At 38.9% G+C, this 114,007-nt stretch overlaps 5 protein-coding genes, 1 non-coding gene and 1 pseudogene across 8 annotated transcripts; all 7 read left to right on the forward strand.

Moving 5' to 3' along the window:
* Positions 1–352: 352 nt before the first annotated feature.
* LOC145581941 (wall-associated receptor kinase-like 8) lies at positions 353–20,928 on the forward strand. Of its 2 annotated transcripts, XM_081638981.1 has the most exons (5): positions 353–1,482; positions 3,648–3,818; positions 4,969–4,989; positions 8,146–9,066; positions 20,633–20,928. In XM_081638981.1, exons 1-5 carry the CDS (start codon positions 579–581, stop codon positions 20,869–20,871), a joined length of 2,256 nt encoding a protein of 751 aa, XP_081495107.1. In that variant the 5' UTR covers positions 353–578; the 3' UTR covers positions 20,872–20,928. The 2 variants fall into 2 exon arrangements, 1 of the variants encoding a protein (XP_081495107.1); XR_014099707.1 differs by lacking the exons at positions 353–1,482; positions 4,969–4,989; positions 8,146–9,066 and having other exon boundaries at positions 3,685–3,818; positions 20,561–20,720.
* An 8,086-nt stretch (positions 20,929–29,014) lies between these two features.
* LOC145581943 (wall-associated receptor kinase 1-like) lies at positions 29,015–34,125 on the forward strand. The gene is made up of 3 exons (XM_081638982.1): positions 29,015–30,062; positions 31,985–32,155; positions 32,744–34,125. The coding sequence occupies exons 1-3, from the start codon at positions 29,162–29,164 to the stop codon at positions 33,928–33,930; spliced, it is 2,259 nt and encodes a 752-aa protein (XP_081495108.1). The 5' UTR covers positions 29,015–29,161; the 3' UTR covers positions 33,931–34,125.
* A 6,961-nt stretch (positions 34,126–41,086) lies between these two features.
* Positions 41,087–42,586, forward strand: LOC145580839 (disease resistance protein RGA2-like). The gene is made up of 2 exons (XM_081637928.1): positions 41,087–41,942; positions 42,342–42,586. The coding sequence occupies exons 1-2, from the start codon at positions 41,087–41,089 to the stop codon at positions 42,584–42,586; spliced, it is 1,101 nt and encodes a 366-aa protein (XP_081494054.1).
* Positions 42,587–55,160: 12,574 nt separating this feature from the next.
* LOC145580840 (uncharacterized) lies at positions 55,161–68,091 on the forward strand. The gene is made up of 3 exons (XM_081637929.1): positions 55,161–55,169; positions 64,087–64,839; positions 68,086–68,091. Exons 1-3 carry the CDS (start codon positions 55,161–55,163, stop codon positions 68,089–68,091), a joined length of 768 nt encoding a protein of 255 aa, XP_081494055.1.
* Positions 68,092–68,783: 692 nt separating this feature from the next.
* On the forward strand, positions 68,784–79,290 carry LOC145580841 (uncharacterized; annotated as a pseudogene).
* A 6,702-nt stretch (positions 79,291–85,992) lies between these two features.
* LOC145581944 (disease resistance protein RGA2-like) lies at positions 85,993–94,965 on the forward strand. Of its 2 annotated transcripts, XM_081638983.1 has the most exons (5): positions 86,803–88,719; positions 88,768–89,003; positions 92,405–93,999; positions 94,120–94,246; positions 94,679–94,965. In XM_081638983.1, exons 1-3 carry the CDS (start codon positions 87,073–87,075, stop codon positions 93,960–93,962), a joined length of 3,441 nt encoding a protein of 1,146 aa, XP_081495109.1. In that variant the 5' UTR covers positions 86,803–87,072; the 3' UTR covers positions 93,963–93,999; positions 94,120–94,246; positions 94,679–94,965. The 2 variants fall into 2 exon arrangements, 1 of the variants encoding a protein (XP_081495109.1); XR_014099708.1 differs by lacking the exons at positions 86,803–88,719; positions 88,768–89,003; positions 92,405–93,999; positions 94,120–94,246 and adding an exon at positions 85,993–86,201.
* Positions 94,966–102,469: 7,504 nt separating this feature from the next.
* On the forward strand, positions 102,470–102,576 carry LOC145583632 (small nucleolar RNA R71). Its single transcript, XR_014100249.1, has one exon. It is a non-coding gene; the product is annotated as a small nucleolar RNA R71 (small nucleolar RNA).
* Positions 102,577–114,007: the final 11,431 nt, after the last annotated feature.

A 114,007-nucleotide genomic window follows, 5' to 3' on the forward strand; every position in this document is an offset into this window, starting at 1 on the left:
AAGGACTGAACTCTGAAGGAGTGAAGGGGAGAAGATAGAAGGGGTAAATTTTTTTTTTTTTTAAAATTAAATTTAAAATTTTTAAATTAGAATTTTTAAAGCTAGACCAATAAAATTATAACACGTGGCATGTTACCTTGTTTAACCAGTTTTTAACAGGTAAAAACTCATTTAATGAAAATATCCTATAAAGCTTAACTTATTTTAAGTTAATTAAAAAGTTGACCTATTTTGAGTTAACTAATCAAAGGTTGACTTATTTTTAACAAATTTTTCTAAATAAATAAATAAAAATTGGATAGAGACAGAGTAACTTTTAGTTTCATTGAGTATTCTTTTTCTACAAGACAAATTACATTGCCGGAATGACTATGCCTTGACTGTTAGCCCATATTAATAGGTAGTCTTGGTAACTCCTAAATACATACCTTAATTCTTGCCCAAAGTATTGTTGATTTCCTTACAAAAAAAAAAAAAAAAAAAAAAAATTCTACCGTTTCACTTCTTTCAAAAAACAAAAAAAAAGTTTCTTCCTTTAAATTATCTACTCTAGCTCCAAAAACACTCTTATAATAAGCATGGGTTATTCGAGTTATGCTCTTCTACTCTCAGTTTGCCTGTGGTGGGTGTTGACAACACTCACCACCGGAGACGACGAAGCAGCGTCACCCCTAGTAATCAGCCCACACTGCTCAGCTAAGTGTGGAAATTTGAGCATTCCTTACCCTTTTGGTATTGAAGAAGGTTGTTACTATAAACCACCAAATTATGAAACATCTTCCTCCTTCAAAATCAATTGTAATAATGCCACTAACCCCCCAACTCCGATATTGTTGGAGATGGAGGTACTGAATATTTCAGTAGTAGAGGGTGTGTTACGCGCCAAATCAAATGTTTCTTACGATTGTTACAACCAAACTAGCCGAGTTCACAGTTGGTTGGAAAGGTTCAACTTGGGAACATTTACACTATCTAGCCCCGAAAACATGTTAGTTGCTATAGGGTGCGACACCACAGCCTCATTTTCGGGGTTTCGAGTTGGATTAAAATATAAAACTGGATGCTCGACAAACTGTGTAGAACCAGATGATGTGATCAACGGTGAATGTTCCGGGGTTGGGTGTTGCCAAGCCTCGATTCCCTCTGGAGTTAACAACGTTACAGTGCAAGTAGAGAGTCCTAGCAATCGTACTTCTGTCAATGGTTTTAACCCGTGTAATGTTGCATTTCCGGTGGCAAAAGACGCGTTTATATATAATGAAAATTATTTAGGACGGTCTATGGAATACTACCAAGCCTTGGCGGTTCCTGTAGTATTTAATTGGACTGTTGGACGAGACAATTGCTCTGTGGCGAAAGTGGATGGAGGCTGCTTATGTAAAGGAAACACAGAGTGTTATGATCCGATGCGGGAATTGGGGTATCGCTGCCGATGCATAGAAGGTTACTCTGGCAACCCTTACCATCCTCTTGGATGCATAGGTATTAAAAAAAAATTGTCCTTTCCACTTCTTAGGCTATACAGTATTTGTTTATCTAAATTTATCTAAATTTGTCTGATCTGTTCAGTTCATCTTATATTTGCTGAATTAAAATTATTTTAATTGAAATGAAATGATTTTTGATGAACTGAAATAAATTTTACTGAAGTAAAATTATTTTTAGCGATTCTCTATTATAATTATTCTTATACTTATGGTTATTGATTTTTTACTGTTTTTATTTTTTTTATTTTTTATTTTTATTTTTTTACTGAAGTGAACTTTTATTTTACTAAACTGAAACTATTTTTACTAAAGTTAAATTATATTTAAATTAAAATAATATTGCTAAATGTAGTTAAATTATTTATACTCTATATTATTTTATATGAATTAGCGTGCTTTCTGTGTGGCTGGCCACACCACGTGGCCACTTGTAAAAGAATAAATTAATCCTTATAACAATGATCGAGTAACCCCTATAATTCTAATCGAGTAACCCTTAAATAATACACTAACCGAGTAACCCTTATAATATTAACTAATTAACCTATGTAAAATTATAAATAATCGAGTAACCCTTATAACACTAACGAAGTAACCTTATGATCGTTGGCCACACCCCATATAAGAATTTGTGTATATGAACTTATCTCAAATTGTGTATAAAAACTTTTTTTTTGTGAACTTATTAATTTAGGCCATGTTGTTCTTTTCACCTTATTAATATAAATATTCAATAAAAGTAATTTAAGTTCACTAAAATAATGTTAAATTCATTAAAAATAAGTTCGATTCGGTAAAATATTTTAAGTTTTGTAATAATAATTATTTCTCAGTAAAAATAAGTTATAATTACTAAAAAAATCATAGAATTAGAAAATAACACCACAATTTTCTCAAAAACTGGATTATAACACCACAAATTTTCAAACTTTTATCATAACACCACCAAAAAATTGGATTTCACCACCATCTAACGGCTTTTTAGATGGAATCCATTAAAGAGACCCACAATGGACACATGTCAATACGACATTGGTTTTTTAAAAAATTAATTAAAAACAAAAATAAAAAAAAAAGAGAAAAACCCCTAAACCCTAACCCAGCCACCAGCCCCACCACTGCCGGCCGTGCTTCCACCGCCGGAGACCCCCACTATCGCCGGAAACCTTTCCGTCATCAGCGAAATCACCGGACATCACCCCTACCGACATTAGCCCCCCGCAAATCACCTTCCCCCTTCCCTCTCCCCGCAAAATCACCCCCACCACCACAGCCTCTCGCAAAAACCGCCTAGCCCCTTTGCCCCCTCCCCGAAAACCCCCCGGGCGTAATCGACCTTCGAAGCCCTAAATCTTTTGTTTTTTTAGACCACCAGCAAGGCGCCAAACCTTGAAACACCCCAATCGTAGCCTTGATTTGGTTTGGGTTTCGGTTTTTGGGTACGGGTTTGGGTGGGTTCAGGTGAGGGTAAGGGTGAGAGGGGGAGGCGGATGGTTCGCCGCTAGCAAAGGGTGGATTCGTGGGTTTGGAATGAGGTGGTTCGTCGTCGCCGGCAAGGTGCACGGAGTTGTGTGGATCGCGTCTAGGTGCTGGATTCGGTGGTAAAGTACGATGGTCCGGGTGCATGGATACCGACGGTAAGCGGGATGGGATGGACAGGAGGCTGCCAGCGGTGAGGGTGGAGGTTAAGGTGGTGGCTGGGTTAGGGTTTGTGTTTTGTTTTTTTTAAACTAATAGGAATAGTGACACGTGTACTAGGTGGACCCCACTAACAAAAATCCGTCAGATGGTGGTGAAATCCAATTTTTTGGGTTTTTTTTTTTTTTTTTTTTTTTTGTGGTGTTATAATAAAAGTTTGAAAATTTATGGTGTTATAATCTAATTTTGAGAAATTTGTGGTGTTATTTTCTAATTTTTCCTTAAATTTAATGAGCAAATATAATATCGATCAATCAATAAAAATAAATTTTACTTAGTAAAATTAATCTCTTAAAATAATAAGGACGTGACAAGAGCAAAGCCTTACTCAAGAGACTATACATATATTTTCTGAATAATCTTAGTTTCAATTAAACCAGGATCAAGAAAGAAGATCTTCTTTATTTTTATGTCATATTTGTTACACTTGTATAACGGGTGTTTCGCTTTGCATTTCATTAGACATCAACGAGTGCAAGGAAGCAAATGATTGTGAGAAACCAGAGTATTGTTTTAACAAAGTTGGGAGTTATTATTGCAAATGTCCAAGGGGGTACCGTGGGAATGGGACCAAAACTAATATTTGCATTCCTAAAAGAAAGGCTTGGGTCATACCAGTTTTGATTACTGCAGGTATGGAACAAATTTATGTCCTTAATTGTAGGGTTTGTTTGTTGGCATCGTGTTTTATATTCATTTTTCTGATTTTTCTAAAACAAAAAACCAAAAACACAAAAAATAAGAAAAAGATGCTTCCATTTTTTCTGTTGTCAACTTTCAAATTTATTGATTTTATTTAATAAGTTTGACTAATTTTTAATTCATTATATGACATATATTATATGATTTTGAAAAAAAAAAAACCAAAAACAAAAAACTACATCAATACCGGCCACACATACCCTTAGTTATTTTTTTGAGGAAAGAGGGCTTAATTCATAACTTAAACGGTTTCAAAGTTTGTTTGGCTTCCCATGGGATCGCCTAAAATTACATCCCGGAGGGAATCATCCCTTTCTAGCATAACTAAGTCCTTGTTCAAAACATCATTACAAACATCAGGTGGATAGTCTATATTACATAAGTGATTCAAAATACATAGATTTTTTCTTGCATCTTTTGCCAGGATGTCTGCTACTCCATTCTTCCCTCTTTCATTATAGTACAGCTTGACCTCAGGTAGAAGTTGCAGCTATTGTATGCAATAAATTAAATTACTGGTTAGAACATGGATAAGGTTGTTGTCATTTATCACTTCTACTAGGGATTTGTTGTCAGATTCCAAGATGCATTTTGTCCATCCTCTTTGTTGTAACCAGACAAAAGCAAGGTATAGATCGAGCTTGTAATTCTGCATCTTATGCTGTTGTTGAGAATCCCTTCCATTGGAAAGCGCTTCTCCAAGTGCCTTTCTCATCTCTTTAAATTCCTACAGAGCATGTCTCTTTGGTACTACATATGAAAGAAGCATCTAAGTTTATTTTTAAGAAGGAATGACCGAATGAGGGGGGGATCCCATGCTGAAGCTTTAGGCTCTCTTCTAGTGTCATGGCTTTTTGCCGAGTAAAACCATTCACTAGTAGCCCAAATGCACTAGGATGTAGATTTTTGTAAGGAGATGTTTGTTTTAGAAAAAATCCATAGATTTCTTCTTTTTCAAATGTACCAAAGAGCAAAGCAGAATAGAATGTTCCAAGGAATAATGCTATTATGAGAAGGGGTTTTGGAAGTGAGGTTTCTTTGGATCCATAATTGAATGGGTTCATTGATGTTTTTGATGAAGGAATAGGTGGAGGTTTCATTGATGTTTCTGATAATTGAATGTGAGGCTTTAATACATGACCAGAAGATATGATCAACAGATTCTTCTACAAATTGACAGAAGATACATGAATTTGACTGGAAAGCCTTTCTGAGAAAAAGATTTGAAGAAGTAGGTAATCTTTTCCATAGCAATTGCTAGATAAAGAGGTTTATTTTTGGAATAGTCTTAGCCTTCCACAAGCAATCACTACCAGAAAAAAGCTCATTTTTGACAGAATCGGTTGTCGGAAAAGCTTTTGTAGGAAAAACGTCTTTTGCAGATGGAAATTCCGTCGGAAGAGGTTTTCCGGCACCTGAAAAGTCCATCGGAAAGTTACGACGGACACAGTTCGGTCGGAAAGTTCCGAGGAAAATTCCGTCGAAAAATGTTTTAATTAAATTAAAAAAAATACGTCGCACCACCACTGACACGACGTATCACCACCGACAACCCCTAATTAACCCTAACCCCAACATCAGACCACCGCCACTACCTTCTACATCAGACCACCACCATTACCACCTACATCAGACCACCACCACTCCATCAGACCCTAACTAACCCTAACCCTAAGACCAGACTATCAGACCGCCACTCTCCCCACCTGATCCCTAAACCCACCTAAGCCCATATCCACCACAAACCCAGCACCACCACCACCGAACCCTAAACCAGTCCCAACTTACCTAACCTTGACCGAACACTAACCCAAACCCTGACCGAACCCATACCCAGATCCACCCACCTAAAACACCCAAACCCTGACCTAGCTCTACACCACACTTACCCGAACACAAACCACCCACCACCATCGCAGTTTCCTGACACAAACCACCCACCAATCCGCCCCCGCAATTCAACCAACATCACCATAAAATTAAAAAAAAAAATCTCAAAAACCAAATATAAGTAAGAAAAAAGAACATACCTTGAATTTCACCAACAAAACACTGAAATTGGCTTGATTTTGGGTTTAAAAGGTCAAATTCGACCATGAAAACTCTAGATCTACTGTTTTCATGGTCGAATTTGACATGAAAAACCTTACTTTGTTCATAAAATTAAAACCCAGTTGAGTTTAATGTTCATGCGTGAGAAGAAGAAACAGAAAAGAAAGGGGAAAAGGAGAAGAAGGGGCGAAGAAGAAGAAGAGGCAGAAGAAGAAGAAGGGAGAAGAGAGAGGAGGAGGGAGAAGGAGAAACGGAAAGAAAGGAAAAAGGAAAAGGGGCGGAGAAGAAGAGAGGAGGAGGGAGAAGAAGAAAAGGGAGAATGAGGGGAGGAGAGAGAAAGAGAGGAGAGAGAAGGAGAGGACAGACCGACAAAGAAGAGGAGAGAGAAGGAGAACGAGAGGATGAAAGAAGGAGAAGGGGGAAATTTGGGGCATTTTGGAATATAATTTCTGTTTGAAACCAACGAAGACTTAGCTTTCTTGCTATCAAATTTTCCCTTTTTTGTCAAGCTAAAGTTGAAGTCATTGCAGTTTGTGAGAGTGGTATTATCAATTCTAGAAAACAGATTGTCAAAAAGCTGAAATTCACTACTAAAATTCGGCCGATTTGCGACCGTTTTTCTACAATCGTCATGAAAACGGTCGCAAAATATGATATTTGCTACCAATTTGTACACGGTCGCAATATTGCAACCGTTTTTAAAGCGGTCGTAAATTTGCGACCGTTTTTGGGTTATAAAACGGTCGCAAAGGTATTTAAATATATTTTAAAAATAAAATACATGTGCAAAATAATTCAAAATTAAATTAATTTTGTTGCGACCGGTAGTAGCGGTCGCAAAATGCGACAATTAAGACCGTTTCTCAAATGGTCGCAAAATTACGACCGCTAATACCGTCGCAAAAGTGTTTTTTTTTTATTTAAAAAAAAAGGTATAAAAGAGGTCCACCCTAACCCTAATCAGTTGATAGCCGCTCTACTCTTTCTTTCCTCTCTCTCTTCTCACGCCTCTCTCCTCTTCTCCTCTCTCTCTTTCCTATTCTCTTCTTCTTCTCTTTCCTCTTCTCCTTTTCCCGATCTGTTTCCTCTTCTCCTTCTTCTCTTTCCTCTTCTCCCTGATCTCTTTCCTGTTCTCCTTCTCCTTTTAAAGAGTCCGGTGATGGCGAGTTCGGTGTTGGCGAGTTCGGTGATGGTGTAAACAAGTTAATGGTTTTTAAGGTCGAATTTGGCCTTATTAAACCAAATTTGAGGTAGAATCGAAGTTTGAGGTATGTTTTCGTGTTTTTGGTTTTTTTTGTTTCGTTTTTGGTTGATTTTCGTTTCTTTTTGGGTTTAATTTTGTTTTTTTGTTGATTTTTGGGTTTGATTTTCGAGTACCTTATGGATAATTTTGTGTTTTAATTTTCATTATTTTTTGGGTTTGATATTCGAAGTGAAATTGTTTGATTTTTGTTATTTTTGGATTTGATTTTCGCTAATTTTAGTTGGTTTAATTTTGTTTGATTTTCATGTTTAATTTTTTGTTAATTTGGTTTACGGGTGGCTTTAATTTTGTGGTGGCTGATTTGGGTTTCATGGGAAAGGGATGTGAATCCGAGGTGTGCTGGAGTTTTCGTGGTGGCTGGTGGTGTTTTCGAGGTGATTCGGGGTGGTTGGTGGTATTTTAGGGTAGGCGGTGGTGGTGGGTAAAGGTGGTTAGGGTGGGCAATGGTGGTGGGTAAAGGTGGTTTCGGTGGGTTGGTGAGGATGGATGTACAGGGGTGGGTGTGATTTTCTTTTCTTTTTTTTTTTAAAAAAATTTTTAGCGACGGCTTATGGCAGTCGCTGATTCCAATTTTGCGACCGCTGATTAAATCGGTCGCAATTATATATATTTGCGACCGTTTTTCAAACGGTCGTTGAATATTATAATAACGGTCGCAAAAAATAAGTGAATTGTAAAATTATATATGTTATTTTGGGCTATATAGTTTGAGATTTTAAAATAAGGGAATTATGTAAATAAGGACAAATAAGTAAATAAACATTTAGTTATTCGTGATATAATTGTCCAAACGCTATTTATAATAATTCTCTCAAATTTTTTAAAAGATAGAGATGCAAGGTGATAAATTAAGATTCGCTCCAATACTATTAAAGTACTACTCAAAATCTGATGTGCACCACTCATAAATTGCAGGCCTTAGCGCAATTTTTGGATTGACACTTTTGTTAGTTTTTGGGTGGTGGTTATACTCAGTGTCCAAAAACAGAAAAGTTATCAAGCAACAAAAGATAAATTTTGAGAGAAATGGTGGCTTGTTGCTTCAACAACAAATGTCTTCAGATGAAGGAGTTGTAGAAAGGATAAAAATCTTCACAATCAATGAGATAGAAAAATCCACTGACCACTTCAATGAAGATAGAATACTTGGACAAGGAGGTCATGGTACAGTTTATAAAGGAATGTTGAGTGAAGGAAGAATTGTAGCCATAAAAAAGTCTAATAAATTGGAGGAAGGCCAACGAGAAGAATTCATCAACGAAGTGGTTATCATGTCCCAAATTAATCATCGAAACATATTGAAGTTATTGGGATGTTGTTTGGAGACCGATGTACCATTATTAGTGTACGAGTTTATTCCCAACGGAACGCTTTACCATCATATTCATAATCCAAATGAAGAGTTTCCAATCACTTGGAAAATGAGGTTACACATTGCTTCTGATTCAGCTGGAGCACTTGCTTATTTGCATTCCTCAACTTCTACTCTCATCTTTCATAGGGACATTAAGTCTTCAAACATACTTTTGGATGAAAACTATAGAGCGAAGTTATCAGATTTTGGGTTTTCAAGATCTGTGGCTATTGATCAAACCCGTGTAGTTACTCGTGTCATGGGAACACCAGGTTACTTGGATCCAGAGTACTTTCAATCTCACCAATATACAGAAAAGAGTGATGTTTATAGCTTTGGTGTTGTCCTTGTTGAGATTTTGACGGGACAAAAGGCAGTACGTGCTGCATTTGAAGAGGATCGAAGTTTGATTTCATGGTTCCTTTCGCATATGGAAAACTCTTGTGTGCTTAATATCATAGATTCTCAAGTCCTACTGGAAGGCTCAAAGGAAGAGTTTTTAGCCATTGCTCACTGATTTGGGTAAAAATACCCTAGGCCAGTTGGCCCAATCAGAGTCCGCTACGTGTCACTGAAAGGGGCGCCACCTTGGACCTCTCAGGGAACGACACGTGCCAGACGGATAAAAGGACCTGGGATAGGCGGCTTTCAGGCCCAAATCCCGAAGTCTGCAAAAGCTGCGTGAGTATTCCCTAGGGCACGAAACCCTAGGGGGTGCACGTTTTTCGAGAAGCCTATAAATAGGAGATGACCTCCTCATTTGCGGCTACGTGAAACTCCTGGACCTTCAATACGTGAGATATACTCAGTGATTACTAATCATTGTTAGAACTGTCACTCTCAAGAGAACAGTACACCCGAGCTCGGAATCCGAGCAGATAACCCTTTACATTCCGCACCTTATTCTTCGGACTTAGACTAACTTAAGCTTCGGAGGCGGACCACCGACCATTCGGTGCTCCGTTGTTTTGCAGGTACAAGCATCCAAGCGAGCATCCAGTCTTAGTGTTGTAACTCTCCCAAGGGACTCAAAAAACCCCGAAACATTTGGCGCCGTCTGTGGGGAGAGTACCTCTAAGATGGCCTCTTTGGAAACTGTACCCATTTCTATAACTAATCGGCCTCCAGAAACCAATCGACCACTGGAGACTAATCAGCCACCAGAGACCAATCGGTCCCTGGACGAAGTGTTGGTCCAGACGGACCATGATTCAGGTGACGACGGTGACGTCGAAACTTATACTGCTAAAGATGGGTCCCTCATCTCCAGGCGCATCCGCAGCAAGGAAAAGCGGGAGCGCCCTCACTCTCAGAATGCTCCGAGCAAACCAGCCGGACATTCAAAGAAGCCGTCTGATTCTACCCATGCGGAAGGGTCAGACCCAGTAACCAGAGACGAGCTCATGAAGCTTGTGAGCACTCTCCGTGGTGAGATAAAACAACTCACCAACAAGAAGTCGGCTACTCCTGCCAAGGAACAGTCGGCCAAGAAGTCAGCCCAAACGGGCAAGAACAAATCAATCAGGGACCGACAGCCGACTCCTCATCCCAAGGACACGGCTCGGCCTCAGTTTGACCTTTCAAGACTCCGTTTCCCAGAAACGGTTGCAAGAAAAGCCATTCGGCATGTTCAGCCGAAGGGTAACAAGAAAACATTCTCTGATGCTCGACATTACATCGAGCAGAAGAGGAATGAGTTTTCAGAGTCGGCCTCAACGTCGACTTATCACGACAGCTCCAGGCATACCTCGTTGGGGTATTCACAATCTTTGCATGAGACTCCAATAAGCAGCCCCCTGGTTCAAGTTGGACCTCATGTCATCCAGCCGGCTCAGTACATGGCTCAGGCATTGTACCAAACGCCTGCTCAACCTTACATCCAGCCTGCTTTCTTTGGAGGACAGGCGGCATGCGGCTATCAGCCCATGGACTGGCAGCTTAGGCTGCAGCATCTTGGAGACCAACCCTCTGCTTTCTCTAAGGAAATAACCGACGCCGAACAGCCGGCCAAGGTTAAAAATGTGTTGGTAGGAACCTATGATGGGACTACCAACCCCGAAGACCACCTGCTAGCATACACCCACCTCATGTATTTACAAGGGCTGGATGATGCCGCATGGTGTCGCTGCTTTCCAGCCACGCTGAAGGGCATAGCCCAACAGTGGTTTGGCAACTTGCCGGCTGGTTGCATTAATAGCTTCAAGACGCTTGCGTTCTTGTTTGCTTCCAACTTCTCTATGAACATCCCTGCCAAGAAAACAAGCCTTGATCTTGGCAATGTACAGCAGGGAGATAGAGAAGGCTTGCGTTCTTACGTCAGGCGGTTCAATCTGGTACGAATCCAGATCCATGGGCTATCTGACGAGGTCGCCTTCACAGACTTTTTCAAGGGTCTGAAGGACGGTTCTACCTTCAAGTATGAACTCGTTCGAAAGCAAATTTTCACTCTGCAGGGAGCGCTGCGAGAGGCGGAAGCCTATATACAGGCGACTGAGCTCTGCTCCTCCAACAAACAGTCGGACTCTAAGAGGTCCGACCGACAGAAGGAGAGTCGGCCTGCTCAGTCGGCTCCCAAGCCAGAAGAGAGCAAAAAGAAAAAGCAAGTCTGGGCCGTTGATAACTCTGATCAGCCGGCCCAGAAGAAGAAGAAAGAGTGGAAACCGTATGTCCCAAGGTACGAATTCCACAAGGACTGCTGCTCCATCTTGATGGAAATCAAGGACCGGCTGACTCTTGAGAAGCCGACTCCAATGAGAGGTTCCATTGAAAATCGGAACAAAAATAAACATTGCCACTTCCATGAAGATGTCGGTCATGACACCAACGACTGTTTCAGCCTCAAGCGAGAGCTTGACCGTCTGGCCGACAAAGGACAGCTAAAGTCCTATGTGAAGTCTAAAGTGACTTCAAAGGCGAATCAGGGGCAGTCCAAAAAGAAGGCTCCCCAGCCGACTGTTAGTACCGACATCGATGAAGATCCGGTATATACCATAGCAGGCGGATTCGCCGGGGGTGGCCCGACCATTCGGGGCACCAAGGATCATCTGAAAAGGATGATCCATTCTGTTGAAGAGGGAGAGGCGGCAGGCACATCCGCCTTCCCCGAGGTCATCATCACCGAACAGGACAGAGGCAAAGTCCGTCGGCCGCATGATGACCCTGTGGTCATTGAATGTAAAGTGGCCAACCAACTGGTTGGTCGAATCTTGATCGACACAGGCAGCTCCTCTGATCTCATCAGCCTCAAATGCTTGTCCAATCTCAAGTACAAGCCAGACAGCATGATGGAGGTTTCTCACACCCTTGTAGGGTTTGGGGGAGGACTCGTGCACCCAGTCGGACGGATAGATTTGCCCATCCGGCTGGGGCAAAAGGGAAACGGCCGGCATATGACCATCCGTTTCCTCGTGGTTGAAGAGCTTACTGCCTACAACCTCATCTTTGGTCGACCCACTCTTAACGAGTGCAAGGCTGTCATCATTCCTGCCCTCATGCTCGTTAAGTATGAGAGGGATGATGGCACAGTCGGCTCCCTTAATGGGGACCAGAAGACAGCTCGGGAGTGCTATCTCTCGGATGTCAAGCCCGCGGCCGCAGCAGCCGTCCGAGGCAAACAAACAGTCGACCTTGATGATGACAAAGACCAAGCGGCCCCACCAGCTGAGAAAAAGAGAAAAATTGATCAACTGGTAGCGGTCAAAAAAGAGAAAAAATAGCAATTACTGACCGGGGAACGGTCGGATGATCTCCGTCCCCAGCCGACTGGTGAACACATTGATATCCCTCTGGATGACGCTCGGCTAGAGCGGACTGTTAAGGTAGGGACGGTTGCATTTGCTAAGCTAGGTGACAGTTTGCACCAGCTTCTGAAAGTATTCAAAGACACCTTTGCCTTTGAAGTAGAAGAGATGCCTGGCATAAGCCCGGATCTCGCTGTCCACAAACTAGCCGTAGATCCTAAAAAGAAGCCTATTCGGCAAAAGAAAAGAAATCACGGCGAAGAAAGAAGTCAGGCGGCAGCAGTTGAAGTTAAAAAGCTGCTGGACGCCAAGTTCATTCGGCCATGCAACTTCCCTGATTGGGTAGCTAACGTTGTGTTAGTAAAAAAGCCGAATGGTACTTGGCGGATGTGTGTTGACTACACCGACCTGAACAAGGCATGTCCGAAGGATAGTTATCCATTGCCAAAGATCGACAGTCTGGTCGATTCAACAGCCGGACATGCCCTGATGAGTTTTATGGACGCCTATTCAGGCTTCTACCAGATTCCCCTGTGGAAAAAAGATCAAGAAAAGACGGCATTCGTCACTGATCAGGGGTTGTTATGTTATACTGTGATGCCGTTTGGCTTGAAGAATGCGCCTGCTACTTTCCAACGAATGATTAATACGGTCTTCATTAATCAGATTGGGAGGAATGTAGAAGCATACATTGATGACATGATAGTCAAATCCAAACTACAAGTGGATCACCTCACTGATCTCCGAGAAACATTCGCCACACTCAGGCGGCACAAGGTCATGCTAAATCCAAAAAAGTGTGTCTTTGGTGTTGAGTCTGGGAAGTTTCTCGGATTCCTGATTGATCAAAGGGGAATAGAGGCCAATCCTGAGAAAATACAGGCGGTCATCGACATGCAGTCGCCCCGTACTGTGAAAGAGGTTCAAAAGCTTACAGGTTGTCTGGCGGCCCTGGGGAGATTCCTCAGTCGGTCAGGCGATAAGTGTCTCTACTTTTTCCAAGCAATCAGGAAGAAGACTAATTTTGAATGGGGTGGTGATGCAGAGGCGGCCTTTCAAAAGTTAAAAACTCATTTGCACTCTTTGCCGAGGCTTGTTAGCCCTTTTCCCAAAGAGACGCTCTTCATGTATCTGGCCGTCTCAGATCATGCCCTCAGCGCTGTTCTCTTAGCTGAAAGAGACGGCACTCAGCTCCCAGTCTATTTCATCAGCCATGTTCTCAGGAACGCTGAGCTTCGGTACCCCATGGTTGAAAAGTTTGGTCTTGCTCTCTACATGGCCATCAAGAAATTGAAACCTTACTTCTTGGCACATGCGGTAGTGGTCTATACTGACCAGCCGATCAAGCGGCCTCTGACAACCTTGGAGTCTTCTGGACAAATGCTCAAATGGGCGATTGAAATGCAAGGATTGGAAATCACTTACGAACCCAGGAAAGCAATAAAGGGGCAAGCATTCGCCGATTTTATTGTGGAAATGACAAGGCCGGCTGCTCCGGATGATACTAGTCAGGTTTGGAAAGTGTATGTGGACGGGAGCTCCACTGCGAACGGCTGTGGTGCAGGGATTATCTGTCAGTCTCCTGAGGGGGACAAATTTGAATATGCACTACGGTTCAAGTTCCAGGTCTCTAATAATGAGGCCGAATATGAAGCCCTGCTTGCTGGCATTCGGTACTGTAAGGCAGCAGGGGCAAAGAAAATTGACGCCTGCTCAGACTCTCAATTGGTCGTACTCCAAGTCAATGGAACGTACGAGGCCACTCATCCGGCCATGATAAAATATCTGCAGGCGGTCAAGGCTGAAGTTGGGACACTTGAAGAATTTACACTAAGTCAAGTGCCCAGGTCTTCTAACCATCAGGCGGATGCCTTGTCCAAGCTAGCATCATCCGCCTCTTGTGAAACGCCTCGGTCAGTCTTCTGGGAGGTCATGGAAAAAAGAAGTATCTCTGAAGAAGACCCCATTGGAGTTCTTGACCGAAGCTCAACCTGGATGGACAGCATCCGGACTTACCTTACAGACGGCAAGCTCCCTGACTCACCACAGGAGGCGGCTGTTTTGAAAAAACGAGCGGCTAACTTCGAGTTGCGACAAGGAGAACTCTTCAGGGCTGGTTTTCTGAAGCCTCTGTTGAAGTGTGTTACCCCTGAGAAGGGTAAGGAAGTCCTCGAAGAGTTGCATGCAGGATTCTGCGCCTCCCATATAGGGGGCCGATCCCTTGCTGCCAAAGCCAGGCGGCTTTACTTCTGGCCTACACTGGAGTCGGATGCAATGGAGTTGGTGAAAAAATGTGACAAATGTCAAAAATTTGGCAAGCTCATTCATCGTCCGGCTACAGACCTGTCGGCCATCCACAGCCAAATACCCTTTGCCAAATGGGGCATGGACATTCTGGGGCCATATACAGCCGCACCAGGCGGCAAGCGCTACATATTGGTGGCTGTGGATTACTTTACTAAGTGGGTAGAGGCGGAGGCGGTCAAAAACATTAAAACAAAAGATGTTATTTCCTTCATCTGGAGAAACATAATCACTCGTTTCGGGGTGCCCATGTCTATGGTTTTTGACAATGGTCCTCAATTTGAGACGCCTCAACTCAAGACTTGGCTGGGAAACCAAGGGATCTCTAGCTTTTTCGCATCAGTCGGCCGGCCTCAAGCAAACGGCCAGGTCGAGGCCTTTAACAAGTTAATCTTAGACGGAATTAAAAAGAAAATTGAACGGGCTGGTGGCCTTTGGGCGGATGAATTACCACACGTCCTCTGGTCCATCAGGACGACTGCTAAAGGGGCAACTGGAGAGACCCCATTCCTTATGGTGTATGGTGCAGAAGTTGTCTTGCCCATTGAACACTATGAGCCGACTCTTCGAATCATGTTGTATGATGAGGAGGCAAATTGGGAGGCCATGCGTCTAGCATTGGACTCACTACCAGAGCGCAGGGGCAATGCTGCCTTGCGCCATGAGATATACCGTCTGAGAATGACTCGGACTTACAACAAAAGAGTACACAAGCGTCCTCTCAAAGTGGGGGACTTTGTGCTACGAAAAATGGAAGCAGTCGGTAGGGCGAATGAGCAGGGAAAGCTAACCCCAAATTGGGAAGGCCCCTACCGAATCTATGAGGAAATAAGAGACGGCAGGCAGCTGCCCAGAACTTGGAATGTAGACAACTTGAAAAAGTACTACTTCTAAGTACGAATGTAAATGCTTCAATTTTGTTATCTCAAAGGTTTGTTAATGAGAATATGTTTCCCTTTTTCAAACTTTTATTATTTTCAGCACCGTCTGTACCAGCTACAGACGGCCAATATGTTTGAAAGGCGTCTGTCTCAACAGCAGACGTCCCAAACCCTTTGAAGGAGCCGATTGTTCTAAACAGTCGTTCCTACGAAATTTTATTAAGTTTATACCAACATTTACTTAATCAATTACGAGGCCTAAGGCCAGATATATATATAAAAAGAGACCGAATGGTCACAGTCTGCTCCAACATGAGTATGACCGTCTGCTCCAACATGAGTCAGATAACCGGCGACGCCCATTTGGGTGAATTCGTCGAGGAGAAGCATCTCCCATTTGGGTGGCACATTGCTCTACGAATATACAAGCGGCCCAACCGAATGCTAAGGCAGCACTCGCAGTCGTTTGTTTTAATCGAAAGTGAAATCTAAAAGGCCAAAATTTTCTATCTGTTCTAGCACAGTTCGGAAATGGTCACTGTTTCATAAGTAGAGGCTAACCGAGGCATAAAGCCGGATGCGCCTGTTTTAGCTCAGGGGCAAAACAGGCGGAATTTTTTTTTAAAATGCGTTAAGTTAACTACTTAGCACTTATTTGAGGCTATCAGCCGGATGCCGCCTGATCCCTACCTATGGGGCAAGACAGGCGGATGAATTATTTTAACGAAAATGAGTTAAGTCCCAGACTTAACACTTTAATCTCAATGAGGCCAATGGCCGGATGTTCCTGTTTTTGCTTATGGGGCAGAACAGGCGGGGATTTTTCCTTAGCATAACAGCTAAGCTGGAAATTTGAGTTCTGTTCGAGCCAATGGCCGAATGAACACTTATTTTTGCCAAATTCTGGATGGACGTCTGCCGCGTGGTTTGGGGCAATCACCATAGTGATTGATTGACTTAGAAACCATGAATACTCTTATAAGTATCAATAATTTCCAAGTCAATCAATCTCATAAACCGAAACCACTCGACATCCGTCCAGGGGCAAGAACATTCGCATGGTATACAGGTTATAATACTTAGCCAAAAAACATGCAAAAATTTCAAACAATTCAAAGGGCAGAATGAAAAAACTTCAGCCAAATGGCCGAATGATTCAAATTAAAAATGACCAATCGCCACCAGACGATTGGTTAAATTGTTACCTGGCAAAGCCAGGGAAATTGTCAGATTACCCGACCCCTCGGTCGGTAAAGAAACATAAATACTCGGCACACAGGCCGGAAAAGCAAATACATGGCCATTCGGCCGCAGAAACAGAATAAAAAGCTTAAGTGATCAGGGGAGAGCCTCTTCATTGGCAGCCGGCCTGTTGTCCTTCGGCTGCTCTTCATCATCTTTCTCTCGCTCCTCCGCCTGATCTCCCTTCTCCTCTCCAGAGGACGACTCCTCAGAAGAGTCGGACCCAGAGCCCTCAGCAGCCTCGGCCTCAGCATCAGCCTTGGAAGCTTCTTCCATCTCCTCAAGGAGGCGATCGTCGAGAGCTTTGCTGAGCTCATCAAACTTGGACTTCCAAATCTGATAGTCCGAGCCTGGCTGAACAGCCGCCCAAGTGTCCCGCATGATGATCTCATTGTCCCTGATCATTTGTTTGACCAGTTCAGATCTCTCTTGCTCGGCACGGGACTCGAACTTGGTCCTCAGCTGGAGCTCCTGGTTGGTGAGTTTATGCTCCAGGCGGCTCACCCTATTCTGGGCCCTTTCGGCCTCATCCTTGGCATCCTGAAGGGGCTCGAGCTCCGCCTTAAGGGATTTGATCTCCTTCTTGAGGTTGGAGACCTGAAGGCGGGTCGAGTCCAGATCCTTCTTCACCTGCAGATTGGCCTCCGACTGCGAATACATCATATCAAGCGTCAAAAATTCATTCTGAGCAATATCAAATTGAGCCCTATCCAAGGCGGACTCGGCCTGAGCCTTAGCAGCTTTTACCTCTTTGGACTTCTCCTTGAGGGGTTTTCCGAGCCCTTGGACGCGCAGCATGGCCTGCAAAAAGAAGCCGGATGGTTAAGAATCAGGCGGATAAAAGAGAAAGACGAATGTTAAGGCAAGGCTAAGTTTATACCTCACAAAGGTTCCCTAGAATACCATCAAGGTCTAGGGTGCCGACTCCTCTGACGGATGCTTTATCATCCGGATCAATTGCCCTCAGCATGGACTTGGCCATTTGAACTACAGTCGGCCTCTGTATGGGAACTGCAAGAAGAAAAAGTTAGAAAAATACTCAAGTATGGATAACTTGAAGAAAGGAAAAGGGGACGAATGGTTCTTACCATCTTCCTCATCCACCTCCTCTTCCCCCATAACCCTCTTCTGACCGGTAGAAGAGGCGGGCCTTTTCCCCAAAAGCCTCTCCTTACCGGATGAAGAGGGGGGCTTTTCCCCCAGAAACCTCTTCTCACCAGCAGGGGCGTCTGAGGGTCTCTTGGGCTTATGAGCAACGTGCTTCCGGCCGCCTTTGCCGGATGCGCTCACATCACCCGCCCTAGTCTTTTGGAGCTTAGGGTCGGATGGTTTGGACGGGGATTTGGAGGAGGTACCCTGTGTCATTGAAGACAAAACAAAGGTCAGTAAACATTCGGCAAAGGATAAGCATTAATCAGAAAAATGCCAAGTACAAAATCGCACCCCTGGGGTACCGGCTGGTTGCTGCTCTCCCACCCTTGCAGTGGTGGCTTCCGTCCTGTTAAGGACGTTTGATCTGTATCTGGCAGCAGATACAGCCGCCTTCCTGGAGGCCGAGAGTTTCTCCATTGCTTTGTCTGCAAAAAAGAATCAAGTGTTAAGACACATTTAACAAGTGAAGACAAGCAAAATAAATATGGCATATTAAACAGACGACCGACTACCTCTCGGCATCTCAGTACTTAGCCCACAAGCGGCCAAGAACGTCCCTTCCTCAAACCATTTGTACAAAGGGAGATAGCATTGAGGGGTGACTTCCTTGTCCCCCTCATCATTCGTCTTCACAGACACGGTGAACAAACCCGCGTCCATGATCTCCTCCTTTGCTCGTCTAGGAAGAGCTGGCAATGCACTCCTGCCTGCTAGGAGAGGTGGATCCTTGTTCCACCTGTTATACTTTTGGTTCAGGCGGCGGTCGGCAGTTTTGACTATGTAGAACTTAGTTCTCCAGTCTTTCCACTTGTTCTCTTTGCCGACAGCCATCATGTACCCCTTGCATGTAGTCAAGGTGTACCAGCCCTCGCCACCCCTAGCAGGCGCCCTGCTAAGATAATGCATGTGGGCGAATGCTTCAAAGCTCGCTTCCACTTCCAGCATCTCGCAGGCGGCAACGTACCCCAGAATATTGATCCATGAATTGGGTACGAGTTGCCAGATACCAAGTTGGTATCCATCCAAAATCCTCTCCACGGCCGGGTGGAGAGGGAAGCGCAAGCCAGCCTGAAAGGCCGCCTCATAACAACCGAATGCTTGGTCTTCATAGCTGGCCATACTCAGCCAAGTAATGGTGTCGTCCTTATTGGGGACGCACAAAGTGAAGCCATGGCCCAGAACAACCTTACGCTTAAAACTTGTAAGGCCGTTTACCATGGTGTTCCGCCTGCTCTGCGGAACATGATGATAGTAGGGGGCTTTCTCCAAGCGCTTGGAAGCGCTCGGCTCGGCCCAGGATTCCCCCCTCTCAACTGCCAAGGACTCCCTGGCAGCATCTATTCTGGTCCTTGCCTCCCCTGAAGAGGCAGAGGCATTATCTGAAGAAGATGACGAGGCCGACTCGTCATCAGAACTGTCATTAGAGCTAAGGGACTGCCGACTGGTGCCAGCAAGGTCCTCCCTTAGACTCTCTTCCGGCGCCTGTTCAGAAGGCCCGACTGCATAGGTTTCATCTGCCTCCTCTAGTATCCTATCACTAGGAGTACCGCTTGAAGAGGGCGAATGGTAATAAGTAGGGGTAGGAGGAAGATAAGAAGGGCTATCAGGGTGTTCCGACACCTCACTTCGAGGCACCCTCATTGAGCCGTCAGAATAAAGAGTTGAACCATCCGACGGGAAAAAAGATCCATCGAAGTTGGGTTTTCTTGCTGTTCTTTTCGTTCTGGCCATCGTGTCCTGCACAGACGCGAAACCAGTCGGATTCGGAGAAGTTCGCAAAGCACAGTCGCTGGTCAAGCAGTCGGCACTGCAAGTTCTAGATTCAGCCGTCCCCGGTGACCGGCTGATCACTATCCTATACTGTGCCGCATGCGATTGGGAAACCATTTTTTCGAAAACAAAGAAAAAATGAGAAATAAAAGAAGAAACAGGCGTTACCTTTAGAAGAAGGGTGAAGAGACGCTTGGTTAGCTGAGAACTATCGGACAGCGGGCCGAGTGTCGGATGCTTGAGAACTAAGAAACACTTAGGGAATTTTGAGATTCTTAAAGTCAAAAGTCATGGATTCTCCAAAGATTCGCAAAGGTGTAAAAGATTCGGGGGTGAAAACTTTCTATTTATAGAAGGGTTAAAAACCCTAAAACTTTCCCTCCACAGTAACTATTCAAAATCCGACCAGTCGGATGCAACACGTGGCAAGCGCGTGTCACCTGTGAGGGGCAAATGATTTGGGTAAAAATACCCTAGGCCAGTTGGCCCAATCAGAGTCCGCCACGTGTCACTGAAAGGGGCGCCACCTTGGACCTCTCAAGGAACGACACGTGGCAGACGGATAAAAGGACCTGGGATTGGCGGCTTTCAGGCCCAAATCCCGAAGTCTGCAAAAGCTGCGTGAGTATTCCCTAGGGCACGAAACCCTAGGGGGTGCACGTTTTTCGAGAAGCCTATAAATAGGAGATGACCTCCTCATTTGCGGCTACGTGAAACTCCTGGACCTTCAATACGTGAGATATACTCAGTGATTACTAATCATTGTTAGAACTGTCACTCTCAAGAGAACAGTACACCCGAGCTCGGAATCCGAGCAGATAACCCTTTACATTCCGCACCTTATTCTTCGGACTTAGACTAACTTAAGCTTCGGAGGCGGACCACCGACCATTCGGTGCTCCGTTGTTTTGCAGGTACAGGCATCCAAGCGAGCATCCAGTCTTAGTGTTGTAACTCTCCTAAGGGACTCAAAAAACCCCGAAACACTAACCTTGCAAAACAATGTTTAATCTTGGATGGAAAGAGAAGACCGACCATGAAAGAAGTTTGGTTAGAGATAGATAGGATTTTGTCTCTACATGTGCCACATATAAATGATCTTAACAAGCCAAAACCTGAGCAAGTGTTTGTTAAAAGGAGCAAGAGTGCGAACTCAAGCACATTTTCCTTAGGAAGTAGAGTATTAGATTCTGCCGAATTGTCTCTATTGTATAATCCTAGATGATTTATATTTCTTCTGCCTTTGATTTGGTGATTACTCTTGTACTTTTTATGACTCTTACTAAATGGATATTTAATGGGATTATGCTGTAAATCACTCTTGATCTTTTCATGACTCTTACTAATTGGATATTTAATGGGCTTATGTATTAAATTACTCTTGAACTTTTTATGACTTACAATTTAATTTAAAAAAAAAAAAAAAAACTTCACTACTATACATTTATATACAATATCCATCCAAGGGTGTAGGCGTGTAGCATCGTTGTTTCTTTTTAATCGGTTCTTGATTTAATCAGGTACGTTTATCATTGCACAACATTAGTATCTATAATTCCATTTCACGCAAAATAGTTGAATCAATAAGACTCTATATGATTATATTCTTTCTTTTATAGTTGTATGTTAACATAATTTAAAATTTCACTCATAAATTGGATGATTGTACAGAGAATAAAATAAAGTACAATCTCTATTATCTATTATCTATCTATCTATAACTTTATACTAAAGGCGAAACCAGGAATGACACATGTCATCTCCTGGTTAAAAATTTTCCCTCCAAAAGTTTTTTTTTTTTTTTATTTTATTTTTTTGGTCAAAGCTTTTTAGAGAAGTTTTTAATACAAAATACAATAATATTACATTTCCTATTTGATAAGTATATTCCATTTGTACACATTCAAACAAAGATATATATATATTTTTTTTATACAATATTATGCAATAATAGTTTGCTATCTATAACTTTGTAATGAAATTCATAGTTATTTTTATTAGTCGTGCATATATTATTCTCTCTGTTTTCTTTAGTGTGATAAATATTTTTTGTAACTAAAGAACTTTCATCCTATTTTGCAATTAGGTATAAATTTTTATAATTAAATAATAGTGTTAAACTAATGATAAGTATTAAGTATTAAAAATTACCGTGCGTGGCACGGGATTTAACCTAGTTTTATTATGTACAAGAAAAGGATATTATTTGTGAGAGATAATAAAAAAAGAAAAATCCTTTTTTACACACTTTAAGAAATGGAGGTAGGAAAAAGAACAGATAGAGACATAGAGTAACTTTTAGTTCCAAGTTATAAAGGTCCAAGTGAGAATTCTTTTTCTACAACTAGGTTAGCTAACGCGCACAACGCATGTTCGTGGGGATGGGGGCTTTTTCAGTTATTGGTTACATTAATGAGGGAAAATATGTAAACAAATATTTTAGGGCTATAAATGTTCACTCACTATTCTAAACAGTTAAGTGAAAAAAAAAAAGCAATTAACATTAATGAAGGTAAAAAAATAAAGGAAAAAAAGAAGCTATTAACATTAATTAATGAAGGCAAATTAAAAACTTGTACTTATAATGAGAGTAAATTATGTTGACGGGAAGACTTCGCCTTTACTGTTAAGCCTATAATAATAGGTAATTGTGAGAGTTCTTAATTCTTATATAGGCTATTAATTAATTCCCAAATACTTAACAAAAAACCTCATTCTTGGCCAAAGTATTGAAATCCCTTACCAAACATTCTATCGTTTCACCATTCTCACAAATTGTTATATGGTGTGAATAGCCATCATAGAGATTACTTTGTTAGTGTGATAGAGATTACTTTGTTAGTGTTACAGGAGTTACTTTATTAGTGTTATTGGAGTTATTCACTCAGTTTGGAGTTACTCGGTCAGTGTGAGAAAGGTTACTTTGTTCTTTCGATCTATAATACTTTGTTCTTGTACAAGCAAATATAATAATCACTGAGTAACTACAATACTGAAAAAGTAACCCCTATAATACTGACCAAGTAACCCCTATAACACTAACAAATTGAAATAACCCCCATGATGATTGGATACACCGTGTAACCAGCCACATATAAGAATTTGTGTAAAAAAAAAAAATACTCATCACTAAAATTTTTTGGGAAATTCTCTTTGTTACTCCAATTTTATAAAATTCTCAGTGGTGAACAAAGTTTTATGGAATATCTTTGGTACTTACTAATTACTATTTCTAATTCAATGGTGACATTATGACATAAATATGCAATTATAAGCTAACCCTATTTAACTAAAGACATATTAAATAATATGACCCTAATAATAAAATTATAAAAAAAAAACCAACCACCCTAACCCCAATCCACTAACAGCCCCTTCCCCTGTCAGCGTCGGCCGGCGACCCTCACCCTCCTCATGGTGTCGGCGCTAGTCAACGACCCCTACCTCCTCCCTCTCCTCCACCCACGACACCCCCACCCTCCCCTAATTAAAACCCTCTCGTTTCTCCATATTTCCTCCAAACATTCGCTCAAAAACCTAGATCGAATAATTTTCTTCTTCAACCTTTCTCTCTCCTTCATTGCCTTCTTGATTTTCCTCCCTAATTCCGATAATTGTTCTTCAGAGCTTTGTTGATTAATCGAGTTTCAATCAATTCGCGAACTACCTAAATTAGATTTTCGGCTGGTTTGAAGATGAAATGGGGTATTTTGGGTTGTAGTTTGGTAAATGGAGGGTAGTGAGATGGGGTTTTGAAGATGCGACAGGGGAATTGGGTGGGTCTAGGGGGTCGCGGCGACTAGGGGGAGGTAGCAGCTCGACACCGAGGATGGGATCGGTAGCGGGGGTTTGGAAGAAAGAACGGGGTTTGGAAGTTGGGGATTGGTGGTGAGGTTAGGCTGGGGTCGCCAACGACGGGAGGGTGCTGACCTTGTCACCGGCAAGTGGCTAGGTCGCAGCTAGTCTGGCAGGGGGAGGGGGGCTCCGACAGGGGAGGAAAGGGGAAAAGTTTTTTTTTTATTTTATAAAAATCAATCAATTTTTTTTAATAATTTAATTATTAAAAATAACAAAAAAAACTAACCATGGTAAATAAATGATTAAATTCATTAACTAATGTCACCATTGAATTAATAGAAGTAATACACGACTATACCAAAGATAATTGAAATTTTTAATGTTCACCAAAGAGAAAATTAAAAACTGATGAGCACCATTGAGAATTTCCCAAAAAAATATTTAATCTTGATTTAAAAAGTCTATTATATAAGCATGGGTTATTTAAGTTATGCTCTTCTACTTTCAGTTTGTGTTTGTTGGTATTAAAGATGGTTGTTAATAGAGGTGTCAATTCGGATAACCGGATGGAGTTTGGGTCAGGTTTGTTCAGGTCAAAATTATTCTTTAAACTCGGATAGGATCGGGTCAGGCCGGGTCAAATTCGAATCATGGTCTATCGATTTCGTTTCAGATTTGGGTCGAGTCAACTCCAGATCGACTGATTCATGTTCAATTCGAATAAATACAAATCATGTTCAAAGCGGGTTTAACTGGGTTAATTTCGGGTTGTATGAATTTTGGTCGGGTTGATTTTGGTTCATATGATTTCAATTCAGTCAAGTTCAGTTCGATTAAGATAAGGGTGATTCAGTATTTGGTCAATTCTAATTCAAATCCTTTCCGTGTTTTTCTAGATTTTGGTTGAGTTGACCAAATAATTCAATATCCAAATAAGGCCATTTTTAAACTTGAGTAATTATTGAATTTTTACCTTATTATCAGGTCAGTATCAAGTCATTCGTCATATGTGTCATTTCTCATATTGCGTGGTTCACTGTTACGAAATGTGAAGAATTATCGATCAATTCTTGTGTAATATTAATCTTGGAGCCAAATTTTAATTGAATAATTATCGATGACTTATCATACCTACATACATAAGTGAGACGATTAGTAATGAACTAGTGATAAACTGATAAATTGATATATGATAGTCACATATGGTGATATATACAAAAAAGAATGTCCTCTTTTTAAGGTACTACTCTTCAATTGTTTATTCTCATGAGGCTACGAGTACTATTAGTTTGCTTTATTACTAATTTAATTTGTATAAGATAGAATTTTAGATTTTCTAACTTATTAATAATTAGTACTCCCTCCGTGTGTTTTAATAAGTGTTACATTTTCTTTTTCTTTTTTTTGGTAAAAAACTACATTTAAATTTTATATCTCTCTCCTTTCATGGTCCCCACCCAAACCACTACTACTTTTTTTTTATTATATCTTTTCTCTCACATTCATTACTTTTCAATAAAACTATTAACCCTACTATCTTTCTTTTATAATTTTTTAATAGTTCAACTACCCCACTTACCTCTTATTTTATTTAAGTCAATTAAATTGCCTAAAACTATGTGTCGGTCAAACTGTAACACTTATTAAAATACGGAGGGAGTAAATTTGTAAATATATAGTAGTATAAGAACTTGAAAAAAAAATGTCAATAATAGGTTAGGTTTAAAATTATGGCCGGGTTAAAATCGGATCGGTTTAAAATTGGATTGGGTTAATATTAGTTCAGGTTAAAATAGATCAAATTAAATCGATTATTTAATTTTTCGGGTCATTTTTGGATCGGATTGAGTTCAAGTCAGGTCAAATCGGTTCGATTTGAGTTCAAGTCGGGTCATATCGAGTTCGGGTTGAGTTCAAGTCGGATCAAATCGATGTCGGATTAAGTTCAGATCGGGTTAAATTCGAATTCGATTTAAGTTCAGGTCAATTACAGATCGGATTTGGATCATGAATTTCTCGGGTCAAATCGAATCGATTACAATTTGAAATGGATGATTTTTTTCGGATCAGTTCAATTTTAACATCTCTAGTTATTAGTTTGTTACTATAAAGTATAAACCACCAAATAATGAAATATCTCTCCTTCAAAATCAATTGTAGTAATGGTAGGTACTGGACATTTCAGTAATAGAGGGTGTATGATTTCTAGGACTCTAGTAATTAGAGTCATACGTGACTCTAATAAGGGCATATTCGTCCATTTACCTATACTGCACTTGGAAAAAAAAAAATCATAACACGCATTTATATTTCATGATACTTTAGATAGTATAATCATGATACAACCAACCTATTCAGTAGTACCAACAAATGCAAAAATAATTTGTTGGTATCGATATAATTTGTTGTTGGGATCATGTGAAAACGTGGGATATTAGAGTCATGTACTCCCTCCATCGTTTTTAAATACTTACTCCACTTTCCTTTTTCGACCGTTTTTAAAATAATTGCTCAATTTCCTTATTTGGAAAGTTTTTACAATATTTAATTTATTTCTCTCAACTAGTGGACCCAACATAAAGTCAAAAAGTATATTTTATTAATTTTATATTCTCTCTTTGATCCTCTAATTCTCTCATTTACTTCTGCTTTTATAATTTTTTATTTTTCCACTTACCCCACTACTTTCATATTTTATTACTTTATTCAATTTCTCCTAAAACATCGTACATGAAGAAATGAAGCAAGTATTTAAAAACGGAGAACGTATGACTCTAATTACTAGAGACCTGGAAATCCTGTAGAGGGTGAGCTACGCTCCAAAATCACGTGTGTCATACAATTGTTATTTGTCTCTTGTGTCATGGCACAATATTAGTCAATTACTAGGAAGATGATGACCCCCAACATGACATCATTACTAGGAAATAGGGATAAGGAAAAAATTCGGGTAACTAGAGTTGGAATCGAAACCGGCTAGGAATTAGCGGGTCCGGAATTAGAATTGGACCCGGTGGTTCCAATTGCGGCTAATAATTTAGAGACCCAATTGCAACTGGTTCCAATTCTAATTTTCAATTTATAGAATCGGAACCGGTCGGATACCCGGTTACCTAATATATACTCCCTCCGTTTTTAAATACTTGCTCCACTTTATTTTTTTTGGCCATTTTTAAATACTTGCTCCATTTCCTTATTTGGAAAGCTTTTATAATATTTAATTAATTTCTCTCACAAAGTGGACCCAATAATATTAATTCCATATTCTCTCTCCTTCAATTCTCTCCACTACTTTTGGTTTTTTACAATTTTTTATTCTTCTACCAACCCCACTACCTCCATATTTTATTACTTTCTCCAATTTCTCATAAAACTCCGTGCATGGAAACATGTAACAAGTATTTAAAAACAGAGGGAGTATTGAACTAAATCTACTTTAAAAAAACATAAATATTTTTTAATGTATCTAGTTAGTAAAATAATAAAAAAAATATATATTAATATTTAACAAAAATATAATATATTAATGCATATCAAAATATAAGTATTAAACGCTAAAAGTGAAAATAAACCAAAAAATATTATAATTTATATAAAGTTTTAACAAGTATGTATATAAGTAGGTACCCGGTGAAACCAATTCCAATTCCTAAATTTTAGGACCTGGTTGTATCGGTTCCAATTCCGATTCCAAATTTTAGGACCCGGTCCCAACCAATTCTGGGTCCGGATCCTAAAATTTTGATCGGGTACCCAGTTTGCTCACCTCTACTAGGAAATACATGATCTCGTCATGTGTCACCCTTACTAGGAAGATGATGTACATTATACTTTAACTTCAACCAGAACTCCAATGACACGGCTTATGCTTACAACGTTTTGTTAAAAAGAGTTAATTGTAGGAATTCCTTAATTATATTCATAAACTTAAAAATTTAATGTTTATTTTTATACATGAATATTAAACAACAATATATAATAACAAAAACTAATTTCATTTAATTTATTTGCTCGTATATATTACCTATAGCTATTTTAAATACCTAACCCAAAATATGTAGCATAACAATTGAAAAACGAAGTAAACTAATAATTGTAGGATATTGGATAACGGATAATACATTTTGATGTTCAATAATGATTGAAAAATATTTTTTAAATAGTTTGAGTACTTAAATAATTATAACTAATTTTATCTATTTTTATATTTCATCGTACAAATTTTATTATAAAAACTCATTTTCAATATACATATAATGACTCGAGGCATTGTCTGAGCCAAAAACTAATCAACAAGATAATAACTCAATAATTACTCTAGTTTAAAAATCATCTTATTTGAATATCGAATTTAGTCAGCCTGACTCAATTTCAGCCAAACCCAAAATTAAAAGAATTTGAATTGGAATTGACTTAATATTACTTAATCAACCTTTTCCCAATCAAATTGAATTGAACCAAAATCTGCTGAAACATAATCTACCCGACCCAAAGTCATCCGTCCTAATACTAACCTAGTCAAACTATTTTGAACCTGATACGAATTTATTCGAACTATATATATATATATATATGTATGTATGTATGTATGTATGTATGTATGTATGTATATGAACAGACCAAACGTTTATCAGACTCAAACACGATAATGACTTAACAAATCTTGACCCAAAATTGACCTAAATTGAATCATTATGGGTTAATAAAAAAAGTAACCTTGATTCTTACAAACACGGCCCGTTGTGTATCAATTCATACTTCATTCGATTACGGGCATGTTCTCGTTGACTGAACTGAGCTGAAGTGAACTGAATTGAACTGAACTGAACTTATTGGAACTGAACTGAACTGAACTGAACTGAAATTAATATTTTACGAGAGAAGGAAACTAGGAGCTAAACTGAACTGAGCTGAACTTATTAGAACTGAATTGAACTGAACTGAAAATAATCTGATGAGAACAGGGCCTTAAATTGACATCTGTACGTTTCAAATGGGGTCGTCAATTGGTTTTAGCCTTTTGAAAATTCAAACTAAATTATTCAAGTCCGTTTGTGTAATACTTCAATAATATCCTATAATTTATTTATTTATTTTTGTAAGGATGAAATGTACTCCTATGTTATCTATACTACTCCGTATTAATTTAATTTTTCTGATCCAAAATAATACACATATTTTTATTTACTAATTGACTAATATTGTGACATGACACAAGAGACAAATAATCAAATTGACTAGTAATAATGCCGTATAATATGGTCTTATAAGAAGTTGATGTTTAAATTATTGTTGCTAATAAAGATACGAAGTATATCAGATGGAAAAGATGGATGTACATCACTACCCTTTACATACACCTTTGTTTCTTATTAATTGATTCTTTCTTGTATGTTAGAAAATAATTTACTAATAATTTTTTTTTTTTAAAAAAAAAAACAGATAGAGAGACATAGCGTAACTTTTAGTTCCAACTTATAAAGATCCAAATAAAAAAAGTGAGTATTTTTTTTCTACAATATAAATTATGTTGACGGGAAGACTTGACCTTGATTCTGTGAGAGTTCTTATACAGGCTATTTGCTATTAACTCCTAAATACTTAACAAAAAACACCTCATTCTTGGCCAAAGTATTGAAATCCCTTGCAAAAAAATCCTATCGTTTCACTATTCAATAAAATTATTTAATCTAGCTCCAAAAATACTCACAATAATCATGGGTTATTCTTATGCTCTTCTGCTCTTAGTTTGCCTGTGTTGGGTGTTGACAACGCTCACCACCGGAGACAACGAAGCAGCGCCACCCCTCGTAATCAGCCCACACTGCTCAGCTAAGTGTGGAAATTTGAGCATTCCTTACCCTTTTGGTATTGAAGAAGGTTGCTACTATAAACCACCAAATAATGAAACATCTTCCTCCTTCAAAATCAATTGTAATAATGCCACTAACCCTCCAACACCGCTATTGTTGGAGATGGAGGTACTGAATATTTCAGTAGTAGAGGGTGTGTTACGCGCCAAATCAAATGTTTCTTACGATTGCTACAACCAAACTAGCCGAGTTCACAGTTGGTTGGAAAGGTTCAACTTGGGAACATTTACACTATCTAGCCCCGAAAACATATTAGTTGCTATAGGGTGCGACACCACAGCCTCATTTTCGGGGTTTCGAGTTGGATTAAAATATAAAACTGGATGCTCGACTAACTGTGTAGAACCAGATGATGTGATTAACGGTGAATGTTCCGGGGTTGGGTGTTGTCAAGCCTCGATTCCCTGTGGGGTTAACAACGTTACAGTGCAAGTAGAGAGTCCTAGCAACCGTAGTTCTGTGAATGGTTTTAACCCGTGTAATGTTGCATTTCCGGTGGCAAAAGATGCGTTTATATTTAATGAAAGTTATTTAGGACGGTCTATGGAATACTACCAAGCCTTGGCGGTTCCTGTGGTATTCAATTGGACTGTTGGACGAGACGATTGCTCTGTGGCGAAAGCGAATGGGAGCTGCTTATGTAAAGGAAACACAGAGTGTTATGATCCGATGCGCGAATTGGGATATCGATGTCGCTGCAAAGATGGTTATTCTGGCAACCCTTACCATCCTCTTGGATGCACAGGTATGAATGAAAAAAAAAATGTCCTTTCCGCTTCTTAGACTTATAATTTGGGAAGGCTTTTCAATGACTACAATAAAATTGTAGCTATTGTAATTAAATTTAATTTTAACCCTTTATTTTTTATGTATCAATCTTGTCCATTTATCCAATAAAAAAATAAAACTGCTTTCATATATACTTATGCATGCACAAAAAAAGGTTTCCCAATTTTTTACTTTTGATGTGTACTGTAAAAAAATAAGTATGCTAGTCGCCATACCTGCAATTTCTAATCTGAAGTCAAAAATAAGAAATGTTCATCAGACCATCATAGTATCATAAATTTGTAATGTGTTTATATGTGATCTTGTGTGATTAGAGTATTAGATCATCCTTGCAAAAACAGAGAAATGAATATTCCGTAAAAGCAATTGAAAGCAGTGAGACAAGTTTTTTAATTTTCAAGTTACAATAATCATCTTAAAATAAACATAAACAAATTATATACCGTAGATAAGTTATTTCATAAAAAAAGAAATTGATGGAATTTCTTCTTAAATAGATGTTTCAGAATTAAAGTGGAGAATTTACTGATTTTATTTTATTTTATTTTATTTTAAAGTCAACTACATGAACAAATAAGATGAGTCTTGTTAATTGAAGGGTTGAGATTTACTCAATTATAATGGCTACGTTTTTATTGTAGCTATTGCAAAACTGCCCTATAATTTGTCTAAATTGATATTGTTTTGTCTAATTCACCTTAAAAAATAAGTAAAAATAATTTTATGTGGTAAAAGTAAGGTCCCGTTGCTGAAATTTGCTAAACTAAAAATAACTTAATTGAATTTAAATAATAAATTTTATAATATTAGTAGTAATAGTAATAGTAATAGTAATAGTAATAGTAATAGTAATAATAATAATAATAATAATAATAATAATAATAATAATAATAATAATAATAATAATAATAATAATGGATTGAAACGAATTAAATTGAACTGAAATTTGTTGAACTGAACTGAACTAAACTGAAATTTATTGAAATAATAATAAGGTTTGCATGACTGAACTAAATAACATATAGGGCCTAAGTTAAATTCAGTAAAAATAATTTCAGTTTAGTAAAAAAAAAAGTAATTTTAAATAAAATATGTAATAGACTAATAGAGAATTAAGAAAATTTATTTCAATAATTCCAGTTCGGTTAAATTAGTTTCACTTCAGTAAAAATAATTTAAGTTCAGTAAAAATATTTTCAATTTAGCAAAAGTAAGGTGAAGTGAAGACCTTATAATATTTTGTCTAAACTTATCTTAATGATTTATACTCTGTATTATATTGTTTGAATTTATTTAATATAGTGTATAAAAACAACTTTTTTCCCTGTAATTGTTAATGTAGGCTATGTTCACTTAACCACCATATTCACATCAATATTCAGTAAAAATAATTTAAGCTCAATATGATAAAGTTAAATTTAGCTAAAAAAAAGTTTGCCTCGGTAAAATATGTTAAGTTCCCTAATAATAAGCATTGTCTAGCAAAATAAGTTATAATCTGAAAAAAAAAAAAAGTTATTTTATTGAAAAAACATTATAGTGAACCAATAAATAAATAAAAAAAAAGTTTTAATTTGTATATTAATTTTCAGTTTAGTAAAATTAATTAAGTTAAATAAAAATGATTTTAGTTCAACAAAAATAATTTCAGTCAATAAAAAATAATTTTAGTTCAGCAAAACCAAAATGAAGGGAGGCAGGCCTAAAACTTATTTTTTCTCAACTTAACTTATTTTTAGTAAGCTTAAATTAATTTTTCTGAATATTATCTAAAGAAAACATCGTCTTATTGTTATTGAACCAAACTTATCTTCACTATTACATACCTCGTATTTGTTGTAATTATATAACGGATGATATTGATTTTCATTTCATTAGACATTGACGAGTGCAAGGAAGCGAATGATTGTGAGAAATCAGAGTATTGCTTCAACACAATTGGAAGTTATTATTGCAAGTGTCCAAGGAGGTTCCACGGGAATGGGACCAAAACCAACCGTTGCATCTCTAATAGAAAGCCTTGGTTCATACCAGTTATGGCTACTGCAGGTATGAAACACATAACTGCTCATACAAATTTATGTCCTTAATTATTTTATTTTATTTTTTTTGATGTGGGTTTTTATGAAATCTTGATCATCACATACATTGATTGATTATATATTATTAGGTTGATTCTCTTATGATAGACTTTAGTTTATTACATGTTATACATGCCTTGAAAATATTTAAGCCGTCTTCAAATTACTATCATGATGTCTTTAGCCCGTTTAGCAAGTAAGAGTCTAAGTGTAAATTAACCTGGCTTTGGGGTTTAGAGCATAACATGGCCTCTGGTATGGGGAATATGCCTAAAGGATCACAATACATGTTGTTTTGGGCTATAGTTCGAGAATATAAATTAGTGAACCACGTAAATATGTGTGTTATTTTATTTTGATCTTTACATAGTCTTCTACATTTGTTATGAGTGGGCCACTATAAACAAGAATTGAAATAAACATAAGCCCATGCATAGTTTTGGGGTCTAGGGTAGCAAAGAAGGTGCATATAGCCATATAGTCATATACTCTTGTTTATGTTTAGATTTCTCTAAATTTGTTGCATTCATAATAGTGACAGCTTTTTATCACGTAGGTGTTGGTGGTGGCATCATAATGTTGCTTCTGTTTGGGTTTCTCTTGCACTTTATACATGGTCAAAGACAAATTAAAAAAATGCGAGAAGTTTTTTTTCGTCAAAATGGGGGTTTGCTTTTACATGAAAAGCTCTCTGAACGACATGCAGATACACTGAAAATCTTCACTATGCAAGATCTTGAAGTAGCATGCAACAATTATAGTGATGAAAATATAATTGGAAAAGGAGGTTTTGGAATTGTGTACAAGGGAATTTTGCCAGATAATCAGGTTGTGGCTATAAAAAAATCTCTCAAGGTAGATCCAAACCAAGTTGATCAATTCATCAATGAAGTTCTGGTTTTATCACAAATCAACAACAAAAATGTTGTTAGGCTACTAGGTTGTTGCTTGGAGAGTGAAGTTCCATTGTTGGTGTACGAATTCATTAACAATGGGACTTTATATGATCACTTACACGATGCAGTAAAAGCGTCCATGCTTAAATGGCAAGTGCGTGTAAAGATTGCATCAGAGGTTGCTGATGTGCTATCATATCTACACAACACAGTCTCAACACCGATAATTCACAGAGATATAAAATCAATGAACATTCTCTTAGATGAAAGTTACACTGCTAAGGTAACAGATTTTGGAGCTTCAAGATTGGTTCCCCCAGATCAAAGCCAACTTGCTACCATTGTGCTAGGAACTCGAGGATATTTGGATCCCGAATATTTGCAGACAAGTGAGCTAACTGAAAAGAGTGATGTTTATAGTTTTGGTGTCGTCTTGGTAGAGCTATTGACTAGGAAAAATGCATTTTCTATTACTAGGCCTGAAGCTGAGAAATGTCTTGCTATGCACTTCCTCCTCAAGATAAAAGAAGGTCTATTGTTGGACATTCTTGACATAAACATATTGAGTGAGAAAAAGATTGAGGAGATACAACAAATGGCCAATCTAGCTAAACGTTGCTTGATGTTAAAAGGAGAGGAAAGGCCTGCCATGAAAGAAGTTGCAATTGAATTGGAGACTATCAAAAGAAAGGGATTCCATCCATGGAATGATGATGGATCAGTCCAAGACGATTGTGAATCTTTTATCACCGGAAATTCAAGATTAGACCATGGGGGTTGTAGCAGTGGCATTGAATCAAATTCATATGATTCACACTTGCTTTCATCTTTGGAAAGTGGCAGGTGATCAATTATGAATTCTGTGGAATCTTTATGTCTTTGTAAAAATTTTATAACTACAAGAGTATAGAGTAAATAATCTTAGTGTTTTAGTTTATTCTAGCTAATTAATTAGGATATAGATCTTATGTCTGGGTACAACTTACATAAACTCTTGTCTGTATTATGTATCCTCTTTTATAAATGAATATGATGAAAGTTATGAGAATATTGTCAAAATTATTACTAAAACTATACTCCTTAATTTATATTGTCTTGAGTTCATAAGCCGTAACATGTGTAATATAAATTGACGCATACAATTATTTTATGTTGTCCTATATACAACGCCACTAGAAATTTGACACATCATCAAAAGAGGGGAGAAAATTAGGAGTCAAATACAAATTGAATTTTAATGGAATTAGCTCATTATTCTAGCCAATAAAAACATGACAAATTAAAGTTGTATGTAGGGGCTGCATACAACAATTGTATGTGTAGCCTTTACCAATAATGAATTATTGTAGGCATGACAATATATTGAGAGAACAATAAGTTATTGTTGGTCAGGGGGACAAGTATTGTCGTTCCAAAATTATTGACACAATCAAACTTATTACATATGCCAATGCGCGCAACACGCTCCATATTACATACTCCTTTTAACAAATTGGTTGGCGTTGTGTTTGATTAATGCGGAATAAGTTAATGAAAAATAAGAACGAGAAAAGCAATAATAAAGGTAAACAATGAACACATCAAGGATTTACGTAGTTTGGTTGGAAGTAAATTTAAACCAATAATTGTAAATGATTAGATGGCTATAGGCACAATTACTATTGAAGGTATTACTAGGGCTATTCATCGGTCCAAGATTGGACCGTAACGAACTGACCAGATTGGACCGAAGAACGAAAATTAGAATTTTAAAAATCGAAGACCGGACCGATTAAGTTTGGACCGAACCCGAACCGGACCGAAAGAATCGGTCCAAAACCTGGACCGGACCGCTTTGGACCGGTTTAAGAATTTAAAAAAAAAAATCTAAATTTTTAATAAAGTTATGGAAAATACAAAAATAAATAAATAAATAAATAAATAAAAATAAAGGAAAACTATATTTTAACGTCTTCTTTTGTATGTTTAGTACAAAAAAGCTTATAAAATTAAAGTTTTCTAAGCTTATTAACGATAATCTTAATCATGATATAAAATAAGGGGAAAGGGTGAATATTAGAGATAGATGTAGATGATAGTTGTGTTGTATTCATCCATTTCATTAGGTCATCTATATATACATGATGTGAACAATGTAACCTATATGGACAATAAAGAGTTCATTCATGAGGGGTTACAATGTGAATTAATGGCATATGGGGGTTACAAAGGAAGTTACAAAGACACTTAAGATAGTCATATAGAAGTGAGAGTTACAAGTTGAAATGGGCATACATTATTATTTGTAACAAACCATTATTTAAGGTTTCACGTATATTTTTAATAAAAAAAATCGATCCGATTTAAGACCGGTTTTTATAGGGTTTTGGACCGCATCGGACCGAAGACTGGAAAATTAAATTTCAAGACCCGAAGACCGGATCGATTAATTGATCTGGTCCGGTCCGGGGTAGTCCGGTATATTTTTTCGGTCCGGACCGATTTATCAACACCCCTAGGTATTACGAGATTGTTGGATCAAATATAAAATCAAACATCTAAAATGGATAAGAGAATTCTATCGTTATTATCTAATCAAACATTCAAAACGGATAAGAAAATAATAAGATGACATTATAATCAAACGTATTTGATCCGTTTAAGATTGGTTACTAACGCTGATCATGAAATTGCATTGAATTGATGTTTAATTACATTTTTCCGAGCTCAACCCCTTGCAAGCGCATAATTCCTTCCTTTTTCAAAAAAAAAAAAAAAAAAATCACCACCACCCTTTTATGATTTTTTTTAAAATTTTTTAACTTAAATTAATAACCAAAATAATAAATATAGTATCCCTAAAATATGTGATAATTAACTTATAATTTAAAAGTAACACTTTTCTAGTATTCCGTAACAATTATTTAGCAATCAAAAAATTTTGCACATACCCGGTTTACAGTAATTTTACTGTACATCGGGCTATTTACACGTTTGAATAGCTTTTTTTTTTGTTTGTTTGTTTTCAGAAATTCCAGAATTTTAATTACTTCTCCTAACAACCGTTGAACACCAACAACAATGGAGGAGAGAGAAAATGAAAAGATGAATTGCGAGAAAGAAATAGGAGATGATCTTACCTCCAATTTTCGATCATCAATTTCAAAAACATTTAATTTCTCAAATAGTGAATACCTAATTCAAGATTTTCTGCTATACAAATTCAACCACCATTAATTGAAAATCTGGAGAACTTGAAGCATACTATGAGTTTCGTCATAAATCGCACAACCATTTATAGAAGATGAAGCAGAGAATTTTGTTGATGAATTCGATCAATTTTAAGATGACGATGAGAAGTTTCTCTGTGTTGTTGTGCGACGACAATGGGGGGTCTCTTCTGTTAAGATGGCTGAGTCTATGGCTGTTAGAGTGGTCTATATGCTGCTGTTCACCTTGGATGCAGGATGGTGGAGCTCGAATGCGACTCTCTTGCTGCGGTAAACTTGATTCAACAATGTAATGGTAGTTGTGCCCAGCACCTATTGATCTGATTATTGAGGATACCCGTGAGTTGGGCAAGAGCTTTGATTCTTTTGTTTGCTTGCAGCCTTGCACATTAAACGGAATGGGAATGGGGCTGCTCATCTAGCTGACTAGCTGCTAGGATAGAACCTAGTGACGGGGTTTATCAAGTTTTTACAATTCTTTTCCGCTAAGTGTCATGGCCTGGATATTTTACTTGATGTAATTTGTTTCTGTTGCTTTAATAATATTGCCCCTCCCGTTTGTGTACAAATAAAAACAAAGTACTAGTATTAGGGAAGCACAAATTATTAAAAAAATCAGGTATATTTATTGAAAAGTTGTCCTAAAATGATCAAAAGTTACCCTGAATTAAATAAAAGTTATCCTAATGTAAACGAAAGTTACTCTGGTTTAAGTAAAAGTGACCCTAATTAAAGATAAAGTGACCCTATTTCAGAGCAAAAGTGACCCTATTCAAAGGCAAAAATGACCCTAATTAAGGACCAAAGTGACCCTAATCAAGGGCAAAAGTGACTCTAATCAAAACAAAAATGACCCTAATTAAGGATAAAGTGACCCTATTTCAAAGCAAAAGTGACCTTAATCAAGGACCAAAGTGACTCTACTCAAGGGCAAAAGTGACCCTATTTAAAGATCAAAGTGACCCTAATTAAGGGCAAAAGTGACCCTAACAAAGGAAAAAAAGTGACCCTAACGAAGGAAAAAAGTGACCCTAACTCAGTACAAAGTGACTTTAATTAAAGTGAGCGCTATGCCCATTAGAAATTATAATGACGACCGTTAGTACACCAACAATGGTGTAAACGATACATACCAATAAACAAGTGTTATGTAGGCTATGCGGGGCTTGAACCTACACCATGTACCCTATTGTACATTGCTCTACCAATTGAGCTAATAGCCTCAACACTTTCATATTTCATAGATGCAATGCTCCACCAGTCACCACAATCCACCCACCAATGTCAAAATAAAACACAAATGCATTGCTTTTAAAACTTGATTTAATCATTTTGAAATAAAAGGCAAAAGTGACCCTAATCAAGAGCAAAAGCGACCCTTTCTCGAGAGAAAAAGTGACCTTACTTGAAAGAAAAGGTGATCCCAAATGAGTACAAAAGTGACATTAATTAAAAAGTTACCCTAACGATTAGGGCTATGCTCAGTAATTAGAAGTTACTTATAATAACCAACAATGGTGACACACAAAATAAACCTTATTAGCATAAAAGTAACCCTGATTTAAGGGTATAAGTGACCCTAAGTACCTAAGCGAGGAAAACTGCAACGTAACTCAAGGGAAAAAGTGATCCTAGTCGAGGATAACAACAACCTTAATTAACTGGAATAGTATCTCAATCTAGCCAAGGACGACAATAATCTTAATAATGGGAAAATGTTACCTTAACTATGGACAAAGTGACCTAATTGAGGGAAAAAGTGACCTTATTCAAGTAAAAATGTTACCCTAATTAAGGACAAAAGTGACCCTAATTGAGGGAAAAAGTTACCCTAATCAAGGAAAAAAGTGATCTTAACTGAGAAAAAAAATTACCCTAATCAAAGACAAAAATGACCTTAACCAAGGGAAAAAGTTACCCTAACCGAGAACAAAAGTGATATTTACCGAGAGAAAAATTTACCTAATCAAAGACAAAAGTGCCCTTACTAAGGCAGACGTTATCCTAATCAAGAACAAAAGAGACCCTCAGTGCAGCAAAAGTAACCTTAGCCAAACGTACTTTTTTGATCCTAAGCAAGAGTTTTATGCTCGATACAAGTTATAAATATGGCCATAATAAACCAACGACAGGAATGCACTAATAAACAAGGTGGTATTTAGGCTATGTGGGGCTCGAACCCACACCATGTAAGCAGTAGCACATTGCTCTACCATTTGAGCTAATAGCCTTAAAATTAGACTCATTTCAATTCTATCATAACAATGGGAACAACGTAACACAGTCACACATTCAAGGAAAATGACTTAAAAAATTTAGCTAGAGAGGTGGGAGGGGGGGAGAGGGAATGAAACTTCATCAACACTAACCTATCACTATAGCTTTATCAGAGTTTATTCTATCCTAGAGTAGTAGTACAGAGTAGCGTTCATTGTATTAGTGATATGGGTTCACTTAAATTTTCTCACAGAAATATGAGCAAGGGAAGTAGTCAATGCAACTACCAGCAGTGCCATACTTACATTTTTTTTTTTTTTTTTTTTTTTTGAGATATGGCATACTTACATATGAATGACAAGAAACCACCAATCTACTGATTAAAATTAAATAACTATCAAATCTTCAAACAATCAAACTATCAACTTCAGAGTTAATTCAACCAGCGAAAAAATTAGTATAAAAAATATAAAACATATTTTTAAAAATTAGAGGAAAAAAATATACAAAAACAACAATTAAACAATCATTATGTAAAATCTAAAAATACACTTTTCTCAAAAAAAAAAAAAAAAAAAAAAAAAAAAAAAAAAAAAATTAAAACAAAAAAGAAAAAAGAAAAAAAAAAACTTCTAGATCGGCATCATCTAACAAATAAAAGAGTATTACCTGCATTTGGATTGAATTCTTCAAAAGTTGAATTTATAATATTCTTCTACATCGACGTGTTAGCAAATTGCAAGTAACAAACAATTAAAAACGATAATACTTTTTAAATATGAAAATTCTAAATTAAAGTATAGTAAATTAAGGAAAATGTATAAATAATTTGATATTACGAACCTAGAAATCCATTGATGAAGAACGCTAAAAACCCTCAAATCAAAGAAGAAATTAGAGAAGAAGAAGACAGAGAAACTTTGAGTAGATGAAAAAGAAACAAAATGAAGAAGAGAGTGAAAATTTTCTGAAAAAAAAAGGAAAATAAATGAGAGATAATTTTCCTAAAGCAGTTTATTACGGAGTAGGTAGCAATAGAATGGCACGTGTGAGGACACGCCACACAATAAATTTAGTGTATATCCGATTTAATTAAACATTTGTGTTTAGCAATAATGTCATCTTAGAATTTCCTTATCCGATTTAGATGTTGGAAATATAATCAACATCTAAAATAGATCAAATATAATCAAACACCTATATATTTAGCAATAATTTCATTTTAGAATTGGCAAATCAATGTCTATCGTGATTATTTAAGACCTCCACTTCGTATATTATTGTTATTACTGTTTGGAAATTGGATAGCTACTTAAGTTAACAATGTAGATGGAGGAGAGGACTAAGTTATATATTGTTTGCGTTTTACTGTAATAAATTATGCATAGATGTAATCATATTGTAAATGATGAGAAACACAATCACATTAAAATTATTCAATTAAAACGTCACATAATTTAAACAAATATTAATATTAATAACAACTCATCAAACAAAAAAATTTATAAACTAAAACTTAGGTTCATTCGTCGTTATTATCAATTTTCTAATCTCTCATATAAAAGGGTTTAGAAAAATAGTACCGAAACTATGTATCTTATGTGATTATGAAACAAAAACTCATTAAATAGCACTATCTGATTTATATAAAAATTATATTAGATTCCGTGCCATGCACGATAATTAATTTCACTATGGTTTATAATTCAATACAATATTTTTAAAAAAACAAAAACAAAATATTTTGTATAATGCATGTGGACAAAATATATAACTATAGTATTTTTTTATGTATATAATGAAGTGAAACGTGAAATATAATGGCAACAAAGTGAACTAGACAAATAAGTTTAAAATATTAATGATAAATTAATATCGTTTTTCTTTTTATAAACTAAACACTATGGGATTGTAACATAAATAATTATTATAGTGTATTTAAAATAATTTGGGATAGTGGAAAACATATATAATTTGTCGTGCTTCTGATATATAAATAACTAAAAATTAAAAATAAAAGTAAGATTAATATTGTAAAAAAATAAAAATAAATAATTATGCTATTAGGAAGCCACGTCCTAATAAGAAATTAAAACATTTTGAAATTTCTAAATAGAGAATACATGAATAACAAAAGACAGCAAAGGGAATATACAATTAAAGTACTACGTATTATATATAAACACAGCAGTTGGTCTACCACTTGCGTTTATCACTTGAGCTTCTTCATTAATGAACTATGTATTTGATATACCACTTGCGTTTATATTGGGGTGTGCACATGAGTCATGATTCTGATTACGAGACTTAAACTAAGCACAAGGAGTCAAACTATACAGTAGTCCGTACATATTTATACTTAATTAATTCCTATTATTTGAATCAATCTATGACAATTTTCAACACCTTCTGCTTTTTTTAATTTAATTACTGGTGAGATCTGACTCTGAGTATACAATATTTGAATTACATAATAGGCTCCATCACATTTGTCTGCTTAAACCCATTTCAATTGTTATCTGCCATACCAAACAAACACTCTTTCATTGTCTGAGCTCATTTCTGAAACCAAAAAACATGGATCTTGGAACCGTGTTGTCCGTTGCTCAAACTCTGTTTGCTGCTCTTAATTGTTCGGAGCTCAAAGAGTTGAGCTCCTTGTTCGGCTTTGGGTATAAATCCCAACTTGAAGAACTCCAAAAGACCGTCTCCACTGTCAAGGCTGTGCTCCAAGATGCTGAGAACAAGCAGGACCAGCTTTCTTCTGAAGCAAAACTTTGGATTCAGAAGCTCAAGGATGTTGTTTATGATGCTGACGATTTGTTCGATGAGTTCGTCACTCTTGTTAAGCAAAAGCAGCTCATCAAGGGTGAGAAATTCTCCAAAAGTGTGAGTCTCTTCTTTTCTCGTTACAATCCTATTAAGATAGCTCAATCTATGTCCCAAGAGGTTAAGAAAATTCGGAGGAAGTTAGATGCTATTGCCAAAGATCACTCTCAGTTTGGCTTTAGTATTGATCCTCAGCCTATCAGGAGGAGGAGGGAGGAGACATGTTCTTACATCTATGAGGGTGGTATCATTGGGAGAGAGGATGACGTGGAGAAACTTGTAGGTCATCTGTTGAATTGTTCTGCTGTTCAACAAGATGTTTCTTTCCTCACTATAGTGGGAATCGGAGGATTGGGGAAAACTGCTCTTGCCCAACTGGTGTACAATGATCCAAGGGTCACAAGTGCATTCCCATGGAGGTTGTGGACTTGTGTCTCTGATCATGATCAGGAGCAGTTGGATGTAGAAGGGATTCTTCATAAGATTTTGACTTCAGCTGGTGAAAAGCTTGAAGGATCCAACAAGGAATGGTTGAAAAGAAAACTTCGAGAAAAATTAACAAGCAACAAATACTTGCTAATGCTTGTAGAGTTCTTATTGGGAGGTTAGAGGGAAAGTTGGGTTGTGGTAACACGGTCGCACAAGACGGCCCAAATTGTAGGAGGTGGTCCTAAACATGAACTCCAAGGGTTGTAAAAGGAGAATTCATGGTCCTTGTTTAAGAAAGTAGCATTAGGATCAGAACACTTAAGCCCCGACGACGATTTGTTGAAGATTGGTCGAGAGATTATTGAAGGATGTGCCAGTGTCCCTCTTCCCATAAGAGTGGCAGGGATTCTTCTGTTTGGTCAAGACAAGAGTAGATGGATATCATTTTAGGAGATTGGATTATTCAACTCTAGAGAATGCTAAAAAGACATCATGCCTGTACTCATGTTCAATTATCATCAACTTGAATTGCCCCTCAAAAGTTGCTTCACATACTGTGCATTGTTCCCAAAAGACGCTGTCATAGAAAAGGAGTTGTTGATAAGCCTTTGGTTGGCACAGGGTTACGTTGTTCCATTAGATGATGGTCAAAGGTTGGAAGATGCTGCTGCGGAGTATTTTACTATTCTGATGCGGAGATGTTTTTTTCAAGATGTACAGCATGATGAATATGGTGAGATCATTTTGTGTAAGATACACGAGCTGATGCATGATATTGCTCAAAATGTAGCAGGAAGGAAATTTGTTTCAAAAATTTGAGGAGTAAGGAACTTCTCAAATTTATTAGTATACTCTTTAATGGTACGGGAATTGATGGTACGGGGATTGATGAAGAAGCAAGGAGATTAATGGAAGAGCTGCAACCACATTCGAATCTCAAGGGATTAAAGTTGTTACGTTGTGTTGGCATGAGAATGCCGAGTTAGGCTAGGGAAAATAAGTTGGCGATCTCTCTCCCTATTCTTACTAGATTGAATTTTTTCGATTGCGGGATGGAGGACGTGACATGCCTTGGAAATCTTCGTCATTTGGTATTCCTTGATATTAGCGAATGTTTGAATTTGAAGTACATTTTTGAAAAGAGTGCAATAATAGGTGGCAGTGATCCAAATGGATTCTTTCCCTGCCTGAGAGATCTAGTTATGTATTACCTTCCAGAGTTGCAAGGATGGACAAATTTAGGGGAGGGGGTGGGAGATAATAATCAGCTTTGTCCAGATATTAATAGCAGCTTCAGCATGGCACCAATACCACTTCCTCAATTGAAGTATCTGAATATATCAGAATGCCCAAACTTAAGATCGATTCTACTATGTCCCAACTTAGTAGAACTAGATATCAACCAGTTCAATAGAAGACTCCAAATAATTGCGCATATTACAAAATTGAGGGATGAAAAGGCGGATACAAGTGGCAATAGTACTGGTTCTACTACTCCCTTATCTTCATCCTCTTCATCAAATGTTATTTCCAAATTCAAAAAAGTTACCCTAGATGATGTACTATGTCCTAATTTAATTCCCATAGAAGCAATCCAGCTGTGTATATCCTATGAAGAGTTGGAGAGTTTGAAAGAAGCTGAGGATGTCTTCAGTAGCTGCTCGTCTTCCCTGTGATCCTTGGTAATCCGACATTGCCGCAAATTGAGGAGTGTTATTTCTTAAGGATTGGAACATCTCACTGCCTTGGAGACTTTATCAATCTTAAATTGCCCCAATGTAAATTTACTGGGAGAAGAAGAGGGAGTGAACACTATTGGCATGCCATGGCCATCCTTTCCTCACTCTCTCTGTAAATTGAAATTGTATCACCTCCCACAGCTTTTGGATCTTCCAAATTGGATGCAATCTTTGGCAGCCCTCCATAACCTCGAAATTAATGATTGCCCGGGATTGGAATCTATGCCGGATTGGATGCCTAAACTGACTTCCCTCGAGATACTTCGACTCTATCGCTATTCAGAACGCCTCAAGGAAAGATGCCAACAACCCAGTGGGGAAGACTGGCCTCACATTCAACACATCTCTTCCATTATATGGCGTGAATGGTAATAGGTAATTATTGTCCTTCAATTCATAACCTACTATACTTCTCACATTATAAATTTGATGTAGTACTTGAATTTCATGTATACTAACTACTAGTGTAATTTGTTTCAATGTAATCATTTACACATTACAATTTGCAAACAGTAAGATAGAGTTGGATGTGTGTACCTTTTTACACATTGCTATTTGCAAACAGTAAGATAGAGTTGGATGTGTGTACACTATGCCTAATCTTTACTTATCTTATTTTAATTTAAATAGGAATTAGTAGAAAAGTATCTTATTTGATCATGTGGTGCGGCATTACATATTTATATGTTTTCAGCCATTAGGTCTAATATGAATTAGTTTTGATTTTTGAACAAACTACAAATTTTTTTCATTTGTGCAGCTACGGGACGCTTAATGCCTAATCTCATCAGCTTGCGGATGCATAATGCCCACTCTCATTAGCTACAGATAGAATAATGTAGTTACAGTTTCTGCATACAAATTTAAAGTTCTAGGAATCAGAGGCAAAATATAAGCTCTATTTCAAAATATAAGTTCTAGGAAGTATATGTATATATTTACTTGTTTATATCATCATTTTGCAGCAATGGGTGGAGCATAATTTTGTTTACTAGGAAGCGCAATAGAGTTAATCAGATTGATAATGTTCTAAGTTTTTAACTATGAAAAATACTCTTAAGTCTTTCTTTTTGTCTTAATTCTACTTTGTATCAGTTTAGAGGCTGGAAGGGAGTAATGGAGTATGGGTATTCGGGAATGAATAACGTCACATTCTTCATTTGGAAAGGACTGAAAATTGTAATGACAGTTGCTAAGTAGTGAACAACCTTTACTTTCAGTTTATTTTGTGATAATTTGAATCTTCACTTAGCCTCAGTGCCTGACCCTTTCATTTGCTTGCAGAGTACAGACGAGGACTTGAATGCACTTGTTGGTCTGTCCTATGCAACCGGAATCCAAGATCCATGCTATACTCATTTGCCAACATGCCAAGATGATCTCTTGCTGTAAATGGCAGCACTACATCCAGCTTGAAAAGTTCATTCTGTGTCCTAGACCTCGCGACAACTTTTATAGCTATTACAATGAACTCTTTTGGTCTATTTTCAGCATGTTTGGTGGTGTATCCGGTTAAATATTCTTCCAATTTACATTACTATTCTCACTATATTGGTTTGGCATGTACAATGATCTATGGCTACTTAAATATTTTTTATACATATGCTCAAATTTATTAATCAATCAGCAACTCATATATCTTTGTCTCTTGATGTTGCTAGGAGATTGGTTTTACGACTCAACCTGGAATATTTTGTACAGTATTATATAAGTTGATTGGATATATTAGTAAATGTGGCTTAGTAAACCAATAAAAGTAAATGGTCATCAGCTCATATCTATGTTGACACACTCGGTTGCAAGAAAAATGAAACTAGAGAAAAATATAAATTTATTACTTCTTATTATATAAGTTGCTTGAATATATATTAGTAAATGCCAAAAACACACACAACTAATAATAAGACAGAGTTGAGTAATATTTGTGGCAAAGATGATGAAGCGAAACAATTATGATATGGTTCTTCTACTTATAATCTTTGCCATCGTTATGTTGACAACCACTTGTGTACCAGCAGTTGCCCAAGGTGTTGCTGCAGACTCTAACAAGGGTTTTCCCAAGGGTTTCGTGCACTCGATTGCCCTTGCTTTCCTTTGTGCTAATGCAAGTGATTTATTCTATATTTGGATATAAGTTGAACTAGTAGGCTACTGCTATCATCCTAAGAAAGCCGTCTGGCCTCGGTCTGTTTGTTGTTAATTCCCTTTTTCCTTTTTGTTTGAACTTTTCGCTTTAATGGCCTAGCCAAGTTATAATATATTTCCCTTTTCCGCATTGAAGAAGTGTTGGTTTGGTTTTTGGAAAATAAGATTAAGAGCTTTCCAGAACTCTTCACTAGTCAACCCAGAAAGTAAGAGTAAGGTTAAGGCTAAACTAATCGAGATTCGAGCACAAATTAACAAGGAAAGACCATTTCTATCCACCACAAATCACCTAAAAGAAAAATTACACCCACTAGTGAGACAGCAGCTGCTCAAGTTCAATGTAAGAAAAGTCATTACAAGCTCTCTATAAATAGCCACTGCATCTAATATGTGCTGCTTTGTGGGCGTGTCATGGGGAGGCCATCGCCAGGCCGTGGATACCAAGGTTTAGCCACAATCCAGGTGTGGAGTATGTTGCAGCAAGTTGTTTTTGGTGCTTTATAATCGTCACAAGCTGAGAAATCAAATTCGGCCATCACTAGTCACTGCAAGCTGAGCAGACCAATATTGCTTCACATCTCTCTAACCTTAGCAGAGAGATTCATCCTTCCCAAAGTTCATGTGCTCAAACAAGATAAAAGAAAATTATTGCATACTAGATGTGTGCAAGATGGTCACACCAAAGAACTGCTTACAAGGAAACACGATATAAAATATGGCAATAATGAATTTTATTGTATCAAAATTTAAAGGGTATCAACTATCCAAGCAGATCAAACTTGAAGTGTATCAGTATCAGTATGTATGGTATTAAAATGTTATCAGACTAGATTGGAAGCTAAAATAAGAAATAGAAAGAAGTAAAGGAAGATATTAATGGAGCTCAAACACCAGAAATAAAATCCATTAATAGAGGAAAGCTTCTTGTTTACAGTAGAATGAGAAATGAATCTAGAAGAAGTAAATGAAAAGTAGAGTACAGTGGTGTATTTATACTGCTCACTGCTTATTACAAGAGAAAAACAAGAATACTGAAAACATTTAATACAGCTGGCAAAGGTAATAACTAATTCCCCACAACCTTAGCTGACGTGGCAAGTATACTAAACGAGTATACTTCACATTCCCCCTCAAGCTTGGGGTGTGAACATACCAAGCTTGGACTTGAGCACATTGAACTGAGGAGAAGGAAGAATTTTGGTCATGATGTCAGCCAACTAAGACTAAGTAGGCAAGTATGTTAGCTGAATGAGACCCTCAAGGACCTTCTCTCTTGTGAAATGACAATCAATGGCTATGTGCTTAGTCCTCTCATGAAAGACTAGGTTTTTGGCTATGTGGAGAGCAGACATGCTATCACAGTGAAGCTTCACAAGCTGCAAATTTCTGATTCCAATCTCTCCTTGAACCCTGACCAACCAAGTCACTTCTAAGGCAGCAGAGGCCATGGCCCTGTACTCAGCTTCAGATGAAGATTTAGACACTATAGGCTGCTTTTTAGACTTCCAGCTTATAGGAGAACCCCCTAGCATCATGACATACCCTGAGACTGATCTTCTGGTATCAATACAAGCAGCCCAATCAGAATCAAAAAAGGCTTGGAGAGTTAGATCAAGACCACCTCTAAATATAATACCCTAACCTGCAGTGGCTGACACAAAGTTGAGAGTATGAAGGAGAGCATGTAAGTGAGGCAGCCTAGGAGCTTGCATGAATTGGCTTAGATACCATTACTAGAATTAAGGCTATTTCTGACCGGAAAAAAACCTCGAAAACACCCTAATTTCTGTCTGTAATCGTGTTTCTGACGGAATTCTGTCGGAAAGTGGCGTCATAAAAGTGTTGGTAGGGAAATCGACCTTTTCCGACGGAAATTTCGTCGGAAACACTGTTCCGACGGAAATTCTGACGGAAATTTCCGTCGTTAGAGGTTTTTTAGGCCCAGAAAAGTCTGTCGGAAATTTCCGACGGAATTGCAATTCTGTCGAAAATTCCCGACGGAAATTCCGTCGGAAAACCCTGTAAAAAAAATATAAAAAAAACTGCACCACCCCATACCACCACCAGGCCCCACCGCAAAACCACCACCTCCACCGCAACAGATAAATCTAAAAAAAACTCCTCAAATATTCCCCACAACCACCACCTACCCCACCACCACCTCACGGCCTCACCTCCCCCTTAACCTCCACCAGCCCGCACCTCTCCACCAGCCCCAACCCCACACCATGACCACCAGCAGCCCAAACCCCACACCACTACCACCGTTCACCACAAAAAAAAATCGAAAATAAAATTAACCAAAAAAATAAATAAATTAACCACCACAACATGTAGATCTAAAGTTAATCACCAAAACACGACAATTAACCCAAAACAATGTTGAAACAAGTAGATCGAACATATTTCAGTAAAAAGAAAAATAAAATTAACCACAAAAATTAAAAGGATTCAAATAAATATACAATTATCCTCAAAAATTTATAAACTAATATTACAATTACTTGAAAATCAGAAATTTATTAAAAAATACATCTAGATCTACAACCTAAACTAAATTAAAACAAGATTTATAATACTTTAGCGATTGACGATTCTCGCGACGGTGGTTGTGCGTTACCGGTGTTATTGTGGTCGCCATTGTTGTTGCACGGCTGTTATGGTGTCCATTATTGTTGGTAGTTGGTGATGGTGGTGGTGTTAGGAAAGAAGAAACAGGTGGACAGAGAAGGGGAAAGAAGAGGGCGGACAGAGAAGGGGAAAGAAGGAGAAGGAAAAAAGAAGAAGGAAAGAGAAGAAGAGGAGAGAGAAAGAGAAGAGAGGAAAGAAAGAAGTAGAAGACAGAAGAGAAGGGCGGACATGAGAGAGAAAGAGAGGAAAGAGAATAGAGGGAAAAAAAGAAAAGGGGCGGAAGAGGAAAGAAGAGGGGGTTAGGGTTAGGGTTTGATTCTTTAAATTCATCGGAGACATACGACGGAACAAAAATCCGTCGCAAATTTCGAATTTTCCGACGAAATTACGTGCCCGTCGGAACCAGTCCGTCGAAAATGGGATGTTTTCTTGTAGTGTACTGAACTGAAAAACCCAAATCAAGTCTATTATGAGTTAAGAAATTCAACTTCCCTACCATACACCTGTAGTAAGATGGGTCTTGCAATAGTTCACCATCATCAAACTGCAGTTTAAGATTAAGTGGCAAAGGTGTAGTAACTGTCGTGAAAACAGCAATACCACTATCTTCAAATAGTTCTCTAGTAAATTTTGCCTGTGACAAAGTAGTCCCACCAGCTGTATAACCAATTTCCATACCTAAAAAATAGCTAAGAGCACCAAGATCCTTGATACTGAAGGTTGAGTGTAGATGAGACTTCAATGCTTCAACTTGCTTTATGTCAGTTCCTGTGACAATAATGTCATCTACATAGACAGCAAAAATAGCAAGATGACCATGAGAAATTTTCAAGAACAATGATTATTCATTTTTAGACTGCTGATAGCCCAAGAACTTCAATTCAGCAACCAATTTCTCAAACCATTGTTTGCTGGCTTGTTTCAACCCATACAAGGATTTTCTCAGTCTACAAACTTTATTATCTAGATTAGGAACTCCCTCAGGCATTCTTATATAAACTTCTTCATGTAAATTGCCATGTAGAAAGGCATTGTTAACATCCAGCTGAAAAATAGTCCAACCATGGTGAGAAGCTAAGGCAATTATACTTTTGATAGATGCCATCTTTACTACTGGTGAAAAAGTCTCCTCGAAATCAATTCCATACTTTTGGTTGAACCCCTTAGCCACTAGTCTGGCTTTAAACCTTTCTATTGTTCCATCTTTCTTCAACTTGATTTTATAAACCCATTTGCTGCCAATAGCCTTTTTTCCTTTGGGTAGATCAACTATTTCCCAAGTCTTGTTGTCTTGTAAAGCTTTTAGTTCCTTAGCCATGGTTGATTCCCAATTTAAATCACCTACAGCCTCTCTATAAGAAACTGGTTCCTTCAGGGAAGCTACTTTTGCTATAAAAGCCTTGTGATTAGTGGGTAAACTACTGTATGACACTAAATTGCACCAATGAGTGCTGTTTTCTGTAATAGCACTTCCACAAACATAGTTTATCATCCAAGCAGGTAACTTCCTAGGTCTTGTGGATTGCCTTAACACAGATGTATTGGCTGAGTGGACAAATCAGTTAAATTGGTGTTTAAAGGGGAAGTGTTTGGGAATTTTGTAAAGGTGAAGTGTTTGGGATATTTTGTGGAGGTGAAGTGTTTGGGATATTTTGTGGAGGTGAAGTGTTTGGGATATCAGTAAAGTGAAAAACATCTGGTGTATCAAAGGTGAAAGAGTTTGGAAAAGGAGTATGAGTAGGGAGGAAAAATGGAGTTAGAGTGGTTTGAGGAGAAGGTGAAATACGAAATAGGAAGTGTCTTTCATGAAATACAATGTCTCTGGGCACAAAAACCTTCCTGGTTTCCAGATGTAAAAATTTGTAACCCTCTTTGTGTAGGTGAATACCTTATAAACACACAACTGTCAGCTATAGAATCCAATTTTGCTCTGTGTTGTTTTGGTGTAGAAACAAAACATAAACACCCAAAAGCTCTAAGATGTTCTGTTCCAGGTTTCTTTCCATAAATCCTTTCATAAGGTGTACTATTTCCCAAGGGTTGAGAAGGCATCCTGTTTATCAAGTAGGCTGCACACTGTATGCACTCTCCCCAATAGGAAACAGGAAGCCTAGACTGAAAATAGAGAGCTCTCCCAACTTCAAGAAGATGCTTGTGTTTCCTCTCAACTACACCATTTTGTTGAGGTGTATCACTACAATTAGTTTGATGCAGAATACCTTTTGACTTATACAACTGAAGTATAGCACCCTCACACAATTCTTTAGCATTATCAGTTCTAATCACTTTCACAGAAGCATTAAACTGATTCTCAATATACAACACAAAATTTGTCAAAATTTCAACAGAATTTGTCTTAGACTTCATCAAATGTACCCAAAGAGATCTAGAAAAGTCATCCACTATTGTCAAGAACATATTACATTTATCATGAGTCAAAGACCTATAGGGCCCCCAAACATCAACATGAAGTAATTCAAAAGGGGTGACAGAATGAATAATACTATGAGGAAAAGACTTCCTATGATGCCTGACAGCAGGACAGATACTACAAATGATCGCATCTGTCATCTTATTACAATCTATCTTATCTTGCACAAGGTTCAGCTTATTAAAAGGTATATGCCCTAGCCTTAAGTGTAACAGCTTGGATTGATCTAAAGCACTTTGTGACAATCCAGAAACTGAAGAAGCAGTAGTCCTGTCAGATGTCTCACATTCACCAGCAAAATACAAACCATTTCCCACTCTACCAAGAACAAGTGGATGAGTCAAATTGTGTTGTCCCTGAACAATGCACTTATCAGTAGTGAATTGTACAGTACACTGACCATCTTGACACAATTTATGCATAGATATAAGGTTGAACTTAAAACATGGCACATACAATACATTCCTCAAAACAATACCATTAGGCAAATTGACAGTTCCCATATGTGTCACTTTTACTTTTGTCCCATCTGGTATTGTAATGTGATTGTTCAAATCTTGAAAAATTCTATAATCAGCAAATAAATCTAATTTGTGACACATATGATCATTGGCCCCACTATCAACAATTCAGCCATTACTATAAGAAGTAGACAAGAGACAGTAATTACCTGCAAATAAAGCATTCCCATCTCCTATAGCATTCATGGATTCCATCTTCTATTTGTTCAGAAAAGACTTAAACTGACTAATTTCCTCCTTTGTGAAACTTGCACTTGGATTAGACTGAAAATGCTGAAGCTCGGAAGACTCAGACTCTTCACTCACAGAATTAGCAAAATGAGCAAATCTTTTGACACCTTGAGGTTGCTGTTGACTTGCCTTATACCCAGATGGATAACCATTCAACTTAAAGCACCTTTCCATAATGTGTCCTGTCATCTTACAATGATCACAGTAGTAATTGATTGTTCTCTTAGCTCTATCATTCTTATTGTACTGACTATTGTTCTGGTATCCTCTGCCATAGGAACCCTTGTTGTAAGACTGATTCTTATCATCAAACCTCCTTCTGTCAGTAGCTAATGCAACTGGTTCTGATTGTTTCTGACTTCCAACACTCAGAGCTCTATGCCTTTCTTCTTGCAAAACCATCCTGTAGGCTTGAGCTAAAGTTGGTAAACAAGGCATCATTAAGATATTTGACCTAACATTTGCATAGTTGTTGGTTAACTTCATCAAGAAAACCATTAGCCTTTGATCTTGCTGGACTTTGATGTATTTTTGAGTCAATGCACAAGTACAAGAACTACATACACATGTAGGCAAAGGAGACAAGTTATCCAGTTCATCCCAAAGTTTCTTCAATTTGTTATAATACTCTGAGATAGATAAATCCTCTTGCTCAGTGTTTGAAATATCCTGTTGTAATGAGTACAATTGTGTTGAAGATGCATGACCAAATCTCTCCTCTAAATCCAACCAAATCTCCCTAGCAGTATTAACAAACATAATATTGCCTGCAATTTGAAGGTCCAACACAGCAATAATCCAACCAATGACCATGCTATTACATCTATTCCATGCCTTAAAAATAGCAGATTCAGCACTAGGTTTAGGTAAAGAACCATCAACAAAACCCATTTTGTTTTTAGCAGTCAAACCAATGATCATAGACCTCTTCCAATTCCCATAACTAGACCCATCAAACACACTCGAAACAAGCTTTAACCTAGTGAAATCAGATGGATGTAAGTAATAGGGACTAGCAGGATCTTGACTTACATCTCTTTTAGGTTGAGCCATTATTAGAACAATTGAACCTAGAAGAATTATTCAAGAAACAATCAAGAATTCAAGAAAATGCACAAAGAAACTCTAAAATTAAGCCCAAAAACACAATCAATCAACCACAATTGCTCAACAAATCAGAACCAATCAATCAAGTAATCAATTGCACAACTCATGCACAACCTAGAAATTAAAGAAATCAGAAAATGCCCAAAAAATCAGAACAGAAGTAATACCAGAATTAAGAACTTGCTGCAACAATGGCGACAACCTAGAAATCCGCCATTAGCGAAGCTCTAGAAACCCAGAGAACGCACTCTTTCTCTGATACCATGTTATCAGACTAAATCGGAAGCTAAAATAAGAAACAGAAAGAAGTAAAGGAAGATATTAATGGAGCTCAAACACCAGAACTAAAATCCATTAATGGAGGAAAGCTTCTTGTTTACAGTAGAATGAGAAATGAATCTAGAAGAAGTAAATGAAAAGTAGAGTACAATGGTGTATTTATACTACTCACTGCTTATTACAAGAGAAAAACAAGAATATTGAAAACATTTAATACAACTGGCAAAGGTAATAACTAATTCCCAACAACCTTAGCTAACGTGGCAAGAATACTAAATGAGTATACTTCACATAAAAATGCAACATAAAACTATCACTCTTGAGTTCAACAATGGAGTTAAATGTGCACTCACAATTCGCTTACATTTTCTCTCATACAAAAAGAGAAGGGAAAAAAAATAGCTAAATGATTTTGTTAGAAACTGGGAACCACAGAATTATAATGCTCACCCAGACCAAACGCATGCTTGTGGTATGATAGCTTGATACAAGAGTTCAATGAAGTAGAAGAACCATCAGTCTTATACTCCTTGCCCAATTCAACATCAGGGAAGGACCCTGAAAATATAATTATATGTTTCTTCAAGCAATGTGTCTAGGCACCAAGTTCTAGTTGCCCACCCCAAGCTGCTGTTGTTTCTACCTCGTGACAGTGGTTTTCAAATCTTTGCACCAGAGAATCATCTGACTCTCCTTCAACCACATTCTCTGATATGAAAAAGGGGAGAAATTCAGAGACATGATCACGCATATAAGAAGCGACCATCTCTCAAAGTTGCTGGAAAAATATGTAATAAGTTTAGATAAAATAAGTTTGCTTCGAAATATAAAATAAGTTTGCTTCGGTAAAAATATGTAATAAGTTAAGATAAAATAAGTTTGCTTCGAAAATATGTAATAAGATAAAGATAAATTTAGATAAAATAAGTTTGCTTCGGTAAAAATATGTAATAAGTTCCCCAATAATAAGTATTGTCTAGTGAAAATAAGTTATAATCAATAAAAAAAATATATTTGTAATCTTAATGAACATACATAATAGTGAGCATGCATGTAAAAACAAAGTTTTAATTTGTATATTAATTTTAGTTCAGTAAAGTAAAAATAATTTAATTTGAACAAAATTAATTTCAATTCAGTAAAAAAAAATAAGGCCTTATTTAGTTCACCTTACAAAAATAATACAGAGTATTCTGTAAAAAAAAAAAAAAAAAAAAGTCTAGTTTAGTAAAAGGGAAATTATCATTTGTACACCCCAGGTTGAGCTTTTATCAATGATACACTTGCTTCAGTTTTAATTATCAGCGGTACACCTGTACTTTAAACCAATTTACTAAAGTAAGCATTCTGTTAATTTAATGTTAGTAATAGGTTAATGACTTGCAATTTTGACCAATTTTAACTCTCTCCTTTTTTTGCCCTCTTTAATTCCCCTCCTATATTTAAAGTAACCTACCCACCTATGTCATTATATAAACAAATTCAGGGGTTAAACTTGAGGGGTTACTCAGTCAGGGGTTACTTGAGGGTTTAGCCAGGGGTTACTTAAGTGGTTACTCGATTAGAGGTTACTCGAGGGGTTTGGTCATGGATTACTTGAGGGATTACTCGTGCAGGGGTATCTCGGTTAGGAGTAAATCAAGAAACGCCTGACCAAAAAATTTAAGTAACCCCTGATCGAGAAACTCGAGTAACCCGTGACTGAGAAACGTAACTCGAGTAACCCTGTTCGGTCAGGGGTTACTCGAGTAATTCGGCCAGGGGTTACTTAAGGAGTTCGGTCGGGGCCTCGGGGGTTACTTGAGGGTTCAATCAGGGATTACTTGAGGGATTAATCAAGTACTTGAGTGGTTACTTAGTCACGGATTACTCGAGGGCTTTGGACATAAATTACTCGAGGGGTTACTCGGTTAGGGGTTACTCCCCTGACCGAGTAACTTGAGTAACCCCGGAAACTCGAGTAACCCCTGACCGAATAACATCTGGTCGAGAAACTCGAGTAACTCTGGCAACTCGAGTAACCACTTACCGATAAACTCGAGTAACTTTTGCCGCACGGTATAACATGCTGCATACAAAAAATTGTATAAATTTTTAGTTAAAAACATAAAAAAAAAAAAAAATAAATAAAAAATGATTCAAATGTTACAAATTTGGCCCGTCAAAGTTAAGGTTGGAAGAAACATCGACTAATTTCATATGAGCTTTTCTTGGTCTCACCTACTTGAGACCACTTTGGTCTCTACCAAGTGGGGTCCACTTGTACTATAACCGACACTTTTGTCGTTGGTGGTTTGCTATTGATTTTAATGTCGATGGTATACCAACAACAACCAAGTTAAGCTTAGATGGTATTCTTCTTTGATACCAACGAACTCTTAGATGGTATTTCTTTTGATACTATCGAACACCTTTTTGATACCAACGAACCTATTTATATACTAATATCAATTGTTGTTTACTTGTTTCTTGATTAATGACTTTTAACGGTACTAGTTATCACAACTCTACTACTTATACATCAAAATAAATTATTTTAACAGTTTAACAGCCCACTATGCTCCGCAATAATAATTCTTTAACTAGAGAGTTTTGACCAATACCTGAACTTAGTCGACAATGGAACCTTCGGCGTTCTGAGCTTCCGGCTTTACCAAGGTAGCTAATCCCAACCATGTCTTCCTTAGATCAGGCTCAGCTCAGATCTAATTCGTTTCCTACCTTAGACCGTAATCTCTAATTAAACAATCCTTACTGTGTTTATGATGGAACTTTTTAAATAGAAAGATAACTCATTTGATATATAAGGTTCAAGGGGATAATAATCCCTTCTTGAACGAGACTTTTATTTAATTTGAAAAGATTACAACACTCATATATTACAACACACACACAAACAGAAAGCTTAAACAGACATAAGCTGAACTAGAGTTTTCTCTACTTTAAGAGAGATGGAGAACCAATCTTTCTCTTAAGGTGAGTATTTTTCTCTAGAGGACTCTCTAAATCTTTCAGAGTAATTCTCTAGCTAACTCTTCCAACTCTGCCTTCACTTCTTGGCCTAAGTTCCCTTATATAGGGAAGCAAAGCTACATAGGATTCTTATCCTGACTTAGCAAGCAATTCTACACCATTGCTTTTTACAAAGATACTTTAAGACAAAAACAATTAATAAAACGTGGCTACAGTGAGGATTCGTTGAATTATTGCTGGTGTGGGCTCAAGCATTCATAATTTCATCCATCATCATTTCTTGTAGGCTCCTCTCACTATCTTTGTTGTCTTCATATATAGGATTCTCTTCTTCTATGCCAAAGTCTACAACACATTTAGCTGCGTATGATTCATCCCAACTCATGAATGCTTCAAACAGTTACTCATGGCCTTTAAATGACAGAAACTTCCCACTTTCAATATCTTCTAAATATTTATAGATTGGCTCGGTGTTGTTTATGCCATCTACTAAATATTCTTTCATCTCGTTAGGTGCCACAATTGTTGTGTTACCAACATGAAATATGACAGGAGGATTTTCTTTTCTTTTTATAAAATCGTTAAGATATTGTGAAATGTAGAAAAATCCTAGTGCTCTGGCTTCAATTGGATTTCTAACAATTTTCTGACGAATTAGTATCGGATCTTTGCAACACCTCACTTTCCCAAACATTATTAAGTAATGCAGTGGACTAACTTTTCCTTCTTTAACTTCGATATTAGCACATTGCACCCTTGCTCCTAGCTGAAAGTCTTCTTTTTTGTCATCACAATATTTCCGAACCTTGTTGAACGCGTACTGTTGGAACTTTGTAAGCCTTGGAAATAAAGAGTCATTAGGAGTAGGAAATTCATAGAAATCATGTACCATTCCATAATCCTAAGCCTTGTAATGTATACTAATGAATGGAGCATTCTGATTAAGAGGATATGGGTAGATTCGTAATGATGCAACTTTAGAGTTTTTGGGAAACTCTATTCTTTCTCCCCATAGATCTCGAAGATCAAAGAATTTACTGGACCTTGTTGCCACCAACTCGTACCATGTTCTAAAATAATTATCTCTTATTTTGTTCAATATTATATTTCGTAAATCAGGAATGAGCTGTAATAACATAATTGTTACTTGGAACATCAATAATCTTTGGACTGGCCGATGGCAACCCTTAATTAAACCATCTCGTGAATGTTGTTTCGCTGATATGATCAAGCCTTGCATTAAGGCCCAATTGGAGGGTGATACCTACTCCATTGCCTTTTCTATCTCATCAATGAGAGTTTTCCTCTCTACATCCATCTTTTGAAGTTGGTATGCAGGAGGTTTTTATGTAGTCTTGAGCTTCTTGGACGACATTAGCTAATTCTCTAGTCAAGCTGTCTGCCAAAGAATTCTTGGTTCCCTGTATATGTTCAACAGTAAAAGAGAATTGGTTAAGCCGTAATTGCCAACGCAGGAGTCTCCCTTGCGCTTGCATATTAGACAAATTCTTTTTAACAAAACTGAGTATGCCTTTGCAATCTGTTCTTATTAAGAACTGTTTAGGGGCTAAGAAGATTAAGAACTTCTTGATCCCTATAATAACTGCAAGGATTTCCTTTTGCATTGTAGGATAGTTTAACTCAGCTTTATTAAAACTTCCACTGTTATATCTGCAAAGTTTTTCTCCTTCTTTTATTTTTAACACAGCACTCCAGTGCTCATTACTAGCATCTGTTTCAAGGATTAAATCATCTTCACTAGTAGGTAGTGTTATTACAGGAAGATCTTTACACATAGCTTTTAAATCTTGAACAATTTTGGAATCACTTTCCTTCCAGTTCCAAGTTATTTCTTTCTTGAGTTTTTGTTGTAATGGCTTTCTTAATAAAGCAAGATTTTCTATGAAATCAGAAGCATAGGTTAAACATCTTAGAAACCTTTCTAGTTGTTTTCTATCTTCAATTTTATCTGGAAATTTTTCAATCTTTTCTAGAATATGTTTTTGTAGTACTATTTGTCCTGCTTTAATTTCTAATCCTAGAAACTCAATTTCTTGTTTAGCATAAACACATTTATCTTTTCCAAGGATTATACCATGCTCTGCACATTTCTGAGTTACTGCTTTAAGATCATTCTTATGTTGTTCTAAATCTTTTGAGAATATTAGAATATCATCTATATAGACCAAACAATAATAATTAAGTTCTCTAAAAATATTATCCATTCTTCTTTGAAATATTTGTGGAGCATTTTTAATCCAAAAGGCATTACTAACCATTCATAATGCCCTTGAGGGGCACTTAATGTAGTTAATGGAATGCTTTCTTCTTTCATTTTAACTTGCCAGTAGCCACTCTTACAATCCATTTTAGAAAACCATGTGGCTCCTTGTATTCTATTAAATAACACAGTTTTATTAGGAATGTAATAGCCATCAAAAACAGTATTATCATTTAGCTGTTTATAATTAATGACTATTCTAGCTTTACCTCTTTTTTCCTCTGCATGATTTCTTACCATGAATGCCAGACTATTATGAGGACATTTGCTATTCCTAATTATCTTTTTATTAAGCAATTCTTTTATTTGTTCATCAAACTCCTGAATATCTTGGTAGGTATAGACCATTTATCTTACTCTAATAATCTTATCAGGATTTGTTAGAGTTATCTTAGTAAATGCCTTATCCTTTTCCCAATGTTCTAATTAAAGGATTTGTTGAATATAATTTTTCACATAATTTTTCTTGCTACTTATTTATCTGATCTATTAATGATGAATCACACTCAGAAATTCTAAGTGCAACCTCTCGTTGTGTAGGAGTAACCGTATCACCACGCTGGCTGCGCGTAAATTCCATTGTCTGATGAGTATAAGCCTTTGTGATTTTCTGTATAGGAATATAATGGCCATTAATAGTAAAGAATATTTGATCAATAGTTTGAGTGCATGGAGAGTATAATCTTTGAATATTATTTCCTATTATCATATCATGACTAGGCTGATCAGTCGCCCATAAAATAGGAATAACACATTGAAATCCTCCAATTTCTATTGTTAAATCTTCAATTATTTCAGTATGCATCATGACACTATTATTAGAAATTCTGACTTGCATAGGATTTTTAGCCTTTTTCCACAAAAATTCTGGAAATAGTGACCTCTTTCCAAAACATGTAGAACAACCACTATCAATATATGCGCATAATTTATATTTATTATAATCCTCAATGCATATATCAATTGGAATATAAATGCTATTAGGATTAGTACTAGATATTTCATTACAAGCTTCCATTTTTATATTAACTTCATCCTCATATACTGGTTCACTCACAGTTTTGGTTATCCAATTACCTTCCTTTTATCAATAGGATTATTTGGATCTTCATTTAACTCTAAATTAGAATATGATCCCATATCAATGCTATGCCTTTCCGGTTGTTTTAAGGCTTTTATACTTTCATATTTTTCATTTAGTTTCTTTAGTAGAACTAATATTTCTTCTTCATCCTCTTCTGGCTTTTCATCACCTTGTTTTTTCATTCTTATTATTGTTGAATTTTTTCTACTTAGACTTGGTGTTCTAAGACTCAGATTTCTCTGTATTTTAGGTTTTGTAGTCATTCCAATATGAAGTAATCCTGATTCATCAATTAACATTTTACTTGATCTATTACTAACTGCAGGGTTCATAAAGAATTCCTCCCAAGTTTTTTCAATTTCAATTTCATTAGAATTTACTTTTATAGGTGTAATTTTCTTCTTAGGACCTCCTCCTTGCTCATATTTCTGAGCATCTACTATTTGTTTCTTAAAGATGAGTCTATAGTGTTTACTAACTTATAAACCACCTTCCATCTTAATTGTATGGGTCGTGTTCCTTTATGCATTTTCACTCTTTCTGTTAATAGCTTAATAGCTAAAAACTTTGATGCAAAGGAATCCTCTAAGCTCACATAATATCTAGGTTCACATATATAGCTTACCGTTCCTTGACTTAAGTTACATGTGATACCACTAATTATTTGATCATAAAATTCTTTATGTCTAATATCACAAATAAAACTCAAGCATTTAACATCTTTGCCAAAATCTTGCAAAGGAGTTATGTATACTGGTACTGCACCAATACAAATATAGCTTTCTATGTAATCCCAACTTCCTAAGGCTTCCATCAGTTTATGATTAGCTTTCTTACATTCATTAGCATAATGCCCTAATTCTCCACAAGACCAATACTTGCATGTCTTCTTTTTCTCAGGACAATATGTTGCCTTTCTGAAAAACCTACTTGGTTTTCTATATTTATGTTTATAATATTTCTTCTTATAAGTTTCTCCTCTTGATCGGTCAAATTTATTTTTCTTATAATTCCTTCTTTTATTATAATTTTTTCTTTCACATCCATAATTATTTGGGAAATCCAACAAGTGAGAAATTGTCTCTTCATTTGTTGAGTTCCTACAACCTCTCTACATTTCTTTTCAATTCACTTCCTTAGGAAAGCAATTCTGTTTCCTAGGGCATCCCTAGCAAAGAATTTCTATCTCCATTCTTGATATAATTCACTAATTTCTTCATTAAGGGGACTGGGTAGTTTGTCATAGAACATTCCGATATTTGTTTCAGTTTCACCAATTTTATAATAATATGTCTCAAATTCCATAATGTAATTATCAACATATTTCATATTACAGATGGACAAATTACCTAACTTTCTTTGATATTCCATTCGTTTCTCATTAGGATCGGCTCTAAGACCAATGAATTCTAACTCAATGTATTGACATAACTGCCTAAACATTCTAGTAGGTGATTCACTAGCTCTTAATGCAGTTTTGACTTCTTCATCTATTCCATCGTACCAGTCTTCTACACAGCCATAGAGACTATGTTCGATATAATTTAAGAAATTTTCTAAAGTCCATTCAGTATTTAAATTAAGGACGCTACTCATACTCTTTTTCCACTGATCTAAAACATCTTGTCTATCCCTTACACCATTTAATTTAAGCTTATAACCAGTTTGACTTATAGGTTCATGATATGTCCATTTTATATAGTATTTTACCCCCGTCCCTTGGTCATAATTAGTAGTGTTTTTGGCTCTTTAGAGCCACTTTTGTTACTAATATGCGTTTTCTAGTGTTTTCGTAGTGTTTGTTGAGTTTTGTAGGGAACTGCACCTTTGGAGCACTTTTCCGGGATTTTATGAAGCAACTACGAGCATTGGAGGAACATGACCGTCGTTGAAGCCCAAGGCCGGCTAGATCCATCGAGCCGGTGATTAAGGGCTCGGTATTTGGAATACCGAGGTTTGGACCGAGCATTCAAGACCCGAGGAGGAGATTTGGATTGGGCCGAGGAGTCGAGCCCAATCGGAAGTCTAAGACTCGAGGAGCCACAAGGGCCCGATCGGGCAAGCATAGCCCCGATCGGGCAAGGCAAGGCATCAAGGGGGCTACGAGTGCTAGGCGCGCCCGATCGTGCGATGCTTAGCACGATCGGGCATGGTGCGCAGCTAAGGAGCATCGAGCAAAAGGCGCGCCCGATCGGGCGCGTGTTTCTGGAGGAGTGTGTTTGACGAACACTTAGTTTTTATTTAGGAGTATTGTTTAGAAGTTGTTTAAGTACGTTTTAGGATAATTATTTTTACTTACTCTTTCCTTTTCACTTTCTCTCTCTACTTAATATATTTTCTCTCTCTAGACTTTTCTCTCTACCTTACTTTTGATCTCGACTACTTTGTAATTTCGCCGTCTTGGTACGATTTCTATTTCAACTAATTTCAGTAATTTCTTCCCTTCAATTCCTTATGGCTTACTTTATTACTATGCATGTTTTAGATTTAACTATGTCCGAGTAGTTTAATTCTAGGGTTTATGGGGATCCATAATTAATATGAAGGGATAATTTATTATTGTTGATTATTGATATTGCATGATAATTTATTATTGAATTGTTTTAATTCTTTACAATTAGATTATGAATCGAGCAGATGTAATTTGATTGTGAATGTTTGGCAATATTGAATTGATGAATCGAGCAGATGTTAATTTGATATTAAGGGCTATTTTCAATAGGGACTTAGATCTAGTAAATTGCGAGAGCCTGTTAGATCTATGTTGGTTAATAAATTGCGAGGGCCTGTTAATCATGTTATCTGTGTAATGTTGATTAATTGATTGTTATGTTTTATCCCGGAATATTAATTATTGGTGAACCTGTGACCCTAGGCCTTCTTATTATTGTTTTTCTCCCTGAACTTGATCTCCGTAGTTTAATTTCACATTACAAACAACAAATTGGTTACTTTAATAATTTAGATTATATTAATTAATTAGGAGTAGAAAGACCAGTTTCCCTGTGGATTCGACCCTACTTCCCTATCTACTGTAGTTAGAGGACTTAGATATTACTTTTGATTAGGGGATACGACTTTACCCTGTCAAAATTTGGCGCCGTTGCCGGGGAAATTGTTTTATTTTTATTTCTAATTGTTTTTGTAGTCTAGATTATTTTTCTTTTGCCTCAAAGGACATTAGTTCTTTGAGGTAGTTCTCATATCTGTCTTTTTAGTTCTTTGTTTATGCCCAGGTGTTCCAGATCAGGTTACATTCCATTCGATCCTGAGATCGAGCGCTCATTTCATAGACAGAAGAATCTTTATAGGCAGATCCTGGCAGGTTCTGGGAGTAACGATATTCCTAGAAATCCATTACCTACTTCTAGTGATTCGGAGCATTCTTCTGATTCAGAACTAGAGATGGGTACACCACCACCACCTCCACCTCGCAAGCTCAGCGATTATTCGCAGCCATCTCTGACGGATTTTCCACATCTTTCTCCTACACCTGATCTCGAGGGAGTCCAGTTCGAGATCAAGCCCCAGTTCATAACGATGATAGAAAGAAAGCAGTTCAGTGGAGCTAAGGGTGAAGATCCTAATCTTCACATTGCAGATTTCTGTCAATATTGCAATACTATTAGGCAGAATGGGGTAACGCAGGATCAAATCAGGGAGATTCTTTTTCCCTTTTCTTTATGTGGAAAAGCTAAATTATGGTTTAATGGTTTGAATAGAGCTGCACTTGGTATTACTAACTGGGAGACTCTTGCTTTGAAATTTTATAATAAATATTACCCTGCAGAGAAAACAGCTTTATTGAGAAGTGCCATCCAGAATTTTGCCCAGGAGACAGATGAAGCATTATATGAGGCTTGGGAAAGATTCAAGGATCTGCAGAGGGAGTGTCCCCACCACAACTTGGCAAAGTGGCAGCTAATTCAAGCTTTTTACAATGGATTAGGAAATGCATCTAGGACAATTTTAGACTCCGCAGCTAGCGGTAGATTTATGAATTTAAATGTTGATGATGCAGGTCAGGTTATTGAAGATATGGCGATCCATAATTCCCAATATGGGAATGCTAGAGGTTATGCTAATAAGGGCAAGCATCATGTTGATTCAGTAACCCTTATGCAAGCTCAGCTTACTTCTATTTGCCAGAAACTAGATAGCCTCACTACTAACAATTCTAATTCTGTTGCTAATGTTTCTGCTGTTTCTAATAATGCTAATGACGCTTTCTGTGAAAATTGTGGAAGTGTAGGTCATTATGAACAAGATTGCAGGAGTTCAATGGAGCAAGTTAATGCTTTCCAGACTTATAAGCAAAATAACCCATACTCGAATTCCTACCATCCTGGCTACCGGAACCATCCCTACCTATCTTACCGTAGCACTAATGTTCAAAATCCTCCACCTCCACAACAACCACAACAAGCACCCCCTCCACAGCAGAAATATTACCACCCTCATGCTAACCAGAAACCCCCATCACAAGCCCCTACTACATCTTCTTACCCTGCTTTATCAGAAATTAGGGCAATGTTAACTAGAATGCAAAAACACATGGAGAGTAGAGACCAACAGATTGACTCTATTATAGCCCATAATAAAGTCATGGACACCCAAATTGCCCAATTGTCCTCTACCCTTCAATCTCGTCAGCAGGGAGCTTTACCAGCGCAGGGAATTCAACCTACGGATCATGCTAATGCAATCACCCTAAGGAGTGGTTCACACTACGATGGGCCCCAAATGCCCAAAGAGGATGAACCTGATTCAATTAATATTGCTAATCCTGATTCCGTTGTACCAATTTCCCCTGCAGGGCTGCAGGGTAAAATTATTGATACTAATATTTCTGATGATTCATTGCAGGGTACAACCCTCAGGGAAGGATGCACCCTAGGAGAAGAGTAGGGAAGCACCACCAGTTATCAAGCTACCTTTCCCCAACCGTCACTTGAAGACTAAGTTGGATAAGCAGTTTGGTAAGTTTTTGGAGGTAGTAAAAAATTTGCAGGTAACAGTTCCTTTCACAGAACTTATTACTCAGGTTCCTGCATATGCTAAATTCATGAAAGATATTTTGACTAGGAAAAGGGCCTTTAATGAAGTAGAAACTGTAGCATTCACTGAGGAATGTAGTGCACTTTTACAAAATAAATCCCCTCCTAAATTAAAGGATCCCGGTAGTTTTTCTATCCCTTGTCATATTGGAAATATTTTCATTGATAAAGCATTATGTGATCTAGGTGCCTCTGTTAGTGTGATGCCATCGTCTGTATGTGCTAAATTGAATATGGGTGATTTAAAAGTTACTAATATAACTTTGCAAATGGAAGATCGTTCTATTAAATACCCTTTAGGTATTTTAGAGGATGTACCTGTTAGAGTTGGTAAATTTTTTATCCCTGTTGATTTTGTTGTTTTAGACATGGCTGAGGACACGCAAATTCCCATTATATTAGGTAGACCTTTTCTCCATACTGCAGGAGCCATTATTGATGTCAAAAATGGTAAACTAACCCTTTCTGTTGGCGATGATAATATCACTTTTAACTTAGGGAAAGTTTTAAAAAGTCCTATGCTTGAAGAAAATTGTTATCTAATTGATGTGCTTGATGTAATGGATGATATTTGTGAGGAGAGCTTACCACAGGTTCTTGCAAGGGACCCCTTGGAGGAAATTCTTTGTGGAAATTTGTCTGCAGGTGACATGAGCATATGGAGCAAGGAGGTGGATGACATAGAAAGAGCTCTTGCCACCGAGGAATTTGATCCTAATGATTGTGTGAAGGTAGTAAATTTGGTTCAGGAATCGAAACCTGCAGAGGTGAAGAAACCTGAACTAAAACCTCTCCCTTCTCATTTAAAATATGTTTTCCTTGATGAGCAGGAATTGTACCCTGTGATCATTAGTACTGCACTGGATGACCCACAAACTTCCCAACTTCTAGAGGTTCTAAGAACCCACAAAAGGGCAATAGGGTACAGTATTGATGATCTCAAGGGTATAAGCCCTGATTTTTGTATGCACAGGATACACTTAGAGGACAACTACAAACCCTGTATTCAACCCCAGAGGAGGTTGAATCCTAATATGCAAGAGGTAGTCAAGAAAGAGGTTATGAAATTACTTGATGCAGGTATTATCTATTCTATTTCTGACTCTAAATGGGTAAGTCCTGTACAGGTGGTTCCTAAGAAGGGTGGGATGACTGTTGTTAAAAACGATAAAAATGAATTAATTCCCACTAGAACTGTTACAGGGTGGCGTATGTGCATTGACTATCGTAGATTAAATATCGCCACTAAAAAGGACCATTTCCCTCTCCCCTTTATTGATCAAATGCTTGAGAGGTTAGCAAATCATAAGTTCTTTTGCTATTTGGATGGGTATTCGGGATTTTTCCAAATCCCGATCCACCCTGACGATCAGGAAAAGACTACATTTACATGACCTTATGGCACTTTTGCATATCGTAGAATGCCTTTTGGTTTATGTAATGCACCTGCTACATTTCAACGTTGCATGATGAGTATCTTTTCTGAGTTCATAGAGTCTATCATGGAAGTCTTTATGGATGATTTTAGTGTTTATGGTTCTTCATTTGATGCATGCTTATCTGACCTTGCTAAAATCTTGAAAAGATGTGAAGAATGCAATTTGGTTTTAAATTGGGAGAAGTGTCACTTTATGGTGATAGAAGGAGTAGTCCTGGGTCACATTGTATCTGATAAGGGCATACAGGTAGACAAAGCTAAGATTTCAGTGATTGAGCAATTACCTCCCCCAGTTAATGTTAAGGGAGTTAGGAGTTTCTTGGGTCATGCGGGGTTTTATCGCCGTTTTATCAAAGATTTTTCAAAAATTGCTAAACCACTAACTCAGCTTTTGCTTAAGGATGCCCCTTTTTTTTTTACTGACGATTGTCTTGAGGCTTTTGACAGGATTAAGCAGGCTTTGATATCGGCACCCATCATATGTGCACCCGATTGGAACCTTCCATTCGAGATTATGTGTGATGCGAGTGACTTTGCTCTAGGAGCCGTGCTTGGACAAAGGAAGGATAAAGTTTTGCATGCTATTTATTATGCAAGCAAGACTTTAGATGAAGCCCAAGTCAACTATGCCACCACGGAAAAGGAGTTTCTTGCTGTTATATATGCTTTAGAAAAATTTAGATCATATCTTATTGGTTCTAAAGTCATTGTTTTTACTGACCATGCAGCTTTGAAATATCTAATAGCTAAGGCGGAATCCAAGCCAAGGCTACTCCGGTGGGTTCTTTTGCTCCAAGATTTCAATATTGAGATAAAGGATAAAAAGGGAGCAGAGAACGTAGTGGCAGATCACTTGTCACGTATCAGGTATGATGAGGGTAAGGATTCTCTTCCTATAGACGATTCGTTCCCTGATGACAACCTGTATGCAGTAGTGGAGAATCACCCTTGGTATGCGGATTTTGCTAATTATTTAGTGGGTGGTACTCTACCTCCTGACTTGTCCTACCAACAGAAAAAGAAATTCCTTTTCTGATGTTAAACATTATTTTTGGGATGATCCTTTTTTGTTTCGTGAGTGTGCAGATGGATTATTTCGCAGGTGTGTTCCCGAATGGGAGGTTCACGGCGTTCTTACAAGTTGCCACACTTCACCCTATGGTGGACATCATGGCCCCACTAAAACGGTGGCTAAGATTAACGAGTCAGGCTTCTTTTGGCCTACCATGTTTAAAGATGCTAACACTTTTGTGCAGGCTTGTGACTCTTGCCAGAGGACTGGCAACATTTCGCGGAGGCATGAGATGCCCCAAACTGGGATTCTTGAAGTTGAAATATTTGATGTTTGGGGTATCGATTATATGGGGTCGTTCCCATCTTCCAATGGGAATTGCTACATACTTGTAGCCGTAGATTATGTGTCCAAATGGGTTGAAGTCATAGCCTCACCAACAAATGACTCTAAGGTAGTCATCAAGCTATTCAAGAAGATCATATTTCCCAGGTTTGGTGTTCCACGAGCCATTATTAGTGATGGGGGTACCCACTTCCACGAGAGACAACTGGACAACTTACTTAGGAAGTATGGTGTGTATCATAAAACCGGGCTTAGTTACCATCCCCAAACTAGCGGTCAAGTTGAGGTCTCTAATAGGGAAATCAAGGCGATCTTAGAGAAGGTAGTAGCCAAGTCTAGGAAGGATTGGAGTATGAAGCTAGATGACACACTTTGGGCATACCAAACAGCATTTAAGACACCGATTTGTTCTTCACCTTATAGACTAGTTTATGGTAAGGCATGTCATCTTCCCGTAGAGTTGGAGTACAAAGCTTTTTGGGCAATCAAGGAGCTTAATATGGATTCTAAGGCCGCGGGTAAGAAGAGACTTCTCCAACTCAATGAGTTGGATGAGTTTAGATTGTCGGCATATGACAGTGCACGCATCTACAAGGAGAAGACCAAGAAGTGGCATGACAAGAGGATCCTACCGAAAGAGTTTGCACCGGGCGATAAGGTTCTTCTCTTTAACTCTAGATTAAAGATTTTTCCAGGAAAGTTAAAATCTAGGTGGTCCGGTCCCTTCACTGTCACAAAGGTGAATAAGTTTGGTTCGGTGGAGTTGGTGAATGACAAGGGTGAAGAGTTCAAGGTAAATGGCCAAAGGTTGAAAGTGTATCATGAAGGTGCTACTATTAGAGATGTGGAGGAAACTCTCCTAACTCCACTTCCTAAATGAGCTCAAGGGTGGTAAGAAGGTCGTGCGGGACCTAGATAAACCAGCGCTTTGCGGGAGGCAACCCGTATTTCTTGCTTTCTAGACTAGTTTCCTTTCCTTATTTTTTTTATTTTAGAGAGGTGAGAAGAGTGATAATTTTACCATTTACAAGTGTTGTTGTACAGGTATGAATTTGACAGGTAAAGGACTTAGAAAAATTTGAAGAAGAAAAGAATTCGGAGTGCCCAGGGCTAGGTACGGGCCCGATCGGGCGAGTCTCGCCCGATCGGGCGCGCAAGTGAGGCGAAAATTGGGGCAAAATTCGCCCGAACGGGCGAATAAACCCGATCGGGCGCGCAAGAAGAGCTGATTTCGGTGACAATTTCGCCCGATCGGGCGAAGCTTGCCCGATCGGGCGCATTTTTGTGGAAAATCGAGTGAAGGAAAAGAAATTTCGGGCAAAGCTCACCCGATCGGGCGAAAATTTTGGCGAAATTCACCTTGGAGTTCGCGCTCGATCGGCCCGATCGGGCGAGCAACTATCATCAAAAAAAATTTGCAATTTCGCCCGATCGGGCGAGGCTTGCCCGATCGGGCGCGCCTCCAGGCCGTCAACCTTATTTTCCTTTCCTCTTCTTTCTTTCCTCATTTCCTCCTTACTTCATCTTACTTTCTCTCTCTAAAATCTCCATTTTCAAACCTTCAACTCCTACTTCAATCTTAGATCTTCTCCAATTCTTCCATCCAAACTCAAAAATTCTTACATTTTCCAACTCCTTTCATCTTCCTCTACAATCTACACTAAATTTTCAACACTTTCTCTCAATTTTCACTCAAACCCTTAGAGAGAGAAAGCTTCAATTTCTACTAATTCTCAAAGAAAATGGCATCAAAGAGGTCTAGAATGCAAAGGGGTGAAGGATCGAGGCAACAAGCACCAAGTGTTGACCCGGAGCTTCAAATTCCGGGGTGGGAGAGGGTGGTCATCACCACCCAAGAAAAAAAACTAAGGATGCTCAACCTCATCGCGCGGCAGGTAATTCCTACCCGTTTTATTCATCATCCCACATTATCTAGACTAGGAATTGACAAGCATGTTAAAAAATTGTTTAAAGGAATAGGCATGAGTGGTTTGTTCAAATTACATTATGATACATATGATTATTTGACCTTAGAATTTATTTCTAGTTTTAATGTCATTAAATCAAATGCTTTATACTCTCATGTTCAATTTCGTTTGTTCAATAATGATATTAGATTGTCTTTGAAAGAATTTGGGAAATTGTTTGATTTGAAATCGGATAGACCGATTGAACCGCCCCAAGACAACATCACCTTTGTCTATCATGCTTTAACGGGGAATCCTAATTTAAACCTCCAACATGCCAAGGGCACTTGGATTCAACATCCCGTGCCAAAACTTTGGCAACGGTTTGTTGGCCTCACCATCTTTGGGAGGCATGAACCCGCGAATGTGAGGAGGTATGAACTAGAATTGTTAGGGTCTTATATGATCCCTAGGAGTGACAAGTTGAACATGGTTCATAGGATGGCCCAACATTTCCAACGGGTGGCCAATGCGGCCGAGTCGGGTAGGTCTAGGGTCCCGATTTACTTTGGAGGGTTAGTAACCCACATAGCGGTCAAACACCTAGGTTGGACCCCTAGCGGCGATGGTAAGGTGGCCGGCCCAACCCTTATGGACGGACCTTATTTAGGAGGGCTTAACTGGATAAATGTGATAGGGGGTGAGACTTGGTGGGTTATTCATAGGGAGTCGGGTAGACGGGAGAATGCTTTCACTTTGCCTAATCCGGCCATAACTAAATTTGAGAAGGGTCTTCCCTCCTACACCTTCGAACTAGGAGACCTAGGAGAAGCCCAACCTCACCACCAAGCACCCCCCTCACCACCACAACATTTCCACCAACCATCACCCCAACACTACACACATAACATTCCCACTTCCTCAACCAACTACAACATCGACCCTAACACCTTGTATGACTTCTCGGCTTTTAGAAGCCAATTAGACCGGATAGAGAGTGGGCAAGGGAGGATAGAGGGTATGGTTAGGAACTTGGACACTAGGGTAGGATCCCTAGATTCTAGAGTTGGGGTGGTGGAGAGGAACCTAGGGCGGGGTTTATACCCCATGTATGATGATTATGCCCGTCGGGGGGCTATTCCCCCCGAATCGCTAGTTCCCGATTGGTTCCAACCTCCCCAAGGGGGGTACGCGGACCCAAGTGCCTACGGTACCTATGTGGACTATTCATCGGTCCATGGATATGGGACCGATGCTCCTTTTGGTGGGCTTGGGGGGAATGTGGACCCTACCTATTTTGCAGGTGGTTCGGGTTATGGTGGTGGTTTGAGCTATGGAGGGGCCGGTCCTAGCCATGGTGGGAGCGGCTATTCGAGGATGGATGAGGATGAGGAGTAGGTTACACTCCCAAGTCAATGAGGGCATTGCTTGATTTGGCTTGGGGGGGTAATCTTTCGCTTGGTAACTATCTTTCCTTTCTCTCTTTTTACTTGCTTTTTAGTGTAGTTTTATTTGCTTTCTAGGTTAGTTTTATTGCTTTCCTCATATGAAAAATACAAAAAAATTGAAAAAACAAAAAAATCAAAAATACGAACCAATGAACTGTAAATCATGCTTCCCTGTGCCCCATACTTGAGAAAAATTGTTTTGATCCTTGGTATTTGATTTTGAGCATTGTGGATTTTTTGATCATGATTTGAAGTTTAATTACTTGGATTCCTAAACATGCGTCAATTTTGTCCAACTACATGTGAATATGGTGCTTGACTAGTTGATTTGGTTAGGAATGTGTGATTAGTTCATGGTATGTCAATGAATTTGAGTATTGGTTTGCAACGATGAGTAGTGTTTCATAACTCACTATTATGCACATGTGGAGGACGAAGGCATTTGTTCTTTTAGGTAGCCTTCAGATTTATTAGATACATTTGTTCCCTTCTTGCTACCCATGTTGTTGCCTTGACTTTTTATTGTTTTTAGCCACATTACAAGCCATGTTTGCCCCATTGGTTACTAGTCCCAAGCTTGGCTTGGGGGAGCTATTAGTGAGTGAGGTGAGGGAGTTTGTAGTGTGCACTTTATTTGCACAATTTGGGTGGGTTTGAGAAGTTATTTGTTCTTGATCATATTTTTGTTTGATGAGTTTAAAAGTTGTATATATTCTTGAAGAATAAAAGTGTGATGGAAAAAGAAAAAAAAAGAGAAGTTTAAGAAAAAAAAGTGAGGAAATAAAAAAAAAAAAAAAAAAAAAAAAAAAAAAGAAAGTGAACTTCTAGAAAAAAAAGAGAAAAAAAATGAAAAAAAAAGAGCAAAAAAGAAAAAAAGTGTTTCATGTTCAAATTATCTAAGTGAAGGTTTATCAAAAGAAAAGAAAGAAAAAAAGTTGAGTTTCAATGTAAATATTTCAAGTTATGAGTTCAAAGTTTATTATTCACTCTTGTTCCATATTATCATATTTTTATGAGTGAATTTTGTAAGTATTGGGTTTGGTTTTTATGATTGGAGTGTATTTGGTGGATTTGTGTTGGAGTTAGTTTTGTTGGAGATGTTTATGATCATCATTTTTGGTCATGGGTTTATTAGGATATGGCTCCCTTTTTGCAGAGCTTTTCTCTCACATATTTCCCTAAATTTATCCTACCCTTTACCCTAGCCTTACATTACAAGCTTTAAAAGACCTTTTGACCTTGTGCATAGAGTTGTGTAAATGTGAAAGTGTTGTTTATCAATGCAAGTTATGACTTGACATATTCCGAGTCGACTATTAGGTTGAGTGTATGTCTTTTTAAACACACGAGTGTTGTGAGTTTGGGAGGGCATTGTTCACATTAAAGGGGTTGGGACGGAGAGCGATCGAGTACATCTTTTACTCGCCACATAAATTAGAGTAGAGTGTGTGAGCACTAGTCTTGAATTCTATATGCTCTTGTGGTTTGCTCTACTTGACAATTGTTGGGGAGGAAGGGTGATTAGATGGATAAGATTGGTTGATTTTGAAGCATGTGCACTTGATTTGCCTTGAATCGTGTATGCTTGATTTTTATATTGGGGTGAGGCATGTTTTATTGTTCATTGAGGAGCTCTTTGCTTAGGGACAAGCAAAGGTTTGGCTTGGGGGAGTTTGATATGTCCATTTTATATAGTATTTTACCCCCGTCCCTTGGTCATAATTAGTAGTGTTTTTGGCTCTTTAGAGCCACTTTTGTTACTAATATGCGTTTTCTAGTGTTTTCATAGTGTTTGTTGAGTTTTGTAGGGAACTGCACCTTTGGAGCACTTTTCCGGGATTTTATGAAGCAACTACGAGCATTGGAGGAACATGACCGTCGTTGAAGCCCAAGGCCGGCTAGATCCATCGAGCCGGTGATTAAGGGCTCGGTATTTGGAATACCGAGGTTTGGACCGAGCATTCAAGACCCGAGGAGGAGATTTGGATTGGGCCGAGGAGTCGAGCCCAATCGGAAGTCTAAGACTCGAGGAGCCACAAGGGCCCGATCGGGCAAGCATAGCCCCGATCGGGCAAGGCAAGGCATCAAGGGGGCTACGAGTGCTAGGCGCGCCCGATCGTGCGATGCTTAGCACGATCGGGCATGGTGCGCAGCTAAGGAGCATCGAGCAAAAGGCGCGCCCGATCGGGCGCGTGTTTCTGGAGGAGTGTGTTTGACGAACACTTAGTTTTTATTTAGGAGTATTGTTTAGAAGTTGTTTAAGTACGTTTTAGGATAATTATTTTTACTTACTCTTTCCTTTTCACTTTCTCTCTCTACTTAATATATTTTCTCTCTCTAGACTTTTCTCTCTACCTTACTTTTGATCTCGACTACTTTGTAATTTCGCCGTCTTGGTACGATTTCTATTTCAACTAATTTCAGTAATTTCTTCCCTTCAATTTCTTATGGCTTACTTTATTACTATGCATGTTTTAGATTTAACTATGTCCGAGTAGTTTAATTCTAGGGTTTATGGGGATCCATAATTAATATGAAGGGATAATTTATTATTGTTGATTATTGATATTGCATGATAATTTATTATTGAATTGTTTTAATTCTTTACAATTAGATTATGAATCGAGCAGATGTAATTTGATTGTGAATGTTTGGCAATATTGAATTGATGAATCGAGCAGATGTTAATTTGATATTAAGGGCTATTTTCAATAGGGACTTAGATCTAGTAAATTGCGAGAGCCTGTTAGATCTATGTTGGTTAATAAATTGCGAGGGCCTGTTAATCATGTTATCTGTGTAATGTTGATTAATTGATTGTTATGTTTTATCCCGGAATATTAATTATTGGTGAACCTGTGACCCTAGGCCTTCTTATTATTGTTTTTCTCCCTGAACTTGATCTCCGTAGTTTAATTTCACATTACAAACAACAAATTGGTTACTTTAATAATTTAGATTATATTAATTAATTAGGAGTAGAAAGACCAGTTTCCCTGTGGATTCGACCCTACTTCCCTATCTACTGTAGTTAGAGGACTTAGATATTACTTTTGATTAGGGGATACGACTTTACCCTGTCAAAATTTGGCGCCGTTGCCGGGGAAATTGTTTTATTTTTATTTCTAATTGTTTTTGTAGTCTAGATTATTTTTCTTTTGCCTCAAAGGACATTAGTTCTTTGAGGTAGTTCTCATATCTGTCTTTTTAGTTCTTTGTTTATGCCCAGGTGTTCCAGATCAGGTTACATTCCATTCGATCCTGAGATCGAGCGCTCATTTCATAGACAGAAGAATCTTTATAGGCAGATCCTGGCAGGTTCTGGGAGTAACGATATTCCTAGAAATCCATTACCTACTTCTAGTGATTCGGAGCATTCTTCTGATTCAGAACTAGAGATGGGTACACCACCACCACCTCCACCTCGCAAGCTCAGCGATTATTCGCAGCCATCTCTGACGGATTTTCCACATCTTTCTCCTACACCTGATCTCGAGGGAGTCCAGTTCGAGATCAAGCCCCAGTTCATAACGATGATAGAAAGAAAGCAGTTCAGTGGAGCTAAGGGTGAAGATCCTAATCTTCACATTGCAGATTTCTGTCAATATTGCAATACTATTAGGCAGAATGGGGTAACGCAGGATCAAATCAGGGAGATTCTTTTTCCCTTTTCTTTATGTGGAAAAGCTAAATTATGGTTTAATGGTTTGAATAGAGCTGCACTTGGTATTACTAACTGGGAGACTCTTGCTTTGAAATTTTATAATAAATATTACCCTGCAGAGAAAACAGCTTTATTGAGAAGTGCCATCCAGAATTTTGCCCAGGAGACAGATGAAGCATTATATGAGGCTTGGGAAAGATTCAAGGATCTGCAGAGGGAGTGTCCCCACCACAACTTGGCAAAGTGGCAGCTAATTCAAGCTTTTTACAATGGATTAGGAAATGCATCTAGGACAATTTTAGACTCCGCAGCTAGCGGTAGATTTATGAATTTAAATGTTGATGATGCAGGTCAGGTTATTGAAGATATGGCGATCCATAATTCCCAATATGGGAATGCTAGAGGTTATGCTAATAAGGGCAAGCATCATGTTGATTCAGTAACCCTTATGCAAGCTCAGCTTCCTTCTATTTGCCAGAAACTAGATAGCCTCACTACTAACAATTCTAATTCTGTTGTTAATGTTTCTGCTGTTTCTAATAATGCTAATGACGCTTTCTGTGAAAATTGTGGAAGTGTAGGTCATTATGAACAAGATTGCAGGAGTTCAATGGAGCAAGTTAATGCTTTCCAGACTTATAAGCAAAATAACCCATACTCGAATTCCTACCATCCTGGCTACCGGAACCATCCCTACCTATCTTACCGTAGCACTAATGTTCAAAATCCTCCACCTCCACAACAACCACAACAAGCACCCCCTCCACAGTAGAAATATTACCACCCTCATGCTAACCAGAAACCCCCATCACAAGCCCCTACTACATCTTCTTACCCTGCTTTATCAGAAATTAGGGCAATGTTGACTAGAATGCAAAAACACATGGAGAGTAGAGACCAACATATTGACTCTATTATAGCCCATAATAAAGTCATGGACACCCAAATTGCCCAATTGTCCTCTACCCTTCAATCTCGTCAGCAGGGAGCTTTACCAGCGCAGGGAATTCAACCTACGGATCATGCTAATGCAATCACCCTAAGGAGTGGTTCACACTACGATGGGCCCCAAATGCCCAAAGAGGATGAACCTGATTCAATTAATATTGCTAATCCTGATTCCGTTGTACCAATTTCCCCTGCAGGGCTGCAGGGTAAAATTATTGATACTAATATTTCTGATGATTCATTGCAGGGTACAACCCTCAGGGAAGGATGCACCCCAGGAGAAGAGTAGGGAAGCACCACCAGTTATCAAGCTACCTTTCCCCAACCGTCACTTGAAGACTAAGTTGGATAAGCAGTTTGGTAAGTTTTTGGAGGTAGTAAAAAATTTGCAGGTAACAGTTCCTTTCACATAACTTATTACTCAGGTTCCTGCATATGCTAAATTCATGAAAGATATTTTGACTAGGAAAAGGGCCTTTAATGAAGTAGAAACTGTAGCATTCACTGAGGAATGTAGTGCACTTTTACAAAATAAATCCCCTCCTAAATTAAAGGATCCCGGTAGTTTTTCTATCCCTTGTCATATTGGAAATATTTTCATTGATAAAGCATTATGTGATCTAGGTGCCTCTGTTAGTGTGATGCCATCGTCTGTATGTGCTAAATTGAATATGGGTGATTTAAAAGTTACTAATATAACTTTGCAAATGGCAGATCGTTCTGTTAAATACCCTTTAGGTATTTTAGAGGATGTACCTGTTAGAGTTGGTAAATTTTTTATCCCTGTTGATTTTGTTGTTTTAGACATGGCTGAGGACACGCAAATTCCCATTATATTAGGTAGACCTTTTCTCCATACTGCAGGAGCCATTATTGATGTCAAAAATGGTAAACTAACCCTTTCTGTTGGCGATGATAATATCACTTTTAACTTAGGGAAAGTTTTAAAAAGTCCTATGCTTGAAGAAAATTGTTATCTAATTGATGTGCTTGATGTAATGGATGATATTTGTGAGGAGAGCTTACCACAGGTTCTTGCAAGGGACCCCTTGGAGGAAATTCTTTGTGGAAATTTGTCTGCAGGTGACATGAGCATATGGAGCAAGGAGGTGGATGACATAGAAAGAGCTCTTGCCACCGAGGAATTTGATCCTAATGATTGTGTGAAGGTAGTAAATTTGGTTCAGGAATCGAAACCTGCAGAGGTGAAGAAACCTGAACTAAAACCTCTCCCTTCTCATTTAAAATATGTTTTCCTTGATGAGCAGGAATTGTACCCTGTGATCATTAGTACTGCACTGGATGACCCACAAACTTCCCAACTTCTAGAGGTTCTAAGAACCCACAAAAGGGCAATAGGGTACAGTATTGATGATCTCAAGGGTATAAGCCCTGATTTTTGTATGCACAGGATACACTTAGAGGACAACTACAAACCCTGTATTCAACCCCAGAGGAGGTTGAATCCTAATATGCAAGAGGTAGTCAAGAAAGAGGTTATGAAATTACTTGATGCAGGTATTATCTATTCTATTTCTGACTCTAAATGGGTAAGTCCTGTACAGGTGGTTCCTAAGAAGGGTGGGATGACTGTTGTTAAAAACGATAAAAACGAATTAATTCCCACTAGAACTGTTACAGGGTGGCGTATGTGCATTGACTATCGTAGATTAAATATCGCCACTAAAAAGGACCATTTACCTCTCCCCTTTATTGATCAAATGCTTGAGAGGTTAGCAAATCATAAGTTCTTTTGCTATTTGGATGGGTATTCGGGATTTTTCCAAATCCCGATCCACCCTGACGATCAGGAAAAGACTACATTTACATGCCCTTATGGCACTTTTGCATATCGTAGAATGCCTTTTGGTTTATGTAATGCACCTGCTACATTTCAACGTTGCATGATGAGTATCTTTTCTGAGTTCATAGAGTCTATCATGGAAGTCTTTATGGATGATTTTAGTGTTTATGGTTCTTCATTTGATGCATGCTTATCTGACCTTGCTAAAATCTTGAAAAGATGTGAAGAATGCAATTTGGTTTTAAATTGGGAGAAGTGTCACTTTATGGTGACAGAAGGAGTAGTCCTGGGTCACATTGTATCTGATAAGGGCATACAGGTAGACAAAGCTAAGATTTCAGTGATTGAGCAATTACCTCCCCCAGTTAATGTTAAGGGAGTTAGGAGTTTCTTGGGTCATGCGGGGTTTTATCGCCGTTTTATCAAAGATTTTTCAAAAATTGCTAAACCACTAACTCAGCTTTTGCTTAAGGATGCCCCTTTTTTTTTTACTGACGAGTGTCTTGAGGCTTTTGACAGGATTAAGCAGGCTTTGATATCGGCACCCATCATATGTGCACCCGATTGGAACCTTCCATTCGAGATTATGTGTGATGCGAGTGACTTTGCTCTAGGAGCCGTGCTTGGACAAAGGAAGGATAAAGTTTTGCATGCTATTTATTATGCAAGCAAGACTTTAGATGAAGCCCAAGTCAACTATGCCACCACGGAAAAGGAGTTTCTTGCTGTTATATATGCTTTAGAAAAATTTAGATCATATCTTGTTGGTTCTAAAGTCATTGTTTTTACTGACCATGCAGCTTTGAAATATCTAATAGCTAAGGCGGAATCCAAGCCAAGGCTACTCCGGTGGGTTCTTTTGCTCCAAGATTTCAATATTGAGATAAAGGATAAAAAGGGAGCAGAGAACGTAGTGGCAGATCACTTGTCACGTATCAGGTATGATGAGGGTAAGGATTCTCTTCCTATAGACGATTCGTTCCCTGATGACAACCTGTATGCAGTAGTGGAGAATCACCCTTGGTATGCGGATTTTGCTAATTATTTAGTGGGTGGTACTCTACCTCCTGACTTGTCCTACCAACAGAAAAAGAAATTCCTTTTCTGATGTTAAACATTATTTTTGGGATGATCCTTTTTTGTTTCGTGAGTGTGCAGATGGATTATTTCGCAGGTGTGTTCCCGAATGGGAGGTTCACAGCGTTCTTACAAGTTGCCACACTTCACCCTATGGTGGACATCATGGCCCCACTAAAACGGTGGCTAAGATTAACGAGTCAGGCTTCTTTTGGCCTACCATGTTTAAAGATGCTAACACTTTTGTGCAGGCTTGTGACTCTTGCCAGAGGACTGGCAACATTTCGCGGAGGCATGAGATGCCCCAAACTGGGATTCTTGAAGTTGAAATATTTGATGTTTGGGGTATCGATTATATGGGGCCGTTCCCATCTTCCAATGGGAATTGCTACATACTTGTAGCCGTAGATTATGTGTCCAAATGGGTTGAAGCCATAGCCTCACCAACAAATGACTCTAAGGTAGTCATCAAGCTATTCAAGAAGATCATATTTCCCAGGTTTGGTGTTCCATGAGCCATTATTAGTGATGGGGGTACCCACTTCCACGAGAGACAACTGGACAACTTACTTAGGAAGTATGGTGTGTATCATAAAACCGGGCTTAGTTACCATCCCCAAACTAGCGGTCAAGTTGAGGTCTCTAATAGGGAAATCAAGGCGATCTTAGAGAAGGTAGTAGCTAAGTCTAGGAAGGATTGGAGTATGAAGCTAGATGACACACTTTGGGCATACCGAACAGCATTTAAGACACCGATTTGTTCTTCACCTTATAGACTAGTTTATGGTAAGGCATGTCATCTTCCCGTAGAGTTGGAGTACAAAGCTTTTTGGGCAATCAAGGAGCTTAATATGGATTCTAAGGCCGCGGGTAAGAAGAGACTTCTCCAACTCAATGAGTTGGATGAGTTTAGATTGTCGGCATATGACAGTGCACGCATCTACAAGGAGAAGACCAAGAAGTGGCATGACAAGAGGATCCTACCGAAAGAGTTTGCACCGGGCGATAAGGTTCTTCTCTTTAACTCTAGATTAAAGATTTTTCCAGGAAAGTTAAAATCTAGGTGGTCCGGTCCCTTCACTGTCACAAAGGTGAATAAGTTTGGTTCGGTGGAGTTGGTGAATGACAAGGGTGAAGAGTTCAAGGTAAATGGCCAAAGGTTGAAAGTGTATCATGAAGGTGCTACTATTAGAGATGTGGAGGAGACTCTCCTAACTCCACTTCCTAAATGAGCTCAAGGGTGGTAAGAAGGTCGTGCGGGACCTAGATAAACCAGCGCTTTGCGGGAGGCAACCCGTATTTCTTGCTTTCTAGACTAGTTTCCTTTCCTTTTTTTTTTATTTTAGAGAGGTGAGAAGAGTGATAATTTTACCATTTACAAGTGTTGTTGTACAGGTATGAATTTGACAGGTAAAGGACTTAGAAAAATTTAAAGAAGAAAAGAATTCGGAGTGCCCAGGGCTAGGTACGGGCCCGATCGGGCGAGTCTCGCCTGATCGGGCGCGCAAGTGAGGCGAAAATTGGGGCAAAATTCGCCCGAACGGGCGAATAAACCCGATCGGGCGCGCAAGTGAGGCGAAAATTGGGGCAAAATTCGCCCGAACGGGCGAATAAACCCGATCGGGCGCGCAAGAAGAGCTGATTTCGGTGACAATTTCGCCCGATCGGGCAAAGCTTGCCGATCGGGCGCATTTTTGTGGAAAATCGAGTGAAGGAAAAGAAATGTCGGGCAAAGCTCACCTGATCGGGCGAAAATTTTGGCGAAATTCACCTTGGAGTTCGCGCTCGATCGGCCCGATCGGGCGAGCAACTATCATCAAAAAAAATTTGCAATTTCGCCCGATCGGGCGAGGCTTTCCCGATCGGGCGCGCCTCCAGGCCGTCAACCTTATTTTCCTTTCCTCTTCTTTCTTTCCTCATTTCCTCCTTACTTCATCTTACTTTCTCTCTCTAAAATCTCCATTTTCAAACCTTCAACTCCTACTTCAATCTTAGATCTTCTCCAATTCTTCCATCCAAACTCAAAAATTCTTACATTTTCCAACTCCTTTCATCTTCCTCTACAATCTACACTAAATTTTCAACACTTTCTCTCAATTTTCACTCAAACCCTTAGAGAGAGAAAGCTTCAATTTCTACTAATTCTCAAAGAAAATGGCATCAAAGAGGTCTAGAATGCAAAGGGGTGAAGGATCGAGGCAACAAGCACCAAGTGTTGACCCGGAGCTTCAAATTCCGGGGTGGGAGAGGGTGGTCATCACCACCCAAGAAAAAAAACTAAGGATGCTCAACCTCATCGCGCGGCAGGTAATTCCTACCCGTTTTATTCATCATCCCACATTATCTAGACTAGGAATTGACAAGCATGTTGAAAAATTGTTTAAAGGAATAGGCATGAGTGGTTTGTTCAAATTACATTATGATACATATGATTATTTGACCTTAGAATTTATTTCTAGTTTTAATGTCATTAAATCAAATGCTTTATACTCTCATGTTCAATTTCGTTTGTTCAATAATGATATTAGATTGTCTTTGAAAGAATTTGGGAAATTGTTTGATTTGAAATCGGATAGACCGATTGAACCGCCCCAAGACAACATCACCTTTGTCTATCATGCTTTAACGGGGAATCCTAATTTAAACCTCCAACATGCCAAGGGCACTTGGATTCAACATCCCGTGCCAAAACTTTGGCAACGGTTTGTTGGCCTCACCATCTTTGGGAGGCATGAACCCGCGAATGTGAGGAGGGATGAACTAGAATTGTTAGGGTCTTATATGATCCCTAGGAGTGACAAGTTGAACATGGTTCATAGGATGGCCCAACATTTCCAACGGGTGGCCAATGCGGCCGAGTCGGGTAGGTCTAGGGTCCCGATTTACTTTGGAGGGTTAGTAACCCACATAGCGGTCAAACACCTAGGTTGGACCCCTAGCGGCGATGGTAAGGTGGCCGGCCCAACCCTTATGGACGGACCTTATTTAGGAGGGCTTAACTGGATAAATGTGATAGGGGGTGAGACTTGGTGGGTTATTCATAGGGAGTCGGGTAGACGGGAGAATGCTTTCACTTTGCCTAATCCGGCCATAACTAAATTTGAGAAGGGTCTTCCCTCCTACACCTTCGAACTAGGAGACCTAGGAGAAGCCCAACCTCACCACCAAGCACCCCCCTCACCACCACAACATTTCCACCAACCATCACCCCAACACTACACACATAACATTCCCACTTCCTCAACCAACTACAACATCGACCCTAACGCCTTGTATGACTTCTCGGCTTTTAGAAGCCAATTAGACCGGATAGAGAGTGGGCAAGGGAGGATAGAGGGTATGGTTAGGAACTTGGACACTAGGGTAGGATCCCTAGATTCTAGAGTTGGGGTGGTGGAGAGGAACCTAGGGTGGGGTTTATACCCCATGTATGATGATTATGCCCGTCGGGGGGCTATTCCCCCCGAATCGCTAGTTCCCGATTGGTTCCAACCTCCCCAAGGGGGGTACGCGGACCCAAGTGCCTACGGTACCTATGTGGACTATTCATCGGTCCATGGATATGGGACCGATGCTCCTTTTGGTGGGCTTGGGGGGAATGTGGACCCTACCTATTTTGCAGGTGGTTCGGGTTATGGTGGTGGTTTGAGCTATGGAGGGGCCGGTCCTAGCCATGGTGGGAGCGGCTATTCGAGGATGGATGAGGATGAGGAGTAGGTTACACTCCCAAGTCAATGAGGGCATTGCTTGATTTGGCTTGGGGGGGTAATCTTTCGCTTGGTAACTATCTTTCCTTTCTCTCTTTTTACTTGCTTTTTAGTGTAGTTTTATTTGCTTTCTAGGTTAGTTTTATTGCTTTCCTCATATGAAAAATACAAAAAAATTGAAAAAACAAAAAAATCAAAAATACGAACCAATGAACTGTAAATCATGCTTCCCTGTGCCCCATACTTGAGAAAAATTGTTTTGATCCTTGGTATTTGATTTTGAGCATTGTGGATTTTTTGATCATGATTTGAAGTTTAATTACTTGGATTCCTAAACATGCGTCAATTTTGTCCAACTACATGTGAATATGGTGCTTGACTAGTTGATTTGGTTAGGAATGTGTGATTAGTTCATGGTATGTCAATGAATTTGAGTATTGGTTTGCAACGATGAGTAGTGTTTCATAACTCACTATTATGCACATGTGGAGGACGAAGGCATTTGTTCTTTTAGGTAGCCTTCAGATTTATTAGATACATTTGTTCCCTTCTTGCTACCCATGTTGTTGCCTTGACTTTTTATTGTTTTTAGCCACATTACAAGCCATGTTTGCCCCATTGGTTACTAGTCCCAAGCTTGGCTTGGGGGAGCTATTAGTGAGTGAGGTGAGGGAGTTTGTAGTGTGCACTTTATTTGCACAATTTGGGTGGGTTTGAGAAGTTATTTGTTCTTGATCATATTTTTGTTTGATGAGTTTAAAAGTTGTATATATTCTTGAAGAATAAAAGTGTGATGGAAAAAGAAAAAAAAAGAGAAGTTTAAGAAAAAAAAGTGAGGAAATAAAAAAAAAAAAAAAAAAAAAAAAAGAAAGTGAACTTCTAGAAAAAAAAGAGAAAAAAAATGAAAAAAAAAGAGCAAAAAAGAAAAAAAGTGTTTCATGTTCAAATTATCTAAGTGAAGGTTTATCAAAAGAAAAGAAAGAAAAAAAGTTGAGTTTCAATGTAAATATTTCAAGTTATGAGTTCAAAGTTTATTATTCACTCTTGTTCCATATTATCATATTTTTATGAGTGAATTTTGTAAGTATTGGGTTTGGTTTTTATGATTGGAGTGTATTTGGTGGATTTGTGTTGGAGTTAGTTTTGTTGGAGATGTTTATGATCATCATTTTTGGTCATGGGTTTATTAGGATATGGCTCCCTTTTTGCAGAGCTTTTCTCTCACATATTTCCCTAAATTTATCCTACCCTTTACCCTAGCCTTACATTACAAGCTTTAAAAGACCTTTTGACCTTGTGCATAGAGTTGTGTAAATGTGAAAGTGTTGTTTATCAATGCAAGTTATGACTTGACATATTCCGAGTCGACTATTAGGTTGAGTGTATGTCTTTTTAAACACACGAGTGTTGTGAGTTTGGGAGGGCATTGTTCACATTAAAGGGGTTGGGACGGAGAGCGATCGAGTACATCTTTTACTCGCCACATAAATTAGAGTAGAGTGTGTGAGCACTAGTCTTGAATTCTATATGCTCTTGTGGTTTGCTCTACTTGACAATTGTTGGGGAGGAAGGGTGATTAGATGGATAAGATTGGTTGATTTTGAAGCATGTGCACTTGATTTGCCTTGAATCGTGTATGCTTGATTTTTATATTGGGGTGAGGCATGTTTTATTGTTCATTGAGGAGCTCTTTGCTTAGGGACAAGCAAAGGTTTGGCTTGGGGGAGTTTGATATGTCCATTTTATATAGTATTTTACCCCCGTCCCTTGGTCATAATTAGTAGTGTTTTTGGCTCTTTAGAGCCACTTTTGTTACTAATATGCGTTTTCTAGTGTTTTCATAGTGTTTGTTGAGTTTTGTAGGGAACTGCACCTTTGGAGCACTTTTCCGGGATTTTATGAAGCAACTACGAGCATTGGAGGAACATGACCGTCGTTGAAGCCCAAGGCCGGCTAGATCCATCGAGCCGGTGATTAAGGGCTCGGTATTTGGAATACCGAGGTTTGGACCGAGCATTCAAGACCCGAGGAGGAGATTTGGATTGGGCCGAGGAGTCGAGCCCAATCGGAAGTCTAAGACTCGAGGAGCCACAAGGGCCCGATCGGGCAAGCATAGCCCCGATCGGGCAAGGCAAGGCATCAAGGGGGCTACGAGTGCTAGGCGCGCCCGATCGTGCGATGCTTAGCACGATCGGGCATGGTGCGCAGCTAAGGAGCATCGAGCAAAAGGCGCGCCCGATCGGGCGCGTGTTTCTGGAGGAGTGTGTTTGACGAACACTTAGTTTTTATTTAGGAGTATTGTTTAGAAGTTGTTTAAGTACGTTTTAGGATAATTATTTTTACTTACTCTTTCCTTTTCACTTTCTCTCTCTACTTAATATATTTTCTCTCTCTAGACTTTTCTCTCTACCTTACTTTTGATCTCGACTACTTTGTAATTTCGCCGTCTTGGTACGATTTCTATTTCAACTAATTTCAGTAATTTCTTCCCTTCAATTTCTTATGGCTTACTTTATTACTATGCATGTTTTAGATTTAACTATGTCCGAGTAGTTTAATTCTAGGGTTTATGGGGATCCATAATTAATATGAAGGGATAATTTATTATTGTTGATTATTGATATTGCATGATAATTTCTTATTGAATTGTTTTAATTCTTTACAATTAGATTATGAATCGAGCAGATGTAATTTGATTGTGAATGTTTGGCAATATTGAATTGATGAATCGAGCAGATGTTAATTTGATATTAAGGGCTATTTTCAATAGGGACTTAGATCTAGTAAATTGCGAGAGCCTGTTAGATCTATGTTGGTTAATAAATTGCGAGGGCCTGTTAATCATGTTATCTGTGTAATGTTGATTAATTGATTGTTATGTTTTATCCCGGAATATTAATTATTGGTGAACCTGTGACCCTAGGCCTTCTTATTATTGTTTTTCTCCCTGAACTTGATCTCCGTAGTTTAATTTCACATTACAAACAACAAATTGGTTACTTTAATAATTTAGATTATATTAATTAATTAGGAGTAGAAAGACCAGTTTCCCTGTGGATTCGACCCTACTTCCCTATCTACTGTAGTTAGAGGACTTAGGTATTACTTTTGATTAGGGGATACGACTTTACCCTGTCAGTTCAAGAGTCACTTCTTCTTGTTTAGATATATGATTAGGCATAACTTTGACACTAAATCGGGTAGTCTTCCCTGGTATGTATCTTGGTCGTGTGCAACTTCCTTCTCATTGGTACCTAGGTCTTTGAATAACATTGTTCACATTAATGTTTTCATTAATAATTTCTTCTCCAATATCATTATTGTCCATTACTCTTTTACCTAGTTTGTTTCAATCTTTTGTTGGACAACTTCTATGGGTAGAAAGTCTAGATCATTTAACTTCATTAATCCCATTTGTTGATATAAGTCTTCCTCTAAAGTAACATAATTATTTTCCTTTATTTCATTATCAGAAGCAATCCCTTTTTCGGAAATTAAGTTCATGATTTCGTTAAGCTTATTAGGGTCTTCTTCTTTATCGAATAGGACTTGTAATTTATTTAGCGTTTTTTCCTGAAAATGACGGCTCATTTTTAGTTTCTTTATTCTTTTTCTTGGTTACTAGTAGGTCTTTTAGTTTTAGGGAGTGATACAGTAAACTTTTTATTTTTATCTAGATTTTGAAAAGGATATTTATATTTATATGGGACGATTTTCTCTTTATTAGGTGATACTTCTTTTCCTAATTGATGCCTAATTTCGTTTGTTAAAAGCAAGTTGAACTTGTTTAACCTGTTCGTTTAGATCGCTTACTTTTTTATTAATATCGGTTGTGGTTATTGATATCTTATTTTCGATATTAATACAACGAGCATGTATATTATCAACTTCCGATCTTAATTCGCCAATTTGATCTACTATATAATTAAGGAATGAGCCAAAATTACTAGTATTTTTAGGAATATGATAATAATACTTAAAATCAGGTTTCTTATACTCAGTAGAGGGCCTAGTATTCTCCTGTTTTACTTAACTATTAATTAAATTAACAACTTAATTTAGCTTTTAACCGTATGGCTCTGATAACAATCGAATGCAACTAAATTCCAACAAAGTCGTAGTTAGGATACCAACTATAATACTACTTATACCAACAACAATACTTGTTAATTTATGATACCAACCGTAATACTATGATGATACCAACGTATTGTAGGATGGTATTTCGTTACTACTAAGGATGGTATTGGCTATATATCTCGTTGGTACTTACACATAAGGTATTTTTTTTAAAAAATTACGAAAATGACCTTAGTAGAGACCAACTTGGACTCTACCTACTTGAGGCCAAGAATTTCTGAATTTCATATAGTTGCTCTCTCAGTCTCTCCCCCACTCTGGTTGACCACCACCCACAAATTCATCAACATTTCCGCTGGCGGCGGCTTATGGTTGCCGGAAAATGGAGGGAACATGACTTCCGATTCTTCAATTTCGCCAAATTCCGACCTCAAATACTATGAATTTTACAATTTCTTGTCCTGTCAAATTCTGGGGAAAATCCTTCAAACTAAGCTTTGCTTCTTTAGTTTCCTGGCTCCTTGGGTATTTTCTATCTCCTCTTTACTTTTATTTAGTAATTTTATTCCAAATTCGGAAATCTAATTTTAAAATAGAGCCGTTAGAAAGTAGCTCATCTTAGCCGTGACTTGACCATCGGAAACTATGGCTTTTCTTGCATTATTATGATAAATTGGGTGATAACAGGAAAATTCAAAGTTAATTGCAAATGAATATACAATCAAGAGAAAATCTAAGTTTAACTTGTTGATAAATGATTGTTGTTTATCAAATACTAAAAGCGTAAATAAATATATTATTTTTTGTATTATTCATTGTAAAGCCGCTACTTGAGATAGGGGTTTTGCCCCAAAACCGTTATTACCTCCAAATCGCTACTTTGATATTTCATGCCTATGATATTATGGATTTTCCCCTTAAATAATGAATTATGTTTTTTAAGAAGATAAACTTGAGCTCCTTCAACAATCAAAATTATGAATATACAATTAAAGTATTATATACTACCCCTGTTACTTATTATTTGCAGAGGAAAAATGTCTAATTGTTGCAAATAATATGAAATAGAAGTACTTTAAACACTTACCACTTGCGTTTATATTGGGGTGTGCACATGAGTCATGATTCTAATTACGAGACTTAAATTAAGCACAAGGAGTCAAACTATACAGTAGTCCGTACATTTTTATACTTAATTATTCCTATTATTTGAATCAATCAATGACAATGTTCAGCACCTTTTGCTTTTTATATTTAATTACTGGTGAGATCTGAGTATACAGTATTTGAATTACATTATCAGTCCCATTACATTTGTCTGCTTAAACACATTTCTACTGTTATCTGCCATACCAAACACTTTTCATTGTCTGAGCTCATTTCTGAAACCAAAAAAATGGATGTTGGAACTGTGTTGTCCGTTGCTCAAACTCTGTTTGCTGCTCTTAATTGTTCGGAGCTCAAAGAGTTGAGCTCCTTGTTCGGCTTTGGGTATAAATCCCAACTTGAAGAACTCCAAAAGACCGTCTCCACTGTCAAGGCTGTGCTCCAAGATGCTGAGATCAAGCAGGACCAGCTTTCTTCTGAAGCACAACACTGGATTCAGAAGCTCAAGGATGTTGTTTATGATGCTGACGATTTGTTTGATGAGTTCGTCACTCTTGTTAAGCAGAAGCAGCTCATCAAGGGTCAGAAACTCTCCAAAAATGTGAGTCTCTTCTTTTTTCGTTACAATCCTATTAAGATAGCTTACTCTATGTCCCAAGAGGTTAAGAAAATTCGGAGGAAGTTAGATGCTATTGCCAAAGATCACTCTCAGTTTGGCTTTAGTATTGATTCTCAGCCTATCAGAAGGAGGAGGAGGGAGCAGACATGGTCTTCCATCTACGAGGGTAGTATCATTGGGAGAGAGGATGACCTGGAGACACTTGTAGTTCATCTGTTGAATTGTTCTACTGTTCAACAAGATGTTTCATTTCTCTCTATAGTGGGAATCGGGGGATTGGGGAAAACTGCTCTTGCCCAACTGGTGTATAATGATCCAAGGGTCACAAGTGCATTTCCATTAAAGCTGTGGACTTGTGTCTCTGATGTTCAGGAAGAGTTGGATATTGAAAGTATACTTCGTAAGATTTATGCTTCAACTGGTGAAAGGCATGAGGAATCTTCTATAGAAAGGTTACAAAGCAAATTTCGAGAAAAAATAACAAGCAGCAAATACTTGCTCGTTTTAGATGATGTATGGACTGAGAATCGCAATCACTGGCTTAAGCTTGTAGAGTGCTTATTGGGAGGTCAGAGGGGAAGTTGTGTCGTGGTAACAACACGGTCGCTCAAGACGGCCCAAATTGTAGGAGGTGATCGAACATATGAACTCCAAGGGTTGTCAAAGGAGAATTCATGGTCCTTGTTTAAGAAAATAGCATTTGGATCAGAACACTTAAGCCCCGACAACGATTTGTTGAAGATTGGCCGAGAGATTGTTGAAGGGTGTGCCAGTGTCCCTCTTGCCATAAGAGTGGCAGGGAGTCTTTTGTATGGTCAAGACAAGAGTAGATGGATATCATTTCAGGAGATTGGGTTATTCAACTTCAGAGAAAGCCAAAAGGATATCAGGACTATACTCATGTTTAGTTATCATCAACTTGAATTGCCCCTCAAAAGTTGTTTCACTTACTGTGCGTTGTTCCCAAAAGACACTGTCATTAAGAAGGAGTTGTTGATAAGCCTTTGGTTGGCACAAGACTATATTGTTCCCTTATATGTTGGTCAAAGGTTGGAAGATGCAGTTGAGGAGTATTTTACTATTCTGATGCGGAGATGTTTTTTTCAAGATGTAGAGCATGATGAATATGGTGACATCATTTCTTGTAAGATACACGATCTGATGCATGATATTGCTCAAAATGTAGCAGGGAAGGAAATTTGTATAAAAAATTCTGTAACAGACAACATGGATAGAGAAGTCCGGCATGTTTCCCATGTACGAAGTAAATCCTTGCAACACTCATTTCCTAAGACCCACATTCGTTCCTTTCTGGATGTTGGTGCATGGAATGATGGTTCTGTGATGGACGAATTTTCCTGGAAGGCAATAGCAGAAAGTTTGAGTGTTGTGACGGACCGATCTTCCTTGAAGGCATTAGTAGAAAATTGGATGTGTTTGAGGGTGTTGGATTTGAGTAAGTCAGGTATAAAAAGTTTGCCACACTCAATAGGTGAATTGTTGCATTTAAGATATTTAGATCTCTCATACAATTATGAGCTGAATGTGCTTCCTCAATCAATTACCAAGTTATATAATTTACAGACATTGAAATTAAGGATGTAACTCCGCCAGTGGGTTTCCCGCTGCCAGTCCCAAGCCTGGATAAAGGAGGAGGGTTACGGTAGGCCAGTGACAGCCAGTATAAAACTTCGTCACATCCCATGACATGAGCCAAACAGATATTTTCGTGGGGGCGTTCCCTACTCAGCGACGCGCTGCACTTCCTAGACCCGGGTGTAGTGATAAGTATGCAAGGGTTGCTAGGTCGTCGCCCAGAAGCGACGCGCCACATTGCCCGAGTGTGGTGTCAAATGAGCAAGGGCGTGCCATTGGGGCGTTCCCTACTGAGCGACGCGCTGCACTTCCCAGACCCGGGTGCAGTGATAAGTATGTAAGGGTTGCTAGGTCGTCGCCCAGAAGCGACGCGCCATATTGCCCAATTGTGGTGTCAAATAATCAAGGACTTGGAGTTGGGATCAGGAGGGAGCGTGGGAGAAAAGAATTTAGTTTGCGGATTGGTTCTTGGAATGTGGGGTCTCTTACGGGAAAATCAGCAGAATTGGTAGAAGTAATGAAAAGACGACGCGTGAACATCATGTGCCTCCAAGAGACAAGATGGACAGGAGAAGGAGCTCGAGGCTTGGTTTTGGGGTATAAGGTATGGTATGTTGGGCAAGAAACGAGCCACAGAACAAGGAATGGTGGAGCTAGGAACGGAGTTGGTGTGGTTCTCGATGAGAGGTTGGCAAAAGAGGTGATCGAGGTCTATCGGAAGAACGATAGGTTGATAAGGCTGAAGTTGCTATGTGGCAAGGAGATTGTGAATGTTATCAATGCTTATGCTCCCCAAGTGGGTTTAGATGCAGAAGAGAAACGACAATTTTGGGAGGACCTAGACGAGGTGGTGCAGGGTGTCCACCACTCAGAGAAGTTATATATTGGAGGGGATCTAAATGGGCACGTTGGGGCGAGCCGAGATGGCTATGAGAGTGTCCATGGAGGCTTTGGGTATGGGCAGAGGGACGCCGGTGGTGAAGCTATTATGGATTTTGCCCAATCATATGATTTAATTTTGGCTAATACTTGGTTTAAGAAGAGGGATTCACACTTGATAACTTTTCGGAATGGAGCAAATGCAACTCAAATAGACTTCCTGCTCACAAGGAGCATAGATAGACAAAGTTGCATAAACTGTAAGGTTATCCCAGGGGAGAGTGTGGTCACCCAACACCGGCTATTGGTAATGACTATTCGTCTGAAAGAGAAGGCGAAGAAAAAAGTTAGACAAGAAGAACCAAGGATAAGATGGTGGACCCTAAGGGATGCAAAAGCTAAGGTTTTTACAGAAAAGGTAATTGAAGAAGCGGATTGGGATGGAGAGGTGGATCCGGACATGACCTGGTTACGAATGAAGAACTGTTTCCTAAGAGTGGCCAAAGAGGTCTTAGGGGAAGTAAGGGGAAGAACTTCGGTACAGAGAGATACTTCGTGGTGGAATGAAGAGGTGAAAGCAGTAATTAAGCAAAAAAGGGAATGCTATCAAGCCTTAGGAAAATGTAGGAGTGATGAAACCTTTGCAGCGTATAAGGAGGCTAAGAGTAAGGCAAAGGCAGCTGTTCGCCAAGCAAAAGAAAAGGCATATCAGGAGGTTTATGAAAAGCTTGATTCCAAGGAGGGAGAAAGGATCATTTATAAGATGGCAAAGAGAAGACAAGAGGCAAGGAAGGATATTGGCATGGTGAAGTGTGTCAAAGATAAGAACCAAAGGGTCCTAGTGCAAGAGGAGGGCATCAAAGACAGGTGGAAGGGGTACTTCGATGAATTATTTAATGGAAGTAATGGAGTTGTGATAGGAGATACCTCTATGAGTGATGAAGAAATCAACATGGAGTATGTGCGAAGGATTAGGAGAGTAGAGGTGGAGATTGCACTGAGGAAGATGAAACCTAAGAAGGCGGTTGGCCCTGATGGGGTACCGATAGAGGTGTGGAGGTGTTTGGGTAAGATTGGTATTGATTGGTTAACAAACCTTTTCAACAAGATATGGACGGCTACAAGGATCCCACAAGATTGGAGGAAGAGCACCTTGGTCCCGGTTTATAAAAACAAAGGAGACGCTCAAGATTGTTCTAACTATCGAGGAATTAAGCTTATGAGCCATACTATGAAGTTGTGGGAAAGGGTGATTGAACAAAGGTTGAGGGCATGCACAAGCATTTCAGATAACCAATTTGGTTTTATGCCTGGGAGATCTACTATGGAGGCAATCCATTTGATAAGACAAATGATGGAGTTTTATAGGGTAAAGAAGAAAGATCTTCATATGGTCTTTATTGATTTAGAGAAGGCATATGACAAGGTGCCAAGAGAGATACTTTGGTGGGCAATGTTGAAGAAAGGTATCCCACGAAGGTATGTAGACCTAGTTAAGGATATGTATCGGGATGTGTCAACAAATGTGAGGACATGCGGAGGGTTGACAAAAGATTTCCCTATTACAATCGGATTGCATCAAGGGTCTGCATTAAGCCCTTTTCTTTTTGCAACGGTTCTAGACGAATTAACTAGACCAATTCAAGATGAGGTTCCATGGTGTATGCTGTTCGCAGATGATATCGTTTTGGTGGATGAGACTAAGGATGGGGTTAATGTCAAGTTGGAGCAATGGAGGCAAAGGTTGGAATCTAGAGGGTTTAAGCTAAGTCGGAGTAAGACTGAATATTTGGTATGTCGTTTTGGCACTCAGAGGGGGACAAGCAATGAAGTGGTGAGTTTGGATGGAAAGGATTTGACCATGAGTGAATGTTTTAAGTACCTAGGGTCGATCATCCAGAAGAATGGTGACATTGATCAAGACGTGACCCACAGGATTAAGTCAGGGTGGCTTAAATGGAGAGCGGCCACGGGAGTGCTATGCGACCGCAGCATTCCCTTAAAGTTGAAGGGAAAATTCTACAGGACTGCCATAAGACCAGTGTTGCTCTATGGTACAGAATGTTGGGCTTCTAAGAAAGAGCATATTAAAAAGATGGAGGTTACGGAAATGCGCATGTTAAGGTGGATGTGTGGAAACACTTTAAGAGATAGAATCAGAAATGAGGTTATTCGCAAGAAAGTAGGTGTGGCGGGCATTGTAGATAAATTAAGGGAAAATCGTCTGCGTTGGTTTGGACATGTAAGACGGAGACCCGAGGGTGCACCGGTGCGAAGAGTGGAAGAGTGGGACCATGGAGGGATTAAACGAGGAAGAGGGAGACCAAAGATGACTTGGTTGGAAGGAGTGAGGAAGGATATGAAGTGCATGGATTTACGTGAGGATGAAGTTTTGGATCGTAAGGGATGGAGGAGAAAGATTTATGTTGATGACTACACGGAATAATCAAATTTGGTTCATGTTAGCCGACCCCACTTTTGGGATTAAGGCTTTGATTGATTGATTGATTGATTGATTGAAATTAAGGATGTGCAGACAGTTGAAAGAGTTGCCAAAAGATTTGATGTTGGTTAACTTGAGGATATTGGATGTAACTTATTGTGAAAGTCTGGCTGATATGCCAAAGGGCTTGAGTAAGTTGACTTGCCTTCGTGTGCTGAGTATGTTTGCATTGGATGGATCAAAGACAAGTCAGAAGCAATGGTTTGATCAACTGGGGGAGCTAAAAAGACTTAACAGCCTGAAAGGTGAGCTTGTTGTCAAAATCAGTTTATGTGAAAATGCCAGAGAAGTTAAGGAAGATATAGATAGGGAAGGAGCATATTTGAAGGGTAAGGAACATCTCAAACTTATTAGCATAAAATTTGAGGATAAGGGGACTGATGAAGGAGGGAGATTAATGGAAGAGCTGCAACCACATCCGAATCTCAAGGGATTAGAGTTGTATCGTTGTGTTGGCATGAGAATGCCGAGTTGGGCTAGGGAAAATAAGTTGGCGATCTTTCTCCCTAATCTTATAAGATTGGAATTTTTCAAGTGCGGGATGGAGGACTTGACATGCCTTGGAAATCTTCGTCATTTGGTATTCCTTGAACTTGTTAACTGTTTGAATTTGAAGTACATTTTTGAAAAGCGTGCATTAGCAGGTGGCAGTGATCCAAATGGATTCTTTCCCTGCCTGAGAAAACTAGTTATGGAGGGCCTTCCAAAGTTGCAAGTATGGACAATTTTAGGGGAGCAGGTGGGAGATATTAACAGCAGCTTCAGCATGGCACCAATACCACTTCCTCAATTGAAGTTTTTGAGAATATCTCGTTGCCCAAATTTAAGATCAATTCTGCTATGTCCCAACTTAGTAGAACTATTTATCCTAATGTTCAATAAAACACTCCAAATAAATGTGCATATTACAAAATTGGGGGATGAAATGGCGGGTGCAAGTGCCAGTAGTACTGGTTCTAATACTATCTTATCTTCATCCTCTTCTTCAAATGATATTTCCAAATTCAGGAAACTTCAAGTAGATGATGTTCTATGGCTTAATTCGTTTCCCAGAGTAGTATTTCAGTGTCTTGATGAGCTGCGTATATTGATTAATAAGGAGTTGGAGAGTTTGAAAGAAGCTTTGGATGTGCTCAGTAGCTGCTCGTCTTCGCTGCGATCCTTAAAAATCGGAGATTGCCACAAATTGAGGAGTGTTATTTCTGGTGGATTGGAATGTCTCACCGCCTTGGAGGCTTTATCAATCTCTAATTGCCCTAATGTAAATTTATTGGGAGAAGAAGAGGGAATGAACACTAGCATGCCATGGCCATCCTTTCCTCGCTCCCTCCGTAGCTTGTCATTGTATAATCTCCCAAAGCTTGTGGTTCTTCCAAATTGGATGCAATCTTTGGCAGCCCTCCATACCCTTGACATTACGCTTTGCCGGGGATTGGAATCTATGCCGGATTGGATGCCTAAACTGACTTCCCTCAGGAAACTTGGACTCTCTCAGTGTTCAGAACGCCTCAAGGAAAGATGCCAACAACACACTGGGGAAGACTGGCCTCACATAAAACACATCCCCTGCATTCAATTCTAGTACTAGTCGGTGCCAGTGTTGTATCTCTTGTGTACAGGTAATTTGTTGCCCATCCTAAGACACAAAGTTTCTGCAGAAGTGCAGATGTAGGTGATATATTCAAGCTAAGATTTATCCAAACTTGACTTAATGATGTAAACTAAATTCTATATTACAGGTTATGATCTTCACTTAAGTTAAGAGGCTTTTGATTTGCTCGTTAGTACACAGAAAAGCAGATTTGCACACATTCGTCCTACCCTAACCTATAATCAAGTTTCAAAAAAGCTCAGTTCCACGTTAAGGTATTGACGTTGCGAACTGGAATTTCTCACAATTTGACAGGGTTTATGCTATTTTCTGATTTCCTTTCCATTTTATATGGCTTAGCATTTTTGGTCGATTAAAGTACTGCTTTTCTTTCCTGTGTTCAGGGTTTAAATTGATATATTAATCATGTGCTGCGGCATTACATTATATATTTCAGCCAGTAGGTCTAAAATGAATTAGAATACGATTGTATGTTTTGAGCTGCTACAGATGCATAATGCCCATTCTCATCTGCTACAGATGCATATTGCCCATTCTCATCAGCTACGGATAGGATAATGTCACATTCTTCATCTGAAAATTGTAAAGTCAGTTGTTAAGTAGTGAACAACCTTTAATTTCAGTTTATTGTGTGATAATTTGAATCTTCAGTCTTCACTTAGCCTCGCTTTTTTATTTACTTGCAGTGTACAGATGAGGACTTGAATGCATTTGTTGGTCTGTTATACTCAGCCAGAATCCAAGATGATCTCTTGGTGTATATGGCAGCACTACATCCAGCTTGAAAAGTTCATTAGACCTCGCGACAACTTTCATCTAATCAATCAAGATAATCTAAATGCCTATTACAGTAAAAACTCTTTTGTTCTGTCTTTTCAGTGTGTGTGTTGGTGTATCCGCTTTAATATTTTTCCTATTTACGTTACTATTTTCACTATATTGGTTTGCCAAATGCAATAATCTATGTTTAATATTTTATTATCTATATGCTCAAATTTATTACTCAGTCAGCAACTCTTATATCTTTGTCTCTTGATGTTACTAGGAGTTTGGTTTTACGACTCAACCTGGAAAATTTTGTGCTACTTATCTGTTTAATTTTCTAAGTTTCATAACCTTTATGTTAATAGCAAGTGTAAATGGAGTGGACGTTGTCCCATCATCTCCCCCAGGATTGACCTGGGTTCGAACCTCACCCCACTCCTCCTGTGATAGGAAGGGCATCCCCGTATCTTACCGTGTAAAAAAATATGTTGGCTATCCATACTGGACACACTTGGTTGCAAGAAAAATGAAATGAGTGAGACGGAGTAGTTCGTATTATATAAGTTGCTTGGATGAATTAGTAAATGCTAGTCTTATTAAACTAATATGAAGTCTAAGTATTGATAACCAGCTCATATCTACGTTTGATACATGTGGATGCATTGACATTGAAGGTTACATATACTCAAGACCTGAGCATCAAATTAACCAAGAAGTATGAGTATATCAATCTATCCACCCTTGTTGGAAAACTCGCTCACCATAAGCCGGTGTGCTACCTGGGTCGGATCCGGATATAGTCGGAGCTTAGCTTCGGCGAACCGGATGGGCATTCCAAAAAAAAAAGAATTGATCTACTTCACCCAAACACACGCAAGTAAAATAAGACATAGTTGAGTAATATTTGTGGCAAAGATGATGAAGCGAAACAATTATGGCTCTTCTACCAATAATCCTTGCAATCATTATGTTGACAACCATTGTTGTGCAAGAAGCTGTCCAAGGTGTTGCTGCAGACTCTAATTAGCAAGGTTTTTCCCCAGGGTTTTCGTGCACTCGGTTGTGATATATCTATTTTATATAGTATTTTACCCCGTCTCTTGGTCGTAATTGTTAGTGTTTTTGGCTCTTTTGAGCCACTTTGATTACTAATTATTGTTTTCTAGTGTTTTAGTAGTTTTGGTTGAGTTTTGCAAGGACTTGCACATTTGGAGCATTTTCCAGGGATTTTATGAAGCTACTACGAGCATTGGAGGAGCACGACCGATATACCAAGGCAATTGGACCAAGTAGTCAAACCCCAAGGAGGAAGCTCGGATTGGGCCGAATGATCGGGGCCCAATCAAGAAGTCCAACTTGTCCAAAGTGGCCTTGCCCGGCCAGGATGGCTCCGCTCGAAGGCGCGCCCGGTCGGGCGGGGCGGAAGAAGCAAGACGCCCGATCTCGCGCCCGACTGGGCGCGAGAGAAGACCTGATGGAGAAAAGGCACGCCCGACCGGGCGGTGTGGCGTCCGACCGGGCGCATGTCTTTGGAAGTTAATTAAGTTGATTTTTAGTTCGTTTAGGATTTTGGAGTTTAATTTAAATACGATTTTGTTAAGTAATTTTTGGACCTCTTCTCTTAGACTTTCTCTCTCTACATAGTTTTATTTCCTCTCTTGTTTTTCTATCTCTACAACTCTTCAGCTTTGTTCCAAATACAATTGATTATTTCCGTTAATCTTGGTAACAATTTCTCCTCTATTATTTTCAGTAATTTTATTCTTTATTTCATGATGTCTTGTTTAATTGCTTTGATTAGTTTAGATTTAATTATGCGTGAGTAGTTTTCTTTTTAGGGTTTATGGGGATCCATAAATAATATGAAAGGGTAATTTATTGTTGTTGATTGTCAATGCTTAACTAACTTCCTATTGATTGATTTAATGCTATGCAACTAGACTTGCGCAGGTCTTTTATGTATGAGTTTAGCAATATTGATTCGAGAGATGAGAATTGATGTTTAGGCTTAGTTTCAATAGGCGAACTAATTTATAAATGGTTAAGTCGAGATTCGAGAGATGAGATTTAATACCGGCAGATTAACTCTGTAATTGTAATACGTAGCGAAAGTCCTTTATGATCTGATTAATTGATGCACTAATGATTGATTATTATGTTTTACCCTGGAATATTATTTATTGGTGAACCTATGCCCTAGGTCTTTTATTCATTGATTTCTCCCTACTTTTATTCTTCATAGTATAGTTCCTTTTTATAATAACAAATTGGTTACTTAATAATTTAGATTACTTTTAATTAATTAGGAATAAAAGAATTGTTTTCCTGTGGATTCGACCCTACTTCTCTATCTACTTTAGTTAGAGGACTTAGGTAATACTTTTGATTAGGTGATACGACTTTAGCCTGTCAGGTTGCCTATGTATTCCTTGCGATTGCTAGTGATTTTATTCCATATTTGGATAGGGTTTTTGTGAGCTAGTAGGCTACTACTATATTCTTAAGAGTGCTCTCTAGCCTTTGTCTGTTTGTTGTTATTAGGAATGTCAGTGGGGCGGGTCAAGTAGGAGACCCGCCCCATCCCCGTCCCAGTGGGGCGGGGATGGGTCGTGGTGGGGCGATGATGGGTGACAGGCTAAAGTCGTATCACCTAATCAAAAATAATTACCTAAGTCCACTAGCTTATGCAGATAGGGAAGTAGGGTCGAATCCACAGGGAAACAAGTCTTTCTACTCCTAATTAATTATTATAATCTAAATTATTAAAGTAACCAATATTTTTGTGAATAAAAGTCTATACTACGAAGAATATAAGTAGGGAGAATAAAGGATAGAGAAATCAATGAATTAAATACCTAGGGCATAGGTTCACCAATAAATAGTACTCCTGGGTAAAACATAATAATCAATCATCAATGCATCAATTAACCAGATTATAAAGGGCTTTCGCTACGTATTACAATCACAGAATTAATCTACCGGTATTAAATCTCATCTCTCGAATCTCGACTTAACCATTTATAAATTAACCTGCCTATTGAAACTAGACCTAAACATCAATTCTCATCTCTCGAATCTCGAATCAATATTGTCAAACTCATGCATAAAAGATCAGGCCTAATCTAGTCACAGAGCATTAAATCAATCAATAGGAAATTAATATAGCATTGATAATTAACAACAATAAATTACCCCTTCATATTATTTGTGGATCCCCATAATCCCTAGAAAAAGAACTACTCACACATAATTAAATCTAAACTAATCAAAGCAACAAAATAAAACATGATAGAAGGAATAAAATAAATAACTGAGATTAAGAGAAAAGAAATCGTTACCAAAGTAATCAGCATAAAGAGTTGAGTAAAGAACAAAGTATATAGTGTAGAGAGAGAAAATAAGCTTAAGTAGAGAGAGAAAATCTAAGAGAAAGAATTACAAAAGTAAAGAAAGAATAACGAAGTGTAAAAAAAAGAATCCTAAACTTGCTTAACAAAAACATATTTATAATAAGCAAGAATCCTAAACTAAAACAAACTAAACGATGCTTAAAAGATCTATCAGAGACACGCGCCCGACCGGGCGCCACACCGCCCGACCGGGCGCGCCTTCGGGCGGACCATCGGGCGGACCACCGGGCGGACCACCGGGCAGACCACCGGGCGGACCACCGGGCGGACCACCGGGCAGACCACCGGGCGGACCACCGGGCAGACCACCGGGCAGACCACCGGGCGGACACCCTTGGGCCGCTTGGACTCCTCGTTTAGGCTCGTAACTTGGCCCAAACCAAATATTCTCTTTGGGGCTTTAATCATTAGGTCCAAATGCCTCGTCTTCAAACAAGTCGAGCCCTTATTCACCGGTTTGATTACTCTAACCGATCTTGGGCTACGAAAGATGGCCGTGCTCCTCCAATGCTCGTAGTTGCTCCATAAAATCCCAGGAAAGTACTCCAAAGGTGCAATTCCCTACAAAACTCAACCAAAACTACGAAAACACTAGAAAACACATATTAGTAATAAAAATGGCTCTAAAGAGCCAAAAACACTACTAATAATGACCAAGGGACGGGGGTAAAATACTACATAAACTAGACATATCAATGGGGATAAAAACCATACTCGCCATGAGTGATGGGGAGGGGGTGGATTTTATGTTGTACCCGCCCCGCCCCACCCGCCCTACTTTGTACCCGCCCCATCCCCACTTCATACCCACCTTGCCTAACTTTGTACCCGCCCCATACCCATATCCATATATATTATTACATATAAATATATACTCCGTACTTTTTACTATTTTAAATATAAATTAAGTAAAAAAATATAGTAGTTGGACAAAATTGATAGTACTTTTTACACTACTCATAGTTGCAAATCAATACTCAAATTCATTGACATACCAGGAACTAAACACACATTCCTAACCAAATCAACTAGTCAAGCACTATATTCACAAGTAGTTGGACAAAATTGACGCATGTTTAGGCATCCAAGCAATTAAACTTCAAATCATGACCAACAAGTCCACAATGCTTATCATCAATAACCAAGAATCAAAACAAATTTTCTCAAGTATGGGGGCATAGAGAAGCATGATTTACAATTCATTGGAACGTATTTTTGGATTTTTTTATTTTTTCAATTTTTTTGTATTTTTCTTATAGGAAAGCAATAAAACTACACTAGGAAAGCAGTAAAACTACACTAAGCATACCAAGAGAGAGAGTGAAAGATATACCATATGAACACGAGAACCTCCCCCCAAGCTAAATCAGACAATGTCCTCATTGTCTTAAGGGGAAGCAAGTATTCAAGGTGACTACTCTTCATCATCACCACATCAATGTCACCAAAGCCTCAATATTGCAATGCATCTTTTTGGAACAAAGTTGGGCAAGAAAGAAACAAAGTGTTAGTGGAAAAAAATAAAAATTGAATCAGGCGCACTATTCTGATCATAACTCTTGATGTATAATTGATAATTCAATGACTCCAATTGAATTGGAAAGTAGACTTGAAGAGCTTTCCAACGATAGGTCACACGCCAAAAACGGATAAGAAACGCAAAAGTTATGGCCTGTCAAAGTGGAGCAGTTTTGCTGATCCGCTCTCGCGCCCGGTCGGGCGCCACACCGCCCGGTAGGGCGGTATAAACCCTCTAAATTCTCTTCATTCTCGCGCCCGGTCGGGCGCCATACCGCCCGGTCGGGCGGTCGAAATATCCGTACTCGTCAACTCTCGCGCCCGGTCGGGCGGTCCTTCGTCCGGTCGGGCAAAAATTGTCAATTTTTCACCCTTGCTCTCGCGCCCGGTCGGGCGGTCCTTCGCCCGGTCGGGCCCGAGGCAATGTTTGGTACGAGAGACTCCTTCTCTTTTTTCCAAATTTGACTAACTCTTTTCCTTCTAACCTGTACAACTCAATAAACTCATTAAACTATCTCCTCTCTCCTCTCACAGGAAATAGAAAGAAGACTAAAAAAAACAAGAAAAATACGGGTTGCCTCCCGCAAAGCGCTGGTTTATTTAGGTCCCGCACGACCCTCTTACCACATGTCAGGAAGTTAAGCCCCTTGGCCTATCGCCTGGTCGGGTGGTTCTTCACCTAGTTGAGCAATTTTTAAACCACGACTCGGCTTCCTAACACGCCCTGTAAGGCGCCAATTCACCTTATTGGGTGGATCCTCATTGGCTTGAACTGGTGGTTCTTTGCTCTTGTTTGATTGAGAACCCTTTTTGACCATTGGTTGCCTCGATTTATCACTTTGTTGAGCTATTACAACACGATCTGGTGGAACTCTCACTATAGGCTCAGTTTCCGCAACTTGTGTACTCATTTCCACCTTCTCATCTTCAAAACCAAGACCTTCACAGTATAAGGCTTTCTCTATTGCGTCCACTTCCTCTTTCCATTGGTTAGTTGTACCTGTAGAAGATGCAACACACGATACCGCCTCCAAGGGATCTTTAACAAAAGCTTGGGGCTTATTAGAACAATTACCAACCACATCAATTTTATAACACTTCTCCTCTAGCATGGGGCTTTTAGGGGTATTATTCAAATTAAAAACAATTTTATCATCCCCTACTGATAGTGTCAATTTACCACATTTCACATCTATAATTGCTCCAGCAGTATTAAGGAAGGGTCTACCCAAGATAATTGGGGTATGCAAATCCTCAGCCATATCAAGAACAACAAAATCCACAGGTATATAAAATTTACCTACTCTAACAGGGACGTCTTCTAGAATGCCTATGGGGTATTTAGAAGAACGATCAGCCATTTGCAGAGTAATATTAGTAGACTTTAATTTACCCATTTTTAGCTTTAAACACACAGATAATGGCATGACACTAACACTAGCGCCCAAATCACACAATGCATTATCAATCATTAAATTGCCAATATGACAAGGGATAGAAAAACTACCGGGATCTTTTAGTTTGGGTGGAGATTTATTTTGTAGTACGGCACTGCATTCAGCAGTAAAAGTGACAGTCTCTACCTCACTAATAGACCTTTTCCTAGTCAATATTTCTTTCATGAATTTTGCATATGAAGGTATTTGCGTGATTAATTCTGTAAAGGGAACTGTTACCTGCAAATCCTTCACCATGTCAAGGAACTTACCAAACTGCTTATCCACCTTGGTTTTCAAATTTCGATTTGGGAATGGTAGTTTGATAATTGGTTGTTGCACATCATTACTCCTGTCTTGAGTTACAACCTTCCCTGGAGTTTTACCCTGCAATATAACATCAGAAATATTAGTACTACCCTTTAGCCCTGCAGGGCTAGGATTAATATCCCTTGGTATAAAGGAATCAGGATTAGCAATTTCTGTTGAAACAGGTTCATCTTCTTTGGGCATAGGAGGCCCATCATAGTGTGAACCACTCCTGAGGGTAATTGCAAACGCCTGATCTGTGGGTTGTACTGGTTGCGATGGTAGGGCTCCTTGTGGGCGAACCTGAAGAGCAGCGGCTAACTGTGCAATTTGAGTATCTATGACTTTATTGTGGGCTACAATCGAGTCAATTTGTGAGTCTCTACTCTCCATATGCTTTTACATACTAGTTAACATCGCTCTAATTTCTGATAAAGCTGGGTCAGAAGGTGGTGGAGGAGTTTGCGGTTGGTTTTTCTGGCCAGCATTGGGATGGTAATATTTCTGCTGAGGTGGTGGTGCTGGTTGTTGTGGAGGTGGAGGTGTGGGATTTTGCACATTACTGCTCCTATAGGAAAGGTAAGGATGGTTCCGATACCCGGGATTATTATAAGTGTTGGAGTATGGGTTATTTTGCTTGATGGACTGAAAAGCATTGACCTGCTCCATAGAACTCCTACACTCATGTTCCCAATGACCTACAATTCCACAATTTTCACAGAAAGCATCATTAGCATTATTATCAATTGCAGAAACATTAGTTATTTTAGAATTAGCAGTAGTAAGGTTATCCAATTTCTGACAAATAGAGGTTAATTGAGATTGCAAAAAGGATACAAAATCGACGTGGTGTTTTCCCTTGTTTGCAAAACCTCTAGGATTCCCATATTGGGAATTATGGATCGCCATATCTTCAATAACCTGACCTGCATCATCAACATTGAGGTTCATAAACCTCCCATTAGCTGCAGAATCCAAAATTGCTCTAGAAGAATTTCCGATCCCATTGTAGAAAGCTTGTATCAACTGCCACTGTGCTAAGTTATGATGAGGGCACTCTCTCTGCAGGTCTTTGAATCTCTCCCGAGCTTCATATAGTGACTCATCTGGCTCTTGGGCGAAATTTTGAATTGCGCTTCTCAATAGAGCTGTTTTCTCTGCAGGGTAATACTTGTTAAAAAAATTCAAAACAAGAGTCTCCCAATTAGTAATGCCAAGTGCAGTTCTACTTAAACCATTAAACCACAGTTTAGCTTTTCCACATAAAGAGAAAGGAAAGAGAATCTCCCTTATTTGGTCTTGCGTGACCCCAGCTTGCCTTATAGTGTTACAATATTGACAGTAGTCAGCAATGTGTAGATTTGGGTCTTCACCCTTAGCTCCACTAAATTGCTTCCTTTCTATCATCGTGATGAACTGGGGCTTGATCTCGAATTGAACTCCCTCAAGATCTGGCGTAGGAGAAAGGTGGGGAAAATGCGCTAAAGATGGCTGAGAATAGTCGCTGAGCTTTTTAGGTGGATTTTCTCCCATCTCTAATTCTGATTCTGAAGAAGTGTCTGGATCACTAGAATCAGATGAAGGGTCTCTAGGAATTTCACCACCAGAACTCGCCAGTATTTGCTTGTATAAATTCTTTTGCCTATGGAAAGAGCGCTCGATCTCAGGATCGAAAGGAATGTAGCCTGATCTGGAACACCTGGGCATAAACAAAGAACTAGACAACAGATATGAGAACTGTCCCAAAAAACTTATGTTCTCCGGGACGAAGGAAAATAATCTAGACTACAAAAACAATTAGAAATAAAAAATATAACCGTTTCCCCGGCAACGGCGCCAAATTTTGACAGGCTAAAGTCGTATCACCTAATCAAAAATAATTACCTAAGTCCACTAGCTTATGCAGATAGGGAAGTAGGGTCGAATCCACAGGGAAACAAGTCTTTCTACTCCTAATTAATTATTATAATCTAAATTATTAAAGTAACCAATATTTTTGTGAATAAAAGTCTATACTACGAAGAATATAAGTAGGGAGAATAAAGGATAGAGAAATCAATGAATTAAATACCTAGGGCATAGGTTCACCAATAAATAGTACTCCTGGGTAAAACATAATAATCAATCATCAATGCATCAATTAACCAGATTATAAAGGGCTTTCGCTACGTATTACAATCACAGAATTAATCTACCGGTATTAAATCTCATCTCTCGAATCTCGACTTAACCATTTATAAATTAACCTGCCTATTGAAACTAGACCTAAACATCAATTCTCATCTCTCGAATCTCGAATCAATATTGTCAAACTCATGCATAAAAGATCAGGCCTAATCTAGTCACAGAGCATTAAATCAATCAATAGGAAATTAATATAGCATTGATAATTAACAACAATAAATTACCCCTTCATATTATTTGTGGATCCCCATAATCCCTAGAAAAAGAACTACTCACACATAATTAAATCTAAACTAATCAAAGCAACAAAATAAAACATGATAGAAGGAATAAAATAAATAACTGAGATTAAGAGAAAAGAAATCGTTACCAAAGTAATCAGCATAAAGAGTTGAGTAAAGAACAAAGTATATAGTGTAGAGAGAGAAAATAAGCTTAAGTAGAGAGAGAAAATCTAAGAGAAAGAATTACAAAAGTAAAGAAAGAATAACGAAGTGTAAAAAAAAGAATCCTAAACTTGCTTAACAAAAACATATTTATAATAAGCAAGAATCCTAAACTAAAACAAACTAAACGATGCTTAAAAGATCTATCAGAGACACGCGCCCGACCGGGCGCCACACCGCCCGACCGGGCGCGCCTTCGGGCGGACCATCGGGCGGACCACCGGGCGGACCACCGGGCAGACCACCGGGCGGACCACCGGGCAGACCACCGGGCGGACCACCGGGCAGACCACCGGGCGGACACCCTTGGGCCGCTTGGACTCCTCGTTTAGGCTCGTAACTTGGCCCATACCAAATATTCTCTTTGGGGCTTTAATCATTAGGTCCAAATGCCTCGTCTTCACACAAGTCGAGCCCTTATTCACCGGTTTGATTACTCTAACCGATCTTGGGCTACGAAAGATGGCCGTGCTCCTCCAATGCTCGTAGTTGCTCCATAAAATCCCAGGAAAGTACTCCAAAGGTGCAATTCCCTACAAAACTCAACCAAAACTACGAAAACACTAGAAAACACATATTAGTAATAAAAATGGCTCTAAAGAGCCAAAAACACTACTAATAATGACCAAGGGACGGGGGTAAAATACTACATAAACTAGACATATCAATGGGGATGAAAACCATACCCGCCATGAGTGATGGGGAGGGGGTGGATTTTATGTTGTACCCGCCCCGCCCCGCCCCACCGCCCTACTTTGTACCCGCCCCATCCCCACTTCATACCCACCTTGCCTAACTTTGTACCCGCCCCATACCCATATCCATATATATTATTACATATAAATATATACTCCGTACTTTTTACTATTTTAAATATAAATTAAGTAAAAAAATATAGTAAAAGTATAATACTTTGTAATAGGCTTTAATTATAAACAAAAAAAATTGTGCAACTTAACAATGATTTTATAGTTTTATTTAGAAGGTGGGGATTAGGTGGAGGTGGATATCTAAGTGGGGGGTGGGGCAGGGATGGTTTTGGGATTGTACCCGCCGAGGTGGGAATGGGGATGAATTTTTGACCCATTGTGGGGATGGGGATGAGAATGTTAGGCGGGGATGGGGATGGGAAAGCCAACATCCGCCCCGCCCCGCCCCGCCTCCCCATTGACATCCCTAGTTGTTATTTCCCTTTTTGTTTGCACTTTTGGCTTTAGTGGCCTTGCCAAGTTTATGTCTATCTCATGTTCATGTATCAAATGTTCATGTATTTTGTTTCAGGTGAAAACTATAGGACCTTTGGATAGGTCCTTCCTGGTGGGCTGAAGACTGAACTCGGTCCAAGTGCTGACTGGGCCGAGGGTTTCCTACACAACTAACACATGTAAACTGGTCTCGGGGGGTTGTGCCGAGGAAGGCCCCTCTTATGCCGAAGTCAGTATAGTGTTTAGAGAAAGAAAGCTATGCAAAAGTATTAATTGCTTGAGGCTTGAAGTGAATGAATGTAGAGATAGAGGATTGATGGCTTTTATACCTTAGCATAATGGGAGAAATAGGCCTTGAGCCAAGTGAGCTTACCACGTTGACTGGGCCCTTAACCTGATATGGCATGGATTGGAGAGTTGAACCTTTGACCTAGATGGATTGGAGAGTTGAACCTTTGACCTAGGGCTTCATAATTGAATCATTTATGGACTGGCCCAATGGAATAAATTAGACCCAAACAACTTGCCTACTAGACCCGATTTGGAAGCATGACGGGTAGGGTTTTGACTTGAAAAATGGAGGGAAGTAAATGATTTAATTAAAATTTTTGAATTTGGCAGTTATTAGAGAAATAACGGCTGTTTAGAGAGTAATTAAGGAAGTTGGAAGGTTTAGGGGGAAGTTAATTTAGAGAAGTGTGTTTAACGTTTATTTGAAGTGAGTTAGTAGGGGTTTTAGTGGCACGGACTCCCAGAATTCCATTTCTGGAAAGATTTAAGCCACTTATCCCACTCTCTCTCCTCATTTCCTTGCAAACCACACTAAATTTCGCAAACAACCCCCTTACCCGATTTCCTACTGCTTATTCTCTGATATTTAGGACCTGAAACAAAAATTCATCGCTCCGAACTTGTAGATCGGCAAATTCCGCTTCAAGTAAAGGTAATTTTCTTTGAAATTTCTTCGATTTTCTTTGATTTTTCAAATACTCCTCTTTTCTCGATTTTCTCGAACTTCCGTTCAATTAACCATGGCTCGAGATCGAGAGCGGCGGCCTAGGGGGGCTGAAAGGGGTAAGGAAGAGGAAATTCCTCAGACTGTTCAACGACGCGTTGGGCCATTGAATATGATGCCCCCACTGAGTGGGCGGAATCCCCGTTCTCGCGTTAGGACGACTGTCCTTCTAGTGGAGCGGGAATCAATGTTGTGCCGCTATCGTCTGTCCCCCCCCCCCCCCCGAGGCACGGGAGAAGCGAGCACTTCAGGCCGAGAAGAACCTTCGGCTTCGGGGCCTTGGGATCTACCCCCGGGAGCCGAGGAATGGGGGGACGTGCAGAGGAATTATGAGATGATGACATTCAAACCCTATGCTTGATGGGTGGAGAATGCCTCCATTTACCGTTTCTCCGAGCAACTGGAGATTTTCTACGATATAATGGAAGAAGACGGGTATTTGTGCCGAATGCCCGCGATGGAGGATAGGATTCATCGTCCTCCTACTAGCTACGTGGGGGTGTACACTCGGCAGCTGCAATATGGGCTTCGGTTTCCCCTGCACCCCTTCGTTGTAGAAGTGTTGAACTCGTACCGCATTTCCTTGTGCCAACTGACCCCTGTTAGCATCCGAAGGGTTATAACATATCTTTGGGTGTGTCTTTTTTACGCCCTTAAGCCGAGTTTGCACTGTTTCCAAAGGTTGCACAAGCTGGTGCCGAACCTTCAAAGTGATACAGATCACGGCGCTGGTTGGTGGCACATTGAAAGTGTGAGGAAGCATCTCACCATGTGGCAGAACGACACGTCTGATAAGGACTGGAGAGGCTAGTGGATTTGGGTTAGGGTACCTTCGGATGAGGATCATCCAAACTTTTTTAGCGCTCCTAGATATTTAAGGGAGCCTAACCCGACGATGCAGAGCATTGGGCCTGAAGAGGAGGGCACGGCCGAGGACCCTAACTATGTTCAGCTATTTCTCTTCAGCAAGAAGAGAAATCTTGGGGGAATGGGCCGATTGTATTATATGCCCGACGTGGCTACCTTGCTTTCATTATGCCTTTCGAGAGCATATGATTGCCGTCATCAGCCTCAACCGAAAGTACCAAGGCAGTTGAAGTTTTAGCTGGGGTCGAGGACTTTGCTTTTAATTTTAGAGATTGTCTTCGCTGTGCTAATCCATTTAGTCTTTGTTTTTCAATGCTGCACGAGGGCAATGCTGGGATTGACTACGAGCAGTTGGGAATTGACGCCGCCCGAAACGTGACGAACAACAAACCAGAGATTATCAGGACTGAAGATCGTACCCTCTCTCTTCACGCAAAGAGGTTTACAATAGTCAGCACGGCCGAATATCTGTAGTAGAAGCCTTGGTGGGATAAGCGAGATCCTTTCTTCTTCTTGACTCTTGAAGAGGAAGCCGCCGCTGCTACTGCTGTTGAAGTGTCTGCGGTAGCAGAATCTTTTGAGAGGGGAGCTGGGCCCTCTACTGCTGGAGAAAGGGAGGAAGACGGGGCTACTGAAAACGAGCGCCTGTTGAGGACTTCGGTGAGTCTTCCAGACTTTTCTTTAGTATTTTCTCTTTTTGCTAAAGATGTTCTTCTACTTTATTGTTTGTTGCGTTTTTTTCATTTTTTTTTTTTTACTAACATCCTTCCTCGCCCCCCTTTTCCTGCAGTCTGACAAGAAGGAAGACCGCGTGGAAAGGCGTGAGGGAAAGGCTCCAGTTTCTGCCGAAGATCTTTCGGGCGAGGACTCCTCCGATGAAAAAATGAATCCCCGGAAGAAAAGGGTTGTTGTCCTTCCTGGACATTTCCATGTTGTCCCCTTCCCTGCGGGGGAATTCGGATTCAGGAGTTGAGAGATGGCAAGACTCTGCCTCGAACTCCACCCAAGACTCCTCCAAAAACTCCTCCGCCACCCCCTGCCAAGCAAGACGAGGAAGTTCAGGAGACAACTCCGCCTTCTATCCCAATGGACATTGTTTAGGAGGAGGAGGTTCGAGAAGAGGTTGCGGTTGATTCAGCCCAAGGTGGGATCTTCGCCGAAGATGTCAAGAGGGAAACTGATGCCCTGCTGGTGAATCAGCCTCAAGAGACCACTGGCCTTGAAGAAGGTTAGGGAGGTACAGCTGAGGAGACGAAGGTAGAGCCTGAGCTCGTAAAAGCAACATTAGAAATTCCTTCGTCCTCTCTAAACCATTCTTTCCAGACCTTCCAGTCCGCATACATGGGTTTCCCTACACCCCTTGTTCCTGATCCTGACGGTGTCCGAGACACCATCCGGGCCCATTGGGAGGCTACCGTAGCCTACTTCGGTGACTTTTCAACCTAGTCTGAGTTGGACAGGGCTAGGAATTGGTCAATAATCCGGGCCACTACTGGGGTTAGGGAGCCCAGCACAAGAGTTCCCGATCTCTTATTGAGAATCAGAGGTCTCTGATACAGGTAACTGTTTTTATCTCTTTTTATTTTTGGAAATTTCGAATTACCCTTGCATTCATTCTCCCCTCCCCTCCCCCCCCCCCCCCTTTTCTTTTTCTTTTTAGACTTCTTCATCCCTTCTCAGGTTGTTCATAATCAGACCCTAACAGTTGAGCTGAATGAGATTCTTCAGCTGAAGAAAAAGGAAGTTGAGGCCGAGGCCGAACTAATGAGATTAAAGGCCCAAGTTGCCTAAGAAGACGATGATGCAGCTGTTGCAAAGAGGGATCAACTCATAAGGAACAATGCAGTCGTCCTCCGGGACTGGAAGACGTTCGTCTGGCAGCTGATGGATCAAGGGGCTAAACCATTAGAAGATATGAAGTTGAAGATATCCCTAGGCTGGAATCTCGGATCCAAGAGTTCCAAGATGAGAACCAGAGATTATCTGCTGATTTTGAGAAAAAGCTAAAGGCTGCTGAGGAGGAGTCGCTAAAAGCTAAGAATAAATTCGAATCAGAGATTCAGCGACTTCGAGATGAGCTGAGGGCGTAGCAGGAATCTTCTTCCAAAGTTGCAGCTGAACTGGAGGAGGCCTGGAAACAGCTAGAGGTCCGCATCTACACCTAGGCCGAATATGACGAGGGATTTGATAATGGTTTCAACGTGGCTAAGAGACTAGCCCTGCATGCCGAGCCTAACATTAATTGGGATTATGCCAAAGTTTAGGCCTCCGACGACAAGGATCCCCACATGGTGTATGCCAGCCAAGCTGAGATTGACTTCCTTGCTCGTCAAGCTGAAGCTGAACGGAAGGAGGCCTAGGAGAAGAGGGAGGCTGAAAAGAGGGAAGAGGAAGCCAAGAAAAAGGAGTCTGAAAGGACTTATGCTCAGCCTGCCTCTTCATCTGCTGGTGCCAAAGCTTCTCAGAGCCCTAACACTACTGCGAAGCCTAATCCTTCTGTTGCTAAAGCATAGGAACTCAGGCAGCTATATACAAAATCCTACGGGTCAACTTGTGCTTAATTTGAATTTTCCGCATCTGTATTTTCTTTTTGCCTTGACTGTTTATTGCTTCAACTCGCCTCAATGTACAAACTCTAATTTGTTTTTGTTTTTGAGTAGTTGTACTTAATTCGGCAGCTGTGATTTTCCGCTTGTGGGCGACTGCCGACTTAGAATTTACTTGTGTTTGCTTTGATAATTCTGAACTTGCTATAGCTCGATGTCCGAGCATATCTACCTATTATATGAGAACCACCCTCTATGTGAGAACTGATCCCTCATGTGAGGACAATTCTTAGCCATTAGATTGTATTAAATCCAACAGCTGAGATTGTTCAACTAGTAATGGCAATAATGTAATTCTTAAAACAAACACATCAGTCTCCAAAACCCAAATTGCATACATACAATTTGTATACATTTATTTCTTTCTCTTCAAAGCTTGAAGGTGGGATTACAATACTAAAAATTGAAGATCGACGATTTCTCTCTCCTTTTCTTCACTGCTAATTTAACAAATGAGCAAGCACTAGTAGAAAATAATAAATGGCAAGCGGTTCAAACCCCCTAATGGAAAGCGATTTTGAACCGCATGCCCTTAGGAGGCTTGCCATTGGCATTTTAACTGGCAAGCGGTTTGGCGCCAAAACCGCTGCCCATTATGCCTATAAAAAATAATTTTTTTTTCACTAAAATTGATACACAAACAAAACATATGTAAAAACATTAATATTTTCATTACTTAATTGTTGTAATATTACATTTTCATCAAAAAACATATTAAAAAAAATTAATACAAGTATTTGTCAAAAAAAAATTAATACAAGTATTTGTCAAAAAAAAAATTAATACAAGTATTTGTCAAAAAAAAATTAATACAAGTAATTAAATCAGCCCTCAATCAACCACCACGCACTGCCACCACAATCGACAGCCCACCACCGCAACCACCTTATCTGACACCACCATCACAACCAACGCCACCAGCCCACCACCGCACCGCAACTAATGCCACCTTATCTGGAACAATTAAAAAAAATAGCTCAAAAAATTTAATCATGCAAATAGAACATGAAATTTGAAATAACATAAAAACAGATCTAAACACATTAAAAACAGCTCGAATTTGCTCGGATTTGCTTGATTTTTGCTTGGATTTGCTTGATTTTAGGTTCGAAAATCCTGGGGCTAAACCCACCCTAACCCAGATTGTATGACCACCAGAAAACCTGAAAATAAAATAATTAATATATAAAAAAAAAACCGAAAACAGAAGAATTAAAAATTTAGATCTAGACACCAACCACAACAATTAGATTAACAAGAACAACCGACCAATTTTTTAAAGAATTGAAATTCGAAATAAATAAAATTTACTCAAAAAATAAGCTAACCGTTTTAGATCTGAAAATGGTGGTGGAGCTCTGGATTGTCGCGTCGGTAGTGTTGTCATTAGTGGTTGTCACGTCGGTGGGTTGCTCGGTTGTCGTCGGTGGGTTGCTGTGGGTTGAGGTCGGTGGGTTGTTGTTGCTCGGTTGTCGTCGGTGGTCAACTGGTTGCTGTGGGTTGAGGTCGTGAAGGAGGATGAAAGAGAAGGAGATGGGAGATGAGAGATGAAAGAGAAGGAGATGAGAGAATAAAGAGAAGGTCGAAGGAGATGGAGAAAGGAAAGAGGCGTGAGAATGGAGGGGAGGAGAGAGAGCGTGAGAAATGAGGGGGTAAGGGGAGGAGAGAGGGAATGGAGGGAGGAAATGACGGGGTAAGGGGAGGGGAAGAGAGAGAGCGTGAGAAATAGGATGGGCTTTTCATTTTTTAGGGTTTTTAAACAAATGGAAAGCGGTTCAAGGTCCAAACCGCTTGCCATTTACAATTTGGCAAGCGGTTCACCCAAAACCGCTTGTCATTTGTTGGTTTCTGATTTTTTTTTTAAAGGGGTTTTTTGAAGCGGAATTCAATAACCGCTTGCCAAAATGGGTTGCCCATTTACTTTAATCTACTAGTGAAAAACTTAGTTGCTCATTTGTCAAATGAGCAAGTACTTAGTTGCTAATTAAACAAATGAGCAAATAGTTAGTTGTTCATTTGTCAAATTAGCAAACATTTCTGTAATCAACAAGCATTTCTATAACCATTAGTTTTCTCATTTGTAAAATAAGCAAACATTTCTTTGATCATTTAATTTGGGAAATGAGCAATTAATTTTTTGATCATTTAGCAAATGAGCAAATAGATAGTTGCTCATTTGTCAAATGAGCAAATACTTAGTTGCTAATCTTACAAATGAGCAATAACTTAGTTGCTCATTTGTCAAATGAGCAAAGATTTCTTTAATAATACATTAAATCAAAAGCATTTCTTTGCTCATTTTTGAAATGAGCAACCATTACTTTGCTCATTTGTCAATATAAGCAAATAATTAGTTATTCATTTGAAAAATAAGCAAGCATTATTTTGATCATTTGGAAAATGAGCAATCAATTTTTTGCTCATTTAGCAAATGAGCAAATAGTTAGTTGCTCATTTGTCAAATGAGCAAATACTTAGTTGCTCATTTGTCAAATGAGCAAATACTTAGTTGTTAATTTAACAAATGGGCAAATTTAGTTGCTCATTTGTTAAATGAGCAAACATTTCAAACGGAAATTGATCGAAAATCTCCAAAAATCGCAAAAAATATTGACGTAAACCTTAATTATTGAAGAATTCAATTGACGAAAACCTTAATTAATGAAGAATTCAATTGAAGAAAACAAACTAGGAGAAAAAATACAGAGCATATTTTCATATAAGTTGATTGTATATAATAGTACATGTGGCATTGTAAACCAATAAAAGTAAATAGTCGGCTCATATCCATGTTGACACACTTGGTTGCAAGAAAAATGAAATGAGAGAAAAGTATAAATTTATTACTTCGTATTATATAAGTTGCTTGAATATATATTAGTAAATGCCAAAATCACACATGTTTAGGGTAAAAATACCCTAGACACATGGACCAATGAGGGAGCTCCACGTGTCAAGGGCTGGCAGGTCATCAAAGACCACTCACCAGCTGACACGTGGAAATCTCAGGTCTTCATCAGAATTGCGGCTTTCAAGGGCCCAATTCCCAAGAATCCGCACTTTGCGGCGCAGCCCACCAGTCCTAGGTCAGAGTGACCTAGGGAGGGGCACATTTCCCAACGACCCTATAAATAGGGAGATATTCCCCCATTTTGGGGACATCTACAATCATTTATTACACATCTATTCTCTCTCATCAGAGAACACCTGAGCTTGGAATCCAAGCAGATACCCACCTAAATTTCCGCACTCTTTATTACTTTTCAAGTTACTAACTTGACCGTCGGAGGCGGAGCTCCAACAACCGGAGTCTTCGTGTTTTTGCAGGTGCAGCTCGAGCCGGACCAGACTTTGTGACGTAACTCTCCCAAGGGACAAAAAACACCCAAAACATTTGGCGCCGTCTGTGGGGAGAGTACCTCAAAGATGGTTTAAGAGTCTGTACCACTTCCTGATCCCAACAATATGCAACCGATTATTTAGCCGGAAAACACAAGTATTCCTCAACCGGTGGTCTATACCGACCAGGAGGATAATGATGATGAAGTGGAGACGCATATGGCCGAGGATGGGTCATTCATCTCCAAGTATGTCCGTTCAAGAGATCGGCTGGAACGACACACTAACCAGGCGGGTCCAAGCAGGCCCTCTACGAGGCCTGAAGGGGAAACCTAGACGGCTAGAGGATCAGCCCCAGTCACCCGGGACGAGCTCATGAAATTCATGAACTCCTTCAAGGGTGAAATCAAAGATATGATCAACAAAAACAAGGCTGGCTCTTGCAAGGGTCAGCCATCTAAATAGACTCCTCCAGCTGAGAGGAAGAAGCCGGTAAAGGACAGGCGGCCAACTCCTCATCCTAAGGAGAAGGAGAGGGCAGCCGCAAGAATTGATTGGTCTAAGATCCTTTTATCAAAGGGTCCTCTGCGGCACACCCGGCATAATCAGCCGGAAGCCAGCAAGAAATCTGTCTCTGACGCTCGGCACATCATTGAGCGGAGGAGATACCAGCAGCTGTCTGAGTCAGCTTCGACCTTGAGCTTTCCAGACAGTTTCAAAGGAACTTATGTAAGGAACTCACAGTCCTTACATGAGAGTCGGACAGGCAGCAAGTCCGTCTACACCGACCCTCAAATGATGATTTTGTCTGCCCCGTGTGCACCCCAGGCGCAATACGGGCTGTATGGCCTTCAATTTATGCAGCCGCCTCCCTTCAGAGGTCAGGCGGCATATAACAGCGTCCAGCCATTGGAC

The sequence above is a fragment of the Chenopodium album genome, chromosome 15 (genome assembly GCF_948465745.1).
Source record: "Chenopodium album chromosome 15, dcCheAlbu1.1, whole genome shotgun sequence".
Taxonomy (NCBI): domain Eukaryota; kingdom Viridiplantae; phylum Streptophyta; class Magnoliopsida; order Caryophyllales; family Amaranthaceae; genus Chenopodium; species Chenopodium album.

Excerpts from the sequence above, each read along its gene's own strand:
- LOC145581941 (XM_081638981.1), top strand. The coding sequence starts at position 579 with ATGGGTTATTCGAGTTATGCTCTTCTACTCTCAGTTTGCCTGTGGTGG. Across the intron at positions 1,483-3,647 it reads CCATCCTCTTGGATGCATAG|ACATCAACGAGTGCAAGGAA; the intron begins GTATTAAAAAAA and ends GCATTTCATTAG. Across the intron at positions 3,819-4,968 it reads ACCAGTTTTGATTACTGCAG|GAATAGGTGGAGGTTTCATT; the intron begins GTATGGAACAAA and ends TTTTTGATGAAG.
- LOC145581943 (XM_081638982.1), top strand. The coding sequence starts at position 29,162 with ATGGGTTATTCTTATGCTCTTCTGCTCTTAGTTTGCCTGTGTTGGGTG. Across the intron at positions 30,063-31,984 it reads CCATCCTCTTGGATGCACAG|ACATTGACGAGTGCAAGGAA; the intron begins GTATGAATGAAA and ends TCATTTCATTAG. Across the intron at positions 32,156-32,743 it reads ACCAGTTATGGCTACTGCAG|GTGTTGGTGGTGGCATCATA; the intron begins GTATGAAACACA and ends TTTATCACGTAG.
- LOC145580839 (XM_081637928.1), top strand. The coding sequence starts at position 41,087 with ATGGATCTTGGAACCGTGTTGTCCGTTGCTCAAACTCTGTTTGCTGCT. Across the intron at positions 41,943-42,341 it reads TGTAGAGTTCTTATTGGGAG|ACGCTGTCATAGAAAAGGAG; the intron begins GTTAGAGGGAAA and ends TGTTCCCAAAAG.
- LOC145581944 (XM_081638983.1), top strand. The coding sequence starts at position 87,073 with ATGGATGTTGGAACTGTGTTGTCCGTTGCTCAAACTCTGTTTGCTGCT. Across the intron at positions 88,720-88,767 it reads ACATTCGTTCCTTTCTGGAT|GCAATAGCAGAAAGTTTGAG; the intron begins GTTGGTGCATGG and ends TTTTCCTGGAAG. Across the intron at positions 89,004-92,404 it reads CAGACATTGAAATTAAGGAT|GATGTGCAGACAGTTGAAAG; the intron begins GTAACTCCGCCA and ends ATTGAAATTAAG.